The following is a 136,936-nucleotide window of genomic DNA, read 5'->3' as shown; positions in this document are numbered from 1 at the left end:
TGTCTTGCAGAGCAATCCTGTACCTGTACACAGAAAGTCTTACTGGGTTCAGTGGGGCTTGCTCTTAGATAAGTATGCGTAGGATTTCAGGCTTAAATAATTAGGAGATTCACCACAGGCTGAAATTAAACACTGGCAGAAATTTGAAGTTGCCGCAAATCAAAAGATAGTTTAGCAGTTCACTTTTATTTCCAGATGTACCACATGTTGACTTCAAGGAATATTCAGTGGTCTGATTCCCATAAGTAAGTAAGTAAATAAGTAAGTAAGGGCACAATCCTAAACAGATCTACCCATTGAACACAATAGGATTTACTTCCAGGAAAGTGAGGTTAGGATTGCAGCCTAAGTTTGCTTCCCATGAAGGCTTCTGCCACAATAAATCTGTTAGACTTTAAGGTGCCAAAGTATTTAATTTGTTGCAGCAAAACCAATGCAAACAGCTACTGTCTGTAATTTTCTTCCGGTGGCATATTCCCATTTGTACGGAAGTAAGAGAACACCTGCTAGCATGTACAATATATGCTTCCCCTACAGAATTTAAAATCGTCCAGCTATGTATGCAGGTGGCTTTACATGCCTTAGGCTGCAATGCTATACATACACATTTTCATAGGAGAAGCCCCACTGAACACAGTGGAACTTACTTCTGAGTAGACATGCCTAGACTAGCATTGTTAGCTGAAGCTGCATAGCTTCCAGTCAAGAAGATTGGTGCAGGATTTGTCCCTTCTATTCCTACACTAGTGATTGGTGCTGTTAGCTCAGCAACGACATTCCTAGTTGGGGTTTGGAGCAGGGGGGGAGGGGATGGGGAGAGAGGGGTTCCTTATTTCATTGGGGCATTTTACAATAATGATAAAATGTCCTTTCAGCTCTTTGGGATCTTCCTTTTTCTCCCAGTCTGCAGAAATACTGTTTCCCCCCTCTTTTTCATTTTTTATTGTACTTCTGGCACCCAGTCTAGCAACAGGAACCCAATGCACAGCTGTGGAAGCTGAAGACAGTCAGCAGCCAACATCTACCGCCCAGCTATGCATCTGTTCCTAGTGAAAAAAGAATATACGTGCATCACCCCAGTTTAATTTGGGCACAAATGTTTATGAGAAATCGCTTTGTCTTTGTCATGTATGGAATTTTCTAATTACTGATTCTTCCCCGTTGAAACTTCCAGTTCAGCAAGAAACCTGAAAACCTACTCAAATGTAAACATAAATTAGTTCCTACATCATCAACGAATCTGTTCGGAACATTTGTTTACTAAATCTTATTGAGCAGAGACTTGAAGGTACCTGCTGTATTGTGAAACGTATTGCAAGAATTAATAGAAGTTCAGTAAACATGAATTTGGAAAAAAAAAAATGTCTCAAGTGCTACCCAGTAAGCACCAACCTGTTTTGAAGATGTTCATTCATGTTGCATAACTTGGTTTTGGGATTTGTTTCCCCACTACGAGAATTATGATTGTGATAAGTCTCTGCAAACTATTTTAATAAGATATTTGATGGGATAAACAGGATCAGTTTTGCACAGTCGACATCCTTTCTTTGAAGAGCAATATCATTGCTGCATCTTTCCCCAAATTCATGGACCTCAACAAAACCTTGTTTGAAAGCAGAGAGTCTCTGCTTGTATGCTATAGCTGCTAATTGGCATGTCAGTTTCTCTGACCATGACAGGATAAAAAGAAAGGCTGTTAATTATTTCTCTTCATCATATCTGATGGATTTTTTACCCTCCTCTTTCACACAGCGTCATTAGTCTGACATTGAACAATGTTCCATTATACCTGAACTTATTTTTAATGATCAGAAACCTCATCTTGCACAATGTCTTTCATTTTCTTGTCTTCTTTAAAGAAAAAAACCACAAAAACTTTGTCATATTTTGAATTCAAGTCTAGTCTACATTATTGTGCAAAGATAATGACTATTACCACTACCAGAAGTAGAAGAATGTCCCCATAAAACCAAGTAAACACCCATCATCTCACAGTATGATCTTTGATGCTACTTACAGCTTAGCTGATAACATTTTTTTACTCAGTAATGTTTTAAATAAATCCAATTATGGCAGCCAACTCATGCTCATTTAGGCTGGGGTACAGTCCTATCAAGCCAAGTCTTAACATGCAGCCCTCCAGACATGCATGGTGACTCATCACCAAGTCATCAGTGTTTTCATAAAGTACATGGGACTTTAAAAAGAGGCTGGTAGTCATATAGCAGGCCAGTACATGTGGCAGGTGGACTATGATGTTTGGTTTGGTGGGTCACAAGATGTACAAGTTTTAAATGGTGCACAATGAGCAACAAGGGATCAAGGTTCAGGTCCCCAAAGCAACATTTACACGGACAAATGGAAAAGGCAGCACTACTGATTTGCCTCTTATGCTTGATTAATGGTAGAGAAGCAGCCAGTGTAGATGCCCAGATACACACACATAGGAGGTTAAACAGGACCAAGAGACAGAAATGCTACATTGCTTATGGTTGTGGGCTTGCCTTAGGACCAAACAACATGCAACATTCAGTCCATTATTGGCAGCGATGGGTGCGTTTTTAAATGAATAAATAGCAGCTGGACCACAGCACTGGGCAGTAAGGGGGCTTGACTCCCTACCATGGTTGTGATCTGAATCAGGGGATGATGATGCAAGAGTTAGCAGATTATTTAAACAAGGAAAAAAGTTTCTATTGGCACCATAATATTGAATATGGAATTGAGCCTTTCAGAAGAACAGAATAAGAAACCGATCCTGTGGTCTGCACCGTGCCTCCATGGCGCGGACCACAGTAGCAAACGTGCCATAAGGCACGTTTACGGGGCTTACTGCCGGGCTCCCGCTGGAGCTGGCTCAGCTCTGACCAGCACTGAGCCAGCGTGCAGCGAGCGCCCAGGTTGCACAACAAACTGTGGGCTGGGGTGTGGTCGGGGCATGGGGGAGGCATATGGGGGGGAGAGGCGGGTCTGCAGAGCCAAGCTCCACAGGATCCAGCGCGCTTGGGCAAGGCTGCTCGCCCTACACGAGTGCCTTCACTTTAGTGGTGACTGTTGTCGCCACTAAAGTGAGTAGTCCCATTGAGGGACTGCTTCCCTTACTCGGGGGAAGGGGACGAACGTCTCCTTCTGAAAAGGAGCCTCCCGCGGTAGTGCGAGAGGCGCTGGATTCGTGGGAGCCCTCCATGGAGCCACTGGGTCCCGCAGCTCCAGGCAGCTCAGGATTGGGCTGTAAGGCTGCAATCCTAACCACACTTTCCTGAGAGTAAGCCCCATTGAACAAAACAGAACTTACTTCTGAGTAGACCTAGTTAAACTTGTGCCCTAAGACAGTTTGCCTTCCATTATTATTAACAGTATTTATATACCGCTTTTCAACTAAAAGTTCCATGTTTCATTACTCTAAGGTAGGGATGCCCAAACCCCAGCCCGGGGGCCATTCGTGGCTCTCGGGGACCCCCAATCCAGCCCGTGGGGAGCCCCCAGACTTCAGTGAGCCTCTGGTCCTCTGGAGACTTGCTGGAGCTCATATTGGCCGTACACAGCGTGAGGGTGACTGTTCGATTTTTCTCATGAACTTTGGGCCAAGGGCTCCCTCCACTGCTTGCTGTTTCATGTCTATGATGCAGCAGCGGCAGCAAAGGAAAAGCCAACCTTTCTTGTGCAAGGCCTTTTATAGGTCTTGAGCTATTGCAACACCCTCATTCATTCATACAAGTTCCATCTCTAATATATTAATTTATGTAAATTTTGTAAACTTATTCAAATTTTGAATGTAAGTTAATTATTTTTTTCTTGGTCCCCAACACAGTGTCAGAGAGATGATGTGGCCCTCCTGCCAAAAAGTTTGGATACCCCTGCTCTAAGGCAAAATTCCGGTGGCAGTTTCCCAAAGTGCTAGCAGCAATGAACAGGTCACAGCAAGGAACTGCCACAGCCTTTTGTCCCGTTAGAAAGGGTGTGCCACAGGAAGAGCTGACCTCCAGTTATCCTATCATGAACTGAGTGAGTCAGGCCACCAAAGACTAGTTGAGGTAAGACATGTGTTAGGTTAGTTTAATTGCTCCAGTTTTGCCCTGAATCTTCCAAGGAGTATTGTAACTATTCTTGCATAAAGACAAGGCCTTAGCTGGCAGGTGGGGGACCCTTATGCATATTTACGACCCTTTCAGTTTTCAACTTTCTCTTTAAGAGGCAGGTTTCTAGTTCCTTTTACTTGTGGAGATATAAGGGGAAGTGTGAGGGCATATTTGCCCAATTGGTCACTAAGAAGTAAACTTGCAATGACTTTCCAATGCTCTGGCCCAGGAGTGTCCAAACGTTTTGGCAGGAGGGCCACATCTCTCTGACACTGTGTTGGGGGCTGGGAAAAAAGAATTAATTTACGTTTCAAATTTGCATAAATTTACATAAATGACTATATTAGAGATGGAACATATATGAATGAATGAAGGTCTTGCAATAGCTCAAGGCCTATGAAAGGCCTTGCACAAAGCAAGGCCAGCCTTTGCTGCTGCTGCAGCATCACAGATGTGAAACAGCAAGCAGTGGAGGGAGCCCTCATCCCACAGCTCATGCAAGAGGTCGAACAGTTGGCTGTCACGCTGAGTGCAGTTATATCAGGCCAGCACAGGCTCCAGCAAGTCTTTGGAGGGCCAGAGGCTCACTGAAGACTGGGGGCTCCCTGAGGGCTCCTGGATTGGGAGTCCTTGAGGGCCGCAAGTGGCCCCAGGGCGGGGGTTTGGGCGCCCCTGCTCTGGCCAATAAGTGCAAAGGCACTGAGATAAACCAAATAGAACTTTTTCCCTTTAAATGTTTATATATTTAAATTTTGTTTACAGTGTTCTTTAATAATTCAGTAACTAACAGTAGGCTATTGCTCTGAATAATTCTGAGGCACCATTTCAGGCTACAGGCCTGCTTAAGCACAGGTGCATCTCAGGTAGTTTCTTCTATTCCCACAACACCTACTGATCTTGATCACAATCCTTGGGGTTAGTTGTGATCAGCTCAGCAGCAGGCCTGCTTGAACTGCATGGAACAACCACAAACAAACAGCAACAAAATGGTTGAGAACAATTTGCTGTCACCTAGACAAACCCAGAATGGAGGATGTAGAAATCTGTACCAAAAGGTCAAACAAGGGCTATGTCAGGCAGAGATGTATGCAGGATATAGAAATAGCTAAAAGCTGTTGCACCAGTGACAGGAGTTGCCTGGAAGATATAATATGGTGTTTGCCTCTCTCAGAGGTCTGGGAAGCAATGGCAAATAATGGCAGCATTCCAGCAGAGCTGAGTATCCCTGGGGCCGGGGTTTAGGGATTTATTAACCTCTGTGACTGGGGATGCTGAACAAGTGTTTGAGCGAACACTGCTGCCAGCATTTGCTTGTTTTCTTCTGGGAGCAGCTCTGTGATCTAATTAGCTGTGACTTACTAGCTAATAGGCTATCTGGAGAGCCCATGAAATTGCAAGAAAGATGGAGCAGGGCAACATCCTCTGCACAGATGTGGAAGAGAACCAAAACACTAGTTGGCCCAGAAAAAAACCAAACATAACAAAAATAAGTTGCTACTTGATTAAGAAAAAATCAATTCCCACTTACTTTATGCTTATGCTGGGGAAGGGTGGTCTATATAGCCTGTATGTTGAAATCAACATCTGAAAAGGCTCTGTCATATTCTGCATGTTTTTTTGTGTTCCCCGATTATACGTACATAGTCCCGATTACAAAGCAGTAGCAGATTTTGGTGGTCTAGACAACCATAACAACACCAACATCATTTCAATACATTTCTCAGCTTTAAGAAAGGCTAAAAAGGAATCTTACCACTGCAGAGTGGCTGGAGTAGAATGTGGTTTGGATGCTCTGTTCTCTTTTTCCTCATCTGTTGAAAGACAATAATATAAAGGGACATATTGTTAGCTGAATCATGAACAACATAATCCTATGCATGCCTACTCAGAAATAAGTCTCTTGAAATTCAGTGGACTTTGGGCCCAATCTTAAACTCACCCAGCCCCTATTTTCAACTTTTGATGCCCAGTCACAACTCACAACAATCAAAAGCATAGCTTAATATTTGAGCTATGTATTTGTTGTTTTAATTTTATAGGAGCCAAAGCAGTTGGTAGGATGCTGAAGAAAATCCCTGAGAAAAGGAATGGAAGTTGCTTGCAGGACAGCAAGGAAAAGCTGTACTGGCAAAGCTCCCATAGACTGAGAAATCAGAGAGCTGGGCTGAACCAGGCTCTCTGCAGATTTCACTCCCTTCTTCAAGGTTAAGAATCACTTGAGGAACCCTGAAGGTCAAAGCTGGATAGGTAGGATAAGTACAAGAACTATAAAGCAAGGAATTGCAAACCCATCAAGGGAACATCTGGCTGGACTGGAGAAAGACAGGAAATGGAGATGCTTCTGGATGGAAGTAGGAAACAGAAATGGGTCCAACCCTTTGTCCTAATCAAACTACATGTTACAAGAAGTGTGTGCTTACTGCTCCCATTTTTTTTTTTACTATAAATATTAACTATGGGGGTTCCAATTCAGATTAGGATTACAGCATGGTGGAAGAAAACTTTAACCCTTTGCCCTCACCACAGTTCCAGCCTGGATTGGGGTCACATGGCTGCCATTTGTCCTGGGAGCAGAAGTCCCCCAATGGTATTGTCCCAAATGAAATTGGGTCTCTGGTGGCTATTTCTGCTAATTTTTTGGGAGGCTATGGCTGATTGGAAGCACAAGTTTCTTGTAACCCGTAGTCTGATTCTCCGAAAGCTAAGGTGAACTCTCTATAATAGTGTGCAGATCAGACGATAAAGGGCTGATAGTGATGCAACCATTCCTCTTCTGAGATGTGACAGGTCAGTAGCTGGAAATGTTATGATGCGGGGACGGACAGTGAATCAATGCAGAACAGCCAGAAAATAGCAACAGATTGCTTAATACGTTTAGGCTCAAATCATAACCCACTTCCCAGCTCTGGCATAGCAATGCCAAAGGGACATGTGCTGCATCCTGCAGTTGGGGCTCACTCATGGAGGCCTCCTCAAAGTAAAGGAATGTTTGTTTCCTTACCACAGAGCTGCATTGCCCTTATGTCAGTGCTGGAAAGTGGGTTAGGATTGTGCCCTTAGTTTATTGTATTACATCTTGGTGAACCATTGGATAGAATACTGCTGGAACACTATCTCTTATATCTTCTCAAGTAAACGAAAGACTTTTTTTTTAAATGAAAGCTGAAGATTCATAGGAGGGCCTGGAATGTCGCTGAAGGGGCAGGCCCCCGACAAGCCCCCCTATGGCCACTGCATGGGATGCAGTTTGTTGAACAAAGGCCGGTCTCCTTCCTTCCTCATAACACTGTAGCAAAAGATAGGGCACAGCACTGTAATGGTGTCTTACCTAGTTCTGATGTACACATCTGATTCCTTTCCCTTATGAATGAACAAAACATCTGTTTTTCTTTCCTATTCACAGCTATTGAGGAGAGAAGGGCAGTTTCTGATGCCTGAGGCTTTGTCATTAACCTCTATCAAACTGGGGCTATCCAGCAAAAAGTCTTTACAGAGACTTTCAAATCAGTTCAGCAGGCCAAGACTGTTGGGCCAATGATTTCACAAAGAGCAGTGAACTGACATCAGCTTAACATATGCGAGGTAAAATACACCTGCCAACCTCACAAAGGCCTTGACATCACCCAAGCAAGTCAGCAGGCTGAGGGCCCAATCCTATCTAATTTTCTAGCACCAGGGGAGTTGCAATGCAGCCCAGAGGTAATGGAACAAATGTTCTCTTACCTTGAGGAGGCCTCTGTGATTGCCTCCCCACCACAGGGTGCAGCGCACGCTCCATTGGCATGGTTGCACTGGCACTGAAAAATTGGATAGGATTGAGCTCTGAATCATGGCCATATATAGCCTGTACTTAGATGCTACCCAAAGCAGAACAGATATAAGAAAGCTCCTCAAAGGATTCAAACAGACTGTCTTAGACTCCCAACGACTCACTCATATACCTAGCCACTTCAGTAGCGTAGGAGCGCTAAACCAGTAAAAGCAAAGAAAACCAAAGACTGACATTGAAAGACAGACTGAACAAATAAATACTGTAGTTGTTGGTGCTAAGCAAGTGATTCGACTAAATTACCTCTAATGTCCTTTCCAAGTCTAGTTTTTGTTGACTCATGTGTCAATGAACATTAAAACATCACAGACAAATCACTTTGAAATCTCCTTAAACATAACACATTTCAATGGAGTACGCACATTCAGTGATGAGTCATTTAAATGATGTACCTACGTACGTGAACTTGTTCTTAGGATGGCTGCCAAATCAATGAAAGCCAAATCAAGACCCTGAGTCACAGTTAATCCATTTTCTACTAATTTATCACCTCATTTCAGGCTAAAATCTATACCACTGTTTAAATAATAGATATGAAAACGAACTAAAGGGAAAAAAGAATCCTCTTGCACATGTCATGTTATTGCTTGGAAAAAATAAGTGTCGTCACATATCACTAAGACAGCGTTCTCATTCTCATTCTGCCTTCTGCTCTAAATTGGCCATGAGAAGGTCTTCAAGCTACTGCATTTATTTTTACGTTGATATCCTGCCTTCCAGCCCACCATACAATTCATATTAAATAATACAATAATACATAATACATAATAATACAATAATACATATCTAATCATATCCTGAAAAGATCAAGAGGGGTTCTTCTTTAATTCAAAGCGCAATCCTAACCTGCGCTGATGCAAGCAGGCCACCTTGGCGTAAAGGGATATTTTCCCTCTTACCTGAGTAATGTCCCAGCCTATCCTACAGGGCTACTTGGATCAAAGAAGCCTGGAGTAACTATGAGCCAGCCAGGAGGGGTGTGGGGTGAGGATACGGCATGCGCTGCCGCCACCAATTCCCCCCAGGCCCAATCTGTTCCACCCTCCCCCTGCCCCAAAACTCCCCACCTCCAAACTGTCCTCCTGCCACCCTCTTCCACCTCCGCACTGCCTGGTGCACACTTACTGGTGCCAGCTGGCGCAGGGTCAGGATCTGCCAAATCTGAGTGGGCCTCTGCACCAGCCCAGCCAGCATGTTTATGACATTCGCAAACAGGGCAGGGAGGGTAGGGAGGCCTGAGTCAGCTCAAGAAGGGGTTGGATTGGGCTGCCCATTTCACAGTGGACTTGGTGACTTGGTTGAAGACTTGGTGGAAGAAGGAAAAGATTTTCTCCAGCCTTTTCCAAATCCTAATAGAATAGCCCTGACAGTCGTCAGGGAAAGAGGGAGGAAATCCACCAGGAAGGTGCCATCAGCAGAGAATGCCCTTCTTCTCCTAATCACCAGCCCTGTCTTTGTGGACAAAGAACTTTCATTTTAAATATTAAATGACAACTTTGTCAAAGAAATCACTTGAAATTTGAACATCAAGCATATTGATATTGGAGTCACTGGCTGATTCATATCACAATACAAAAATGCTCAGTTTTGAATTTAAATTCACAAAGACTGAGTCAATGAGGAGGGATCCTTCTTGGTTTCACAATGAATTTTCAGGTGTAATTTAGAAAGTGAAATCAGTGACAGATTGATCTGAGCAGGATGAAAGATCAAATTCACACAAGCTGGTTTTAAAAACAGTCCTTCCCTTAGAGCTATCCAGCAACAGTGGCTGAATCCTGGCTTGCTCTGTTATAACTACCAAATGAATGTTAACAATACTTAGAGCTAAACATTTCTGATTTAGACTGGTTTCCTGTTTGTTTCCAGGGAATTCCCTTGAACTCCTTAGTGCAGCCATTTTCAACCACTGTGCCATGGCACACTGGTGTGCCGCAAGTGGTCCACAGGTGTGCCCCAGGAATTGGGGAGAAGGTCATTTTTTAATAGGGCCAATGGGAGATGTGAGCCCCCACTGGCAGCATGGTGTGCCTTGTCAATTGTCAAAAACCTGGTGGTGTGCCTTGATCATTTTAGTGCCTTGGCAGTGTGCCATGAAAAAGGTTGGAAATCACTGCCTTAGTGACTCTATACACCATAACCTTGTGACTGCTGTTTAAGATCCCTCAGTTTTCCTTGATTCTTCTGCTGTATCTGGATTTTCCTGACTAGCCTTCAGCCTTGGTCCTGGTCTTTGAATCCCATCATGCATGCACAGAGTGTGCCCTCATCAGTGGTCCTACAAGCCAAGTGGGGATTACACTCCTGTGGCATTCAAAGTATTGCACACAAAATATTGCTAAGCTAATTTTTACTTAATTATTATTGAAAATGTTTTAACTGGAATTAAACCAGAATAACTCTTGAACTACTCAAATAACACCTGCCATAATCAACCCTACCTGTCCGCTTTGGTGAATTAATGCATTTGTGACATCGGTATCATAACATATTGATGTATCATAACATATTGATGATGGCATTAGCCATTTTTTCCTATCTAAAACCGTATGAACTATTTCCAGTTGATGAAAATTTACCTAATTTCCTCCTCCTTTTTAAATGAAACTTGGTATTAATAGCCAAGATGTTTCCACAGAAGACCCAATTACACAGGCACATGTGGGAAAACATGCTTTCCAATCAGTGGCATCGCTAGGGTGGTGTGGGGGGTGTGGGTTGCACCATGTGACACACATGAGAGGGTGACACCACTACTGGTCAAAAATATTTTAAATTTTAGTATTTTAGAATAATACCATCATGTTATATATCAATCGATATGTAATTTCAGGTAGAATCTAATGAAACAAACCACATTGAAATTATTCTGTCACAAGTTATAGCTAAAAAACAATGGGGCGGGGCAATGATACATCATCATGCCCACCGCCCAGGGCTTTTTGCCCCGCCTACTGCTTGGGAGGAGGTCCATCATAGCGATAACACACTGACCTCCCCCTCCGGGTGATGCAAGCCCTAGTGACACCACTGATTCCAACACGGCACCACACTGGGCTTATTGCCAAATCCTGAGTCCCTAAAAAATGAAACAGCCTTACTGCTATTCTTATATTACAAATCATGGGAATACTCATATCTTATTTTAACTGAATATAAGGGCTTAACACCAAGCACTCCCTATGCTGCATGCAAACTTAATGAAAGACAGTATTCTATTCTTTACTCAAAAGTAGGACTAGGAACAAGAATCTAGACCAGTGGTTCTCAAAATGGTGGGTCACAACCCACCATTGAAGCCAAAATGGGTTACTTTCCCCTTAAGGGGAGTGACCCATAAATGGGTGTCCTGATGGTGCTGCGATTGTTGCAGACACCCAGGTGCATTTCAAAATATCTGGGGGGACTGTGCAGCCTCCAGGAGGGTCCTGGAGGCTCGCATCCCCTTCCACGAGCCTCCCCTCTGCTGCAGTGGGCTCCAATCTGCAGTTGGAGCCAACTTCCAGTTTTGGAAATTCCACACTCTGGAGCTCCGACTGCAAGCCAGAAGTGGGCTCTGACTACAGATCAGAGTCCACTGTAGCAGGGAGAGTCGCGGAGGGGGCTGCGAGCTTCCAGGACCCTCTGGGAGGCTGCACAATCCCCTCAGGTATGTCGAAATGCACCTGGGTGCCCGTAGTGCCACGATCGCTGAGGTGCCATCGGGACATCCCCCCATTCCAGTCCCTGCCCCCATCAACACTTACCAGTGATTCTCAGACTCCTGGAGAGTTTGAGAACCACTGATTCTACACTCCATGGTAATGCCAGTGGTCATGTTACACAATATAACTAAATGCCAGCTTCCAAAACACAACTGTATATTACTTCCCTCCTACCATGTATAGAAATAAATACTTTTAAGGGCACTTTGAGCTGTGGACTTGATGACCTGACTCTGTAAGTCTGTGTCCTGTGATGGCCTTGTAGATAGCGGAAGAGTAGATAGTATAGAAAAGTTAAGTGGGGTAATGATTACAGACTGGAACTAAGGAGACCTGGTTTAAATCCCTGCTCAGCCATGAAGCCCATTGGGTGACTTTGGGCCAGCTGTAGCCTAACCTACCTGACAGAGTTGTTAGGAAGATAAAAATGGGTATCTCGTGTATGCTGCCCTCAGTTCCTTAGAAGAAGGGTGAAATATAAATGTGAGAAGTAAGAATACCTTATTTTTCATTTAAAAAATAAGTAGTTAACTAGCAGAATAAGACACGTCATGCTTTCTACCCAAAAGAACATAGCCAATGAAAAGGGAGTGAAGGAGGGGAAACTTAATTTTGCCAAGATAATAATGTATAGTTTGTAACTTGATATATTAACTGAAACATCTAAGCACAGAAGGTTTATTAACATGATCATGGCATTTGCCTGCAAACAAGTTCGACTATTTGCAGATCCATAACCTTGATGGAGAGGTTTCACTCTGCACAGGGAGCCAGACAGGTCACTGTACAGTATTTGGAAGCTGGAAGGAAAACAGTGGGAATTTATTAATCCTACTGAACATGACACATACTTACTTTCATCATTAGAAACGTTCCCCAGAGATGTATGACTAGAATAACGTTTGTTTTCACTTTCACTGAGACATCTTTCAATCCAGCTCTCTGTAAAACAAGAAGTAACGTGTTTTTTGTTTTAATTTAGGATATTTATCCTCATGCACTATAAACTTCATCACACTGTCTTGGTAAATGGAACCTAGATTAGATGTCCCCTTTGCCCTTTATTTGTAGTATGTTCTCAGACAGGTCACTAACAGCCAATCCTATGGTTCCCAGAACCCGCTGCCAAAATGGCTATTACCAGATCCTGTGGATGCGGGGACACCGCCAGAGGTCTCCTCAGCGGAAGGGAACAATTGCTCCCTTAACCTGGGTAGACAGCAGCTGGCAGCAATGGTTCTTTTTGGCTCTGCGCCCGCATTTGAGTAGGACCAGAGCTGAGGAGTCCTGTGTCAGGCTTCCTGGGCTGGGAGGATAGGATATGGCTACAGAGCCTGCTGCTGTCTCTGCCCCCCTCCTGGGCTGATTTCTCCCCCCACCTAGCCCTCCCCCACCCCAGAACATCTCCCCCCCATCCCAAAAGCCCTGACACCTCCTGCAGGCTGCATCCATCTGGTGCTAGGCCCAGCGCTGGGTCTGGCACTGGGTGCCAGCACTACCTATTCAGAGGATGCTGTAAACATGCTTTATGGCACATTTATGACACTCAGTGCTGGTGCTATGGTCCATGAGGCCGGAAGGGGAAGATTTCAGTGGCATATATGCATGCCAGATCCTAATCCCCATTTTTTTGGCCTTCCCTGGCCCCTTTCTCTCCTCAAACTTAAAACCAGCTCTATAGCTGGCATTGATCCCAGGAGACACATAGGCCATCAAGGAGCCTATTTTTACCTACCTCTAGTAGGCCTTCTTGTAGCCTCTCCCCCATCCAGTGGTTGCTGCATGCACTTCACCAGTGTGGCTACTTTGATGCCAATGGTGGGGGATAGGATTTGGTAGTGAGTTTTGTGGCTGCTTCCACACACAAACAAAAATCACATGAATACAGGTGGGGCCTCAGTATCTGCGGGGGATCTGTTCTCAGACCCCCTGTGAAAATAGCAGATAATCAAATCTATGATATTCTGCCCCTTAAGCACTCTGCCTCTGGAGGGCTTTCTGGCGCATCTGCCCACTGTCTCTGTGAGCTTCATAAAGGATGTTTTGGCCAAAAAACACTACTTCCAGTGTTTCCAAGGGAAGCTGGAACTGACGTTTTTAGGCTATATAAGGGATTTTGAGGCCCAGGGAAGCCGGAAGTAGCGTTTCTATTTTTTTGTCTGAAGCAGCTATTCTGAAGCTTGCAGAGGCAGCAGGCAAATGCACACTGTCTCTGCAGAAAGTCCTCCAGAGGCAACCAGAGCACAGCTCTGGTCATTTCCGGAGGGCTCAGGTGGGGCTGAGACTGGCTCAACACTCAGGTGGGGCCAAATCTGACTCAAGTCTGGACCCGCCTGATCCCGCCTATTGAGCCGGATCTGCAAATGCACAATCCACAGATATGCTCCACCTATATTTCTTTCACATTTGTAACCCACTTTTCCCCTTCCAAGAGGTGCTCAAAGCAGTTAGCACTAAACGAAATAAAAAGTCTTATACTGTAAGCCAAAGAAAATAACAATTCTAAAAGAAACAGAACTTCATACCAAAACAATACAGAATCATGTTAAACCAGACAGCACAGTCTCATCAGATGAATACTGGGGACAGACAGTTCTCTGTGGGAGGAGGAAGTCCTTTAGGTACTTTGATATAGCACACTAGAGCAGTGTTTCCCAAACTGTGGGTTGGGCCCCACCAGTGGGTCACAACAGATTTATGATGGGTCGTGAAAAGTTTTTGAAACATTTAAAAAATAAACTTTGCACAATACCCTTGCTTAGTTCTTCTTGCAGAAGAAAATCATTAGCTGCAATGCCAACCTGTGGTATGAGGTAATTTTTATACCCCCAAATTAAAATGTTACATTTTCCAATTTTCTCTAGTAATTGGCATGCCATAGATCATGTGTGAACTGATTTTCAGCCTTTTGTCTGGCCTGGAAGTCCCTAACTGCACATCTTGCTCTCCAGTTCAGCCTTCTGGCTACCCTGGAATGACTGTAAAGGTGTGGGGAGAACAGTCGTTGAACGTCATTTCTAGGGAGGGTCTAGCAAATGCCTATACACACATACTATACGTAAGGTCTCTAGCAGCCTCGGGAGCATAGAATCCCATTTATTAGAATCCAGATGATGATGATGATGATGATGATGATGATGATTAGAATCCCGATTATTGATAATTTATAAGCAGTGAATGAATGAATTTTAATCTAGTGGGTCGCGATAGAGTATTGTTTTTAAAAGTGGGTCCCAGTACTAAAACGTTTGGGAAGTACTGCACTAGAGTAATCCCAACTTGATGTAACCAGAATATGAGTGTAGCCTGATCTGACAGATCAAAAAATGAATGTAATTGGCATACTAGTCAACCTGATCAGAGCTGACACTGGGCATCAAGGAGCAAGAACATAAGAATATAAGAACAGCCCCACTGGATCAGGCCATAGGACCATCTAGTCCAGCTTCCTGTATCTCACAGCGGCCCACCAAATGCCCCAGGGAGCACACCAGATAACAAGAGACCTCATACTGGTGCCCTCCCTTGCATCTGGCATTCTGACATAGCCCATTTCTAAAATCAGGAGGTTGCGCATACACATCATGGCTTGTACCCCGTAATGGATTTTTCCTCCAGAAACATGTCTAATCCCCTTTTAAAGGCGTCCAGGCCAGATGCCATCACCACATCTTGTGGCAAGGAGTTCCACAGATCGACCACACGCTGAGTAAAAAAATATTTTCTTTTGTCTGTTCTAACTCTCCCAACATTCAATTTTAGTGGATATCCCCTAGTTCTGGTGTTATGTGAGAATGTAAAGAGCATCTCTCTATCCAGTCTGTCCATCCCCTGCATAATTTTGTATGTCTCAATCATGTGCCCCCTCAGGCGTCTCTTTTCTAGGCTGAAGAGGCCCAAACACCATAGCCTTTCCTCATAAGGAAGGTGCCCCAGCCCAGTAATCATCTTAGTCACTCTCTTTTGCACCTTTTCCATTTCCACTATGTCTTTTTTGAGATGCGGCGACTAGAACTGGACGCAATACTCCAGGTGTGGCCTTACCATCGATTTGTACAACGGCATTAGAATATTAGCCGTTTTGTTCTCAATATCTTTTCTAATGATCCCAAGCATAGAACTGGCCTTCTTCACTGCCGCCGCACATTGGGTTGACACTTTCATCGACCTGTGCCACCACCACCCCAAGATCTCTCTCCTGATCTGTCACAGACAGCTCAGAACCCATCAGCCTATATGGAGCATTCCCAAAACATAAGCCTGGTCCTTGTGGCAAAATATGAGGAAAAAACAGTGGTGAATTGGAAACCAGCAGGGAACAGAAATCTCTGCTGTTTTTAGCTCAGAACGCCCCAGAAGAGCACAGTGTCCATGACATTCTGGACAAAAAGGCAGCCACCCGGGAGGTAGTTTTTGAAATGTGCCCCACTGCTGCTGGTGGAAGGTAATCCCCCCCCCCCCCCAAATATTCTGAATAGTTCCAAATAAAACAAGTGACATTTGTTTCAATCGGAGCTAACTGGGAACTCGGGAATTTGTTTCATATATTGGAACAAATGAAATCAATGGGACCCATTTGGGTCATTGTTTTCATTTGTTATGAAATGAAGGCACACTCCTATTTCCAACCAAGCCACTGGCTGTTTTCTCTTTTAAGGGATATTTCATACATTACTGCACCCATCTGGAGGCTGCCAAGAAATGTTTCCATTTGGTGACAACTTTGCACAGGAAGTCCAAGCCTCACATATATAACCAAATTCCCACTCAGCCATGAAGCTTCCTGGGTGACCTTGGGCCAGTCACTCTCTCTAGCATCACCTACCTCACAGGACTGTTGTGAGGACAAAAAGGAGGGTAGAAACTATGTCCACTACCCTGAGCTCCTTGGGGGAAGGGTAGTATAAAAAGGTGGAAAATAAACATAACAAACTTATTCTTCTCAGCAATCCACTTCTTTGGCCTCTTCTTTCTTCTCCCTCAGCCAACACATACTCTACTCTTCCACCCCCTCTTAATTACAACCATAGTTGCCTAGGTTACAGGTTTAATTGCCACCTGCTGTCTTTTTCTGTACATTGCAGTATTACATCTGGAATTAACTTTCCCAAATCATTAAAGCCACAGGAGTCCTGTACAGTTGAACTACTGTATATAGGCAGTCCAATCCTGAGCTGCCCAGGGCTGCAGCTGTGCAAAAATGGCTGCTGTGGCATCCTAAGCATGCCGGGCAGCTCCACGGGGTTCCTCAGGGGAAGGGGACATTCATTCCCTTCCCCTGGGTAAGATAAAATGCCCTGCAATGGGGCCACTTGACTCTGTGCTGGCTATTTAGCCAGAGCAGAGTAAAGCAGTCCTGTGTCGGACCAGGAAGCCTGACGCGTGGGGCTATGGATCCAGAAAAGTTCCCACTTCCGTCCTGTCCCACTCCCTCTTTTCCCTCCCCCTGCCCCGGAATGTCTCTCCCCACACTCCCATTCTCCACCTCCCAGAGCGCTGGGCAGTGTCTGAAGTGCTGGCCCAGTGCGGGCTTGCTCTGGGCCAGCTCCAGTGCTGGAGCGGCTCTAACTGTGGCAGGCATGCCTTACGGCACATTTGTGGCAGCGGTGGGCCAGTGCGTCTTGGATAGGATCAGACCTAACTGCTAAGGGGGCAGGAACAGTCCTAAATACTGTATGACTGTGAATGGTCTGAATAAACAATATCTCACTTTAAGTAAACAAAGGGGAGAGCTTCATTTGACATTTGGGTGGTGTTTCTTTTCTGTGATACCTGTATGACGGATCTTAATGACAGCCAATTATTTCAGGGGTTATTTTACATCTGTGCTGTGAGCCATCCTGGTGGTTCCTTCAGGCACAGAGAGTGCAGGATGCAAATATTTTAAATAAATATTTATATCCTCAAATGAATCCTTCAAAATACCATCCTGTGAACCCTGGATTTGGCGAGCGCAAGAAAGAATGAGATAATATCGCTTGTTCCCTTTTGGGACAACGTAAACAGGCCTGAGCCCTGAAATTTGTGAACTTTGGGTAATAAGCATCAGTCGACCATCACACACATCATTGGCCCTTCCTCACAGTTCTTTCTTTAAAACATTCAGAGGAATTATTAATTCCAACACAAGGTTTCCTTCAATATGCCTCAATAGTAACTCATAGGCCACAGTGTAAATGTGCTGTCCCTAACTCACTGCAAGACAGAGGAAGTTACGCCACTGAAATCAGAGCAGCCTTGGTTACCTGAAACAGCATCCTCATGGCCAGCAATTTGTGTGGCAACTCAGTATGCCTTCTCACCATGCATTTTGTCTCTGTGGTGCGGAAAACTCTACAATGCCAGACAACATTGGTGGTCTTGGGGAATGTGGGGAATGCTCGTGCACAAGAAGGTCACCTTATAAAGTTACCACCACCAGTGCCTAAAAGTCCAATCCTCAACTTAGCATTCACTAGGGAGCATCCTCAGCATTCACTAGGGAGGAAGTCCCACTGAACATAATGGGACTTACTTCTGAGTAAACATTATAAGATTGCACTGTGAGCATTAATTTTCTGAGCCCATTTCAAACTTCTACATATTTCGCCCCTGCCTTTTGCCTCCAAGCCTGCCCTGGTGCAACACTTGGTATGAGGTCCCCTTTGCTTAAGCCCCATACATTTCTAGCTTTGTACCGTATTTGCAGCCAGGATGGATGGTGCATGGGTTAAGCAGCAAACATGTACTGCATATTAATTGTATCCAATTGACAAGTGTCCTTTGAACACTCATTCTTGGGATTTAGTCTGGAGACCAGAGGCCTGAATTCATTTGCTCCCACTTGTTCTGGGGCCAATAAGTTCTATCAGTATCACTGATTCCCTGGGATTTTAATTTCCCTGATTAACGGCCCTTGTTCCTCTTGCCTGCTGCCACCCCACTACCACAGCATGTTGGCTTTCCAATTTGTACACAGAAAATGCTTGTAGGAAGTAAGCACTATGGGAATTGTGACAGAGCTCAGTTTGTCCTTCTTCGAGACACCCTCTCTCAAGAAGTACTGGTGCTAAGAGTTTGCTGTACAAGTGTGCCTGCCCCTACCACTGTTGTTGAGGGCTGCAGCAACTCACAGTGTTCAAAAAGCTGCATTCTCTGTTCTATCACTGCTTTGGATTGCTTTCAGCAAATCTCACAAGATCTTGCACGATTTGGACACCATATACAGGGAATACACTTGCAAATTCACTTAATTTTTTTTCCTCATGATAACAAGCTTGTGGTCCAAGCTGACCACCCTTGAACCTCTCAGCCTGGCTATAATGTTCCTCTTTCTCCCTCATACATGCCTGGCACCTGATCAACATAAGATGTTGTTTCATTTATTTCAGATATTTCATGTGGAATATGAAGCATATATAATCCCTTATATCCTTCTGATTCAATGGGGTATCTTTCTCCCACTGCATCCACAAATTGTACGTGCTTTTCTGCATAAAAATAAAAAAACTTAAACGTTTCCATTCACTCTGATATGAATATGCTGGATTAAAAAATGATGATGCAGCTTCTTCTCTTGACAGTTTCTTCTCTTCTCAGTTATCCAACCCCCCTTTGAAAAAGGTTTGTACTCCTGTTGCTCAAACTGTGAAGCTCAGTTCTCTTCAGAGGGAAGAGCAAAGCGGCCTAGAGAACATGAAAAAGAAAGAAGGGAGTCTTCTTACTCTTTTCCTTTAGGCTCAACAAAACAAGAATCTAGTATTGAATAATACTTGCTGCTGAATACTCGATGCTCAATAGATGGTCTGTTTACTGAGCGGAGAGTGGAAATGATCCAACAAAGAAAGCGAGAGAGGGGAGGGCGGGAAGGCTGGAGGTACGCAGCCTGTGCCACCCATGTGACTGCGCTGTTGCTTTCCAGATTGCCACCCAGGACTGAAAGCACTTTGCCCACCACCACTTTATGCAACAACACCAACAGCAAGCTTTATATTATGAGAGGCCTGGGCATGGTCTCTGTCACTATGAAGACAGAAGTACTGAGACAGAGTTTGCAAAGTCAGACACTCACTGTAGCCAGTTACGGGACTCTTGTTTCCTTACTTTTTTATTTTCAGCGTTATGGGGTTCTGCTGGGAAAGGGGATTTCCTCAATCAAGTCATCTATTCATAGGCATTTGATCAAGGCAATTAAGGAAAGGGGTCATCTGGTCAGATGTAAGACTCCCCTGTCATTTTTTCAGGTACTAAGTTTTCCAGTTGAAGAATGGATGCAGCTGTCTTTTGCTGCCACTGACAAACCTATACAATAGAGGGGCAGAAATATCATCGAAACAATTTTGGCAAAAACAAACTAACTAATAATAATAATAATAATTAAAAAAATGGGTGTGTGTCTTAGACTACAACAAGTTTTAAGTCAGATACTTCACAGCAACAACACCAATTCTAAACATGCATAGAGATGGCTCCTAGCACAGGAAGCCACTAGTGGAGAGGAATGGAAAGTCCCTTCTGTCCATCTTCCCTGCCTCCTCGCCAAACAGTGACATGCTGCTATTTGATTGGTATGCATCTCAGTGAATGTGGGAAAATTTAGTGAAAGTTAACCATCTCAGGGCACAATCCTAATCAACTTTCCAGCAGTGAGGTAAGGGCAATGCAATCCCGAGGTAAGGGAACAAACATTCCCTTACCTTGAGGAGGCTTCCATGACTGCCCCCCAACTGCAGGATGCAGCACATGCCCCATTACTAGAGCTATGTCAGTGCTGGAAAGTTGGTTACGATTTGGGCCTCAGCCAAATATTGCGAATGTCCAAGATCTCAGAGGTACACTGATGATGGATTTTGGCAATAAGCCAGTGTCCCCATAACAACATCCACCAAATTTCAGACATTTACTGTAATATAAAACTTAAAAATGGTGAAAATATTCTGGTTGTAAATTTCCAACCATGAATCAGGAGTCTTACAACAATTGATCGCTGCCACTCTGAAATTATTTTTATCCATCTATCCATCCATTCAAAGATTTAATCACTGCCTTTCCGCCTCCAAAGAGGCTTCCAAGGAGGAGCAAAATGCAATACAAACAATATTACAATAAATACAAAATATAAAATAAAAAATAACCAATCAACTTAGTAAAAAAAACCAAGAGACAAAAAAGACAACAGGAAAATAAATATGGCCACATAACAAATGGAATGAAAACTGATAAAACTCTGTTCAGATGAGAAGGTCTTAACCATGTGGCAACAAAAAAAAAAATCATTAAGGAGAGGGTAAAACTGGCCTCTAAGGAAAGCAAGGCTCAAAACTTGATGGCCACAACTAAAAAGGCTCTCTCAAGAGTCTCCCCACCCCCAATCAAGCAACTGAAAAAGGAGGGGATGCAGAGCAGGACCCCAGATGACAAATGGTGGGCAAATTCATATGGGAAGAGCCATTCCTTTAGATATCCCGGCACCAGGCCATTAAATTAATATAGCTCAACCCCTACCACTGCACACACCAATATCATATTTTCCTTTCTTGCAGGGACAGAATGTCAGATTCCAGGGAAGGAGACAATTTGAGTGTTCGGAGAAATGTAGAAATGCCTAAAAGGCCATTTGCATTCATGATTAAATTGCCAAAAAAGCTATGTGTTTTAAGAGAACTTGTTGCGATTATATTTTTGTAATCGCTCACAATAACTATAGCAATGTTGAACACAAGACAGATACCCTGTTTCGAGGAGGCAGAAGACATTGAGCCCAGCATGCATATCAAGCACACAAACGCATTTAATTCTTTGTAATCACTCTAGATATTTTGGGAGGAGGTAATTTGGAATGCAGAAGTGCCAGGGTGAGGGAGGGCTTAACTCTCATTCCACCTGCCACTTCTCTACCTGAATTCCTACCAAATCACTTCCCCCTTCTCCCATGGGGAGAGGTGTTATAAAAAGTTTTTATTTTTTCACAATTTCATTCCCCCCCCCCCCCAAGGATGAAAATGCAGAAAGTGGTATTATGTGTTTTTATTCCAAGGGCCAATTTTTATAAATTATAAATTATAATCCCTTTTAAAGTATACTAGGTAAGGGATATAGGTGGAATAGTGTCAGCCACATTCATTACTCATGCAACCCCACTCCAACCCCTGCCCACCCCATTATTTATTATTTGCAGATTTTCCCGTTTATTTTTTCACAGATTTCAGGTTTGGGTTTTATTTACAAAAATGAGAAGGCAGAAAGCAGCATTATGTGTTTTTATTTCGTTATCACCAAAAAGTCACTCCTCTACCCCTGGGGTCAAGTATTTGAAAGGGTGAACACATGTTTTGAACCCTATGGGGAGTGCGATAAGAGAGCATTATGGAAGCAATTTGGAGAAGCAGAGTGGGGAAAGGGGTGACCCAGCCTTCCTCCACCCTCCCACTTCTCCATCCCCAAAGCAGCTTTTTTCTAACAACTATTAGGGTATTGTTTCATGAGTTTTCATATAACTGGGTGGCCAAACTTGCTTAAGGTACGAACCACAAACTATAAACTTCAGATGTTTGAAAGCCGAAATATTTAAGAAGTATTTAAATTCTTAAATATATTTACTCACCATGAACATTAAACTTATGTATTAATCCAGTGGACTCTCAGTTTATACCCAGTAAATACTTATAAAGCTTGAAGACATTTTATTTACCTTTTAACTGAGATGCAAAAAAGGAGCTCAGCCAACATATTTTCTGTGAGCCGCATATTATATGTCAAAGAGCCACGTGTAGCTCATGCGCTGCAGTTTGGCCGCCCCTGTCATATAACATTTAGATTGATGTGTAACAGCAATATTCTAACTGGATATTGTTTGTTTACGAAGAAACATTTTTTTGAATCTGAAACACAGAGAGTAGGAAAACTGGTTTTGTTTGTTTGTTTGTTGCAAGACTTGATTCCCAAGAAATTCACTACATTAGGTCTCAGACAATGAGATTTCTCATTTCAGTATCCTTGAACTCTGAGAGACCACGGAGGCAGCTGGAGGCTCCGAGAGAAGAAGCGACCAGAGATACAGAAGCAGCTATGACCATGAAGGAAGAAGCCCTGCAGGGAAAGTTAGCACTGCTTTTGTGAAGCCCAGAATAACAGCTGTTAGATACAGGGCAGGGTAACCCTTTTACAGCACAATTCTATATATGTCTACTCAGAAGTAAGTCCTATTGAGTTCAGTTGAACTTACTCCCAGGTAAGTGGGTATAGGATTGCAACCTTATAGTTTTATTGTTGCTTTGGTGATCATTTGTGTCTTTTAATAAAGTATTTGATTCTGTTATGTTGTAAAGGTTGATCAATTTTGACGGTAAGCCTTAGATATGCAAGATTTATTTCGAGTTCTGTTAAGGTTAGTCAATACTGGTGATTCCTTCCTTCACCTGCCATTTCATCTTTCCATATTAAAACAAACCACCTGCCCTGAATAGGTGGCAAACACTGTGTGCAACAAAATCCTGTCTACTCTGAATCAAGTCCCATTGAGCTTAATGGGGCTTTCTCCTTGAGTCCTTGAGAGTATATTCAGGACTGCAGTCCCCTCTTCTTAGATTAGAAGCATCAGTTCGTACTCTATAGTTCATGCAGATTTTACTGCAGACAACTTCTTCAGCAAAAGACACATTTGTGAAATGTTCAAAATAGATCCGTTTTGCACCGGCTTGATGGAAATGTGTTCTGGGAATGCATGACATAATCCTTCTTTTACGCTACCGGGAACACAAGCAGACTTGGGTGAAAACTTTAGTAGAAAGGAGGGCAGGTTTACCATAGTGAGATCTTGCCAATTGTACAGATAAAAGCATCATGCACACACATAAACCCCAGAGAGTGTATATATTGGAAAGCAGTCCACATTCCTCAATTGGTGTAATTATCACCAATTATGCTGCCCCCCTGTCCCCCTGATCTATCAAATTACTCAGCCAGAAAACATCTATTATACGAGCTTTCATCCCAACTTCACTTTCAATAGCCAGTTTACTCAGCTGCTCTGGGTTTCAGAGTCAAATCTGATGGTGTATTCCATTTGGAGTTACACTTTGGTATGGGTCCACAGAAAGACAAGTGGAAAACATTCAGGAAATGAACAATACGTTACTATTCATACAGATACACTGGAAAGATTTTTATTTTGATGCAATATATCACATGAAGTACCAACCACGGTCCTACATCCATACAACAGGAATCCTTCAACATTTCTTTCAAGGAAGCATTAGAGCGGCTCTGAGGTCCTCTTGTGCATACAGAAAGCAAATCATGATAGAAAGGCCACAATCCTCATATTTTGATGTCTGTAATTCATATAATTCATCTTCTTCCATACAATCCAACCTGTCCTCTCAGGTCATCAGAGGGGACCTTTCTGACTGTGCTGCCACTAGCGGAGGTTGGGGGGGTGGCAAGAAAGAGAGCCTTCTTGGTGGTGGCTCCCCATCTGTGGAAGTCCCTCCCCCTGGAATTGAGAACAAATCCCTCTTTAGAGTCCTTTCAGTGGGGCGGGGGGGGGGGCTTAAGACCTTTTTATTCAGGGAGTCCTTTTATGCTGACACCAGGGGGCTTGGTGCTTTTTGAATGTATTTTAATTTGGTATCCAGGTTTATTGTGTTTTACTGTTTTTAAATGTCTTTTATATGTACAGTTTATGTTTTTAATCTGGTTTTAAATGTGAGCCGTCTTGAGTGCCCTTCATTGGATAGAAAGGTGGGGTATAAATAAATAAATAATGCAGGTTTTTAGATCTGCATTTTAATTGGGCAGATTAGTCAGTGAAAGTTTTGTCTAAATAAAATATTGGGACTATTGATGATGCATAAGGGGCAAGTTAAGGGCACACTTGCTTGTTTTTGGAAGTGGTTCTGCTGTGCTACTTTAATAGGTAGTGAGGAAGGAACTATGGAGCATGGCCTTTTTAATAGCGAGCGTTCGATTTTGCTTGTTCAGATTTAAGTTATCATGCTGGTATTTATACTGCGGCTTGGGAAACAGGCACATTAATTTAAATTGGTGAATCTATTAAAATTAAAAATTATTTCATTTTATAGAGCACTAATATTCATCAACATGGTAGATGCTAGTGTTATGGAAACAGGTTCCTTGATGCAAGGAATGCTTATTATCAATGAAAACCATTGACAGTATGAGCAAAGGTGACAGATACTGTTCGTTAAGTTCCCACCTTTATAAAACCAAGAATCTGAATGGTTATAGAAAGTCCTAATGATTATCCCAGCTTGCAGCAATGGTGCAGACTGAGGCTGGGGAGCCAGAACAGCCCCAGCAACAGCCATGCCCCACCCCCACAGCTCTGGGAAGGCAACAGGTATCCCAAATTTTCCTGCCTCTACTCTGAGCGCCACCCAGAGGGCAGTGTAAGTAGTGCCAACGCTACCCCAGAATATCTCAGCCACTGCAAATCCCGTCTCTCAACCTCCAAAGAGTCAGCTGGAACTTGTGAGGCTGAGGATGAAGCAGAGGTTCCTGCGTCAGCAGGTCTGGCCTCTTTGGGATCTCACAGGGGTCCTGAGTTGCCAGTCGAAGTAGGTCCAGAAACCATAGCCATCTCGGCCAGCTGGAGGCCACCAGAATCACCTCTGCACCCAGATGATGGATGCATCTGAGAACCTGTGGTAGAAGTGGACTGGGAGGAGCTTAACACAGTCCTTGTGGCCAAGGTGCTGTCAATGCAACCACTGCTTCCTCCCCAGGCTCCAGACCCCTACAGGAAAACCCCGGAAGCTGCATGTTCTGAGCTGAGGCAAATAGATCCAACTTTGGTTTTGTGAATCTTTTTACAATCTTAAACTGAATGGCGCTAAGTGCCCAGCATCATTACAGTGATCCACAGATATCCCGTGAGCCACTCCACACACTTAGCATGCCACTAAGTGGTACACGTGCCGTGGGTTGGCCATTTCTGGTTTAGAGTCTGTTTCCTTACCACCAAATGCTTTAGATTTGGGATAGGAGCAGACTTTGGACTTTCAGAATCTAATTTGTGTTTTACTAGAACCACCACCTGGAGCCAAGTACAAGAGAGTGAGTCAGAGGATCCAACTGGAGCCACTGCATCCCATGAGACATCTGCATATACACATACAAATCTCCATCTGCAGATCAGGTATTCTAACACAAAACAGGTATTAAACTGAACAGTAGAGCTGCATGAAAACATGGCCCAAGGCACCGCATTCTTCTCCTATGGATGAGTGGCGCTGAGAAATAAGTGATTAGCACACAAGCAGAAATAGAAATCTTTGCCAATCTATTGCAAGTTGCCCAGAGATCAACCAGTAAACCCTGATCTATTTTCTGGCCACTGAGTGCAACTTGTGAATTTGCTAATTTTATAGATGAGTAGGTGGTCTGCTGGAGTGGCTCTTCTCTACATCTCACCAACATCTGCAGTAACGTTCGGAGGGGGGGGGGCAAAGCTCTAAGTTTTGCAGGGTTCCTCAAAGCACCCTGTAAGCTGCCCCTTCCCTCTCATCATTGGAGCCTTTCCCAGAGGCACCTCCACATTGCTCTCCTTGCTGGGAATGGCTCTGATGGTGAGGGGGAGGAGCAGCTTACAGGGCGCATTGAGGCACCCTGCAAAACTTAGCGCATCTGGGAACTTCAGAATGTCATCAGCTCCTATGGAAGGATGCTCCACTCATGCAGTTGCTGCTCTCTTCATCCCCTGGTAAGTTATCTGGATGCTTATTGAGCAATGGAGGGAGCAGGAGCAGCAGCCATAGGAGCGGATGGGAGTCTTCTTTTGCATCACAGGTGGTGGTGTGAAGGCAAACTCTGCAGGGCAGCACATAATGCATGCTTATTTTAAGCAGCACACTGTTGGGGGACTCCCATAGTCCTCTTACCTGGTGGCCCACAAAAAAACTAAGACTGATTGTGTAAACCAGGGGTGGGTAAACATTTTGGCAGGAGGGCCACATCATCTCTCTGACACTGTGGGGGGGGGGGAGGGAGGCAAAAAAAATTAATTTACATTTCAAATTTGAATAAATTTACATAAATGAATACATAAGCGCTGGAAGTTATATGAATGAATGAATGAATGAATGAATTTTACTGAACATGTTTATAATACGCATGAAAACTATACTACAGGCATATAGAGTTGCGTGAATACTATGAACTGTTTGCCACATACTTCTTGCACAGTGAAAACATACCGAGCAAGCCAGACCAAGCCAGAAACACATGGAGACATAAGTTGTTCGGAGGCAAAAAGACGAAGGGTTAAAATAATGCCCAGGGTAAAGTGGAAAACACATAGAGACTATAAACGGCCTTGGTCTAACTCAGCCCGCAGCTCATGTCTGGCAGTCGCGACCGTCAGTCACTGGCCAGCGCAGTCTCCAACAGTCTCCAAAGGGCCAGAGGCTCATTGGAGACTTGGGGCTCCCTACAGGCCAGAGTGGGGAACCCTGAGGGCCGCAAATGGCCCCTGGGCCGGGGTTTCCCACCCCTGCTGTACACCAACAGGACAAAGATTTGCTGCAGTAGAGGCACCATTCAAAGTATTCAAAGCTACATTTTCTGTGAAGATCATTATAAAAACAGTGACAAACTTTGCCAGAGTAGGGTTCCTAAACACTAGCCTCCACTTATAGCAACACTGCCACACAGAAATTGCATGAAGGAAAATACAATTTATTTGTAGCACCCAATAATTGACAACCTCCGCTGAGGCTGCAATCCTAACCACACTTTCCTGAGAGTAAGCCCCACTGAACAAAAAAGGACTTACTTCTGAGTAGACCTGGTTAGGCTTGTGCCCTAAGAGAATGAATGCAGTGGTAAAAGAGCCTACAGCTCACCAGCAGAAGATAAGATCATGGGAGCAAAGATACAATCTTTGCTTGCCGAACTACTTCTCACCGAAGCACAAGAATATCACCTGGTAAACTATTTAAGAGGACTCAGAGCCAACAATAAGACTTATTCAGGACTCCATTTTTCATACAAAACGTCTAATATGGGATTTCAAGAATATTTAAGCTCCGGCACGAGAGGTTGGAGAGGGTGGCGGGACCAGCCTGGGCAACTTTGGTAAACCAGATCCTAACTCCCTCCCTCCCCCCCAGCCAGCCTGTTGTTACATTGGGCTGCTTGGATCTGCACCAGTGATTTCACTGGCACAGATTCTAGTAGCCCCATAAGGGTGTCTGCCGCATGACATGGGATAAAGGGAACTATATCTCCTTACTCCAAGGTGCATGGCAGCCACCTCACATCCTGTGCTGGATACAGCGCAGGCCAGTTGGCCTGCCTATTCCAGTGCAGGTTAGGATTGGGCAATAAAATCCTTAAGATTTAATAATTATGTTGATACTATTCTAAAGAATCCTCATAGAGTCACAACCACAGTTTATTCTTCTGTTTGTATTTTGAAATGTGTCACCTTAGAGTATCTGTAGATATGTAGTTCTCTATCACTATGGTGAAGGAGGAAAATGGAGGGAAAAGGGCAGGGGTTATAGGGGAGGGCATTAACAGTGTGCATGTTTCAAAGCCTTCCTTGTCTCCTCCGTGGCATATACCAGTGGTAGCCAAACCGTGGCTCATGAGACATTATAGTGTATGGCTCTTTGACATACACTATAATGTGTGCCTTGAGGAAATTTTTTGGCTGAACTTCTTTTTACATTACAAATCATTCTTAATCACTGTCCAAACAAACTTGGTGGGAACCTGCATCCAAAGCCATCATTCCTCTGGCCACCTTGGAGAGCAAGATTCACTATATTAAGATTCACTTAATATAAAAGATAAATAAGAAATTTTCAAGCTTTATAATTATTTACTGGGTACAAACCGAGAGTCCACAGGATTAAAATATAAGATTACTCCCTATGAACATTAAAGAATTTAAATGCTTCTTAAATAGCGTGGCTCTCCAACATCTCTGTTGCAGCTCTCAAACATCTGAAGTTTATTGTACGTAGCTCTTAACGTTAAGCAAGTTTGGCCACCCCTGGCATACATGGAAACAGGCAAACTAGAAAGTTTCAAGTGAATCTTGTCTGTCCTATACCAAAATTAGAAATTCAGACACCTTGTAGCAGCCCCTCCAAAAGTTTGTTTAGTCCCGGGACCATTAAGACCAACCTTGTCACAGGCTGCATCAGTAAGTAATGAGCATGGCTCATTTTAAATGCATTGAAGAGCATCTTTTTGGTCCCCTGTCAAACTGCCCTTTTCCAATGTCTTTCAGAGCATCCTGATAAAGGGTCACTCCGTAAAGCATTTTGAAGGTACTATACAGTGCTTGGGTGATAGGGGCTTTGGAACGTACAACCTGAGCCATGCGAGTGAACGAAAAGAAATGTGCAGCACCGGTTATAATTTGTCCCAAGTGAATCTTGCTCTCCAAGGTGGCCAGAGGAAAGATGGCTTTGGATGCAGGTTCCCCCCAAGTTTGTTTGGACAGGATTGTTAATGAGTGATTAAGAATGATTTGTTGGGAGCTGTTCAGCCGGGTTTCTCCTCTTCTCTTCTGGACGGTTTTATTTCACTGCCATCGGCAGGGGCTCCTGCATTGTCCAGGAAGGGAGGACACGCATGCTCCATTGGATCCTTGTGCCTTCCACCCCCTCCTTCCCCCTTTGTTGTGGGCTCAGAGCCACTCTCCTGTGCCCCCTGCTTCCAATCCCTGTTTAAAGCACAACTGCAAACTCATAATATTTTGCTTTCTTCCCTCCCACAATTACAAGCAGCTGTTTCCTTGTGCCCCCTCTCCAACACAGCTCCCTGCAATCACCATGGAGATGTCACTAGCAGAAGGAAGGCTGTGGCTATGGAAACCCGCTAATACTTACTCTTCCCTGCAAACTTTTCTCTGTGATGGAATGTGCAACAGTACTAAGGCCTTCTGATTCACAGCCATGCCTAGGAGTTGGGGACAATTTGTGTCACTGCTCTACCAAATTCTCTTAGAAGATCAGTATGTAGGGAGACCTCGGGAGAGAATCTAACATAAACCAGACTCATCTACTACCACATGTCGTCAGACTTTTATTATTTTTTTAAAAGGAACTTGTTTGGTATGCAGTAACAAGAAAGATACCTTCGAAAAACTTTCATATCAACCACTAGAATGATTCACACAACTTGTTTTGAGGCATTCATGTCACCTTTTCCATGTGGATTATAGTTTGCCTTTTTCATCTTGGGTTGTGTGAGAGTAGACAAAGATGGCTTGTGGTAGAGCAGTGATTTTCAACTTTTTTCATCTCACGGCACACTGAGAAGGCGCTAGTATTGTCAAGGCACACCATCACACACCATTTTGACAACTCATACCGGATGGCTGGCAGAGGGCTCATATCCCCCAATGGCCTTATTAATAAATGACCCACCTCCAAACTTCTGTGGCACACATGTAGACCATTCACAGCACACCAGTGTGCCACGGCACAGTGATTGAAAATCGCTGTGGTAGAGTTTTGGTGTACCTGTTCAACACCACCAATATAGGTTTGAAATTGTCCAAAATGTGGTTGTATGAATCCTTGTCTCAGCTAAATCTAGGCTGGTTAGCTGGGCTGACAACAGTGTATGTGGTGCATATATACAGTAGTCAATTGGCTTGGCAGAAGCACAAATAATACAGGCAACACATATTTTGCCATCTTAAAAGTTAACCTATTGCTGGGTATATTTAGGGTGCTGATTCAAAAATGGCATCCGTTTTGCCCTATCCCATCTAGTTTTGGAGATACGGCATAGCCTTGTTAGTGAATGTTACAATCAGCTTCCTCGTCAAGAAGCCTACACCATGGCTTCTTGCACCATGCCACAACTCTGAAACTAGACGTGATAGGGCAAAACATGTCATTTTTTAATTCAGCACCTCAAATTCATATAGGACCACCATAAATTTTGAATTTTTCTGACTCTCAGTTTCACAGGCCTGTGAAATCAGTGAATCCATATTGAACTGTGTGAATTCCAGGCTTCTCCAAATCTGTCGCCTTTAGGTGATGTACCATTCAGATGACTGGTTCATCATGAGCATAATATCAACCCAGTCAGCCAACATGTTGAAATATTCATGCGAAAGTGAATCATTCACTCTGCGTCTCAAAGACAGCAGCCCTGTAAACTGACTTTCATTGAAATCCACCAGAGGGCTTAATTTGAAGCAAGTATCAAAAGCAGCTTTAATGACAGGCACGCTACCTGGGACAATTTTCCTTCCCAAGTTGAATCACTGAGGGCCCACTTCACACATGAAAAAGGAGGTGTGCGCAACTTTCACTTTTTGTACTTCTAGAGCAGGGGTGCCCGAAGTTTTTGGCAGGAGGGCCACATCATCGCCCTGACACTATGTCAGGGGCCGGGGAAAAAAAGAATTAATTTACATTTCAAATTTGAATAAATTTACATAAGTTTACATAAATGAATATATTAAAGATGAACTTATATGAATGAATGAAGGTCTTGCAATAGCTCAAGGTCTATAAAAGACTTTGCACAAAGCAAGGCCGGTCTTTCCTTTGCTGCCGCTGCTGCATCACAGATGTGAAACAGCAAGCAGTGAAGGAAGCCCTCAACCCACAGCTCATGAGAGAGGTCAAACAGTCGCCCTCACGCTGAGAGCAGTTGCATCAGGCCAGTGCAGGCTCCAACAAATTTCCGGAGGGCCAGAGGCTCATTGGAGACTGGGGGCTCCCTGAGGGCCGCATTGGGAGGCCTTGAGGGCCACAAGTGGCCCCAGGGCCGGGGTTTGGGCACGCCTGTTCTAGAGGAATGGGGGAAGCAAGGACCTTTACATCAAGTTTAGTGAGCCCCACACATCTGAAACGCATCTGCTTTACCACGAGGGAGATGCACAGTCCCATTTTGGGGAGGGGGGAGAAGCCACAGTACCAAGAAAACTAGAAGAAAGCAAAGCCTTCAAATGAGGAGCAAAGAAGAGAGATTTCCTGAAGAATATAATATCGCCTGAAGAATAAAATACACTTCAGCATTTCAGTGTATTTATTCATCACATTTTTATTCCGCCTTTCCTCCAAAGAGCTCAGGGTGGTATACACGGCTGCTCCCCTCCTTTTTTCCTCACAACAACCCTGTGAGGTAGGTGAGGCTGAGAGAAAGTGACTGGCCCAAGGTCACCCAGGAAGCTTGGGCCAGTATCAGTATCCAGTGTATTGTCCAAGGAACTTTATATTCTACTTACATGACAATTCACTCAGGACATAATAATTACTATTTAAATATTGCTTTTGGAGCATGCAAAGCACTTCACATGTATTATCTTCATAATACCAATAAAGGTCTCTCTCTCTCTCATATCATCCTTACAACAACTGTATTGCCCCCATATTGTAGATGAGGTTGCCTAAGGCCATCAAGTGAGTTCATGGCAGAGGCTGGGAAGAACGCAATGCGTTGTTGGCCATCTGGTATTCTTCAATGCATTTTTCCTACTTTGTGTATCATATGGAGGCTTTGTCGCATTTTTTAAAATTCCTGTTTTGCGTAGTTTGCAAAATGCATGAAAAAAGAAGCTCACATCATTTGTGCAATCTCGTCTTCCACTTGTGGGCAAGGTGTAATCCTACCCTCAATAAAATATTACCCAGAGGAAGGGCTTCTAGGTCATGGCATCTCTCTCTCTCTCTCTCTCTCTCTCTCTCTCTCTCTCTCTCTCACACACACACACACACACACACACACACACACACACACTTTAGAAACAGACAGCTATTCTGCACAACATTTAGAATAGCATTTGAATCCACTAACTGGATTTCTATATGAAGGAACAGCTGCAACAGAATTGGACCTTTGGTCCTGATTCTATTTCCTTCCAGTTCCCATTGAGATGAAATTTGTATTGCTGATCCTGTATAGAAACAGCGGGAAAAGTGACGGGGGCTGCCCATAATGTAAAAACCCAAACTTTTCCTCAACTTTATATTATTTTCATTCCCCCACCACCACTTAGTACACATGTAACTCAGCTCGTGCAAAGTATACAATGAAATTTGTATAGCAAAAAGTGCAGAATGAATCTATAAAAGCACTGGGGCATATAGAATGAGGTAGAGAAGGGTTCTGGTGCCTCAGACCACCCCCACCCCCCAATTTGCAAACAGCTTGCCATCAGATAAGCAAGAGTTTGAATCCTGTCCTCTCCCCCAGCACACACAGTGCTAGAGTTCTGCTGGCACTACCACAGACAGCAAATGAATGAAAAGCAATCAAACCAATTTAAGAGGGCCCAGAACAGGTGCTCACCCTGTTCTCAGTCAAACTCGTGAAAACACCGTGAAACACTTGTGAAACAGCCTCAAGAACACAATGGTCTAACACAACTTCCTCCTTCTCCTGGTTTACAAAAATGCTCCTGTCTTTTTCTTCCTTTTGCATGCGTGATTCCTACCAGGCCAAAGTGAAACTGAACAAGAGAGAATCCATAGTTCAAACTGGAATCAGGGTAACTGGAGATGCTGAACAACATCAATCCCCATTAATTTATTCCTTCATTTATTTAATGAATAAATTTTTTTATACCCCAATGGCTCCAAAGCTGGCTAGCAACAATACATTTAGAATATCCTATAAAAACAACAACAGCCATCAAAACTAAAACCAGAGAAAAAAAGTCCAATTAAAATCACAGCAGTACAAAAAACAAAACTCAATTCAACCGAAAAGCCTAAACTAAAGTCATTACAAATCACTGAGAGGAGATGGGTGGGTGGGTGGGTGGGGGGGGGGAAATCAAGGGTTCCACAATCCGGGGGCTGCAACCAAAAAGGCTGTGGCCCACATCTTGGCCAAATCCAGTGAAACATTTGCAGGCATTAGAAAAGTCTGGCTTGTCAGTCAAGGTGAAGATATATACCGAGCAGCAAGACATGTTCCTGCGTTGTAAGAGTGTTACAGACTTCCTAGTTCCCTACTGTTGAACTGTTACAGTATTAACCCTCTAGGATTTCCAGCCTCCTGTGTCCATTCTGCTTTCCTGTAGACCTTGTAAAAACAATCTGGATAGTCCACACCAGGTATAGATCCCTCTTCTATATATTTATTTCTAAGTATTATTCAGGTACAGACCTCTTCCCCCACCCCACAAGTAGGCAAGGAGATCTTGACTGTGTCATAAGGGTGTTGGGCTTACAACTTGCCTGACAAGTTAAAGGTTAGGTGAGAGGCACATATGAAATTTATGCTGGGATTGAGGTAGGTGTGGAGAGAGAGAGAGAAAAAGAGTGCTTGCCTGTTCACAGTGGGCTGGTGGGCTAGCTAGGCTCTTCTTTTTTTTCCTTTTTTTTTTAATGAGCATGGCTTTCTACTTGGGGAGGAGGACCAGCTCACTAATTAAAGCCACAAACAGCTCCCCCCCACCCCGTCCCACACCTCATTTTCCATTCATTTTGTCATTGTACAATTAAAGCAAAGAGGGTTGAAAGGATGTGCTTTCTGAATGGCACAGAATGCATCTTATCCCAGTTAGAAAGTCAGTAAATGAATGATTACAGCCATCCCCAACCTGGGAGTTTGTCCTGTTCTACAAAGTTTCAAGCGTCCTTAGTAAGACAGCAATCTGTTGGGGGGGGGGGATGGGAAAGAAAAGGGGGTCAAGCAAACAAAATAAAAAATAAAGTGCGAACCCCAAGCACTTCATCATACCCAGCTTCTGATGAGAGCAATGGCTCCTGATTCTAAACTTAGCATGGACGTCTGTCTTCCTGGAAGTTTCAACCTCTAACTATAGACATTGGGGATGGGCATTTTTGAGAATCTTGCTGCACAACATACAGAAATACTTTGCTTTCAGCTCACATGTTCTATCACCGAGGCCAGTATTTTAAAGAAAAGGTGCTGGGGTTGAATCCCTGTCTTTCAAAGATATATAGGCAAGGAAGAAGGTGCCTCCACTTTGTTTTCTTCTCGGCTTCAGAAGTATTGTAGGCCAGGACCACCAGTTCAACCGCCCAGCTCAGTCCCGCTACTTGCCTATTTCAATTAGTTCTCCGCTCCCAGCTCCCTGCTGCTCAACAGAAAATGGAACCTCCTGGCCTTTTCCCACAATTTCCTTGGCACAGATTTAATTTAGGGACCTGCCTGGGCCTGTGGGTTGATATGCCTCCCCATTTTAAATTGGTACCCCTGAAAAAAGAAAAGGCATTACCATTCCCAAACTAAAAATGAATAATGTAAATTCAATTATACCAATACAAGTACAATGTATTTTGTGTGTGTGTGTGTGTGTGTGTGTTTGTGTGTGTGAGTGAGTTTTCATCCAGTTTCAAAACAGCCCATGATCCATCTAGCCTTGGCAAACTTTCCTTCATTCTAATGCTCAACCTGTTGCACAGTTTTACACACACACACACACACACACACACACACACACACACACACACACACACACAATAATTTTTGTTTTATTTCTCTAAACATCTTGGTGTTTTGGCAATAAAAATATTTTCCAGAAGACGGAATGGATTAAAAAAAGAGTTTGCTTTAAAGATACGCTTCAACGTCTAAGGTATAGATGATTGAATTTTGACCCTACAAGTGATTTAAACATTTCAGTGCCTGGAAAATGATACAAAGTGGATCTGAGTGATGTGGTGATTCCAGCTGATTCAAAAGGGACATGAGTGGCAATGAAAAATTAAAACAAGCCGGCCTGTCCCACCCCCTCCACTCCCAATGAAGCCATATTTCTCCCCCAGTGCAAAAGGAGTCTTTACATAACAACTGAAACTCTGGAGAAAGCCTAATTGGATTAAGTCCTCTGAAAAGGAGGGGAAGGGGCCTGAATGGGACCCCAGCAAAACCCCCACTTTCTCCGCCATCTGCTTTGCAGGGCGAAAGTGGCTTCTGATTAATATCATCTTCATCAATTCTGCTGCCTTCCAGCACAGGGCTGGCCTGGCTTTGCGACCTTGGTGCCCTGGAAGGGCTTGAAGGACTCAGGATGGAGGAATCTGGGACCAAGAAAGGTCCCTCAAAGGGGAGCTGCCGAAGCAGGTGCTGGCAGGGGAGCCCTAGCCTTACAAGGGAGGAATCCTCTTCCAGCAAGAAAACCATTCCAATATGCTCCCTGCCACATACATATATGTGTATGTATTTATACACCCCCCCTCTCTCTCTCACACACACACACACAAACTCAGAATTTTGTGTTTGCCTGTGTCCCCTTTTCCCAGCCCAAGACTAGGCTCTTCAGGACCTGATCCTATCCAACTTTCCAGTGCTAATGCAACCAAAGTGCAGCCCGAGGTAAAAGAGCAAATGTTCCCTTTTACGTTAAGAAGGCCTCAATGGTTGCCCCCCACCACAGGATGCGGCACATGACCCATTGGCATGGATGCAATGCAGGAAAGTTGGATAGGATTGGGCCCTCTGAGCATTGCCTGTTGCATGAGTTTCTCAATGCAATCTGTGGGCAGCAAACCAGGGCTGCGATTTTTCAAGTTGCAACATAACCTCAGAAGGCCAGGGCGACCAATGTCATAACCACAAAAGAGGACCAGGCACCCCAAAACGTAGGACCTCCGTGAAAAATGTAGGACATGACAAAATAAAAGCTAAAAACACCTGTATATTGATTTCATGTAGTTAATTTAAACACTGTACTAGATATTTTTAAATTTAAAATTATATTACATATAATGTATAAATTACAAGAAGGTTATGTGCTGCCTGCAGGGGCCCATTGTCAGGGTAGATGAGGACATTTAAATTCTTTTCCAGGACATGGGGCTAAAAAAAGAGGACATGTCCTGGAAAAAGAGGAGGTCTGGTCACCCTGCAGAAGGCGATCCCCTCACTAAGTGACCTGATGCTTCCTTCCAATGCAGTCAGTTCCAAACTCAAGGTTAGGATTTGGGGAGGAGAAGGAGTCTTCCCCAAGGAGACGTCTCCTCTATCCCTGGAGGGGATTCCTGGCTGGCCTGCGGACTTTCCCAGGTTCTCCACCAAATGGGGCCCAGCTGAACCCCCAGGACTAGATGCATCCCGGAAAGGACTGGCCCAATGACTTCCTTCTGAGTAGACATGCATTGGATCGGGCTCTGAGGCTGCAAATCCTACCCATACTTTCCTGGGAGTAAGCCCCATTAACTATAATGGGATCAACTTCTGAGTAGACAGGCGTTGGCCTGGGCTCTGAGGCTGCCATCCTAGGCACACTTTCCTAGGAGTAAGCCCCCAGCCTCCAGATCGGAAACGTCAACCTGCCCTTTCCGCCCTGGCGGAACTTCTTCGCCTCTTTCCGAGCGCTCCGCCCGGAGGCTCCCTCGCTGGAGAGCCCAAAGCGGACCCTCTCTGGGCCGCCTCGGAGAGTCTTCGGCACTGGTGGGGAGATCAGGGCGCGATTCCTGCCGAGGTCTCCGGCTGAGGTCTCCCTGGAGACCTCCCTGGAGACCCCCTGGAGCCGGCGTAGCGGGCTCTCCTGGGCGCCGAAGCAGCCCTGCTCTGGAGAGACCCCCCCCCCCAAAAGTGCCACCCGGACCCCACTGGAAACTTCCGCGCCTCTTTCCAGAGGCCCCCCTGCCAACCTTGTGGGCTGTAGAACAGTCCCACTGGCTGCCCCAGGATTACTTCCGAGTAAGACCGCAGTCCTACCCACACTTTCCTAGGAGTAAACCCCATTGACTATAATAGAACTTACTTCTGAGTAAACATACATAAGATTGGGCTCTGAGGTTGCAATCCTGTCCACTTGGGAGCAAGCCCTATTGGCTAGGATGGGGCTTACTTCTGAGTAGACAGGCATGGGATTGGGCTCTGAGGCTGTAGTTCTATCCACACTTTCCTGGGAGTAAGCCCCATTAACTCTAATGGGACTCACTTCTGAGTAGACGTGCAAAGGATTGGGCTCCAAGCCCCCCCTCCAGGAGAGCTACAGTCTCGGATGGGGAAGAGAGACCCCACTGCCCTCCACAGCGCCCCTCTTGCAAGGAGGGGAGGGGGCTGCACCTGCCCCGCGCTCCGAGCTGAGCCTGCCCGGGGGACTCCCCCGCGCGCCGCCCCACCGCTCCAGCCCCGGGGCACTGCAGCCAGCATCCCCTCGGTTGCAGACACAGCCCCGCGGGGGCCGGGCGCTGTTCTCGTGGGGCTCCAGGCTGGAGGGTCAGCCGCAAGCCAGCCTCGCCGACACGCGTCGCTTCTGGGCAGTGGGGATGAGCCTGACACGGGTCCCTTCCCCGGGGGAGGGGGCAGCCCCATCGCAGCGAGTGGGGCCGGCTTGCAAGGCAGCGGGGCAGCTGGATGGGGCTGCCCCAGAGAAGACCCTGCTGCTGCCCCTGGAGGGAGCCCGGCTCGCCCAACCCTGGCTGCACCTGCTGCGACGGGCGGGCGGGCGGGCAGGCAGGCAGGCAGGGGGTCAGCAGCCAGCCCCGGCTCCCTCCAAAGCCACGCCGAGGGCCAAGCCAGTCCTGTCCCCCTCCGGGCCCAAGAGGGGGGATCGGCTGCTCGACGGGCAGCTCCGTGCCCGGGTCGCTCCTCCAGCATCCAGCCCTGCCAGCCTTCCAGCCGCCACCAGCCCCAGCTGCATGGGACCCTCTCCCCATTTAGAAGGGCAGCCGGAACGAAGTCCGCCCACATGGATCCACAGCGCCTGCCCCGGGTCCGTGTGAGCCCCCCAAAGTTCACCCCACCAGAAGAGGACCCTCCTTCACTGCTGCCCGCCGGGCTCCTCTCCAGGGCAGCAGGTCAGGACCCAATGGCCGGCTCTGAGCCCCTTGCAGCGGAGCAGGGAAGCTGCTGCCCCCCCGCATCAGCCCTGGGTGGGAGGAAGCCCCCTCGAACTCCTTCGGAGCGCAGCCTGCTCAGGATCGGGCCGCACGTCCCTTCGAGGCTCAACTGACCCAGAGCCCCACCCTAGGCATGCCTACTCAGAAGTAAGTCCCAGCATAGTCAAAGGGGCTTACTCCCAAGTAAGTGTGGCTAGGATTGCAGCCTCACTGGCTGTCCGCACGAGCACACAGCATGCGGGCTGGCCCAGACCCCCATCATCCCCCCTGGGGCCAGAGAGGGCCACCCCCTCGAGGTCTGCCACCTGGCCCCAGCCTGGCCCTCTCCCCCGCCTCCTGCTGCCCCAAAGAGCCGGGACTGACCTGTGGAATCCATGTCAGGTTCCTCCAGCAACCCACAATGCATGCTGTTCCCATGGACAGTGCAGGAGCCCCCTAAGTCCGGAGGTGGTGGAGGTCCCCGGGCGCAGAGAGGGATGCAGGCAGAGGGGGAAGGAAGCCTGGATGGGGGTGTCTCAGGGGCTGGGGGGGAGAAAGAGAGAGGAGCCAGAGGAGGACAGAACAGGGGGGGGGGTCCTCAGTAAATCCAGCGGGGCCACGCCAGAGCCGTCAAAATGTTTGCGGATGTTCCCTGGGAAAAAGCGTCATTTTATAGGAGCCCTGATGGGAGAAATGTCATTGATAGGCCGGCCCGCCTGATGAATGGCTGCTCGTCAGATGGGGAGGTGGCGAGGCTCCATGTGAACCCCATTGTGCCACTGCTTTGAATAAGAAAGGCGCTCCTCCAGGAAGGGGGGCTGCAGCTCTGCGCAAGCCCCACTCTTGGGGCTGGCCATTAGGCAGCGTTTGTCTTGCTGAAAGTTCCCCAGGCCCCCTCCCCTCCCCTCCCCCTTCCTGCCTCCCCCCATCGCCCACCGGCCCAGCTTTTGGCTCATTACAGCCTGAGATCAAAATTGGCTTAGATCGCATTCTCCACCAGGGCACTGGCTGTTGGTGCCTGAAAACAGTCCCAAGTCAGACCTCCTTCCTCCTCCTCCTCCTGGGGGCTGATTCATTGAGTTGACTCATAGAGATGGAGTTTTTGAAAACTCCATCTCTTGCTGGGGGAAGGAGGCTGGGGGTGCACTCATGATTCCCCTTCTTCACACATTACCTTTGGTATGGACACTAAAGGGAAAGTGTGAAGAAGGAGCCACAGCTATCCTGACTCCTCACAAGTGTGCCCAAATGAGGTCAGTGTGTACACGCCAAAGGCCAAGAAGTGCGAATGCCACCATTGGATTCACAAACACACTGATCTCATTCAGGCACACTTGTTGGGAGTCAGGATGGGCTGACTCCTTCTCTCTGCAGCCAATCCCTGGGAAGATGCTGCCCATGATCTGCAAATGAGTCTATGTTCACCTCTCTGTTCACATTGTAGATATTCATTTAGTGCCTGGTACCTCCTGGCCTTTGTACCTCCTTTATTTGTTTATTACTTCGGGCCCAATCCTATTCAACTTTCCAGTGCCAATGCAGGCCCAAGGTAAGAGAACTCATGTCCCCTTACCTTGAGGAGGCCTCCATGACTGTCCCCCCACGACAGGGTGCAGCACAAGTTCCACTGGCACGGCTGCATCAGTGCTGGAAAATTGGATAGGATTGGGCCCTTACTTACTTACTAAAATTGCTTTCCTTCTTTGATTGTCAGAGGAAGAAGGAACAAATGGCAGATGACCTGAGAAAGGCTCCAAGTGAGAAGGTTAAGGATGTGGGACTTGTCCTCTGGAGAAGGCCTTAGTGGCCTGAAGAAGAGGTCGACAGGAGGAGAAGGAAGGGGTCAGGTTACCTGCAGCTTTCCCTGATAACTTTTGGAAGGGTCTTGGGAATCACGAGGGGGCAGATGCCTGCAAGGAAAAAAGAAAAACAGAGGGAGCCCAAAGTGGGGGAAAGTTGTGTGTTGCTTCTGAAGGCGGCTCTGTGTGCTGCCAGGGGAAGTGGAGGAGCAAAGCTGGGCTCTGATAAAGTGGCTGGTTTGGAGAAGGGAAAGCTGTGATTAGAATATGAATAGAACTCCAGGAGAGGAAGAGAAAGGGGGATTACGGCTGAATTACTTTGACCATGGACAGAGCCAGCAGGCTTTAAACTCCCCCCCCCCCACACACACACACATGCACACACAGTGGCTCCCTCTCCTCTCTTCCATCCTTGCCTTCTTTTCCCTCTGAACGTGCAAAAACACAAGCCAGCCAGCCACCCTTTTAAACAATTTTTTTCCCATTCTGGCTTTTGTACACAGCATTTGAGCATCCTCAGAGGGATCCAGGTACCTTCAGAGCAAGTTTGTTGCTCCAAAAGAAGGCTTTTGGGAACTTGGCTGTAATTTGGAGGGCATGCTGGACTCTTTTACTTAGGGTGGGAAGGGGGAGGGCCCAGGACAATCTGCAGATCAAAGTCCTAATGGGAAACATTAAGCAGGAAAACTGACATAGAAGAAAGGGCTGGAGGGGGTGTCTGGATCATAAATTCCAGGGACGGACAAGGTGGTTCCAAAAACAGCAGCAGCAGTAGCATCTCATATGTAACAGGGAGGAAATAGAAAACACTTGTGATCAAGGTGCAAGGACATGTTTCAGGTGCAAGTAGCTCCTGCTGCCTGAACATCCCCCAAGATCCAGAAGCAGAAAAAAAGCCTGGAAGATGCACCTTGAACTGATTGGTGGAATTTTGAAGCTTCCTTATGTGCTCCACCAGACTGGCTTAGAAACACACAGGCAGACACTTGTCACCTACAGAACTGATGCTGGAGGGGGAGAGGTTCAGGTGTTGGCCAGGTTCCAGTGCCAGTACGGGAAGGCCTCCATGACATTTCTGTTTGGCTTTTAATGTCAGGGTTTGACCAGATATGGGATAATATTATTATTATAACACCCTTAGTTATACAGTGATTTTCAAAGAATGAGAGTAGGCCCCTGTCCCCAGAGGCTTACAAATGAGATATTGATGCAAGCAATTCAACAGAGGAAAGAAGGTGAATGGAGGCAGGAGGTAAACAAGGGGAGTATATGCTATTGTTTCATTCACACATACTTGAATGAATGAATGAATGAATGAATGAATGAACCTTTATTAGGCATAGAGACACATACTTAACATTTCTGTACTTACAGAATGGAATGAGGAATAAAGAGTTGTGTCAAAAACATCAAAGAAAACATGACTTTAGGGAAGGATATGAAGGAAGTAAGAGAGAAGACATAGCACAGGAGTTCCATCCAAGAGGCAATTCCAAGGATAAGGAGTAACAAAGTAGAAATGAAGGAGCCATTTGAGGGAGCCGGAGAATTTCAGCTACACCAGGGTGTCCAAAGTTTTTGGCAGGAGGGCCACATCATCTCTCTGACACTGTGTCAGGGGCCGGGGGGGGGGGGAAGAATTAATTTACATTTAAAATTTGAATAAATATACATAAGTTTACATAAATGAATATATTAAAGATGAACTTATATGAATGAATGAAGGTCTTACAATAGCTGAAGGCCTATAAAAGGCCTGGCACAAAGTAAGGTCAGCCTTTCCTTCGCTGCCACTGCTGCATCACAGACGTGAAACAGCAAGCAGTAGAGGGAGCCCTCATTCCACAACTCACGCGAGAGGTAAAACAGTTGTCCTCACGCTGAAAGCAGTTGTGTTAGGCCAGTGCGGTCTCCAACAAATCTCCAGAGGACCAGAGGCTCATTGGAGACTGGAGGCTCCCTGAGGGCCGCACTGGGAGTCCTTGAGGGCTGCAAGTGGCCCCAGGGCTGGGGTTTGGGCACCCCTGAGCTACACTGTTCTCAACCATCTGAAGTTCTGATCACAGGCAAGACTGTAGGTCTTGAAGTGAAGGTCACAGACAAGAGTGTAAAGAGGAATAGGAGGGCTGTGAGGAAGGGAGGGGAAAGGCTATGGAGGACTTTAAAGGACAAGGAGCTTGTGTTGATTCTGGGAGTGGACACAAAGCTAGTGTAAGGGATCTGGGTAGTGGGGTGATGTTGATGGTGTGACAAGAAAGATGTTAGTTCAGAGTATTATTTGTTTAATGGATCTTTTAGTTTTCAGGACTGAATTTTTATTGTAATGCTTGGATCAAATGGTTTAGAAACCACAAGTAATAAGCCAACAAGTGATTTAAAAAGCAGACCTAGGAGAGATGTATTCCAATCCCACCTCAGCCCCCCACTTAGTCATCCATCTTCCCTTCTGTAAATCAAGTGCCCCAAGGCAATTTTTGTGTTGACCAGTCAAACTGCTTGCATACAAAATTTGCCACATACATGATTAACTATGACTATTAGATATTTCATCCTCAACTATGAGATTACACTTACATAAAGAAGCTGACTGCCGTTGAAAGTGTTGGCAAAGGGAAGTCTCCGATACATGCTAAATATAGTTTCCACAGCTGTCGTCATTCCTGTAACTCAAGTGGTATGGAAGTCACTTTTAGGAAGGAAATGGATATTTGAGGGGATTTTCTGTGTTAGGTATATCTTCTCTGGGGGATGAGGTTGATGATAGATCATTCATTTACGGCTCCTCATAAGCTTATAAGTCTACAATTAGGAAAGACCCTGAGTGGTGTGACTAGGGCTGGGAGACCCAGGTTCATCTCACCATGCATTCATGAAACTTACTGAGTGACCTTGGACCAGTCACTCATTCTCAACCTCACCTACTTCACAGGGTTGTAGCAAGAATGAAAGAAGGAGGTGCCACCCTCAGCTCTTACGAACATAAGAACAGCCCCACTGGATCAGGTCATAGGCACATCTAGTCCAGCTTCCTGTATCTCACAGTGGCCCACCAAATGCCTCAGGGAGCACACAAGACAACAAGAGACCTGCATCCTGGTGCCATCCCTTCCATATGGCATTCTGATATCTCAGGTTGTAAGGGAGGGAATATATTACTCGTATAATGTATTTTGCATTTTCCTCCCTGTCCCTTTTAAAAAGTTGTGGGGGTTGAGCTGGTACTTGAACTTGAAGCGCAGAATTGAATCCCGAACATGTACACCAAATTTCCTTCTGGTGTTTCAATGCTTAACAGAGTTACCATGGTATACAGAAAGATAAGCAAACAGAATTGCAAATGGTTGAGGTAAATTAGTCCTCACTTGCCTGACCAACTAATGCCAACTAAGGGCCCAATCCTATCCAACTTTCCAGCACCGGTGCAACTGCAGTGCAGCCCCAGGGTAAGGTAACAAATGTTCCCATACCTTGAAGAGGCCTCTGTGACTGCATCCCCAACACAAAAGCAGTTTATACCCCATTGGCACAGCAGCACTGGCACTGGAAAATTGGATAGGATTGGGCCCTTAGTCCACATCTTCAGGGGCTACCTGCTGCTTAGTCCTCCCCCCGCAAAGCATTTTTATATTTCCACACTTCCTAATCAGAAATATTTTTGTTTTTCCCTCAGAATATTTCTTCTTGAAAAAGAACATCAGCAACATTATTAGACACTTGAAAATTAGGTCAATGCCATAGCACAGCAATTTTCACACTTTCTCATCTCAAGGCACACTGACAAGGCACTAAAATTGTCAAGGCACACCATCAGGTATTTGACAATTGACAAGGCACACCATGCTGCCAGCGGGGGGCTCACATCCCCCATTGGCCTTACTAATAAATGACCTTCCCCCCAATTCCTGTGGCACACCTGTGGACCACTCACAGCACACCAATGTGCCATGGCACAGTGGGTGAAAATGGCTGCCCTAGAATTTTAAAATCGCCAACAGTCAAACCTGAAATTCGATAAACCTGATTCCTTGTTTCCAGCCTGTAGCAGATGCATTGCCCTGATGCTGGCATGGCAGTCACATTATATAGCGCCATAATGACTTGCTCACACAACCTCTGTCTGTAGAATATCCCTGCCATGAGCTCCACTGCTCTTCACTAAACCAGCCAACAGGGAAGTGGCTTTCCAGGTTTACCCATTCAGAACCTCCTGCTGGGTTCTCTGCTCAGTTATTCACACTTGTGCAAATCTCTAAGGCAAAAACTAGCATCAATCAGAGAGGCAAGGCTGTGTGTTGGGAGAGGAATTCTTTGTGCTTATGTCAAAATATAAGGAACTCTTCTCTGAGGACCCCCCTCCCCTCGTTTTCACCAGTAATCAAATGCCGTTCAATAATGACTCATCTTTAAAGTGCTAATGTGCTTCCTTGAAGTTCCCAAATATACATGAAATAGATGTCCAGAAAGGGAGCACTGTGTAGAATGCTGGTGGAGATACTCAGATTCACCAACATGTCTCTGATGCATCATTTAAAAGAAAAACAAAGCTTTAAAAACAAAACAAGCCAACATCACATTCCTTGAGAAAATGACTCCAGCAGTAACAGTGTGTACATGTACATGTTCATATGAAGCAGCCTTGCCCCCCCATCAGATCATTGGTTCACCAATCTGAGCGTTGTCTATATTGACTGACAGTGGCTCTCTAGGGTTTGGGCTGGGGATGTTTCCCACCCCAACTTGAGATGCTGCTGGGTGTGGTCATGGGGGCCTTCTGCATCAAAGCAGCTGCTCTGCACCTGAGCTATAGTTCCACTAATGGATCACCTGCACTGTTTCAGAAACATCTTCGAAAGCTGTAGGGCAGGCTACAAATGAGGATACCCCTCATCAGGGTCTCACTACACTTTACCTGTTGAAATCGAACTGATCTCAGACAACCACAGATGGTAAGCATAATTATATCAATCTGTTTTTAAAACTCTGTGTGATTTGTACAATTGTATACTACACCACCTTCCAATCAAATTTTAAAAAGAAAATAATTTCTATCTTAAGTGTCTGAGGCACAGCAGAATTACCAGGAAACAGTTGGCAGCCCTACTTGCACAGGAAACAGGATCCCTTTCTGCTTCTTCTGAAGATGAACAATAGGGGTGCAGAATGACAGAACATTGCTCTGATCAGGTAACTCTTAGGCTGCATTGTGAAGCCAAGCTACAGTCAAGTGAGTGCTTTTGGCTGAGCTGGATTTACTTGGCATAATTGTTACAGTGCTTTTAGTTGTGTCCAGAGGCAAAGGGTTTGATTGGCTTCCAGGTGTCCCAAGTTAGGGGGAAGAGTATGGTGCTTACTTCAAGCAGGGAAGAGGAATTCCTATTAAAACAAACCCACTGATGGATTTTTCACCACTCACAGTGCTGTAGCTTACAATACTTATGTTACAATAAGCAACTGAGTAATGGTGGTTTAGAGCAGGGGTGCCCAAACCCCGGCCCTGGGGCCACATGCGGCCCTCGAGGCTTCTCAATGCAGCCCTCAGGGAGCCCCTAGTCTCCAATGAGCCTCTGGCCCTCTGGAGATTTGTTGGAGCCCACACTGGCCCAACGCAACCGCTCTCAGCATGAGGGCAAGTGTTTGACCTCTTGAGTGAGCTGCGGGATGAGGGCTTCCTCCACTGCTTGCAGTTTCACATCTGTGATGCAGTAGCGGCAGCAAAGGAACAGCCAGTCTTGCTTTGTGCAAGGCCTTTTATAGGCCTTGCGCTATTGCAAAACCTTCATTCATTCATATAAGTTCATCTTTAATATATTCATTTATGTAAACTTATGCAAATTTATTCAAATTTTAAATGTAAATTAATTCTTCCCCCGGCCCCCGACACAGTGTCAGAAAGATGATGTGGCCCTCCAGCCAAAAACTTTGGACACCCCTGGTTTAGAGGAAACTAGGTCTGCAATCCTGACCACACTTTCCTGAGAGTAAGCCCCATTGAACAAAATAGAACTTACTTCTGAGTAGACCTGGTCAGGCTTGCGCCCTAAGTTACCTATTTTTGACTCGCTCCAGGATACGAATTTTACTGCTTTAATTTTTTAAAAAATTAAATAAATAAATATTTGTTAAATAAAATGTTATTAACATGTTTATCTCACCTTTCCTCCCTGATAAATGGGACACAACCAAAGTGGCTCACAATGCATTTTAAAAATTGCAATTAAAATACAATAGCAATAAACAGCAGAAAATAAAACAGAGATAGTAAAAGTGATAAAACACAATAAAAATGATCAAAAACAACAGCAGAACACAAGGCATAAAATTGTGTTTTTTAGCAGCAGTCATAACAGGGACAAAAGCTAAACCAGCATCTACAGTTTTACAGAAAATACAGTTACAGTGGAAAAGTTAGATAAAAGTCTTGAGTCCTTTCTGCCCAACATTTCATTTAAGCAACAGGGACCAAATGTGTACGCCTGTAAGCCAGGCAAAAATGAGTTAATAGGGAGAGCACAGACCTCAGTTAGAAAGGGAGGGAGCTTCAGAGTTGTGGTGCAGCCACCAAGAAGGCTATACCCCTTGTGGCCACCAACAAGGACTTGGTCAGGGATGACACCCACAGAAGGGCCCCCTCTGATAACCTTAGGGGTTGAGTAGGCTGACATAGAAGACAGTAATTTAGATTTCTATCAGATCTTTGTGTTTGCCCGGTTACTGCTGACATCACTGTAATTCTTCTGTAGAAAGCAGGGCGTGCTGTGGCATTCTTGTGTCATTGTGTGTGTGTGTGTGTGTGTGATGTGCTTGGGGCATCTGCCAATGGATAGTGAGGGTGCCTATTTGCTATGTTGCTTATTCCCAGTGACTGGGCATCCCCCTTGTGTTGACTGCTCATTAGCTTCGTACTTGCCGCCAATCCCTACTCAGTTTCACCCTGGTGGCATTTCTCTGGTCACCAGCATTGGAACTGTGTGGATGCAGCGATTGGCTCTTTAGATATCACACCGATAATGCACAAATATAACACTAATGATGGATGAATGTCACGCTGTTGAGGTGCCGATATCAGGGAATTGCCCCATGGGCGAAAGCCCATGTTGGGGTTTTCATGGACTCTGGAGGCAATATTGGTAACAGCTGCACAAGTGTTCCTGGGAGAGTTGCACTGGTGTGGTGTAACTTAGAGGGGCTTAGGATATGACTCTATGATGATATATAACATGTTATAAGAGATATTGAAGTGTGTAATACCATTGTAATTGAAGGTATTCCTTTTAGATGTGATATTAGATATTAAGAATTAGATAAGAGTCTATAAGTAAAAATTTGAAGCCTTTTTATGATGAGATAGATAAGGTTAGAGAAAAAATATTATTGTTTAATTAAACTACTAACCAGTAGATTAATCAATATGATAATCTTTGTATTGATGAATAATCTCATTTGGATTAATGTATGTTGTAATCGATGGCCACCACCTTGTGTGTAACCTATGTAGTCCTAACCCTAAGTCTATCCAATTTTCCTTACCTGTATCTGTAATAAATAAATAAAACATTAGCTCTAAAAAAAAAAAAAAGATATGACTCTATGCTCGCCTCCATGCAATGCAGGCATGATGTCCAAATAGGACTGAGCTATTTATTACGTTCTAGGATTAATGCAATCTGTCAGGTTTTCTGTCAAAGATGTTACAGTGCATGTTTGAGTCACAATATAACACAGACTCAGCTTTGTTTTATATTTGTTTGGAATATTCTTTGGGTTTTTAAAAAAATAAATCTTATGTATGTACAGTATGTATGTTTTAAACCTTAAGACAGCTCAGGAAGTAGGCCTTAAGAAACATTTGTTTTTAATCTAGTCATCTAGGAGGTGTAAACACTGTTCTCAGGAAGGCTGATGCTTTGAAAAATATATATGGTGGTCAATGTGCCAATCCACTGTCCTTTCTTTTCTAAAATACATAAAATATATAAGAGAGATTTCATAAACAACCACCATGCATAAACGATGCGAGTGTAAACCTTGCATTTGACGGCATGTGTACACTGCCTTGCAACAGTGCAGAAAAGGAAGGTCTTTGTGCTCTCTCTCCTGAGATATTTGCCTCCCAGTCCTACCCACGCACAGCAGATAACTTGCATTCTGTTGGAGGTAGGCATTTGGCTTCTAAGAATGCTGTTGTAGAGAAACACTTACACACGACTTGGCAACTTAAGCCTGCAAGAAATTCTTAAATGATTTTGTAGTCTTGTGGTAGAAGGAGAGAAGGTAGGTAGAACATCCTTACTTTTCACTGCGAACTTTTAGTTACTCTTGCATATTCCCAATATGAGGACAGATGGAAATTTTTTACTATAAGCATCGTCCTCTGTTACTTTTTGTTACACAAGTTTAATTCCTTGACATTTATAGTATCTTAAATTCAGGAATGCTGGCCACCTTTTTTTGTAGTGCAATAATCCAGACTAGTAAAAGTCTCCTTGAGAACCAAGGTCTACACTTTTGAAAATAATTTATAAGGTAGATAGATAGCTCTTCTAGTAACTAAGAAAGGTTTTGGCTAGGATGGGACATGGAATGCATTCAGCATCTCAGCTGGACTAACACTGTCATGACCTTCACACTGAATTGCATTTCTGGTAACAGCCTTGCCTAAACACTGCAGTGTAAAATGATAAAGAAGCTGCAAGGGGAACAAGAACTTCGGTGGCAAATATTGCTTCCCGCATCTCATTGTGTGAAGACCACAAGCTATGAAGCATTCTTCAGACCGTTGCATCTTGATCTACAATTAAAGAAAAGTCATTGGACAGAAATTCAGCTACTCTGTTGAATTAATTCCACTGATTAAAGGACTGATTTAGACTGGCAAGATGGCTGATTTACAGTCCCTTTCAGTGATGTTCATTTATACAACTGTTCCGCTCTCATTCTCCACCATTCTGGACAAGCCCACTATATCTGCTTTATACTAAGGACTTCCCCATCTTGGTTTGGAGGCTTCTAGCATTAGCATATAGTAAATACCCTTCCACAGCAACTTTCCTCAAGTATCTTTTAAATGAGTTCAGCTTGGTGTAGTTTGCAGCTGGTAGATGCAAACGAACATTATTTTTTTAGCAAATTAGAAGTCTCCCTTCTTTCTCATGGACCACTCCAAACACTACAGTTGTCCTCATAAGCCCTTCTCTGGGCTTCCTTCCCTTCAGAAATAAAGCAGGGAGTGACTTAAAAAAAAAAAAAATTTGCTGTGGCATCCGGACTCCCCCTAGGGAGGCCATCCTGTCAGAGTTTGATGTCTTCAGCTCCAGGAGACAAACTTTATTTGCCCAGGTGTTTTATACTTTTTTTCCATCTTCTATTGTTCTCTGTTTTGAGAAGATCTATTGCTCTTCTGCTGATTTAAAATAATTTAATTTACATTTTCTTCCATTTTAATCTCTAAAATAGGAAGGAACAAAAACCATGTTTTCTTCTCAAAGTCACTAAGTTTGCAATATTCTTAAGGAAATTGCATTCTTCCAAAACACCTCAAAGTGTATTTTTCCCCTCTTGAATTCCATAAATATTGCAAGTTATATTGAAGCTTTTTTAAAAGAGAATATGGAAATAAATTGTACAGTTCTGTGACACAGGAAGAGACATGTGTAATTTATAAACATGAGCATGAACTATCAAAAAAATTGTGATGTATTTATCTCACTGCTGTTCAAGTACACAGATTTGCCTTCTAAATACTTTGGAAATAAGCCCAAATGTCAGCAGTTTCAAATCTAAGTGGTCATCCCTCACTGCTTGATTCTTACTTTATCCCTTTAAACCAAGTATTTAAAATATGATTATCTATATTAGTGAACAGGTTAAATTCAAATCATATTTGATGGTATTTCGGGATAAAACAAGTTAACAGAAGATTATTTCCTAATTATATCATTGTTACGTGCTGTATAATACTAAGAGATTGAGCATTGTAATATGGTTCATGAAGAAGTCAGAATGACAGTATCTTTACACCTTAATTTTTAGATGTAGAAAAGGCAGTCAACAGGATTGAGTGGCAGTATCCAAAATTGGATTTGGATTAACTTGGTACTGAAAGAAAATTCATAATAATCATAATGGAGGCAGTGCGCAATTCCTCGGGCACTAGAATATCTTTAAAATAATATTTACTGAGCAGTATTCTCTTTTTAGGGGAATTAGAGAAGGATGCTCCTGTCATTTGGTACAGAATGAACTTACAATGGGAATTAGTGATAAATATTAAATTAGGTCAAAGGATCACTACATGCTGATGATATTGCTTTAGTGTTACTAGACTCTAAAACTTCTGAGCCTCATAAGGCTGCAATATTGTTTTCAGACTTTCTAGATATAAAGCAAAATGAAATCCAAGTAAGTAGAATTACAAAGCTCATGTAAAGAATAAAGGCTGTAACATTCCATGGATTGACTAGTGATTTTTTATGGCTGCATGACCAGTGCAAGAGACTGGCTGCTCCACATGGCTGCACCACATCATTCAGGAGATTTCCTCCAAAGTCACAGGAACTGGGGCAGAATTCGAATCCTGTGCAACTAGAGCATTGGTGCACAGCTAGGTTCATGCAATAATGTATCACTGATGCTCCTAGGCATTACTTGAAGGTTGTTAAGGAATAGCCTTCTTATGGTTAATTTCCACTGGAAGGGTTTTATCTACATGGAAGTAATTTATGGCACAATCCAAAGATGCTGGTGAGCCGGTACAGCCCTTCCTGCAACAGCTCAGAGTGTTGTAAACGTACCATAAGGCATGTCTATGATGGCTCACAAGCTGGCATTGCCGGCACAAAGGCACATGACAACCTGCCGGTGCCATATCCAATTGCAACTCTGGCTGGAGCAGGTAGGGCTGCGCTGGGCAGAGTGAGGGGTGGGTGGTTGGGAGAGAATGGTTTAGAGGTGGCATATTTGGGCAGGGGAAGGGTGGAATGGGAGGTGGATCAGGTCCAGGAGGGGGGTGGAATTGGTGGCAGCAGCATACACCGTATCCTAAGTCCCGCTCCTGAGCTGCCCTACACAAGCTTCTCAGATGAGAAGCCCCATAGGGACTTCAGGGCTTTACTCGGGATAAGAGAAAAATATATCCCCTTACCCTGAGGTGACCTCCAGCTGCCTCCTAAGCTGCTTTGGGTGCAGCCCAGGCTGTGTTGCCTGGCTGTGCAGGCACAGTTGAGAACTGGACTGCCCAACTATATTCTAAGAAGAGTTCCATTTGAGACTTCCCCATTTGGGGGTGGGATATTCTGGAATGAGCAATTTAACTTTGATTAATAGAGTAATCAAAGTTATATTGCTCATTCCAGAATATCCACAACTGGGGAACAAATTTATGACATGTTCCTTTTTATCACAATTTAAAAATATTTAGGACCCTTAATACTGCTATACTGCAGTATTACTGCAGTAGCTTAAAGCAGCTGTACATCAAGCAAAGACAAATTCCAGAAAAGTAGTTGAACATTTTTATTTGTTTTTCCATTCATTGTTAATACAACTGAAACACACACACACAAAACTGAGTGCAGAAATTTGGTCAATTTGTCTAAACATTTAGTCAAATTGAGGCATCAGTCAGACTCACAAGTTGAAAGCCTGCAGAACTGTTCCTTTAAACCTCATTGATTTCATGACTATTTACTGCTCTGAATCTATGCACATTTTATAGTGGTTTGTTGACAGAGGGTACAACCATTCAGAATGGTGGATCCACAAGGCTTCCATGCATTATAAGGGAAGATTGTTTTTACTGTAGCAGTGCCTCCGTAGACAAAATGTCTAGCATACCACCATAGATTACATCCGAAGTTTTTGCAATAACTGATGCCAGTGTTATCTTCAACATTGTTTGCCAGTCCAAGAGGGAAGGAAAATTCAATCTCAGAGGCTTCTTCGGATTTAGCACTTCTGCTGTCACAAAGAACTCATTCCGACTATGTGCTCGCTTGTAATTCTACTCCTTTGCTCCTTGATCAGTTATTCATTATACTTGGCCAGTTTTAATCTGGGTATAATGTTCATAGACTGAAGCTCCTGAAATAAAAGCTTACAGGCGTAGGGGATGCGCAGGGATGATACGTGACATGAAGACTTGCAGTAGTGACACCTAAATAGAAGGGATCATACAAGGTCAGTATATGGTTCCACAGGAGGGAAAACAGTAACACACATTCAAGGCTGGATTAAGACTTCAATGGCAGTTGCAGCCCACAGACTGAATTGGGCCCACAATGAATACATTATTTCTTTTGCAAAAATGGTGACCCTTCAGCTCATTTAAAAACCTTAAGTTTACAGAGGAAAAACTCTGAGACTGCGACAACAGTTGTCCACGATCACTGAACAACAAGGGCTCCCAAATTTGTTCATCTAAGGATTCTGGAATTTGTACCCAGATCCAATCACTGTAGAGCTGTTTCCAATGTACTATAGAATCTGTTCTTGGGTACAGAATGCAGATGAAAAGCTGAGGGTGAAAGCTGCACTGCATTCCCACAAAGGGCAGTCTGACAGCTGATGGGATCCAGGAATAGGAATTATGTGCTCAGCCCAAGATTGCCACACCCACTTTCTCCCTTCCAGTGGCGCTCATCTTTCCTCTCTACATTCTTGCATGTAGATGGGCTGGGAAGGAAATGTGCCAATATACTCCATGCATCCTGTAATTTAACAAACCTCCTTGAGACTACACTCTGTTTTCTTTACAGGATCAGCTCCAAACCTATTTCAACTTATGACAGTTAGAAGCCTATTGCCAAAGAACTAGTGGCTTCATTCAAATCAAGATGTGGAATTTTATTATTATAAGTGTCTCCTAAGCCATTTGGTGGGCTGCTGTGAGATACAGGAAGCTGGACTAGATGGGCCTTTGCCATGATCCAGCAGGGCTCTTCATATGTTCTCATGTTCCTTAAAACATGGAAGTGTAGACTTCCAGTTTTATTTACAGACTGCACAAATGAAGGACCTCCTTCATGGACCCCTAGAAAAAACAACCAGAGGTTCCACACTTCTGGATTTGCAAAAACCAGGCAAAGAGTCTGGTAAAGACCTTTTTAGTAGTGCAGAGGTGGCAGTGGCAGACTTGAGACCACCACAGAGTGGTGTTCTGGATCATGCCTTCATTGCACTGTACAAACATTAAGAGATAAATACAGTTGGACCTTGGTATCTGCAGGGGATTCCGTTCCTTGAGCCTCCGCGGATACCAAAACAGGTGGATAACAAATCAGCTGGTCTGGTCCATAGGACCTTCTGACATGACTGGAGATGTTCTTCAGTTGCCATCCAGATGTTCTTCAGTTGCCAGAACATCCAGAGGTGTTCTGAAAGACCTCCAGAGGCACCAGAAAGGCAGTTCCAGTTTTTGTAAAAACCGTAAGTGCCTTTCTAGCAACTTCCAGAGGCTTTTCTCAGAAAGGCTCTCAGACACAACCGGAGAACATCTCTGGTCATGTCCAGGAGCTCAGGTCTGGCCTCCATCGTGTGCTTGGAACCAGCGGTTAGTTCAAACTGAGTGTCCCAAATTCACTTTTAGAGAGGCAGAAACTGTAGGCCTTAACTTGCAAGCTTATAATCTAACAATGTTGTATACTCGTAGATAAAGGAAAAGGAATGGGGAAGGAGGAAGACAATAAGGTTCCAAAACTTTCAAGTTACATAACAGCCAGATGGATTATTAGGCCCATATTGCCTAACCTCTCCCTCTGCAGTCAGGTGAAGTGGTTGCTAATAAGAGTCCTTATACTTTTCGAATGTACCCCTCCAAGAAAAATCAACCGAACAGTCAAATGCACAGTCTTTAATGGCTTAAGATATTATACACGCTCACCAAATTATTTGCACCTACTAGATGGAATGGAATGGGCAGAGATGCAGGCAACCAAACATTGACACACCGAACCGAGGTCCCAATTACGATATCAATGAGGCAAAGAGACCCTTTGGTTCTCTGCAGAATTTATTTCAAAACATTAACATTAAATAGGCAAGATGTGTTTTATACTAGGCCAAAACAGAAGGATCATTTTGTAAAATGCAGCCCCTTTCCTCCCACCCCACTTTCACTGCTGATCAACCTGTTGTAAATATTGAATGCAATGGCTCCTCGGACAATCCGGCGGCTGCCCTATCCGCTACCCAAGTCTTATTTGCTGCCTTGTATTACCAAGGAAACCTTCAATCAGTGGCACAGAAATGTTAATTGTGGTACTCCAATTTAGGGGTGAAGAATAAGATTCTCCCTCAATCTAATTTGTGAGCTGAATGAATAGCCAAACCTGTACTTGCTGGAGCTGAGAGGCAAGACAACAATATGTTAAAAAAAAGTACAACTAACAGGTTTTCCAGAGAATGCTTGTCGAAAAGCAAAGGCGGTGGCCCGTTAATTCAGCTGCTCATGGTTTCATTATGACAGAACGCAGCAGTTTCTAGGAACATTTCTATTTGTTTACTGTTAAGTCAAAAGCTATGTATTTAAGTAGTGTCCAAGGGCTGTTCTACACGTGCACCAGAATGAGGTGGTGTACTCTCCTAAAGCAGTGGAGTGAATTGTACTACTTGGGGGGGGGGGTGTCACTTTTGAATGCTCTCCTATAAAAAAAAAACCTAGCAAATCTGGAAGAATTGTTCTAACCTAAACCTTTGTTAAGTTGGTTTTCAATTTGCGCAAAGGTTTTTTGTTCTTTTTTTTTAATGCAGGGAAGCATTTAAAACAGTTAAATTGCCCCCTCCACTTGCAGTCTGAAGTGTCACAGTCCATTCTACCACCTGCTTCTGCTGCAACTGTACAGCAGGCCTAAGTCAATCATATGCAAGTCAGGGACAAGACCTGTTTGGATATTACCCCCATTCTGCATAATGATATCAGGAAGTCACTTCGCCAAGCCTCTTGCAGAGCTGCAGGTTCTCCCCAGTCAGGTGCCTACTTCTAATCAAAGTGGGAGAAGTCGGGAAGGTAAAGGGAAGAAGCAAATGAGCAAAGGTTACTCTCATCACATCTCTTGTAGGAGAGCATGTGCAAGAGATGGACCATGTCTAAACAGCCACCAAGATGACAGATCTCCTTGTTCTTCTGAGAATTGGGCAGGAATACAGTTAAGTGGAGCACTGTCAGGCATGACCTGATCTTGAGGTGCACAGGAGAAGTGCAAAAAACCTAGTCCAGTGGTCTTCAAACTGGTGAGTTGTGACCCACCAGCCTGAGGAACCCCTGCCCTTTTTCCTTTAAGGGGTGAGGACAGAGGAAAAGCAGCAGCAGTAGTGCAATGCCCAGGATTGCACTACTGCGGGGCAAGGGGAGCTATTTTTAAACTTCCATTACCTCCTGCCAGGGTCTGAGGATGCAGGGAGCCCCACAGAGCACTCTGCAGGGCTCCCCGTAGCTTGTAAAAAGTGAAAGTTGCGATCGTGACCCACTTCTGGTTTCATGCTTGCAACCCTGAAGTGGGTCATGATCGCAACTTTCACTTTTTGCAAGCTGCCGGGAGCCCTGCAGAGTGCTCCACAGGGCTCCCTGCACCCCAGCAGAAAGTAAGGGAAGTTTAAAAATAGCCCCCCTTCCCCCATAGCAGCACAAACCTGGGGATTGTATCACTACCATCCCCCCTCTCCCACAAAGACTTACCTTGGTTGATTTACTCCCAAGAAGTTTGAGCACCAGTGGCCTAGTCCACACAATAGCACTTTGGGAAGAGATATTATCCTATGGAGATCTGTGTGGTAGTACAAAGGAAGCAGATCCGCTTCGTGGTTTACAAAGACAGATCGTGTACTTTTGTTTAACATCATGGGAGTAGGGCGAAACCTGCATGAGTATTGGAGTGTCCTCAATAGGACACCTTTCTTAGGCTCCGGCCCCCTTCCTTGAGGAATCTCAGTCCTGCTGCCACCTGGTCATCATTCACTGTTAGAATTTCACATGCAGGCTGCCTGGCTTATGGTCCTTGGGCATACGTCTGACTTGAATGAACACCTTCCAGGTTCTTCTTAGAGCTATGTGCTGCAACCAGCTTGCCCATACAGCAATTCCTCAGTAAAGCTGGAATTACTGGCAAATACCATCTCAGAGATTTGGAGCTGCTGTAATTGCCTAGTTTCTATTGTGCTGCTCATTACAGGACTGCTTGGCTCTCACTATTGACAGACAGAGCATATAATCACCTAATAACTGGATAAGAAACCCAATTACAGGTTTTGCTTCCCTGTCCGACACTGTAAGATCAGGATTACATCCCTTAAATGCCTTTCCAACATTCATATAGAGCAACCCACAGAACGTAAGCAAGTTTTCTGAAGGTTTTAAAAACCCACTCACAAGATGTCATTCTTTAACAGTTTCCCCTGCTCTTGAAACTGCCATCTTTTCCTGTAGTAAACAATCATAGTAAAAGCTGATAGCTTTCTGCACGTTTAGCATGTGTTAATTGGATCCCATGAAACAACTGTGTCAACCAAAGTTTTATTCTAAAAGTTTCTAGTTCTTATGGTTGTGAATGCAAAAACATAGCAGTAGTATTTGCATAAGGCTGCAAACTAGAATTTTCAGGGGTGTGGAGCCCATGTGCTCTTTCAACATGTGTTTCCCTTAGCCTTCAGTTACTTTCTTCTAAACTCTGAATACTTCTATTACTCATTGGTCTCTCCTGTTGCCACCCCACACCAAGCTCCCCCTCCCAATCTAAATGTATAGGCAGACAAACTGAGAACTTAAATGGGCACATATACCGAATTGCATAATTTATTCCAGAATCAGTATCTTCTCTGCTTCATTGCACCCCATCTGTGCCATCTGATAAATACACTGATGCTGTACATAATGCCTGCCCTTCTGGTCTTTATATCCATATACAACTATTTACTTCAAATTCCAGGGGAAATGAGAGCTAACCTTAACGAGAGCTTATCTTTCTATGAAAGAGTTAAAACCATGTTCAAAATATTGACTGCTTGAAAAATGGCATGACATTTGCATGACTTAAATCTTTAATCTGTTTATATGGCACATTAGCATAATTTTTCTTGGTGTGACATGTGGGTTCTCAGGGCTGGAATGGTGGCACAAGATGCCTAGAATTCCCAACCAGAGTTTTGCCCCCTACAGTTTCCCAAGGGCAGTCCCAGCCCTGGAAGCTACACAGTCCTTATGAAAAGCGGTTGAAAATAATTATGAGAATGTATGAAAAGTCCTGCTGGATCAGGCCAAGGTCCATCTAGTTTCCCACAGATACCTCTAGAAAGCCCACTAGCAAGAGAGAGAGGCACATACACTATTGCTTCCCTACAAGAGGTAATTCAGAGGCGTAGTGCTGATGAAATTGGAGGCAAGGCAGAGCCATCATTACTAGTAGTCACTGGTACGCCTGTCTTCTATGAATTTGTCCAACCCTCTTTTAAAGCCATCACCACATCTTGTGGCAATGAATTCCACAGACCAGTTATGTGCTGTGTGAAGGGTCCTCCTTTCGTCCATCATAATCTGCTCTGGCTTTAACCATCCTGAACAGCTTGAGGTCATCTGCAAATTTTGACACCTCCCAAACTGAAGAGGAGCAGTCAACATGGAGCACTGTAGCGTGTCCTATATGTAAAGCCTTTGCTCCCATCACCCAAACAAATATTTTTGGACCTTATCCTTTCCCTCCACATGTTTCCCATCCCCAAAGTCCATCACTGTAATTATATACATCTTTTCATTGTCCATTCCCTCTCATTTTTCTTTTTCTCCCCTACTCCACCCTCTTGCCTCCCCCAGATCACATCTTGTTCCTTTTCCAAGTTCCTCTGCATCACTCAGGCCGCTATTTTCCAAAAGCCATGCTCAGCTTGATTCTTCCTTGCCTAAGCCTTTGTGCCTGCATGCTTCCGACCTCCTGGATCAGAACTCAGTCAATGGCAGTAACAAAATCCAACTTGCCTCCCCTCTGTAACATTAGGGCACTCCCAATCAATCAGAACCAGAGACTCATTGCAATCTCCCTCTCAGTGTTACAATATAGATTGGAGATCTGCAGCCTTTGCTCTTAAGCTGAAGTTGGTTAGTTAAAACTCCATCCCTTCCTTGCACTGCATCCTTCCCTCTCAGGTTCATCAGCCCTCTACCTCTCTCTGATTGCCCACTCCCTTCCTGTCAACGACTCGAAGATCTCTAATCTTAAGGCAGTCTGCGGAGCTCCAGTGCTCTTTTTGTCACTAAGCCTCTTCACCTATTCAGGTGTCCACTCCAGCAGCAGTCCTGTGTTCTTCATTCACTGCCTAACCTATTCGCCTCCTTTCATGTATCTTTAGTTTCTTGTCTTTCCTACCTCTTTGGCCCTCTTTGAATGTAGTTTCCCAACACCACTGGTTCTGTTCTTCCTTTTCCTAGGCCCTGTGTAAGATTTCTCACAGGCTAAGTAATTTTCACTTACCATCCCTACCAGAGGTCACACTTTTTGACATCTTTCCCCTCAGCAGTTAGAATTTCAACTGACATTCCACCATCTCACAGCAGCAAATCCAGTATTTAGGATGGGGTTTACAATGGACAGATTATAAGAAAAGCAGAAGACCACACCTGCAGGATCAGACCAACCTGGCATCCTGCTTCTCACAGTGGCCAACCAGATCTCTCAACGGGAAGACCACAAGCAGGGCACAGAGGGAATAGCTCTCTCCTGCTGTGGCTCTCCAGCAACTGGCATGCCGCTGCTGAACCAAGAGGTTCCACGTCGCCACCAACAGGCCTCTTCTCTGTGAATTTGTATAATCCCCTATTAAAGCTATCCATGCCCTTGGCCATCACCCACTTCTTGCGGAAACCAATTCCATTAAATGGAGTACTGTGCAGAAAAGTACTATCATACAGTAATCACTTTCAAGGCTACTGCACAAAAGGTGTGAAACTGAAGACAGTTTTTCAGGTTGCATAATGTAAGCCAGACCCTTCCAGTCCACAAGACCTTTGCAGTCTGTGTCTTAGGAATGGTGCAAGAATTCTGTAGATAAAAAGCACAATTGCTGCAAACTGGTAAGGAAGATTTGAGTCCACTGCCCCAAATTTGGGAAGAAAAAAGTGTGCGTGCGTGTGTGTCATCTCCATTACATCCCCCCTCTTTACTTTTGCTCTGCAAGAGTCCGAGCAACTGAACAAAGGAACAGTTCCGTGACGTTCTTTTGCCAGCCTTTTCTTCAGTGTGGTCCGATTTGGGTCTTAGATGAGAAAGGGACATTGACACAGCTGGTCTCCCCCTCTTGAAAATGCTGTGATAAGTCAGCTATTTGTAACATGGATGAAATATGCAGTCATATCTTTGTCTCAATTCCTATGCTCAGCTGATGAATCCTCTTTTATTTGTATAAATTTAGATGGTGAATTTCCACCCCCTCTCACACACTAAGGTTTGGAAGATCTCCAGAGAAGTAGATAATCTTCTGCCAAACACACAGGGGAGATTCCAGTTCCTTTTAAAATGATTTTTGTCCTGTAAAGACATAATCCTACAGCTCTACAGGCCCAACAAATATTCACTAAAGCCTTAACTAGAAGACTTGAGTAATCTTTGAGCATTTGCTTTGTAACAAGAACACAGACATTACATCAGTACTGAGAATTTTTTTTTTTAAAAAAAGAAATGGTAAAGACATTTTCTTCTTCCTAATCAGTATTAGAAGGAACTTCTACAATGCAGATCAAAATGCAAAACTAAGGCTACAATCCTATCCACACTTACCTGGGAGTAAGGTCCATTGACTGTAATAGGGTTTACTTCTGAGTAGACATGCATAGGATTAGGCTCCAACATGAATGCAAGATACTATGTAACAGAATTCATCTGTCTTTTTCAGGTCAGTAGAGAACTTCCACAGAAATATCACGCACACACAAACATAAGACTGGTGGTAAACCACAAGGAAACATTAAAAAGCAGTTGTCTGCTTACCAACCAGAGTAGCCTAGCAATCCACACTGGCCACACACATCCACTTCAAAAGCATCACTTGAAATCATAAGCCTTTCCAGTAACAGCATGCTGGCTCCATAGCCTATCAAGCAATCCCGCTCCATTTCTCCCAGACGTAAGCCACCATCGCGGGATCGGCCTTCAGTGGGTTGCCTTTTAAACAAAACAGGTAGAGTTGCTCAGGAATGCTGTCCCACTGAAACAGAGAACGTTTCTCTCCCCATAATGGAGTGCTGTCAAACATTTAACAATGGTACACCCGACCCTGAAAGTCTAAACCCTCAAGTCTCAAGTCAATACAAGGCAACTTACCAAAATAAAGGCACAGATAAGCATCTCGTTTATAACATAAAACTAAAGGTGTGACCCAAGAGTGGCTGTATGCAGCTGCTAGAGAAGGGGAAATTTGAATTTACCTGTGAACTCCTTCTCTATGGTTCAGGGATGGGTGAGTCACTACTGTGGGGAAACTTCTCATCTTGGTAGCCAGGCAGGGTCATGTGCAGAAAAAAAGCACACCAAGGGAGAGGGCTCTCCTCTGTCCCCTCTCTAGGCTGACCGAGAACATGGAAGCGACCACTCACAACCATGAAATGGTAATATACCAACTCCAACAATAAAAACAGAGAAAGATGCTCCCACCTAAGCCCCCAGCTCAGACTGTGGTCTCTCCCACACAAAAACCCAATACAGTTCATGCATACCTTTATTCAGACTCAGGTTGGGTACACTGATTATTCTAAAACCACAGAAAAAAAGGGAATTTACAGGTAAGCTCAAGTTTTTCCATCCTCCTGTGCTTCTGGGTCAGTAAGCCGCCTTAGGCATTTGCTTCGGCACAGAACAGTGGCATCACTAGGGTTGCAGGGGATGTTGGACTGCACAGGGTGACACCCTGCAGGAGTGACACTACTGTTGGCCAAAATTGTGAAAATATGGTATTTTTAAATAATACCATCATGTTATATATCAATCAATGGGTACTTTAATGCAGGATTAACAAACTGTGTTGAAATAACTGTATTCTATCAAATGTTATAGCCAAATAACCAGAAAAGGAAAATACAACTGCCTTATGTAACAAAAAGTAGATTTAACTAAAAACCGACCAATGAGACTGTGTTTCGAGAGCCAATGAGGTGTTATGACACATCAGGGAACCAATAAGGTGTGAATCAGCTCTCATTTCCATGTATCACAGCTAATACAATAACTCCTATTTAGTTGTGTGTCATCAGATTTGCCACTAGTTTTTGGTTGGTTACTGATTTGTTGGGTGACCTGACTATTTTATATTAAAATAAATAAAATTGATGGGGGTTACACCAACCCTAGTGACTTAAGGCTGTGCATATGATATTGTAATTTATTATGTATAGTCTGGTATGGGAGGAGGTCCATCATGGGGATGACACAATGAGCTCTCGCTCTGAGAGATAATAATAATAAACTTTATTTATATCCCGCCCTTCTCCCCAAAGGGACCCGGGGCGGCTCACAACATATTAAAAACAGATTAAAAACATAATTTAACCACAAATAAAAACATATTAAAAACACATTAACATATACCCATAAAAACCATAGTCAGATAAAAAGTCAGATAAAAAGAGCAAAAACGTAGCAAATCAGAGGAGTCAGGCCTGTAAAAATACTAAAAGATAAAAAAAGTTGTTTAAAAAGGCCATGCACTCAGAAGGCTTCTTTAAACAAAAATGTCTTCAGGCCTCGCCGAAAAGTCTCAAGAGAGGGAGCCATTCTCAAGTCAAGGGGAAGGGAGTTCCATAATGTTGGTGCCACTACTGAGAAGGCCCTATTTCTTGCCGCCACCCCACGTACCTCCTTAGGCGGCGGCACTTGTAAAAAGGCCTTCTCTGATGACCTAAGAGGATGAGCCGGATTGTACGGAAGTAGGCGATCTCTAAGATACCCTGGCCCAGAGCAGTATAGGGCTTTAAAGGTCAAAAGCAGCACCTTGAATTGGGCCCGGAAACGAATGGGCAGCCAATGCAGCCCCTGGAGAAGTGGGCTGACAGAGTCAAACCGCCTAGCTCCAGTGACCACACGGGCTGCCGCATTCTGCACTAATTGCAGTTTCCGAACCGTCTTCAGGGGCAGCCCCACATAGAGATGCAAACCCTAGTGATGCCTCTGCATGGGAAGGATGGAATATAAATTTTTCAAATAATGGTAATATAGCAAAGTAGTGCCTCTCTAAGGACAGGAATCATGCTACAGAATTCTGCAGTACCTTCTGAAAGACCCGTCTGTCAAAAGGAGCTTCCTCTGAATCAGGGAAGTCAATATGGTATTGCTCTGTGAAAGTATGAACCAACTTTCCAGTTGCCCTCCTTGCAGAGAACTTCAATAGATAGGCAGTTCCTGCAACTCATGGAAACTGCTGCTCCCTGAAGCAAGCAGGCCATGATGCCTGGTGTTGCCCCATTTTCCTGGGCCCTGTAAGCCTTCCCAATACAGTCCCACAGGTATTTTCATCCTCAAATGGTCCTTCCTGGTCACTATCTCCTTGGCCCAGAGGGTTTCAGTTCAACATTTTTTGTCAGTGAACAGGGAGTTGTGTATTTTTCACAGTTAGTACATGGGATTGACACCTGATTAGGCCAAAAGGTGAACTTAGCTCCTAACTAAACATAGTATAGCTGTGGATCTCATTTACTGTTTGGTCAGTAAGAGAGACCCCTAATCTTTTGCAAGGCTTCTGAATGCTTAAAGCACAGCAGACTCAAAAGAACTTGTTTCTTCCATTTTAATTTGGCCTGGGACTGGGTATTGCAACAAGGAGACTGAGCAAGCTTTGATTAACCCACCAATGGAACAGCTCATAGTTTTTCTGTTCTTCACACAAGAAATCCCAGAGAGAAAGACAGAGTCTGAGAAGCTCCTGAGTTCTAGTTACCAAAACAGAGCTCCATTCTAGATGATAGAAAATCCAGAAGATTACAGAGAAATCAGTTCTCTTAAATGCGTTCTGAAACCTCAGAGGACAACAAAAATGTTGCTCTCAATGGTTTCAGACTAGCTTTTTGCATCCAGAACAGACTCTTAGGAATTCAAGTTTTGTGAAAATTCTATATAGGTAATACTACAAAAAATGAAACAGCACAATATAAGATGAGGACCATCCTAACACTCATCCCAAGATGAGGGCCTAAATAACACTCCTTTACATATCATGCATTTGGTGTTGCTGTTTCTGCCATACCTGGTAAGGACTGCTCTAGGTCCTCGAGCTCTTGCATGCATCTTATCCAACACCATATGCTTCAGCTTCTGATAGTACACAGGCCCAAAATAAATATAGGCTTCCAAGGGCTCCCTAAAAAGGAAGGAAGTCAACGTTAAAGGGAGGAAAAGCCAGCTAAGAATCCTGTCACACCTTAAAGATGAGCAAATATACTGTGACAATCTTCGATCAGACACACATTTCACTTATACAGGGCAGTATCAAAAAGTGCATGTTTAATGCAGGGACCTCTTTGCAGTATCACACAAGGTGTGCTCTCTTCCAAACCCTGCACCTTTCATCCATCAGACTGTACAGATTTCTGAAATACCACATTCCCTCTGCAAGTTGGTTTCCTTCTGCATCCCATGAGCAATATCCTGAGATTACATCATGGACAAGGGCCAAATCCCACTCATACGACTCACAGAGGTTCAGAAAGGCTCAGGGTTTTACTACACATTAGAGAATCCAACCCAGTCAGTGCATAAGATCCAAAAGGAAGATCTACTAAAGGTAGATCTACTAAACATCTGTGTTATTGCAACACAGATGATTCCTGATGGCCGTGACCCAGCAGCACAACAGCATAACAGCCTTATACAGTATGCCAGTGATTCCCAAATGTTTTAGCATCAGGACCCACCTTAAAAAAAGTTTCACTTTACCATCGCTCAAGCATCTATGGCTATAATAGTGATTGGGCAGCAGTGCTCCCCCCCCAAGTAGCAGGTTGTTTAACCCTTGATGCACATAGCCTGATCTGCCTTGCCAGCTTCTTGACCCAACACAAAAAATTGGGTTGTGACCCATAGTTTGGGAACCACTGCTCTATACAGATTACCTTCAAGACAGACAAGGTAAACTTTCTCCTCAAGTACTCAACACATATCTAGGTTTTAGCAGAAATTCCTGGTACGAACTTTTAGTGCAGATATTGCAGCAGGGAGGAAGATGGGGGCCAGAACAAAAAGGAGTGGAGCAAACAGACAAGTGGTAGGTCAGTAGGGATGATGGAGGATGGCTGCACCAGGAGCAAGAGAGCCACTCATGGGGGAAGGTACATTTACCCTCTCCCTTTTCTTAAATTTTGCAGACATAAAGCTGGTCCTTCCTCCTCCATTCTATGACCAAAACACTCTTTTTCCCCCCATAACAGTCAATGGAATGGAAAGGACTTCACTGATCTGAATGAAGAAAATGGAAGTATTTGCAACTGATGAAAGCAGAGAGGTGGCAACCCATTGTCAGACTGAGAACCACTGATCTAAACTGGCATAGAGCAACAGTTGAGACCAAGCCACAAATGAGGACTTCCCCCATTTTGACTGTCTCCTCTGTCATGAGCTCTCAACTGGGTGACTTGAAGCAAGCACTCCCCCCCTTTCATCGTCAGCTCTGATTGCACAAAAAGGGGGATAGTACCTTACAGTACCAGTACAGTACCTTACATACCTTACAGGGCTGCTATAGGGTAGGGGTTCTCAAACTTCTTGGGAGTAAAGTGACCAAGCTAAGTTTTTGTAGGGTCAGAAAAAAAGGCAGCAACGCAATCCCCAGGATCATGCCATTGTGGGGGCAGAGGGGCTTTTTAAAAACATAACTTACTTCTTGCCTGGATCTGGGGAGTGTGGAGAGCCCTGTAGAGTGCTCTTCAGGGCTCCCCGCAGCTTGTATAAACTGAAAGTAGCGATCGCGACCCACTTCCTGGTTGAGATTGTGAAACTGGAAACAGGTCACGATAGCTACTTTCACTTTTTACAAGCTGCGGAGAGTCCTGCAGAGCACTCTACAGGACTCCACATGCATCTCCAGTAGGAATTAAGCTATTTTTTTAAAAAGCCCCCCCCCCCGCCTCCATAGCAGTGTGATGCTGGAGACTGCAGAGGTGGTCTGTCCCTTAAGGAGGCATTGGACAGGGCTCTCAGGCTGGGGTGTCATGACACCCCAGTTTGAGAACCACTGCTAAAGGGACTATATCAAGGTGATAGGTATGAAGTGTGTTGAACACACAAAAAATGCTATAGAAATACTCTGTTATTAAACTAAACATTGAAGATTTCCAATCATATCAGAATCTCTCTGTGATCTCTCCCCTTAAGGAAAATCAGTTACTTTCTGAGTAGGCATGCTGAGCTCCCCGCCCCCCTGTTCATGCTTACAATGTTTGTCTGCAGCAACAAACACTTTATGTAAGGCTAAATTCTCCCAATGAGCACTCTGGCTCATAAGGTGGAGTGCTTTTCAAGTTTGGCGCTGCAGACAAATGTAAACCCAGAGGGTGGCATGTGGTTTATGGTGCATCAGCAAGATGGAAGGGCTTTCTGGGATGTTTCTATAGGCTCTGTAGCTGGGTACAACACCCACAATTTATAAATTTAGCTTTGTTCAGATGTTAAAAGCATGCTGATGTTACAATTTTCCATACACAGGTGGCTCACAAGAACATTTCTGTATGTGAAAACTATAATCTAGATATGGGGACAGGAAGCTTTTAGATTCCTAGCAGATGCAGACAAAGAAATGTTTATTTTTAAATATGTTGGTGGGCAAGAAAAAACCAGAGCATTTCATGCCTTGAAGGATTTCTCAGAAAAAAAAATCATACTGCCAAAGTGCTTCAGAAAGAAAGAAAAAAAAAGTGTTATCTTTAATCTGGATAACAAGCCAGATTTAAGACTGAAAGGAAAGTTACTTTATGAAAGGGGATAAAAATCAACAGATGGAACAATTTAGTGGACCTGAATATGTTGCTTTTGGGGGCAGGGGGAGAACAGGGATATGATGGGAATGGTAACAAGTAGAAAGGTGGGATTAAGGCACATTTTTAAAATGCAGACATGTTGGGCCATATGGCCTTGTCCTGTTCCTAAACTGTCTCATATTCCTTTGAACTCTGTGTCTCTGAAGACAGTCCGATCAACACAGCAGGAAGTTAACAGATCAGCCAATGACGCCAGACTGACTCCACAACCAGCAAAAGCTGTGCACAAAGTCCCAATGGACTAGCACCTGCCTCCAATACCATAATTTTACTACTGTATTCAATTTAAAGCTGCTAATCTTATTCCAAGAGCTCATAAACTTCTGCAAAAAACCCTTGAAACATTTTTCTAAACGTCACCTCTCACTGCATGGAAAATCTGGCTTTTAAATTCTGTTTGGTGTTTCAGGAACAGGTTCTTTAAAAAAAAATCACACGTAGTAGTTTACATTAAAATTTATGCAACATGTGAATTAACACTGTTAAAGTCAAAACAGAAAGGATGTTTTTAAAGCAAGAAAAGCTACACTCTACCCGAATCACAGGAGACTCTTACCCAGTGATGCCAGATGTTACATAGTCCTTCCCTAAGTAGTTATAGCCGTGGCGAATGAGATCTTGACACACATCCTTAACTTTACTGCCCCCAAATGCTGTTCCATAGTGAAATCTGCCATCTAAGACACCAGCTTTTCCTGCCAGGAGTTCAATTAATTTTCCAACCTGTACAAAGAAAGAAAGAGAGAGAGAGAGAGAGAGAGAGAGAGAGAGAGAGAGAGAGAGAGAGAGAATATATATATGTATCTCACTTCTGAAAGTGCTGTCTAGCCTTCTGAAGACTACTTTCCCCTCCACCTATTTAAGGTGCAAACTGAAGGAAATGGGATCAATCAACGAGGAAAAACAGAACTATGTGGACAGAGACTGGGATCAAAAGAACCGGGTAGCTTCAAGGGGACTTTGAGCTTGTAGGCTTTCCCAACTTTGCACACATTTGTTACTCCAAAGTCTTAGGACAGACAAATGAAAATGTTTCTTTACTCATCGTGTAGTTGGTCTGTGGAACTCTTTGTTACAGGATGTGGTGATGGCAACTGGTCTAGATGCCTTTAAAAGGGGATCGGACAGATTTCTGGAGGAAAAATTCATCACGGGTTACAAGCCATGATGTGCATGTGCAACCTCCTGATTTTAGAAATGGGCTATGTCAGAATGCCAGATGCAAGGGAGGGCACCAAGATGCAGGTCTCTTGTTGTCTTGTGTGCTCCCTGGGGCATTTGGTGGGCCGCTGTGAGATACAGGAAGCTGGACTAGATGCGCCTATGGCCCGATTCAGTGGGGCTGTTCTTATGTTCGATTCTGTGTGACAGAGTGACTTGCAAGAACAGTTTGATTTGGCACGAGACAAATAATGAAAAGCTATCTCAATTTGGGGGTTCCCTAATGTAGCTCTTTCGATTTCCAACAGAAACCCCAAGTTAACCCTGCATTCTGCCATCATGGTTCATAATGACCTGTTCATAGTCCCTGCCCTTGCTATTCCCTATGTCCAAGTTACTTGGGACAGAGTATCAACATTTCAAGGCAGTTCTCTTTCCAGCTGGTTCATGGTACTTCAGGGATTTTCTTTTAAGCATTTGGTTATATATACATTAAACATATACTGAAGCTACACAGCTGCAAAAATCTAACGGGAATGTACAACGAGGCATTATCTCCACAAGGATGTGACAACAAAAAGGAACCAAAGCAAAACATAAACAAGGGATTATTTAAGAGAGTACAGACAACTAGCACCCTGGAATAGCTATTTTGTTGTAGATAACCCCCTGTCCTATAAACATAGTGTTCACTTTTCATTCAGCAGCAGGCAGAAGCATTAGCATTACACATGAGACATACCAGAGATATGGAGATATTACTGGACCAATTTCTGACAGCACAGAAGAAAATAACCTTTTGCGATTCAAAATAGAACCCCTATTCTACCCCATCAAGAATAATGCATACAAGTTCAGCCTACTTATATGCAGATTTTGGATCCACAGATTTGACTCAGCACCAGTCCTCTGGACTCGTTGAGCCAGATTCAGCCCAACCTGTATTCTCCAGAGGCCCATGGAGGCTGCGTGCAGCTTCCACGGGCCAGAGGCCTCCAGAGGTCCTAGAAAGGCACTTCTGGTTTTTGGCAGAAAATCGGATATGTGCGCAGCTTCTATGGGCCTCAGAACAGCTCCAGACGCATTCGGAGCTTGGGGGTGCCCAAAATTCACGTGACTCGGTTTCATGCGAAATTTGGTCTCCACAGCGGTCCACGAACGGAACACTTGTGGATAATGAGGGTCCATCTGTACTGTGAAAATCTGCTTTATTAACAGAAAATAAATCTCCGTGTAAAAAGTGGTAAATAAGGAACAAATGCACTCATTTGAGTTGCTACCATAAACACATGACATTTACAAACCGTCATACGTGATGGGAAGCCATGGGGATTCATGATGATATCGGGGCAGATTCCACTATCACAAAATGGCATGTCCTCCTGAGGCACAATCAGTCCGCAAACCCCTAGGAGCACAAAACAGATTTCAAAAAGCCGTTACAAATGACTATTCACGTTGGGTGCCCAGAGTCGACTGTAACACTTGCATGTTATCCAACTCCTCTCCCTAAGGCAGGGGTGCTCACACTTTTTTGGCTCGAGAGCTACTTTGAAACCCAGCAAGGCCCGGAGATCTACCAGGGGGGAAGGAAGCGTCTGACAGACACCCCCTTTAATGTATGGAGCCCCTGCTGGAGTCTAGTCAGTTTCGTCAGTTTCCTTGCTGCATGCCTGAAGAGCAGCTAAAGTGTCAGTTTCAGTGTCAGTTTAGTGTCAGCTAAATATGTCAGTTTCGTCTAGTCACTAGACGAAACTGACATATTAACAGTTTGGAGAGACAGGGCTCCGCGATCTACTCATTTTGCCTCGCGATCTACCGGTAGATCGCGATCCACCTATTGAGCACCCCTGCCCTAAGGGAAGACTTCTAGGCAAGAGTTATATTCTATGTCAGGTTGGCCAATTAAAAAACTCTGTTCAAATGAGAACTGTTTTGCAAGCTGTGTATGTGGAAAGATAGTTTAAATATCTAACATATATACACACACACCCCTTTCCCCTCTCCAAATGGAGGTGCCCAAAGCGGTTTCATAATGCTGATTAAGAATCAGCAAAACAAAACAACAATACTATTAAAAATTGATATTTTGGCAACAACAAACTTCAGTAACTTTGGCTGCAATCCTAACCATACTTTCCTGAGAGTAAGCCCCATTGAACAAAATAGTACTTACTTCTGAGTAGACCTGGTTAGGATTGTGCCCTCTGTGGCATTCTACCATGGTGACTACTCTGTAATTTGCAAAAGAGATCATTCTAGAGGCATCAACCCAAAATGTGTGCAACTTGTGAAAACTCACTCCAATACGGAATCATTGATTAAAACCAAAGTTTTCTGAAATATTAAAAAAATACCCCCCAACATTTTCTGAGACTTAGAACACTTGCAATGTTCGGGTTCAAGAGGATGCTCAAAATCCAGCAGCACAGAAGTCTGCAAAAAGAACACGTCTATGCAAACTGATTTTTTCCACAGCTTACACTAGGCTAATTGGAGGTAGGCTTAAAAAAAAAAAAAGTCACAATTAAATGCTTTAATACACTTTACAATCTTCAGAGCATCTCAAGTTTGTAAATCAAAATGGGCATTTGTTTTATTTTCATTTGGACAGGACAACAGTCCTGACTTGGTAGTGATGAGTAACGAAAGCTTTTAGCATGCTCCAAACAAGAATTTGTCAACGAGCCATTTCACTAGGGGAAGAGGGATGGAAGAGATGGGACAATCAGTGCCTGCCTAGAAGTAAGCAATTTACCCACCACCCAATAAGAAAATATGGTCTAAGTGCATGGTGGCTGATGAAGAAGGGGAGGGAAGAAGTAATGAAGGAAGAAGAAGCTGGTTATTGGAGCCCTGCTGGATTAGACCAGAGTCCGTCAAGGCCAGCATCCTAGTTCCTACAGTGGCCAAATAGTTGCTTCTGGGAAGCTTGTAAGCAAAGCACAAAGGCAATAGCCTCCCCTGCTGTTGCCCTCCCCCACCGCGACCAGCACCTCTGAATATGGAGATTACACACAGCCACCATGACTAACAGTTAGCCATAGACTTCCCACCACCACCATCATGGAGGCTGTACAGTTTAAGTCATTTTAAAAACAGTGATATTACTGCAGCAAAACACACACACACACACACAAAACTTTCCTTTGATGAAAACAGATTCTCACTCAAAAAAATAAAAATGTCAGTGGTTTTCTCACATATGAAAGAGATGCAACAATCCTAGTGCATCACATTTATACACCAAATTGAGGGTTTGGTCAAATTTACAATTTTTTCTCCTCTTTGAAAGTGTTTTGGCTGTAGTGGGATGAAAGGGCACCTGTAAGCCAAAAATTAAATCTTCGCTCACTTAAAATTACTCTAGGCGCTGAAGCCCTTTTATATGCCAAGACGGTTCCCATAGCAGACAGCCACTGTGTTGTTTGTTTTGTGTGAAAGTGAATGATAAAAGATCCATGAAATCGACACAGAAAGGCAGAACAGCAGAAAGAACCGAGGCCTCTCCATCATAGCAGCTTCTACCCTCTGCTGACTTGTATAACAATGGAATCGAGACGTCCAACTGCAGATCTAACACAGCTGTGCATTTCATTAGATGAAGAGCACTAGTGACACAAGTAAATAATTAACTTATTCTGGTCCGCTGACTGTGCTTATGAGACCAGTCATAGCTGACAGATTTTAATACAAGTTAAACACAAAGGGAGCATAATGAGATTAGGCGTTAAAACAAAATATTTAGACAGAATCTTGAATAAGAGAAACTCCTTGCCAGACAATTTGAAAATTCTTATTTTCAAAATAAACTAAAGTCCTTAATTCCAAGAAAAATCCTTTACAAGCCCTATTGGCTTGTTTCTAAAAATGCTACAAGTAGTATATTCTGTACAGAACTGATAAAATACAATAAGGCATTTGCAATATTTTCTTTCTTCAGGTTGCTAAGAGGTTAACGCTAAATGTCACCGGGCCCAAGATAACTGAACCAATAAAATTCCAGGAGTTTAAAATGTTTGCACTGCTGCTTAAATTGTTTTTGAAAACTGCAGTCAAGCAGAACCCTAAACAATTCTATAAGACAGGGCCAAAGCTGAGAAGACCCTGCTTTAAGGTCCCTTCTCACAGAGACACCTCTCTGTAGTACAATCTCAGACAACTGCAAGCTGGATATGAATGATGCAGCCACATTAGCAAGGCCAACAGCATGGATCTTTCCTGTGTAAGTGTACCCTGTGGTGCAGTGCCACAGAAGAGAGAGGAAGTGGCTTCCATATCATTGCAGCTATGTACAAGGAGAGGAAATGGCCTGAAGCAGGGTCTCTCTAGGTTACGTTAGATAGATAGGCACCTCTATGAAGAGAAAAACAGCAGGAAGGGGCACAAACGTACGAGGAGGTTCTCCTTTGCAAGCCCTATTGAAACTTGTGGGAAATAAGTGAGAGTGCAAATTACATTTGTACTTTTTTTCATGAGTAGAGAGAGGTGTTTGAAAATTGTGTTATTTATTTTACTCATTGTAAAATAAGTAAGCCCGTTGTGTTTAGTAAGATTTAGGATGTAATCCTCTCTTTCTCACCGGAAACAAACACCTCTATCTGTGTGGCATGGAAGAAGTGGCTCTTAATAGATTGTGTCCAACAGCAGCTTCCAAAACACCTTTTAAAAAATAAATTTTAATTCCTAAATGAAGATCAAGGGGACTGATTTATACATTGTCTCCGCAGTGTGGCAGAAAGTCAGAATTGGATGGATACACAGGTATGTTCTTAGCTGTTCACACAGTTCGGGCCAGCATCAGAATCCCTCATAACTTCACAAGGGATATATAAATATGTGCTAAAAAGGTCCTCCAAACCTGCACACTGCTGTTTTCTACTATTTTTTCTCTGTTTATGCCTCTTTCTACAGCAGTTGTCCAGTATGGTTTCAAACACATCAGCTCTGAATTATTATGGTTGTTTTTGTTAAAAAAAGAATTTCAATGAAAAGGTAATTTAAACCATAATTGAAATAAAAGGAAAACAAAAAATCCTGCATCTTCAGAGCATTAGCAACTGATCCCAAACAGAGTGAACTATGGTTTATGCTTTCATGATATCCTTACCACAGACCAGAAATACTATATCCATACATTCTTTATAGTGTCTGTGTACTATAAAGAAGAATCATGTCTCTGATGAGTGTTCCTGCCTTTTCTACAACAAACTTTCTGAAAGGAAGACGGGGTGATGCTTTGTATAGTTAAGTAATAGAAATCACCAGGTGATTTTTTTGTCCCATTCCAAACATTTTATGAAAAACTAGAACACACTTAACATGCCCTGCTGCAACTGTATACCAGCAAACAAAAACAATGTTTAATAAATAAGATCTTGTCAAAATGACAGAAGTGTCTATGAATAGAGTTTCTTTAGCATGAACATTTTACTGGTTGTAGATCGCAGTTTTGTGCACTGATATAAGAAGATGTAGATCTATGAGGATGTAAGAGTCCTTTGAATGTTTCCCAAACCATATGGGGAATAAAAACTTTTTCCAAGTAGATCTCACATAAGTGGGAACAGCATTTAATGATCTGATCATGTGGCAAGGGCCAATCATGCTAAACCCACTGAACTGATACTCTACCACTCATAGAAAGCAACTTCCATGTAGGAATCTGTGGGGAATCCATTCCTGGACACCTCCCCCTCCATATAATGATTTCCGTGAATAACAGAATCCGCAGAGAGGCCCCAAAAACTGGGAGTTCATTTCAGAAGGCTTTGGCAGGCTTTGTGAGGAGCAGGAGGTCACAGTGAGAAGCCTTTTGAAAGGCACTTCTGGTTTGGTGAAAAACTGGAAGTGCCTCCCAAGGCTTTCCAAGGCCCAGGAGGTTGCATGAGGCCTCCCTGCACCTCAAAATACCTCCTGGATGGGACCAGAAGACACCTCTAGGTGTGTCTGGGAGGTCGTGTGAGGCCCTTCAGTGCAAGTTGGCATCCGTGTTGAGTCATGGGTGCTGATCCTGCGGATAAGGAGGGCCCATTGTTACCCATCAAACAAGTCTAGCAATAGAAGAAAAACCATATCCATAAGAAACTTTTCATAACAAAATGCTGAGAATCAGAGAAGACAAAAAATCAGGGTTTAAGCATAGCAGGACTAACCTTTGCAGTATATGTAAACAAGGTCACCGTTAAAAGATCAGAAGCACAGCTGCAGTGCTATTTGTTTTTGATAAAAAAAATTAAAAAGCAGAACCATTATAGGAGTGTCTTATCTGAACCCATTTATCATGATTTTTAAAAAAAAAACTTCCCTAGAATGTTCCCTTACACAGGATACGCCTTACATCTTCCATTATTATGGAACTGTGTCCTTATGCTTCCTCTATTCTATACTGCTTATACTGAGATCTCAAGTGTGCAAGCGCTTTTAATTGTGCATTTCAGAAGTTCACTTATTAGCCACATTAGGGCTTGATTAATGTCACACCAGTATCAAGAAGCCTAGTAATCTGTTTCTCGTTAACCACCAACTCAAATAGTAAAAAAGTGTTTGAAGGATATAGTTTATCACTGTAGCTGAGGAAGTTTGTCAAAGTACTGCAAATGCTACCAGCTACTGAGACTTCTGGTTAGTAGGTTTTAAATTTTTTCACCTCAAACAGGCAAAACTGCAAAATGTCACTGATTCATGTGAGTTTTGTTCCCCAGCTAAAAAATTTGTGGATCTCTCATAGAACTGATACGTCCCATCTGACATAAAGACAAAGGGAATTAAAATTAACAGATAAATAATACATAAGTTAACTTGATAAGCTTTCTTATTAAAACCATTCTAAATTAGAGGAGGCGCCAGAAGACAATACAGTTTGTAAACTGGTTTCCCATGAGCTGCTGAATAGTCCGATGTGATAAATTTGCATAGTCTGAAGCACACAAAGAGCTGATTAACTCAGACCCTTACAATGCTCCTGGAAGCAGCTATTGTAAAACAAGAATCATAGGAACTTTACGAAATACACATAAACTGGATGAGTCAAGAGCTTCAGAAAAATGTGTTTAGGATATACACTATTTGAAAAAGAAATGGGAGACTTTTATTCGGGGCCATAAAATGCTGAACTACCATAATTTGGGAGAAGGAGGAGGAAGAAGGATTTACTGAGAAGGGTCAGAAGGTTACCTATTTGCTATTTGAGCTAAAATGCTTACTTGACTCGAAGAAAAGGAAAGTTAGGAAGAAGTGTAGTTTAAAAAATAAGTTAGAAAGGGGGAAGCTTTGGTTTGGGCTTCTTTTAAGCAGACAAAAATAAACTAAAAGGAGACAAATTTTATATTTCATTTTAATTTAATACAGGTCTTCATGTTTTCAGAGATGTCAGCTGAAATGACATCTCTTGGGATGAAGAGGGTTAGAGACCCAACAAGTTAGCAGAAATGAAATGAGACTTGCACTGTTGTCATTAAAATAAATCTGTCTTCCATTTTCCAGTGCCACTATTAAATCTGAACCCTGTTCTCCTGAAATTATTTTAGCTACTCCAAACTGTTTTAGATTAAATGAATGACCATGTTCACAGAAAGCTTAAAGTTTCTAAGCTACAGATTTAATTTAAAAGATTGCATATGGCAAAAATTTTAAGTTACAATGAGGAGCACCATAACAGTATTTACTTATGTTCAGAAGTGTGGCAGGTTGTCACTACATGCAGGGCCTTCTAAGCAATGGCAGCCCACCTGCTGAAACACCCTTGGACAGCGGACTGCCTGATCAACACAATGCATGTTTTTAGGAACCTTATGTTATTCACTAAAGTGTAATTTACAGTCTTGACCATCTCTTACAAGGTTAATTATTTCAAATGGAACAGTTTTTATTTGTATTTGTCTTCTATCTGATTTGCTTATACTGCAAATCAAACAGTATTAATTTCATTAGACATTAATGAAAACTATGGTTTTCAATGCATTTTAACCATTCTTTTTCTGTCAAAAAATATATGAAAATAATAGCTACTTCATAGGATCAGAAGATATGTAAAATCCAGGACGTTGTCACAAATATTTTTGAAAGGTGTTTTCACTGTACCATATTCCAAAAGGAAACTTGTAAGAACTGTGGCTTTAAATCAAGCACCCTATAAACTCTAAACAGGTCTAATCTTTGATAGGTAATGGATATTGTAAATAAAGTATCTGTATATTGCAAGGCAGCGAACACACCCTGGCCCAACATTTTAAACCATCAAACATTGTCTTCCAAATGACTGCATCCATGAATTTAAAATCATTTCCTTGCCTTTAGATCTATTTTAGTGTAGATACTTTATGAAAGTTTAAGCCTTTATCTTGGATCTTTAGCTATTAAAACAGCTTCTGTTTCCCATTTCAATCATTCTTGCTTAAATACAGTTCTTCTACTTCAGGAATACTGCTCAGGATTCCTGCTTAGTTCTGTGATCTGTAAGACTTTTGTTGGAGGTGTTAATCCTTTTTCACATGAGAGAATGAGAAGTGTTCTTTGAGAGGAGTGATATATTGCTTTTTTCCCCCCACATCAAAGGAGACTAACTTTTTTCTCTTCACTGGACTCTGACAGAAGGAAAAGGAAATCTGGAAATATAATAATCTAGCATATATGGAAGTCTGAACTTCTTTAGTTCTGCCATCTCCCACCCTCTGTAGATCTAGAAATGATTTTATTTGACAAATTAGAAAAAATGAGCAAGTAATAGGTATTTACGCTTCTTAGTACCAAGTAGCTTAGTACCAAAGCTATCTGATAGAAGTCAAGCTGCTTTTATAATTGGCCATCAGTATTTTCTCAAATGGGTCTCGATTTGCTGCGTACCACTCTAAAAGAATGTCAGATATTCCTTATAGTGTTTTCAACTCCCCAAAGATATACTCAGGTAAAAATGGAATGCCCTCAAAGATCCTTACTGAAAAGAGTCTATTTTTAAAGTTCTCCATCAGCAAAGTCCTTCCACCATTTCCAAACTCCAGAAGACACTGACATTTCAGATACTGCTTCAGACTTAAGTTCTGAAGTGATAATTTTCTATTGTCAGGAAATAGTTTCCACATCAACTTGATGCTATATTAATTTGAGTGCTATGGGACAGCATGTTCTGAGATACAAACTTACAGCCCAGTTCTATCCCTCACACCATTGTCTGTGATGCAGCTGTGCTGATGGACATGTGCTGTATCCAATGGTGGGGGTGTTGACCTGAAAGCCAAGGACTGAGGTGAGTAAAAATGTATTTTACTTAACTCTGGGTAGGCCTTCTGGCCTCTGGGTCTTCTTGGACCCACACTAGCTATTTTGCTAGTGTAAGTTGGGGGAGGGGCAACCTGGGAAAGAGGGGTAGGATCCTGGAGCTGCTGTCAAGGTCCACCCCTCCCTCCCTGCTCTGAATATTTCCGAACTTTCCCCTCCCACCCCCACCACCAACTTATTGGCAGCAGTAGGGCCCTCCATGTTGCACCTTTCCCCATTTGTGGCTGGAAGTGTGGGACAGCAGTCTGGCTTTTGCGCTGTTGCAAACTGCCTTGCGTTGCTAGAATGCAAGTTCTGGCAGCCCAAGGCTGAGATAGGATTTGGCCATTAGTTCACATGAGGCATGTTGGACCTCAGTGTCAACTTAAGAAGACAGCCTAAATGCACCAAATATTCCACTGTACAGTACACTACAAGGGCAAATTGGTAGCGGTGGAAAAAATATATTGTTTATATTTGAGAACTACTGATTTAGGACAAAGACTTAGGGCACAATCCTAACGAGGTCTACTCAGTAGTAAGTCCTATTTTGTTCAATGGGCTTACTCTCAGGAAAGTGTGGTTAGGATTGCAGCCTTAATCATATAGTATCTACATTTGTCCATACAGAGTAAACACTGATTACACAGGCCTACAAAATTGAGGGTCAGAAAAGTTTTTCCCAAACTTTATGGTGGTTCGATATGAATTTGGGGTGCTGATTCCAAAAATGGCATCCGTTTTGCCCTATCACTTCCAGTTTTGGAGATATAGTATAGCCTCATTAGTGAATGGTTCAAGCAGCTTCCTCATGTGGAAGCTGCTTGAACCATACCCAGGAATTGGTGTAATGTTTAAGGAAGCAAAATGTGTGTTGGCCTGTGTTATTAAAGTGATGTGCCATGCTCCCTAAACCTCTGATTTATTTTAAGTAGTATCTGTTAGCTCTTCATGATGCCCCCATAGCCATGCCTCCTTGATCATCATGCACAATGCAATAGTGCAGTTTCAATTAGAGAAACCCGACAGGCTCTCTTCCTTTCACTGTCAAGCAATGTTCCTTTTAACAGACCACCTCTAACAGAGAGTGCTTTAAAAAAACTTTTTGGTTGGGTAAGAGCTTAAAGCAGTGGTTTTCAAACTGTGGCGTCACAATGCCCCAGCCTGAAGGCCCTGGCTTCTTTCCCCTTAAGGGGTGGGGGCAGGGAGGAGGCAGGGAGGAGGCAGCGATACAATCTCCAGGATCACATCACTCATGGGGCTGCAGGGACTGGGATGCACTCACCAGTCCCTGCAGCAGCCTCCTTGGGGTGCGGGGAGCCCTGCGCGAGCATCTGCAGGGCTCCCCAGCTCGTCAGAAGTGAAAGTAGAGCTATCACACTCCACTTCCGGTTTTGTGGAGGCAGAGTGTGATTGCTCCACGATCCGTGATCGTCCGTAGGGCTCCCTGCACTCCAGAACAGCTGCTGCAGGGACTGGTGAGTGCATCCCAGTCCCTGCAGCCCCCCTGAGCAACACGATCCTGGGGATTGCCTGCCTCCCCCCCCCCCGGCCCATCAAGAACTTACAGCGGTGCAAACTCTCCATGAGAGTTTGAAAACTGCTGGCTTAAAGAACCTAATGGGCTCACTGGTGTGTGTGTGTGCAGCTCCCGCTCCTCCCCCATGAGCCCATTAGATCCTTTAAGAATTTACCCCCAAACCCAAAATGTCCTTGAAGGAGAAAGCTGCCTCCCAGCAGTCTGGCTCTTTAAGGAAAAAAAAAAAGCACTAACCAGAGGTTAAAAGGAAGTGATTCCTGCTTCCTGTTATCCTATGACTAGTTGTTTAGTAGAGACAGGCTGCTGGGAGCTGCTAACCTTGTAACAACCTAGTTTAAACAAGAATTTCACCCCTTTCCCCTGGTAACTCTGAATGGCGCAGGGGAGGATCCCACGCGGAAGGGATAAGGGGAGGATCCGCGGATAAGTGAAACCGTGGATACGGGATCCGCAGTTACTGGGACACACCTGTAGAACAAAGTTTAATTCAAACTTACGAAACATTTAATAAGTCATACCTTTTTGTCCATGACGACTGCTAAATTTGTCTCCAATTTCTGGACGTCTAGTTTGCCTTAGCAATATTTTGATCAAAAATGCATCCTCTGCATTTGAAGATATCATGACCTTTTCAATATATGAATCAGTTGCACCTTTGTACCTAATGAAGACAAATACATTTCAGATTACAGAAAAACATCCCAGTTTAGTCACAGTAGCTTCTGTGGAACTTCAGCTTGGGAGCAACAGCACTGCTCTTTAAGATATGCACATTGTTGAAGCAAGTCAAGTATCTAGCCTATGCTTTGCTCCTTAAAGAAAAGTTATTATACTGAAAGATACCACCAAAGAACAGTGGGAATTAGGAATAAAAGTAGGAATTGTAAACTAGTGGGGGGAAAAATACATATTGGTTCCCTTGACTAAGAGACAATAAAAAAAGAAACAGCATCACCAAGACACTTGAATATAAATCACAGCCCAATACTATCCCCCCTGCCATCCCTTGATGCATGGTGAGGGGGGAGTCCAGGAGGAACAATTGTTCCCTTACCTGGAGGTAAGCCTCCATGATGCAGGTGGGTCAACTTGAACCTATGATAGCTAAATGTCTTTACCATATGCTTTACCATATGTCTTTACCATAAGCTAAATGTCTTATACCATAGTCTTTCGAGACATAGTCTTTCGAGACTGAAGGTTGCCAATACAATGATAGCTAAATGTCTATTGTAAGTCCGCATTGCCCTGCGTTGCAGCTCCGGGAAGGGGGTTGGATCTCGCCCCCTCCCAGGACCCAATCTGTCCACCCTCTGTCTACTCCTCCTAGACCATGGCAGGAGGTCTGGTCTAGAGGGTAGAGCCTCCGTTTGCCTGAAGATAACGTCCGCAGGTTGCCAGTTCGAGGCCACCGGCACAGTGGATGGTGAGACCTTGAAGCAGCTGACAAGTCGAAACGAGTTATTCCACCTGCTCTTTGGTGTGAGCGAAGAAGCGTCTTGGCTGCCCTCCATGTGAGAGATGAAGGAGCTGCTTGTCAGCTTGCGTGGGAGGAAACTGGAGGCTAGAATGTGATACCAGATCAGAAAGATCCATCTGAAATGTTGTGGTTCTTGAAAGATAGAACCTTTCAATCGTAAAAATCCCTACGGGGATTTAGAACAGCCTGCCTTTGTAAACCGCCTTGAATAAAGTCTGAGGAGAAATCTGATGACCAAGAAAGGTGGTATATAAATACCTGTATTATTATTATTATTACTCTCTGCCTCCCCCAACTCTGTTCCACTCTCCCACCACCTCCTCCCGCTTCTCCCGTCATTGTACTTGCTCCGGTGAGCAGGGAATCCTCTGATGGCGGGGGCAAGAAGGTGCAGGCATTCCTGCCAATGCTCCCAGGAGTGTGCTACTTGTGCGCCGTCAGAGTACCTTTTGCGACAAGAGCTGGCTGCTTTATGGCTGTCGCAGGAGGCTTGCCACCATCAAGCAGCAAGGGAAGGATTGGGCCCAAAGTGATTTTATATTATCAAAGAGAATCAAGTTGCAATCAATTCTCTTTATATTAAAGTCAAATATAACTTCCACTTAATGGGAAATGGACTACATTCGGAATCCTGGGGTTTTCCTCACAGCATTGAACTTTATGAAGTGAAACATTTTATACCAGACTAAAATGGTGACTCAACACTCAGGGCTGGCCCTAGGAGTGGCTGGGTCCAATGTGAAGCATTTTTGCAGGGGATGTCCCCACCCACACACCAAATAGCTATGATGACTAAAACTGCAGCAATGGTGCCACGTGTGAAGTGTGACACCTGGAAATAGTTGGCGATGTTGTGATGGATTCCATGCTGGAGCACTGGCACAAGTGGCACATAACCCCTCCAAAATGGGGCGCCCGATTTGCCAAAGCGCGCTAAGGCTGGCCCTGTCTACGCTGCACAACCAGGAAAGTGAGACACACTTGCCCTGACCAAGATAAAGAAATTATCTTGTCGTCATGCCTCCTGTTGGTTGCTTCCACTTTCTGTGTTTCTGGACCTAAGCATTTCCAATCCATTCTTCCTTCTGTCCCGTAGGGTTTTAAGCCTAAGGTGGGGTAACGTACATTACTGGCACGTCTTTATATTGTGGTTGTTGTGGTACATTGCTTCCCTCCAGAGGCGTCTGTGTCACAGTTGGCATGGACTTATTCACAAGTACCTGTTTGTTTTCTACTTTTTCACCTGTGATAAAATGGAAAGACAGACAGACAGACAAGTGATATGGAAGTTAACTGTGTGACAATTTTTGTATTTTGGTTAGTACAAAATTCAGTTTCTAGGTTGGGACCAGATACAGGGAGCAAATTCACCAGTGCTTAAAACAGCTGCATTGGTTGCCAACCATGAGCCCTAAACACGTCACTATCTGAATGACCTTCTATGTTCATTACCTTGGAGGCTTTCCTCCACATTTCATTTCTCCCACCATCCAAGGCTAGGCAGGTGGTGACTGGAAAGAAAGGCTTCCCAGCTGTGGCATCTTGCACTTAAAATGTTATCCCCAGAGAATGGTGTCTGGCAGCAACCTTGAGCTCCTTTCAGAGCCAGGCACATGCTTTATGTGACATAAATGTATCTACATATTATGATGTATTAGAATAGCCTTCAAATGGCAAAATGATTAGTTATGAGCAGGGCAACAGCGTATTATGTCTGACTTTCAGGTGGGTTACTTTGAGAAGTATTAATAAGGGACTTAAAGCACGACCAACAGTAGCCAATTGATTTGTAGACAGATCTGAACTTCAGCTGAGGATACAGCACCAAAGATCTTTCAGTGCAGTACATGTTATCATGTGCTTTGACCTCCTTCAGTCACCAAAAGCTCTCAACTACACACTTAAATGATCACGGCCTTCATAGTAAAACGGCACATTTAATGCACTCTAGCAGTGCATGTGAACACTCACGAATATATGAAATAGTTTAATTTGTTTAGCCAAGATTATTTTAGTTGTTAAATAAAAAATTCTATAAATCAACTTCATTGGCATCCTACATTATTTTACCGATGGCATGCTGCCATGTCCTCTCCATTAGTCTTCCCTAGTACTTGGGACCCCCATATCTGCAGATTCAGTCATCTGCAGATTGGGTCCACAGGGTCCCTCGCACACCCCCTGTGCGGACCCCCCATACGCGTCCCTGCATATATCCGTGGTTTTCAGGTAACCACGGGGGGTTCCAGAATGGAACTCCTGTGGATATGGGGCACACCTGTACAATTTATCCTTCCCTTTTTCTTGCCATCATCTTTACCCTATGGTTGTCAGTTGACACTGAATATTCTGTGTTATACTGACAGAAAACGAGCATTCGTTAATGGTTTTCAAAAACAAAAATATGCAAATGTCATTGCTTACCTGGAGAGCAAATGCCATCAGCATCTAAAATTTCATGGCGCCAAATTGGCTTGTGTGTAGCCGCATCCAACATGGGTCCCATCACTTTGTCAAATGTCTGGTTTGTGTAACGCTTCAGAGTGCACTTAGCATTCTTATATACAAGGCATCTTCCAAAACCTCAGAGAAAGTATAGATGTAAATAAAAATGACTATTATAGTTATCCAAGATGGCAGCCAAACTACTATTAAAATGAATATTCAAGTTTTCAAGCATCCTACACCTACCAATGAATAGAAGTTATGGTAGAACTTCAAAGTTTTCTCTTTAGTTGATAAAGAGAAAATTCTGTGGCACCTGAAAGGCTGCAAATTATAGAACATCAGAATCATAGAACAGTAGAGTTGGAAGGAAGCTTGGAGGTCCCAACCTCCTGCTCAATGCAAGCAACTCGTACAGCATCCCTGATAAGTGGCCATCTGACCTCTGCTTGAAAACCTCCAACAAGGGAGAATTCACAACTGCATGAGGCCAGTTAGTCTAGTGCTGGGCAGCTCTCACAATTAAGAAATTCTTCTTAGGGTTTCATCCCAGATTTAGTCAAGCCATGATAGACTATACCTCAGATGCAATCCTAAGACTATGATCCTATGCATACTTACAAATGGCACCAATTTCACTGTAGTATGAGCTTTAGAAGGTGACAGGACAGTTCTCTTAGGTGAGCTCTAACCAACAAAACATTTTGCCACATTAAAATTGCTAGCCTCTAAGTTGCCACAGAACAATACTTTTGCTACAGTAGACTGGGGCTGCCATCCAGTGCACACTTTACAGGGAGAAAGGCCCATTGAAGGTAAAGGGACTTACTCCTGAGTAGACAAGCATAAGATTGTGCTTGAACATGTCTACTCTTCGTAAAATAATCAGTTCAAGAAGATCACAAAATTTCTCATGGTTTAAAAACAGGATCACGGATAACTAAATTTTCAGAAATATAGAAGACAGTAAGCTGCAATGGTAGAAGCATGACATTTGTCATCATACTCTTATCTTCCTGATGCAACTTCAGTGATTGTTCAGGATAAATGCATATTTCGTCTATACAGGGCCCAGCAGGATTAAGGCATAAGTGGCTGAGCATCATTGGTTAGTAATTGACCCTTGCTAACTGGGTAAGAGGTACTTTTTCAAGTGGGTGCTCCTCTTTTATTTAGCAGGGGGAGAGTAACTGGCCCTCCTCACCCCAGCAGTGTCTTTTCTAGTGGCTGTCTGCTGGTGTTTTGCATCTTTTAGATTGTAAGCCCTTTTGGGACAGGGAGCCATTAGTTATTTGATTTCTCTCTGTAAATTGCTTTGTGAACTTTTGTTGAAAAGCGGTATATAAATACTGATAATACTAATACTAATACTAATACGAATACGAATACGAATACTAATAATAATAGCAGCTCAATTTTAATGAAAGACCAGTAAATAAACAGTTTAACTAGACATGTTGATTTATTGTAGTTTCCTGAATAGGTTTTATAAAAAGATCAGACAAGGAATGACAACACTGACTTATCTTTGCTAATAAAAAAACAAACCACAAGATTAGAGCTAACTAAAACTACACAAGGTTTCTTTCAACAGTCCTTATGGATTTATGATCTTTCTGAAGCACATCTAGGTCTCTAAACACAAGGGGAATAAAAAACAATGCTTTTTAAAAAGCTTCAGATTTTAAACCAAAACGTAACTGTAAGTTATGCACAGTATATCTACATCATTTAGTTATACCAAGTCATTCAGTCCTGTCTTTGGTTTTTCTCTTAATGTTACTAGTCTACCAGAAGGAAAAAGTTCTGCTTTAAATCATGTCTGCTATTGTTTTAGAAAAAAAAGAATAAATTAAGGGTGCAGACATTAATGCCAAAGATGCATGTCTAGGAATACTAGTATTGCTGCCTGGCAACTAGCAGGAGGGGTGTTAAGGAAGGGGAAAGTGTATTACTTCAAGCTAACATTTCTTCTTCTTTTTTTTGCTATATTAAGACTAAAACGCAGACACATTGCAATATTAAGGATGCCTTGGAGAAACTGGCATTTTCAATATGATCAATAGTACACAATGCAAAATGTATCATCCACACAACCATGACTCAAGAGACTATAAGGATAATCGCCCTTTGATAATCATAAATTGTGTGTCCTCCCACCCACAACAACATTTCATATGCCTTTGGGTTAGATGTTAACTCTGTTTGCTTTTGAGAATGCTGGCTTCTAAAAATCAGTAGTCACAATGCCACACGTCCTTCAATAATATGATTTATGATTAACTATACAGACTAACACCCCAATCTGGCACCCAGAGGAATAGTGGTGCTGAAATGGCCACTGCTGTATCCTATGGGTGTCAAGGCAGCTGCTTGCTCCCTTACCCTGGGTAGAATACAGCTGGCTGAAATGGGTCTCCGTGGATCTGCGCCCGTTATTGAGCAGGTGCAGAACCAAGAAGCCCCTTGTTGGGCTTTCTGGGCAGGGAGGGAGTAATTGGATACGGGAGCAGAAGCTCTACCCTCCTTGTGGGCCCAACCCTCCCCTCCCAGTTCCACCTTCCCCTCACCCTCCCCATGCCCTGAAAAGTCACTCCGCTGGCTGGCAGAGAAACCACTGGCTGCTCCCACAGCAGGTTCTCCTGGTGCCAAGGCCCAGCGCCGGTGCTCCTTGCTCCCCAGGTGCTACAAATGTACTATACAGCATGTCTGCGACACCCAGAGCCAGCGGTACACACATACTGAGGGCAGTAAGGCTTATAGGATTGGGCCCTAAGTGGTTCTACTGGCTTTTTTGTCCATTTTGTTTGCTGTAATATCATTAGTATATTGATAATACTAGTATTATAGAAAAACAGGAGGAGTTGGGGCAAAATCCAGCCCAAACATAAATACCTTTAAGCCCTGTCACTTTTAAAAGGAGGGTTAAACATATGCTTAAGTAAGTCTTCTGACTGGGCCATATCCCTATTTATTTTTCTCTCAAAGCAAATTTGAACCTTCTTCTAAGAAGCATTTTTTGCAATATGCAGAATGTGCAATAGCACATTTAACCATTTTGCCTTTAACTATTTTAACCTCTGTTAAAAACACATTTTGTATTCAGGCAAAAATTTTCCTTAATTCATATTTGTTCATTAAATCCTTGGGAAAAAAGTTATGTTCCAGTGGCTCAAGTTCAGACATCCCAGCAAACCATGGTTTGGATCAACTATAGCTTTGAATCCAAATCACTGTTTGAACTTTCAACATACAAACCATGATTTAAAGCAATCTGTCTCCTTTCATTTTTTGGCAGCTCAACACTCTCATTTTTGTAGTGCACTGGTCCTCTAAAGTGGCCATAACTATAATTTGTCAGTTCCATCACACCAAACCCATAGTATGAGCCAAACTACCATTTGCAAGCCTACTTTAAACCATGGTTTCTGAATCTGGTTTGCTGGCTGCTTTACATGTTTTATTCTTCAGTTCAGAGATTACACTAAACCATTGTGGAGTTTCCTTAACCACAACATAATGTCTGAATTGAGCAAATAAGAAATGGGGCTGTCCCTCCCTCCTGACAATGGCAGAACATGATCAGGGCATCATACCTCTGTCTAAAGAAGCCTTGTTTAAGACGAGAGCATCTTCAATATCATAACCACTGTAACTCATCACAGCAACAGTAGCATTCTGTCCAGCAGGTAGTTTTTCAAAATCGATTAGTTCTATGGTTTTTGTCTTAACCATTGGTCTCTGTGGATATGCTAACAGGTACATAAGAGTATCAATTCTGTTCCGCTGATTGTATCCAATGGTACCTGCAATTAAAAAAACAGAAAAAAGATTGTCCAATATCAGTTTTTTAAATATTAGTGCTATATGCAGATGTAGCAAAATCATTTGGTACAGAAAAGTAGCAGTACTATTGATTTAGATTTTCATATAAAAACTGCCCCCCTCTTCCCCTCCCATTATAGAACACTCCTGTCTACCTTTGAAGTAGTCTAAGTTAACCCAAGTTGATCTCAGCATTCCTTTCAGCCTGACTAATCAAATTCTCCAGATATACAACGCTTTCTTTAAAAATTAAACAGGAAACTCAAATTTTAGTGGGGAAATATTGGACAGCACAGCTGTTATCTCTGAGAGTCTCAGCCCACATCCTATGATGAACAACATTTATCCCAAGAATGGTCATGATCAGTTGCTATAGAGCAGGGGTGCCCAAACTTTTTGGCAGGAGGGTCACATCATCTCTCTGACACTGTGTCAGGGACCAGGGGGAAAAAAAAAAGGAATTTACATTTAAAAATTGAATAAATTTACACAAATGAGTATATCAGAGATGGAACTTACATGAATGAATGAAGGTCTTGCAATAGCTCAAGCTCTATAAAAGGCCTTGCGCCAAGCAAGGTTGGCTTTTCATTCGCTGCCACTGCTGCATCATAGACATGAAACAGCAAGCAGTGGAGGGAGCCCTTGACCTGCTGCTCACGCAAGAGGTCAAACAGTCACTGTCACGCTGAGAGCAGTCACACTGGGCCAGCACAGGCTCCAGCAAGTCTCCGGAGGGCCAGAGGCTCACTGGAGACTGGAGGCTCCCTGCGGGTCAGATTGGGGGTCCCTGAGGGCTGCAAATGGCCCCTGGGCTCGGGTTTGGGTACCCCTGCAGTAGAGGTAGGTTGCAATTAGCTCAGTAAAGTCCTTCATTTAAGCCAGGGAGGTCCAACTTTTCATACCAAGTGGGCCACAAGAGTACTTCGACACAGAACCCGTGGCCCACACACTTAATTAAGTATGATGATACTTTGATACTTTGATCATTTAATACTACAAAGTATGATACTTTGTACTTTATTGTGGAGCTTTGTAAGCAGTCTTGGGCATTTTCTTTGGCATGGGAAAGGCAGGAAAGAAACAAACAAACAAAGGTGTTTGCATTATATTTTTAAATATACAGTTGGCCCTTGTCATTCACGGGATTGGTACTTGTGAATTTGACTCTCCTCAGAGAGTGCTGACCCCATGTATGATGGGCCTCAGAATACGTCCTGGAGGCTGGTGGTGGATAGGATAAGGGCATAAGTTATTGACAGTAAGTTGTATCCAAGAAAAGTCAGTAAAGACGAAGTTCCATTTAATTTAAAAGGGACTCAAATTTGTCAATGACTAACATTAACTCCTTGAGACAGCTGCCTTGAGTCCCTTCGGGGAGAAAGGCGGGGTAAAAATAAAGTATAATAATAATAATAACTCACTGGTATGTCTCAATGGAGCTACATTAGGACTGTGTTTCTGCGAATACAACCCAGTGTGCGTGTGTTACACATTTTTAGCACCTATACTAAAATGAAACTTTAAAGATCTAAATGCTTTGTAAACAAGGTACCTTAAGGACAATACTGTGTATACATGAACCTGTTATTCTTCAGGTGCCCTTCTTTCAGGGCTCCCTTTACACCTTTGGAGATGAGGCAGGTGATGATTCAAGACAAAGGCCTTTCAGTTGTGGCATCCCAGGCTTTTTAGGTGCTCAATTTTTTATTTTTATCTGGCTTCTGATTATTCTTTGCTGCTAATGTTTTCATGTATAGCTGCTCTGGCCTGGAAGCAAACCTGTGCAGCTGCTAGAGCAGTAGTCCAACAAAAAGCAGTATGTTCAAATAGCGTAACCTCAGTGTCACCATGGCATAGATCACTGTGGTCAGGTCTGAACAATCCAGGTACAGCCACAGCAGGAGTACAAGCCGAAGCAGAGCAAATGCCCCTCCCCCCTGGCCCCAGGTGTCTCCAGGTTATCCAGGAGCAGCTGCGAATCCAACTACAACACTACACATAGCATTAGCGGATTCCCCCCTCCACATCAGAGCAGCTTATAAAAAGCTGTGCTGCTCACACAGATGCTACCCAAGAAACACTTCAGATGCCAGTGTATGAGTTTATATTTAAAGGCAGACAGGGTCTGGGTTCAGACCCTGGGTCCAAGGGGCACATGATGCTACTACATTGTTAAAGCCCAGTAAGATTTTTCAGTCTGATCTGGGGCCTGATGGGTAGACCATCTGGGAACTTCATATAAGCTATACTCAGTTTATTGAAGGAAGAGCAGAATATTAAGAGTCTAACAATACTGAACAAACCCCGCAATCACAATATGCATCTATTACCTAAAACCATTTTTTGTTTACTACAAGAATCCCATTTGTACATGTTCCAAAAAGTAACCGGCATTTTGATACACTAGGAGCTCCTCCCTGCTGAAAGATCCAGCCATTTCCCCCACTCTTATCGCAAAGCCCACAGTTGGCATTTCTAAGGAAGTGCAGGTATTTAAATGATCAGAATGAGGCAACGCTGAGTAACGGGTCCTTTTTTCTCAGTAGGGAGCTAAAATGCTGTCTCAATAATCCCAAGCTCTTGACAGCCCAGGAAGTGACTAAATGGACTTGAACATGGATCTCCCACAGGACAATGCAAAGACAGTTAGTGGCAGCAGGGGGTGGGCAAAGACAACTATAGGGAGGGCTGGGGGGGGTTAAGGGCAAAGCAAGTTATATTTGATGCAATGAGTCACCAGGCAGGCAAATTCAGTGGTAGCCAATTCATATGGGCTTGTGCAAAATTTATGCGACACAAATATTCCTAGAGTAATCAGTAGCAAATCAAAAGTATATGGACTTTCCTGCTACTAATAGAAAATACAAAAGCTCTCCTTAAAGAAAAGTTCAGCCATTTTTCATAAAACGTCAGCACACAACTGGAAATCCAATATGGTTTTTAACAAAGTTAAAAAGAAGGCTATTGTGATATGGCAACTTTTAAAATGCACTTTTATCTCTCTGCTTATTCTTCAGAGTCAGGTGCCTTTGTAATAGCACACAGAAACGAAGCTTTTAAAAAAAATAATTCTTAAAGATATTCAGTGGCTTTTGTGTTCCCAGCGTCAGCAGTAACGTCAGAGGATTGTATCCAAGGAGCTAAATGTGCAAGACCCGGGGTCAAAGCAGCTGAATACACCAACCTCAGAAAACACAGACAATGAATTGCAAATGACACTGAAAACAAAACGAGAAAAAAAGACCTTCACACAGAAAACTACAAAAGAACTCTACAGATACTGAATTGGCTTTCTGTACACACTGATCCTGCTTCACTGTGTGTGGTAACTAACCAGCCCTTCTGAGGCTAATAGTCCTAAAATAAAGTCCCCTGCAAAAAGATGCTGGAGAAAGAGGACATGATTAAAATAACAGGGAAATATTTTATTTACTTTTCAAATATATTTGCCCTGCACTAAAAGGCAACGAAGTGCACTTCACAGGAGTTTAACAACAACCAAAAATTCTGCCAGAAAATAAAACTGAGAAAGAACACTATTCAATGTTAGAATGCATTCAGGATGCAGACACGGGAGAGGCAGCTATCTTTTATGGTCACAAGATTTCTACCAATGACACCCAAACAACAGTCTGAGTCATTGTTTAATATTTAAAATACAATTCACTGGCAACATTCCCTGAGCAATCTCATAGAAATGAATGGGAGACAGTAGGAACACAACCCCTGGTATTTGCTGCAACTGAAACTGTGAAAATTACTGATGGATTGTGGTCCCTCACACTCAGGAACACCGAATTATAAAATACTTGGAGAATGTGAATAAAAGAGCCAACAATAATTCTTTTTTAAAAACACCAAAATTAAAAAAGCTATACAATACAAATTAATCACCTCAAGAAGGGATAGCTTAACTTCTTGAAGACCTGGGTATTCATATTTAAGCAACTTAATGAAAACATACAGACACACCTGATCTAAAGACAGACATGTACGGAATGAACACATGGACTGCTTTATTCATTTCAAGGGAAGGAACAGATCCCTGTGTGCAGGACAGGGAAACGGGCATTTTGCACACGTGGCGTTCCCATGCCCATTTAGAGGGGGGAGAAACACTGCCGGATTGAGACAAAAGGTCTTTTGCAGGGTGTCACAACTTATTCATATGTTGATTTATAGAGTGCACAGTACACACCACTATGAGCTACTGTGCTTTTTCATTGAAATTTAGATTGTGTTGGGAACCCTGGTCACTAATTTAGGTGCATTAGTAAAAAGCACATATTGGAAGTTTAGTCAATTAGAACAAAAGATGACACCACACAAATTATTACCCAGGCTGGGGCTTGTAGTTAACCTTTAGCATATCATACAACTGCTTCTGATCATAAGCACCTGCAACTTGATACCAGGCAAATTTACTCAGGAGAAAGACCAACTGAGCCTCATCTGAACTTACTGCCTAGTAAGTATGCTCAGAATTGCAGCCTTAACGTTATATAATGCTCCATTAAGAAACTGCTAATCATTATTAGTTTCAGAATTTCCAGATTTCCTAGCATGGGGAAAGGCACTATAATTGTATTTCTATACCAAGAAATCTTGTTGTCAATCAAACTGGAAATTAATACTAAAAGAGACAGAGAGAGAGAGAGAGAGAGAGAGAGAGAGAGCATACTAGGTATTCACAGGGAATCTCTTCTCAATATTTCCCTTCAGTTGTTGTGTAAAATCTTTTTAAAAGATTATATTTTTTTTAAAATAGAGTGACCACTCAATATTACAGTTAAGATGACATACCAATATTCACTGCAAGTCTCTAATCATACAGAAAAAGCAGTGATTGTCACACAAGTGAGGCTGCTTTTAGTATCATCACATTTTAAAAGTTGTCAGGTCACAGTTGCATACATCACCCAAACCAAATGTTACATTCTAAGAAGGAAAATAAGCTTCTATCACATTGCATCATACTCATGTTAAGACAACCACAGAGATCTGAAGCACAGAAGTCTTACCCATGGCTTGCTTCCCCATCGCACACTGATAAGTGTTTCTTGGGGACTGGTTATGGTGCGGGTATGGAATCAGACCAGCACAAACGCCAAGAAGAGTGAAAGGTTCAATTTCCAGGTGTGTTGTCTCTCTTTAAAGAAAAAAAAAGATTACTACTACTTCGACAGATTTGCCAATCCTCACAAGGCACATGTTTACAAACCAGAAGTACCAAACATTTATTCCATGGTTTTCACAAATAAAGGAGATAATGAAAGAGTCACACAGGCCAATAGTGCAAGAAAAAACACCTCAAAGACATTATAAATAATACATAAAGTTTATTTATTAGATTCTCCATGCCAGTAATTTGATATCTTCATTGACCTAGTGATGCCTAACAGGTTGAGAGTTCCAATGCATACAAAACTATCCAACATCCATTCACCAGGGTTTCTTCATTTATTTCAGCGGTGGGAGCAGGCAAAGGAATGTGTCAACTTCCCTGATGAAACAAATGGGAAAGTACACTTGTTCGAGACCTTGTGAGAGGCTTCATGTCCATCTGGAGTTCTAAAACTCCATTAGGAAAAGGCATAAAAGATCTATGAAGACTGTTTTTAATGCAACTGAAGACAAAAAATTATTTATTAGTGTCCCAGTGCTATAAAGGGATATATGTATCTATGCAGACATAATTCCCCATTTTCTTACTCTTCCGCTCCCAACAGGAAACAGTTCTTCCTTTATCAATACCAACAGTACAAGGGCGCAATCCTAACACCTTATGTCAGTGCTTTCCAGCACTGAAATAAGGGCAATGCAGCTCTGAGATAAGGAAACAAACATTCCCTTACTTTGAGGAGTGACACCCAACTGCAGGATGCAGCACATGTTCCATTGGCACTGCTATGCCAGTGCTGTAAAGCAATAACATAGGGGGTTAGGACTGTGCCCCAAGTCAGACTTCATGCTACAGAACACTTACTTGCTGGTGGTATGTTCATACAGTGCAATGTTGCAATCATTTTCCTCATTCACATCCAAATATTCAACAAGGCTTTCATGTAAAAAGTCTTCAAAATTCCTGAAGGGAGAATATTAGTATTGGAAAAACAATTTATTGCTCATATAATGCATTAAAGGTATGTACAAAAGGTAACAACCAGTTTGGCTGAAGACAGAACTGTCCCAAGACTCAAATGAACAAATCTTTCTGAAACCTATCTCCTGTGCTGCTTTTGATTTTGATGACTCCTATACATATAGTTTCTTTAGAATTCTTTTTATGTGGCTGCCATAGGCAAGTTGTGCAAAAGCACAGGCTAACAAATGATGAGACTTTTAAAAGCAGGTCAGTTGACACTTCTCAAAATTTAAGACATGTGGACTATGTGTATTCCACATCAATCACACAATGGCATAAGCTGATAGCAGAGATTCATCAGACTCTGGCAAGAATGCATTATTACTGCAAGGCAGTGATCTCCAAACTGGAGACAGCTGCACCATGGGAAATGTGGCCCTGGTATGACCAGTGCTTACCATTCAGCCAGGGAGCTGTCCTTCTCTGCTGCCAATCTCCCCCAAACGGAGCTCCAGCCTGCCATGCCTGCCCAGAAAAATGGCTGCTGAGGAGATGGAACCTGGAAACAGCAGGCTGGAGCTTGGTTTGGGGGAGATTGGCAGGGGTACAGGATGGTTCCCCCGCAGAATTAAGTGCCATTCATGTGGGGAGGGAAAAGGCAGGGCAATGGATCTGGCCCAAGGGATGGGGTCTGGACAGCTCTGCTATAAGGTGTTAGAGAAGAAAATGGACCTTGAATCTTTTAACAGTGGCTCTGGAGAGGGAATTCTGGGAGGTGCCATTTTCCTCTCCTCAATAGGACAAGCTCAAAATTCTTCTACAACTATTAATCTCAGGAGCGTTTTCCACCTTCACATCTCCCCGCTCTATTGCAGAGCAACTGTGCTATGCAACATGTGGAGCATTCTAGCAACATAGCAGAATGCCATCTGGTCACTAAAGGACACCTCATGCACCACATTTTTAGACATATACAGAAAATTTTCCACCTGCACCTTACAAAGGTAGTGGCCTCATTTGGACACTATTCTTAGCACCAGAACACTCCACACAGTTTTAGTTATGTGTGCTCACATGGTGTGCACCTTCTATCTCCTCTGCTTCCCTCCTGGTTAATTTCTGTAATTGCACAGGAGGGGTAGTTTGTCCAAAACTGTGCATCATTACAGGTACATGGAATAGTGAATCAATTTGCTGCCATGTTATGTACCAAATGGTTCTTAGCCCCAGCTGTAGCCAGCAGAAACTCTACACCAAATTCAGCAGGAGACAGGCAGCAGATCCAAAGATGTTATTGGGAATGCCTAGTGAAGTATCTGACCTTCCTTTTGAGGGACAGATGGTCATGCCACAGGCTTTACTCAGTTTGAGAGTTTGAAAAACAGTTTGATAGGGCACAAGCATCTGTCACTCAAAAGGATGAAGTCAAAGATTCCAGTAGGCATGCCAAAGCATGCTATCGGAGCCAAGCCAAGGTCTAGATCCATTGCAGCGTTCAGAGTTGGGAGGTCTCTGCTGCAATTATTCCCAGCTTCCTTCATCCAGTTAGATTTTCTACTCCAGAAACCCTTCACTCCTCATGAGTGGAAAAGCCATTTAGATAATTGTATGATTTTCATTTTTTGTTATCAGTACTAAAAAAAACTGTCCTGGAAGGGAATGTAGTTTTGTTTGCTTTACTTAAGTTGCTGACTCCATTCTGTGTGTCATGGAGAATAGGGCCCTTTTCATCAACACACCATTTTTTTTTTGCATACATAGTACCTGCACATCAGATATTAATACATAATACAGCTGTCATTCCCAAGTCTGGTCCCAAGATGCTGGTCCCAGGAAAACCGTTCCTTAACAACATTTTGTTTTCTGCTCTGGCATGTACATGAATGGTATAGATGGATCTTAGTTTTAACGATGACTGAAATACTTCATACTGTTTACCTTAATACTTGCACAGCTGTATTTGGAGAAATAGACAGTGTGATAAAGCCTGTTGGGTTGCTCACCTATAACCTTGAGCAAGTTCTTCCATGTGTTTGTCCGTGACTGCAGGTTTTTGCTTTTTTACAATAATGTAGGGCCTAGATTAAGAGAAAAGAATAGCGTTAACCATTTTGTAGGAAATATATTTACAACCTAAATGCAAAATATTTATATTTGGAATAACGTGGTGGGGGAGGCACCCTGGACATGTGCAAAGTGCTTTTCAGGAAACCATGATTTAGAATAATTAGCAGTAATCTTTTTAAATGATTTAAAACCATTTATAACATTAATTGCCTGTTGTTTTTAACAACAAATTTAAATGCTGCAAATTTGAATGGAGGTGTCTTTTGGAAGAAGAGAAAGTGGAAGAGCTTATATAAGTGGAGCCTGTTTATCCATGGATTTTGTATCTGCGGATCTGACTCAGTGAGGAGTCCATGGGATTTCATTATCTGTAGTTTTCAGTATCTGTGGGGCATGCAGGAACAGTTCCCCCGCAGATACAGAAGCACCACCTGTTGGCTTCAAATACACTCCTGAAAGACAAGCAACTTGGATCTGTTTCAGAAACAAAGCTGGCACCAAAAGGAGAGGGGCCCTGCAGAGTTCTGCATATTGGAGGTCTCAGAATTTTTGCTTTTGTCAGGAACCTTAATAAACTAGGGGCAAATTCTAATTTCAGCTTTTAAAGCTTTGGTTGATTAACTATACTAAGGGTGCAATCCTAACCCCTTATGTCAGTGCTTTTCAGCATTGACATAAGAGCAATGAAGCTCCAGGGTAAGGGAACAAATATTCCCTTACTTTGAGGAGGCCTCTGTGAGTGACATCCAACTGCAGGATTCAGCACATGTTCCATTGGTACCAATATGCCAGTGCTGGAAAGCACTGACATAAGGGGTCAGGATCACGCCCTAAAAAAATTAAGTGCAGCTATCTTGCTTAATTATGTACCATTATTTAAGCTTGCAGATGGTCATAAAGTCATTTATTTAGCATGTAGATGTTTCAAATGATAACCCGAATCACATTTATTATCCCATGCAGAAGACATGTGCACCAACACAACTAGTACAACCATTTGTAATGCAGTTGCGGATAGGCTAGCTGAAAACAGCACTTTGAGAATACAAGGAAGGGAATGTATAAATGTAGTCAGTGCTGTACATGTTGACCATTCAGTTAAGCTCACCTCAGCTCCATGCAGAAGTTAAGAATAAAAATGGTTAGTTATCCAATGCACTCCATGCATTCAAGAAGCAACCTGAACTCAAAAGCTTTCTCCTCCACCACCACCACTGAGAAACACAGGTACAAAGAATGACATACATCAGTGGCTCGCACACATTTAGCACCAGGACACACTTTTAGAATGAGAATCTGTCAGGACCCATCAAAAGTGATGTCATGACCAGAAGGGACATCATCAAGCAGGAACATTTTTAACAATCCTGGGTTGCAATCCTACCCATTTCACCCAGGTTCCATTTACTATCCCATTTGCTATCATTGTTAATATATATATATATATATATATATATACCGTATTTTTCGCTCTATAAGACGCACTTTCTCCCCCCCAAAAAGTGGGGGAAAAAGTGTGTGCGTCTTATGGAGCGAATACTGAAAAAAAAAAAAAAACTCCGCCCCTGGCCCCGCCCCCTGCCCGGCTCCGCTTCCCAGGAAAGCGTGGGTGGGGTGGCAGTCTTGCTGAGCAAGCCCGCGTGTCTACTCAGAAGTAAGTCTTAGAGTCACTGGGGCTCACTCCCAGGAAAGCGTGGGTGGGATGGCAGGCAGGGGTGCTCATTATGTCGATCCTCGAGCTACCAGTCCATCTCCAGGCGAAATGAGTTAATCGCGGGCTTCTCTCCTGTCCACGCATCCCTAGGAGAGAGCCCCTGGCAGGCTTGTGAGCCCAGGGAGCGAGCCTAGGGAGTGAGTCCAGGGAGCCCAGGGATTGAGACAGGCTCCTCCCTGGGAGAGGAGGCGCTGGCAGGCTTTTCTCCCGTCCACTCATCCCTGGGAGTGAGCCCCATTGGCTCTACTGGGGCTGACTTACCTTTCCCCTGCTTTTGCACTGGTATGTATGGAGATCTGCACCCCCCCCACTTCCATCTGTTGGTTCTGTGTGCAAAGGGTTTTGCAATGGTCTTGCTGTGATGCCTATACAGAGATCTTACCTGCCCCACACTTTTCCCCTGCTTTTGCACTGCTATGTATGGAGATCTGCTGGCCCCCCTCCACTTCCATCTGTTGGTTCTGTGTGCAAGGGGTTTTGCAATGGTCTTGCTGTCATGCCTATACAGAGATCTTACCTGCCCCACGCTTTTCCCCTGCTTTTGCACTGCTATGTATGGAGATCTGCACCCCCCCCCTTCTATCTGTTGGTTCTGTGTGCAAGGGGTTCTGCACTGGTCTTGCTGTGATGCCTATACAAAGATCTTACCTCCCCCACACCTTTCCCCTGTTTTTGCACTGGTCTGTATAGAGATCTGCTCCCCCCCCCTTATATTGGAATCCAGGAAGATCTGGTGAGGAGGTAGATGTGGTGTCAGCAGTGGCCCCTTTAAGGGTAAGGCCTGGGCATCCAGCAGAGAGTGCTGCACAGCTGCAGCCACTGGAAGGCAATAGGGCCCTCAGGGATATAAGGAGTACCAGAGGCAGAAAGGGTTTGTGGGTTTTGAAGAAGTGCAGGTTGGAGGTAGGGGAGGAGACTGACTGGGTTTATTGAATTTGGAATCTGACTGTGGATTGTGACTGGACTTGGATACCCTGATGGATTTAACTGACCTACCTGGAACCTGACCTTGGACTGTAATTTGGCTTATTGGCTCTGGACTCTGATTTGGTAACTCTGAATGATGGGACTGATTTACTTGGCATCTGTGGACTGGAACTGGACTCATTTTTGCTTGCTGCGCTGGTGAATTGCACAAGGGGGACTGATCAGCCTTAAGCGGGCACGAGGCCCAGTGGATTGGAATTTGGCAGAACATCATTGTAGTAGAAAGATAATGTGATCCCCTATTTGTGTGCACCTACTTTTGTGAGCTTCATAAATTCTGACTCTAGCGATGATGAGTTCTTGGTGTTTCCAGAAAACTAGAGTGCTCAAACCTTTAAGTCTCTCCATTTGTTAATGACAGTGATAATGGTTCTTAATGCCACTGTTGACTGCTGTTCACTTTACATGGTTCAAATGTTATTCTGTTATAGTTTATTAAATATTTTATTACACTATTTGGTTCAGAATATTTTTTTCCTTGTTTTTCTCTTCTAAAAACTAGGTGCGTCTTATGGTCAGGTGCGTCTTATGGAGCGAAAAATACGGTATATATATATATATATATATATATATATATATATATATATATATATATATATATATATATATATATATATATAGTAGCTTGTTAAAAGTACAGGTCCATAACATTTCCCCAAATGCAGTCAAATACCATGGTAGCATCAAGTCTAATATATTAAAAAATATTGAAATGAATGGGGACCCACCTGAAATTAGCTCACAACCCATCTAGTGGGTCCTGATCCACAGTTTGAGAAACACTGGCATACATGATCAAAACATAAAGGTTGTTGCTATTTGTACAATATACTTTTGAAGAGTGCAGTAAACAATTACACTATACTTGGGCATTAATTAGTATTAATGGTTAATTAGTACTTAAAATTTTGAGGAGATAGCTCAGTTGCAACAGGATTGAAGGAACAACAACACATGATGAAGACAATCACAGGAAAACTGACAAACTGGTTGAACTTGCTGGTCATCCAAAGTCAGTGATATTGGCATTTACTTCTAGTAGCTGAAAAAGGTGACCTTTGTGCTGAATTGCATGCTTTTTGGCAGTCACTTTGTAGCAGAGTAAAACTTGTGAATGAACAAACATGAGGCTGTGTTTGGAAAAAAAGAAGGTGCTGATGGATTAGCCCAGAAAGACGCTTACCTGCACAACCTTCCTCCATCAGAGGAAATATAGACACATCTGTCTCCAAGATTGGTGGAAATTGAAACAAATTCATTGATATAACCCGCTCTACGCATCAGCCGAAAGGTGTTGACCAGTTTCTGATGATCTCGAATGACACCAAGAATGTTGCCTGTTCAAGAAAGTAATCATTTTATGATTTTCTATCTTTTTGTACAGCAGTATCACCTTGCGCACTGATGGGGCCAACGATGGCTCCCAGGTGTTGCAATCAGTCCACTATTCTCAGTTTAGCTACAGTGGTTTAGCTTGCTCAAATTCCTCTCTTTCCTATGACTTCAAAATTTACCATTGAATGAGGGGAAGGGATTGCTGAATTTCTAGAAGCTCAACTAGTCTTTCACAAAGGATATGTAGGCTTAAGGCTTAATTCTGTAACTTGTAGAAAGAGATAAAAATTAGATAGTTCTGTACAGCGGCGTAGCTCCCGGGGCCACAACACATCACATCTGGTTTTCCTGAGAAACTTGTAGCGGCCTTTCAATGCTCAAGGAGGCCACACGTGGCCTTTCCGGGTCACAGATCAGATGTGACTAGAGTACAGCTCTGGTCACGTTTGGAGAGGCAGGGGAGGGCAGGCCTGTCATTGGGGAGGCATTGCTGCCCCCCCACCCCCCTAGAAAAGTGCTGCCTGGGTTCTGTGAATAATAATAATTCTATCTTATTATCCTCAAGTCCGTGGCTACTAAATGGCTTGCACAAGTCTTTTTTAATATATAAAAATAAATACACTGGTGAAACTCAGCGATCCCCTGCAATTCTTCGTTTAGCATTCAGAATTCCCTTCCTTCTCAGCAAGCTACTCCGGATGATCCTTTTTGCTTTTCACTGGATGTGTTCCTTCTTAACCAAGTTTAAGACTATTTCCAACTTTGAACAAGTTGCTGTACCTGTAATCTACAGAATTTATGAATTCTTATCAGAATGATAAAATCTTCATTTAAAATACACATCAACAGGTAACCCAAATATTTTTGCCTCAAATTGATTGAAAAAAACTATTTAAAGAGACTACTACTGAAAGAGCACATGCCTTTAAGGCCAAATAGTAGAAAAGGCTCAAGATCACACTTGCACCAGTTCTTTCTATTGGATACCTCCTGCTCACAGAGGCCACTGCACAAAAAACAAAGCTAGTCTTTTCACCACAGAAATTGCTCTGCAGGGGATGAAAAAGCTCTGAAGAGAATTATTAAGATTGCGCAGCACATCATCAACCTTCATCTACCAGCTTTGGAGGACATCTATACATCTCACTGTCTGCAGAAGTCACATAGTATTCTGAGAGACCCCTTCCATCCAGCTCATAGGTTCTTTGAACTGTTGCCTTCGGGTAGACGATATAGAACTATTAGAGCAGCACCACACGACTCCTGAACAGTTTTTATCCCACAGCCATAATTACGTTGAATAAGGCGATACAGTTGTTACCATGCTCCTGGGCATTATGGTCTGTTATACTGTTTTTATATTATGATGCATGTTGTATAGAATGTGTGGGTGAGTGTGTAGAGTGTGATTGTTGGAATTGTAGTATATCCATTTATGCTTGTATCTCAAAGGTGCATAAATTTCGTTGTACTGTAGCACAATGACAATAAAGTTACTACTACAGTTGAGAAACTAGGATCCAAATAAGAAATTGCATCCTCCATCTTTGCAGCATTCCACCATCCAACTGTGATTAAGAAAGATATTGACATTTGATGCCAACAGCAGTTAAGGCTAACCAGGCATCCCATTTAACCAAGATTCCTAACCAGCTTCAAACTCTGGTTAGGGATCTTTTAGCAGATAACCTAGTTAACTTTAACCATGGTTATTAACAATGAACATCAGTTCTGTCAGGAGGGAAAGAAGGAACACGCAATCCTACAACCAACTTCCAATCTCCTGACAGTTAAAGGAAGAGATGTCTTGCTGTGTGTGCACTCAGGTACCTTTTAAATTCTAAAGCTGCATTGTGGGAGCTGCTTTTTCATGGTTTCGTATCAAGCGGCTGTAATGTTTAAGGACCTCCAGCAACATAATTGGAGGCATTTGCACAGGTCCTTGACACAAAACCTGCATCCTCCCTTCTGGTAGGGTGCTGATTTTGTGTCCAAAAACCTATGTGACTGGCTCTAGTCATATGGCTGCAAGTCTTTAAATTTAATCACAGCACCATGGTGAGCTTCAGAAGCAAGCATAAGCAACTGACCCCAAGTCTGTTTTAGATTTGTTTTCTCTATATTTGTTTCTCTAGAATCTAGATTGTAACACAGAATATGACGAACACAATGATATTATAGCCAGGAGCCATTATGTGGTTTGCTTGTGTTATCACTCAAGATCACAAATCTCATCCCACTGGCTCAAACCAAATTATGAGGATGAGAAAGGCAGGCTGTCAACAATTTTTAATCCTCAATCTATTCTTCTGAATTTAAAAACATACTTTTCTAGGAAGTGCCATACCATTAAGGAAAACAAGGAACACATTTGGATACGACAATTCTTCTCCGCATAGAAGATTTACATCTTCTACTCCCAGGTTACCAGCTAATTTTATAATAGGGCCGTCCTCCATATCTGTAGTAATGTGCGTCATCAGAGCTAGGTTTTTAACCAAGCCACAGGCCTGAAAGAAACGAAAAGGCAGTGTGTTTTTTTTTTTAAATAACCAACATGAAAAGAACATACATGCTTGTATACAGCAGTAGGAGTTTATATAATATAGTTCATATTATTTTGGAGAAAATGCACAAATGCTGCTAGCAGAGTGAAACATATGCTTTTACCATAGGAAGGTTAACATCTCTTCCCTGCACTTCTATCAGACACATCCCTCTGACAGAGTGTGAACCCAGTGTGAACACCAAAGCTTGCAAATTTGGTCACTGCCATCTCTGGTTGGTGGCTTGCAAGTCCCATTCACTTCAATCAAGCCCCCCTGAACAAAATGGACTGGAGCTTGCAGTCTGAACCTATTCATGTTTATTCAGAAAACAGACCCACTGAATTCAATACTGCTTATTTGCATGTACCTGTACAAGCACTTTGCCCTTCAGAAAATCTCCTCTGGGTCTCCCACCATAAAAGGTTCAGTAGGTAGTGACCAGAGAGAGGACCTTCATGATCACAGTGACTTGGCTTTGGAATGCTCTCCCCAGGCACACTTGCCTGGCACAAGAGGATTTATCATGTGCTTGGGCACACGTTTCATTGTTCGCTTTATTCTTTTGCAGTTTTGTTGCCAATTCTGCAATTTCACTACAAGTTGAGCATCCCTTATCCAGAATGTTTGGGGCAGGAAGTGTTCTGGATTTTGGAATATTTGCATAAACATAATCTTAGGGACGAGACCCACATCTAAACATGAATTCATTTATGTTTCATATGCCTGAAGGTAATACTATACAATATTTTTAATAATTTTGTGCATGAAACAAAGGTTATGTATGCTGGCCAGCGCTCAAAGTCATGTTGGCGCTTAAAAAAGTTCTGGATTTTGAAGCATTCTGGTTTTCCGAATTCAGATAATGGGTAATCAACCTGTATAATTTTTTTCCCCCCTGCTATTGATGGGTGGCTTATAGATTTATAAAAATAAAGAAAAGAGCACAGGTTGGCTCCAACTTAGTTGAGGCCAGCTTTTAGTTCATTCAGTTTCAGTAGGGTTTGGACTGTACTCCTGCACACTTCCTACTTGGAGGAAATCCCTGGGACAAAAGGGGCATTGTACGTGCCTATTAACAAGCCTGAAATTTCACTCACCAAATGCAAGAGGCAACTTGTTCTGTCACAGTCCCATTGAACTCAGCAGGACTGAAAAGGCACAAGAGCAGTACGTTTTCCGGGATTGTGCCCAAAAGTGTGTGAGGAAAACCAAAATGGAAAAAGATGGGAGGGAAGGGAACATGAAGGAGGCTGGAAAGGTAATACAGTGAGAAGCAGAAGGTGAAGAACCAGCATATGTGAAATATTCAGTCAAACGCAGACTGAAGAGTATTACAAACTCAGGCGGAATCTCAGGTGGAATCTCGCAGGTGCATTAAGAGAACTTGTAGCACTGCAGAAAAGTTACTGTCATGGCTAGATATTGCCAAATCAAGTTTTCAGCACTATATTGGTACATAATTGCCCAAGTATAACAAAACTGTTCACTACAATTGCTTTGGTGGAAGGAAGTAAATTAAACTTCATTGTAAGTACTTCAATGTAAGTAAGTGTAAAGTCATGCACATTGGGGCAAAACATCAAAACTTCATAGATGGGTTCTGAGCTGTGTGTGACAGATCAGGAGAGAGATCTTGGGGTGGTGGTGGAAAGGTCGATGAAAGTGTCGATCCAATGTGCGGTGGCAGTAAAGAAGGCCAATTCTATGCTTGGGATCATTAGAAAAGGTATTGAGAACAAAACGACTAATATTATAATGCCGTTGTACAAATCAATGGTAAGGCCACACGTGGAGTATTGTGTCCAGTTCTGGTCGCCACATCTCAAAAAGGACATAGTGGAAATGGAAACGATGCAAAAGAGAGTGACTAAGATGATTACTGGGCTGGGGCACCTTCCTTATGAGGAAAGGCTACGGCGTTTGGGCCTCTTCAGCCTAGAAAAGAGACGCCTGAGGGGGGACATGATTGAGACATACAAAATTATGCATGGGAAGGATAAAGTGGATAGAGAGATGCTCTTTACATTCTCATATAACACCAGAACCAGGGGACATCCACTAAAATTTAGTGTTGGGAAGGTTAGGACAGACAAAAGAAAATATTTCTTAACTCAGCGTGTGGTCAGTCTGTGGAACTCCTTGCCACAGGATGTGGTGACGGCATCTGTCCTGGATGGCTTTAAAAGGGGATTGGACAAGTTTCTGGAGGAAAAATCCATTATGGGTTACAAGGCATGATGTCTATGTACAACCTCCTGATTTTAGAAATGGGCTATGTCAGAAGGCCAATGCAAGGGAGGGCACCAGTATGAGGTCTCTTGTTATCTGGTGTGCTCCCTGGGGCATTTGGTGGGCTGCTGTGAGATACAGGAAGCTGGACCAGATGGACCTATGGCCTGATCCAGTGGGGCTGTTCTTATGTTCTTATATAAACTCGTGTCGCTTACTTCTCCTTCTGGAGTGTCTGATGGGCACAGCATACCCCACTGAGATGGCTGCAGAGATCGAGGGCCGCTCACTTTCCTCGTCTTCTCAAACTGAGATGAGATTCTCGTCATCATTCCCAGAGCAGATATATAGGACAAGCGAGACAAGACTTGCGTCACACCCTGGCGGTCCATCTTAAACCGCTTCAGCGACCAATTCCCCTGGAGGCCAAGAATGACATAAATTGACCAAAATGCAGTATAAGTAACCTTCCAAGATCTAATCAGAATGAATTTTGAAAAGCAGATTATTTCAACTTTAAGGGTACAATGACTGTAGTTTTTCCCAACTGTCCTCAAGACTTTATGACAGAAAAAAGCAGTGAAAATTTGCATAAAATACATTGCAACAGGTGCTGTTCTTTTTCAGTGTGATGACCCATGGCTTTTCCTCAGATGTTGGTTATCTGTTACAGTTCTAGGATTCTGAGCAGTTCATAGCCCAATCTTAACTAATTATCCCATACCGATGCAGTATCCCAGCACGGGCTATGCTGTATCTCTCAGGGGAATTTACCAGGCAGAAATTCTCCTTCAGGTAGAGGGACATTTGTCCCCTTGCCCTGGGAAAAGCCTATGCAATGCGTCTACTCAGACTCTCACCAGTACAATCACTGTCACAAGTTTGCATTGATCATGTTGGTTGATCAGGCCTGGGCGAAGGGGGTAGGATACGACTCAGGCTGGGTTGTATCCTAGGCCTGATCAACTCACCTCTGCCCCTCCCCTGGCAGGGGACTGACCTCATCTAGTAATGTTGCTCTTTACACTGGCACCAGCAGGAAAGCTCTGGCCTTCCTGCTGGTGGGCGTGGAAACTGCTCAGTTGCAACATGCTTTATGGCATGTTTTGCAACAATGCACTGGTAAAGCAGCTACTCTGTCAGCATAAGACAAGTATAGGATTGTGTCATTAGGACCACTTTAGGTTTTGGTACCAGTCATGAAACAAAAACACACAACTCAGGATTAAAAACTGGTGTTGAAACGGGTTTGACGAATGATGTATTTTGTATCATATTTCAATTAATTTTTTTAATGGAAATGCAATCCAACATGAAGTATATGCAATACTGGCAGTTTGCCTTCCATCTCATTCTTGGGCCTTTAATCAGAGCTGGCCATTACAAACCACATCTGCTGCTGCACGTGGAAGAGAACCTACATTTTTCAAAAGCTACTGAAAACTTACAGTGGAGATGGCATTCACCATTCCATTGGTAATCTGGTCTTGTCGCATGTGCTTAACTACATCAAACTGGGCTGCCCGCTGCTTGGGAATTACTTGGTCAGCAATCTTCTTCAATTCAGAGTTAAATTTTTTAAACAAGTCTTCAAACAGAAGAGAAAGAAGCTGCAGCAGAAAAACAAAACAAAAACAAAACACAAAAATTTACAGCATAACCCTGTGCATGCCTACTCAGAAAAAAATTCATATAGTGTCCCAAGGGGCTTACTCTCGGGTAAGTGAGTTTAGAACTGCATCTTCAGAGTAGTAATAGTAAAGAAACACATTTAGGAACTGAAACCATGCCAGAAATCTATGAATTGGAGAACCACTCCTGTTTGCTGCTCATCCTTATGAAGAGAATGACATTTTTCATATCCTGACCATTAAAAATTGAAATACATTCATATGATGGAGTTAGACATTCCCTTGCTGTTCCTGAAAACCACTGAAACAAAATGGACTACATGCCAATCCCAGAAAACCCCTCTACCAGTGGTTCTCAAACATTTAGCACCAGGACCCACTTTTTAGAATGAGAATCTGTCAGGATCCACCGGAAGTGATGTCATGACCGGAAGTGACATCATCAAGCAGGAACATTTTTAACAATCCTAGGCTGCAATCCTACCCACACTTACCCAGGAGTAAGTCCCATTGACTATCATTGTGAAAAGAATATGTATAGTATCTTGTTAAAAGTACAGATCTGTAACACTTCCCCAAATGCATTCACATACCATGGTAGCATCAAGTCTAACATATTAAAAATAAAACATTGAAATTGGCTTGTGACCCACCTAGTGGGTCCTGACCCAGTTTGAGAAACACTGCCCTATACAGATTACAAGCTCCTATGCTTTGAAGGTAAAGAAATGAAACACAACTGGGTATTTATCAGCTCTCAAATGGTGACTATTTTTGCTTTGGAATGAAGGATTTTTGAAAAGAATAGGTCACACCCCTGTTATAAGACCTGCCATAAGCCATTTTTCTATTTTTAGAATTGCTTTACACGGAAACTATAACTGCCTCAGTAGTTAGAATACGTCACTGAGGGTAGACCACTCATCTACTTAAAGATGGGTATCTAGTATTTAAGAAACGAGAGAACGATGTCTCCTTCTGATTCCATAAAAGTCTTCACTTTTTCACTTCCTTCCAACTCTTTCAGTGTTTTTCTTATGGCACAATCCTAACCAGGTCTACTTAGAAATAAGTCCTATTTTGTTCAATGGGGCTTATTCTCAGGAAAGTGTGATTAGGATTGCAGCCTTAGTGTCATACCTGGACATACCTGCCAAACATGTCACTTGTTGGCTCCTTAATTAGCCTGTCCACATTTCATGCAGCTTCTTCTACTAGCAAACTTTTAGTCTCCAAACCCACCAAAAGTGGGTTTGTCAAAAGCACAGGTGGTTTGATTTCCACCCCTTTCTGCCTTCCTCTCATCCCCCAAAGGAATATAAGCTCTAGAACTTGGCAATTCTTTCCTAAGTCTTGGTTTTACAGCAACTCAAAGTGTCAGGAAGACTAAAAATACAGCAGCTACTGAATGCCAAAAATGCAAGTTCCCAGTATAAAAAGCTTTGTTAAGTGCTGAACAAGTTAAGTATTCAAGCAGGCCCTGTTAAGACATTCTGGAGTCTGTTGCATAATTTAATTCCTGCATGGAATGAGACTGATTTAAAACTGTCTCCACTTTCTTAGAAGTATTAGCACCACTCCGCCCCTGTAGGCCAAGGGCCAGTCACCCATTTCATTACCTAACTGAACATTTCCAATGCCTATAGTTTGCCATTCTTTCGTCATCATCATGTTCCTGCTGGTTGGCACAAAGTGCAGGCAAGTGAAACTCTCAACTTTCATTATATTTGTATAAAATAAACCAACTGAATGGAAATCTTCTAGAATGACAAATTGCAATTCCGTCAACTATAACAATCCCTTATGGAGTTCCCAAAGAGCTCTGTACTAACACTGCTGTGGTTCAAGAGCACCAGGGATATTCTGTTAATTATACAAACCAGCGACTACTTTTTCTCACAAACTAACCTCTTTCCCCCCACAAAGAACAGCCAGTTTACCACCACAAAACCAGAGCAGACAAATCGGTTCAGTGTAGTGATCAGTATTTTGAGTTTAAACCAGAAACATCTGGGGTGAAAACCCTGCTCTGCCACAGAGCTCAGTGGGAAACCTTGATCTATCATCCTAAACCCATCCCCTCTTGGGTTGTTATGAGGATGGGAAGAGGGGAGGAAGGAAGGACTGCAGTCATCAATGGAAAAAAGGTATGATGAGACCAAAATGCATACTGCCAAAATCATTAAGTATTGTATTATAAGCTGGACTCCCACATAACATTTTTAGTCAAAAGGTTATGGCTAGTTACATATGTCATAACAGCAAGCACACTATGAACATGAAATATGATGCTGTCAATCTAGGATAGTCTGTTGATAGTAGATGGTGGGCCGCTGTGAGATACAGGAAGCTGGACTAGATGGGCCTATGGCCTGATCCAGTGGGGCTGTTCTTATGTTCTTATGTTCTTATGTAGTAAAAATAAATTACTGTGGAAACTGAAGCAACAACTTATATAAGGATTGTAAAATTTAAAAATCAGCGCTGAACAAATTTATCTTTAAATGACACTGCCTGTTTGCTTTGGGGGCCCCCTTTCGACAAGGATCACAAACCAGACTGGCAACTTGAAAAAGAGGCAAGAGACATTCTATAGAGGAAAGTCTACAAGGCACCGCAGACATTCGCCTATAAGTCAACCCCACAGATAAGTCGAGGGTAGGCTCTGATCAAAAAATCATGGGATTTTATACAACCCTCGGATAAGTCGGGGGTTAAACTTAAGGGGGTGTCTGAGTCTAATTTTGTCTGATTTTACTCGAGCCAGATCCTGAAAAATAACCTACCAGTAATTGTTACCTAAGAACTGTACAGTCACTAATTTATTAAAAGCATAGTATTAAAAACACAGTATACATGTATGTATGTACAGTATGTATGTATACATCTATACATACACTATTTTTAATAACTGTTTTTGCTATACTATGTATACATAGTATATATACATATCGCAAAAACAGTATTAAAAATAGCCTGTAATTTATTAAAAACTATGATCTATCTCATAGATCATAAGATGCATTTTTATTCACTAATTTTTAAAATTGTATTCTTGACCATTTGTAAACACTATCAGAGTAAGGCTACAATCCCATCCACACTTTCGTGGGAGTAAGCCCCATTGACTTTAATGGGACTTACTTCTGAGTAGACAAGCCTGGGATTGGGCTCTAAATACACTGGAAACAGCATACCAGTAGAACCTTTAATCCAATCTGCCTTTAAAGTGCCTGGTGCCTTAAGCCAAAGGCTCTACGCAGAACACACAACTGGGAGTCTGCAATTCAGTTTGCAGCAGAGAGACAAACAACAAGGGGTGACTGAGCAAGTGCAGCTGCACATAGTTGCACCTGATTTACTTGGAAGTAGACCCTCTGTGGAGGCTACTTCCAGCAGGCAGCAGCGCCTCCGAGTCTCATGCGGAGTTCCTGGTAGCTACACCTCCTGCAAGCCTGCACCCAGCCGCTCTCCTCATCGTTCCTGGGGCCGAAGGAGCCAGGGCATGTGGGGCAGGCAGACGGAGGGAGCCATTTGCACCTGGGGGGGGAACTTAGTAGGAGGATGGGCAGCTGTGCCTCCCCCCAGTCTGCACCCAGCCGGTTATAAATATCGGTTATATTTATATAACCGGTGGACAAATATCTCCACTTTCAGTCAGCACTGCACTCCAATACTATCCTTCTGTTTGGACTAATAAAGTTAGATTAAAAGGTTCACAAACTCCTTGACATGTTTTAGCCCAAGGCATTCCTTTGCTAATTCTTATACATGCTGACCCTCTAGGACCATGGCAAAGTTTCACAATAACCCAGTTTTTGGGTCAAGAGTAAGTGATTAAAAAGAGAAAAGGGATGGAATGCCAGTGATAATATTCATGCATTTTATAGCTAACCCAAGGTCTTTCAAACAGGAGCATTGAAGAGCAAATTACATTTGAGGGGTGGGGGTAACATACAGGAGGAGAAGTGACAGCTCATCAATTGATTTCCATTGAAAAACCTGAGGAAAAAAATTAATAAAGTAGTTAAGCTGCTGAAATACAGTTTCACCAATTAGCTTAATGTCAGAGAATTCTAATTAGGTGCCTTGAGATTGCCATTTAGTGTTTAAGGCTTTAGAGTGCCAAATTCTCCTTTTCACACAAACTGGTTGCAAAATTAAAGACATTAGGCAGCCTTAATTATATTATCAGAACAGCTGGGATTAGTCAATCTCTGAAGTCAAGGCGGTTTTCTTTTGTCACAGGGTAGAAATCCTTTCCTTTCCAGGGTGCCGGATTTTGGTGCTGTTCCATATCTCACCCATACAAAGCAAGCTGAATTAGAAAGAAAGAAAAAAAAGGCCAAACAAACCCCAAGGACAAAGCCAAGGGAAATGCTCAGCAAATAATGAACACATTAAGGAGAGAGAAAAGGTAGGTGAAAAGATTAAGCCTGGAATCGGTAGGTTTCGCTAACACCTCTGCTGGCACCTGGCCTACCAAGCCTCTAGTGGCAGAAGACTAAGGGGAAGCTCTGTAAACCAACTTGGCGAGTGGAAACCACTGTTATCTAAAGCTAAAGCACATTTCGTACTCCCTTGTCCCATGGGGTGTGAAATTAGCTGCTATTGTTTTCACACATTTTTATAGACACAATGCCTTTTATGTCTTCACATTGTGTAGGCTGCTATGTTTTCCTCCTCATACAGGAACAGCCTTTTTTCATTCAAATTTTTAAGCAACAGGATTTTTAGCCCAGAAACACAACCAGCTTAAATATATATCTCACAGGCCATTTAGACAGGAACTCGAGCTAAACTGGAAACACCGAACAGCATGCTTAAACAGAGATGTTTGATTAATTTGCAAAACACAGTTAAGTGTATGCTGATAACAGTGAAAAAGAAAAAAAAGTCACACACAGAAGAGACAGGAGTTTGTTTTAAGATGCTTTCAGAGGAAGTCACTGAACACTAATTCTTTAAACAACTCAACTTTGATTTCCCTCTTAACATAGAGAAACATAACTTAACTTTAAGCTTGCCTCAGTGTTTCTGAAACCGTACCATTTCAGAAAACCGACACAGTCATCAGAACCTGCTCTTGGACATTGAAGGTTAATGTGCAAAAGTAGCTTGGTACATGAGTGCCAACCTAAAGTACCTGGGGGCCACTTCATACAGTATGGTTCTTAGGCGTATACCTAATATATTTAAATGTGGGAATTGGTGCAAGTACTCAGCTGTTACCACAAGGGGGAAAAAAGTGTATGAACCTGAAAAGGGGACAGCTCCTTCACAAACATGGAAGTCACTGGACTAACTTACCTGCCCTGCCAACTCCAATCGTTTGTTTCCATAATAGTCTCTATCATCTACTTTGTTGTCCCCTTGAGCTAGAATCACCCTGCGAACCATCACAGCTGTATAGATGCACTTGGAACGGAAATTGAATTCTTTTACCTAAATTACAGAAAGAAGGAGGAATCAATGTTAGACAACATTGATATCACTGGCGCAAGTCCACTTTGATTCATGCAGGTGGATCAGAGCTGGGAAGAAGGTTTGGATATGCTGTGCACCAGCACTGCCAATCCTGCCCCCCTTTGGCCCGATCTACCTACCCCCATTGCTGCCTTGTTCTACCCTTTCCATTAAGGAAAGACAGGAGTACAGTCATTGTCATCCCCCAAAAGTTCAATCATTGAAAGTCTTCTACCAGAAGGCATTCAACTAAGACTTGGTTGATGGCATTCTCATATTCCAGTGTCAAAGAAACTTCAACACCCCCAATCCCCCAAGAGGAGGTCACCCCAAAGTACGAGACTCATCAACGTACAGGAACATGGGCAAGTATAGTTGTTGCCAGCAGTTCTCTTGCTTCTTCCATCTTAGTTTTCTTGGGTCCTCCCCATATTCTCTGTCTTCGTACTTTATTTCCCAAATACTTTAGAGCCTGTGATGTGAAAACCATATTGAAATTAGGACAGTGCATGATACTTATAATTAACACTTTACTTACAACTTTGCAAGTTACAACTTTGCAAGTTTCAGTAAGCACACTTCTTATACGTTTCCCTTTCAGGGTGTTTCACTGCACGTTAACAATTAAGACTGGCTTTAAAAGAGCAACTATTGTGCCAGAACATAACTGATTTTCATATAAAACAAAAAGATATAGAGCATGACTAGTGAAAAAAAACTCAACTCAGCAGCTCTGGATTTTAAAATCAGAGCCCTTTCAATTAACACTATCAGTTTCATGGTGGGATTTTAACCCACCTAAATGGCATCTCTGCAATCTGGAACTCAGTACTCCAGTTACTTAGATGGTAAGCTATTGCTGTTTGAAAAAGGTGCACCCCCACCAATATTTCTATTAATCATGCAAGCCAGAGTAGCAGTAGCCCTTTCTTACTCTAGGACAGCCATTTTCAACCACTGTGCCATGGCACACTGCTGTGCCGTGAGTGGTTCACGGGTGTGCCACAGGAATTTGGGGGAAGGTCATTTATTAATAGGGCCAACGGGAGATGTGAGCCCCCACTGGCAGCATGGTGTGCCTTGTCAGTTGTCAAAAACCTGGTGGTGTGCCTTGACCATTTTTAGTGCCTTGTCAGTGTGCCGTGAGATGAAAAAGGTTGAAAATCACTGCTCTAGGAGAACATCTACTAAGTTCACTGTGTTTTCCATTCATGATGACCATCCAAGTACTTTTCACTACTGCTATCACCCATTAAAAGTAAGTAAAGAAGCAGCTTGTGTGCCTTCTGATGTCAGCTTTGTGAAAGAGCCAAATACCTGTAAGAGCACAGTTCTTTCATCTGGAAAGAAGTAGAATTTAACTGGGGCCAAGCCATAGACAAGGGTACAGGGTGGTACCTTGAGTCTGTGTCTGTTGAAAGGACTTTTCTACAGCAGGGCACAAATTTGTGTATTATACTTATTCTATGTTGAGACTAGAACTTTCCTGAAGCTGAACATTGAACAAATATACAATTGGTGCCCCATTTGTGTGATTAAAGACCATTATGGGCAAGGTTCTCTAATGATCACGAAAGAGACTTGTATGCATGTGCATGAATAAATACCAAAGTTCCATCACAATTAAAAATTACAACATTGTGCAACACTAGTTAGGGCTCTTTGCAAAAACAGCTGTTATGCTTATTGAAGTTATCACAGGTAGAATCCACACCTGATGAAAGTCAAATGCCTAATTAAAAAAACAAACCAGTTTCACAGATCTATTCCAACAGTTTATCAAGAGACTAACAGGAACAAGATGGTAGAATTCTAGACTACCATTTCAGACAGCAGGGGGGTGGGATCATATTTCTGAATGCTCCAGAACATTTTTTTTAATGTCACTGCCATGTGACATGCTATGCTCTCTTGTGTGTTGGTTTATTGAGTGCAAAACATTTTCACATGGGAGAGCATTCAAACATAATTCCCACACTTGTGCTCTGGTGATACAGTACAAAATTTTACCACTTTGCTCCAAGTAATGTGTTGATCAGCCTTTTTGACAGTCAAGGTACATTTTTCTATACCAGTCTTCTGATCAACAATAAGCACCGACCTTTGACATGTAATAAAATACCCACCAATGCATCTTTTGTATCATCTAATTAACTTGCGAGAGGCAAAAAGAAGCAGCCAACCTTGTTCGAAAATGCACCACTGATGGATGCTTGAAAGGACACACACCTGCATCTGTGTGAAAATCTGTGCTTTCTGGCACTCCTCCAAGCTGGGGGCAAATGCAGCCATCACATGCTCTTCTGTACCAATCATCTGTACAATCTCTTGGTCACTCTCAACACCCATGGCCTAGGGAGGAGGAAAGGGAAAAAAGGTAGAGCAGGAAAAAAAGAATGTTGGCTGTGTGTTAATTCGCTGACATTTGCTTATGCTAATTTGGTATTGTATGTCAGTATTACTCCAAAGCAAAAGCTAGTTCACTCAGAAACAGGGGCCATCTGGCAATGGTGGAAGCTGCAGAAGCAGCACATACTCAGACTATGGGTTGACAATCTTGATAAGCAGCACCAGGGAAGACAAAGGATGGTAGAGTATGCTTTTGCTAGAGCCCTATCAGAACTTCAGCTGCAGAAGAAGCACCACACTGTTTCCTAAGAAAAAACTACGGGCAGTCATCTGTACCTGACAAATTCAACAGAGGGAACCTGCTGAAGAGCTACAGAAAAGGAAACACAATTGCACAGATCTATCGCAACAGATTACAGGAAGCAAGATGGTAGAATTGTAGACAGTAGGGGGAGGGGATCATATTTCTGACTGCTCATATTTCACAAATGCTCCAAAACGTTAGGCAAGCTGCAGGTCACACTATGAAAGATGCATGAATACAACTCTGTCCCTTTAAACATCTTGCAGGTAGCAACCACACAGCCCCTGGTGCAAATCAGGAGCAACTGAATAGAGAGGAAGGGGGATCCGCTCTCCCCCATGTCATTTTGCTATTGAAAACTGCCCCCTTTAAACTGCTGCATGTCCTGGTAGGAAAAATGTACCACGCAGTACAATTTTGCTAAGAGGGTAAATGGGAAGGGGGATTTTAATGAAGAAAATGATACCAGTCAACCTTCCCTGCTCTGGAACTGGTTTGGATCACCAACAGACATGCACATTCCCTACCCACCACAATTGCCTTTCCAAAAAATTTAAAGACGCAAGAGCTGCATTTACATATTCAGTCTAATTTGGCCCTTATTTCTCTTGTTAAATAGTATTCTTCTGTTGAGAATACTTCTCCCCTACACTTCTGCCAAAGAACCCCTCAAGTGTACAGACAATTCTGGGACAATCCTAGGGAACACACTCCAAACAGGTGCTGCTAGACTTCACCTGCATGGACCAAGAGTACAAATGAAAATACTCCCAGCACTCCCCTGCAGCTGCATATGGCCAGAGAACAGCAGCAATGGGCAAACAGCCCAGATGGAGTGCTGGCTTCCGGGGGGTGTGGGGAGCCTGGCAGATGCCTCTACAGGGCTCCCCAAGCCTCTGTAATAGTAAAAAAAAAAACTTGTTTGAAAGCCACTTTCTGGTTTTTGATCAGAACAGGAAGTGGTTTTTAATTGAGTTTTTTTTTTTTTTTTACTATTACAGAGGTTTGGGGAGCCCTGCAAAGGCGTTTGCAGGGCTCCCCATACCCCCCCCCCAAAGCTGGCACTCCATCTGGTAAGCTGAAACCTCCCCTGGCAGCAGCGTGATCCTGGGGATTGCGTGCCGCCTTCCCCCCTGCCCCTTAAGGGGCCAGTTACGTGTTTCCCAGTCTGGTGGGTCATGACCCACCCGTTTGGGAACCACTGCACTAGAGGGTTCAGTGGAAGCTAAGGTGGATGAATGAGGGAGGTGGATGACTTACTGGAGGTTGGAGAGGGTGGCATGGGGGCTGTGAAGTCAGCATTACACACGCTCGCAGCTGTTGAGACCACCAAGTTCATGGCCTGTGCATGGGTCACCATAATCATGGCTACTAGCCACTCAGCAGCTTCGGGCCTACACAAATGCTGACGTCACAGTTCCTTTGCCTTCTCCACTGCCTCATCATGCTCTTTGGCAAGGGTGCCAGTGGCAAGACACTGGTTACATCTCCAGGAAACCAGCTCACATGGAGCTGCCACTCTCTCACTCTCATTCTCTCCCCCCAATACTGTCATTGGAAAGGAAAAAGAGAGAGAGAGAGAGAGAACACAGAAGATTATTTCACACACAACCCAACTTAAAAGTCATTCTTATCTGTTTTTCATTCATTCATAAGCATCTTATTAAGCTTCTTTTACAATATAAAGTTTAACAATTTAAGAAAGCACTTAACAGGTTTTGGGAAAAACATTCTCCTGGATCTCTCTCTAAATAAAGTGTTTCAAGGTGGCAGCCAGCAGTGAAGTCTAGATAGTACAGTACTGAAGTTTTTCCTTTCACACATTTGCCTGGAATCCTGCCATAACTAGAAACAGGGAATAATCTCACTAAACCTTCTCTTTGCAGAGAACATAATATGCTTCTCACAAGTTGGGAGGGTGAAAAGTTATGCTTGCATTCATACTGCTTTTGAAGCCACGCAAAACAACAATGCATCGGGGACACTGTGCATCCCACTGAAAATGGATAACGCCCACCCCCCACTCCTGCTTCAGTCATGTTTTCTTTAAACTGCATTAACCCATTTCTGCCCAGTCCACTGGAACATTTGATCCCTGTTGCATATATGCAATGTTGAGCAGAAACAGCTTAAATAACTTCCTTGCTAAATGTCTCACTGTGTCTTTGATTTTAGAATAGTTTGCTATTGCCAGCCAGTCTACAGAATTTCGTTTGAAAAACTATTTATATGAAAAAAGCATATTCTGCTTCCTTCATGTTCCCTTCCTTCAGGGATGCACTCAAGGAGAGTAGCACCAAGAAGTTTTAAAAAAAACAAAACACCAAAAATTCAACAAACAGTTCAAAACATAGATCAGAAGCAGCAGATAGAAACACCAAACCAGCACCACTATCAAGAGGGGAAGGCCAAACAAAATAAAAAGGTTTTCAGCTGGTGCCAAAATGCATTAGTAGTGCAAGTTGCAGTGTCATAGTTCAGCAGCAGGGCAGATACTTTGCATGCAGAAGCTCTAGATTCAATGCCCAACATTGCCTATTAGACCCAGAACAGACCCCTGCCCAAGACTCTGAATTGCTGCCATTCAAAGCAGACATTGGGCTAAACGGGCTGATCCCAACTCAGCCAAAGGCCATTTCATATGATGGTACAACCTCAACAGACCCTGTGACTGCTCCAGACCCCACTCCCAGCAGGTATGTCAAACCGCAAATGTTGACATGAAAGCCTTGCAGCTCCTGCTGCAAGCAGCTCCACCTACTATACTTCTGGTTGCACACCAGGAAGCGAAACAGATATCCCATAGCCCCTGGGCACTCCCTCTCACTTATAAATGAAGTGGAATAGACACAGGTGGCACCCTCAATACTATGTAGTACGTCACAAGCACACAGCCTATAAACACACAAAGCAGCTCTATTTATTGATGTTTATAGATTACAAGCTACTCAAAGTGGCTTACAGCCAAGAAGAAGCATTAAGAGCAGGATGCGTGTGCTAAGTGCCAAACTGCAAGATAGGAACCAGAATAATAGCTTTTAAACAGGAGCTGATACAGATGATTTGCCAGTGGATCCGTGACAAAGAGCTGGTAGTAAAAATATAAAAATAAAATTGGGTACTTGGCAAGAAAAAGTGCGTTTCACAGCTCTTTACACTATATTAAATCAAACCAGAAGCCCTCCAAAGCAGCAAGCATTTAAGCAAACCACATCACGTGCTCCAGTTCAGACAGCACAACCACCAGCAAATCCTCCGCATATATTAATGTAATGGCAGCTGCCAAAGAGTCTCTGTTAACTGAAAAGTTATTGCGTTACCAATTTCGTGCTCATTACTCTTTACAGCAAATGTACAGCAGAAACACCAGAAAAACGTCGGTAACAGAGCTCATCCAACCCTCGTGGGGTGCTTTACGGACTCAGGCCCCAGATAGTCACCTTTAAAGACCAGCAAACGACTAAATCCCATGTTGCATGTCTACACTGGAAGGATCTCTAAAGGCCACATTTGTGAATGACACTACGCTTTTCCAGGTGGTGAGTCCCAAAGCGATTTTGAAAACTCCCAGAAGAAGCTCTCCAAACTTGGGGGATGGGCAGCAAAACAGCAGATACATTTCAGTGTTAAGTAGGTGTAAAATGATGCACATTGGGGCAAGAAAACAAAATTTCACGTATATGCTGATCGGCTCTGAGTTGTCTGTGATAGATCAGGAGAAAGATTTTAGGAAGGTGGTGGACTGCTCAATGAAAGTGTCAACCTAGGGTGCAGTGACAGCCAATTTCGTGCTCAGGATAATCTAAAAAGGAATTGAGAATGCAACTGCCAGTGCTATTATATCATTCTACAAATCAATGGTGAGGCTACATTTGGAAAGTATGGTGTATTTGGAAAGTATTGGACACAGTATGGTGTCCAGTTCTGGTCTTCATTTTTCAAAATGGATATAGTGGAACTGGAATAGGTGCAGAAGAGAGTGACCAAAATGGTTATGGAGCTGGGGAATTGGCCTTATGAGGAAAGGCTACAGCACTTGGGGCTCTTCAGTCTAGAAAGAAGGCACCTGAAGGAGGACATGATTGAAACATATAACATTATGCGTGGGATGGATAAAGGGAAGTTATTTTCCCTCTCACAGAACATCAGAACCAGTGGACATCCACTAAAATTGAGTGGTGGCAGAGATAGAGCAGTAATATTTCTGTACCCAGTGTGTAATTAATCTGTAGTCAATGACTGAAAGGAGGAAAAAGACAACAGTATTCAATATCATTTGTATAGGAACGGTTTCCAAGTGCTATGAATGTACATTACACTTCTTAGGACTGATCTGACTTTTAGACTGGACAGCTGCTAAGATCTCCATTCCCAGTGAGTTTGATATGAATCTTTATCAAGGCGATTACACCATCTTTATAAACCAGTTCAATAAAAATTCATTCTATGACCTACAGCAAATATGTTTGGTAGTCCAAAAGTAAAAATCCACTTTTTTACTATCACACAGGTGGAAATACAGTTGCATGCATATAACGCAATTATCTGAAGCAGCCTTAAAGCATGTGTGGAGTCTAGCATTCTGAAAGATAACCAAGCAAAAAGAGATTGGGAAGGATCTAGATAAAAAAATTGTTTTATTGTTGCTTATTAAGACATAACTGATGATTTGTCCATTACACAAATGCATCCATAAAACCACAATCCTTCCAAATGTCTCATTCCAAGATGGATGTGACAACAGCAAAAACAATTCCAAAAACCCTGTTTTACCTTCACAGCATTATTGATACTATTCTGATTTTGTGAGCAAGTGCTGCCCTCCTCTGGCAATGCTTCTCAAACCTATTTAAGGTTACTGTTCGGCCCAACCCCAAAGTGCAGATCAAGCATTGCTTCAGTTGAATGTACAACCTAGAACCAAGCATTAGGCCACATATCTGTTCCAGCCATCAACTACTTGTCTCCCTTAGAGAAGATCCCAGTTCTATCTGAGTTGCAGATTCTTTGAAAAATACATTAAAGGAAGTTGCTTCCATAACACACTTACACAAACCTTTTCAGATCTGGGATCTACTTTTTAATCTTTCATCATATCAACCTTTTGTCCACATGTACACCCCCACTGCTTGCTCATTCCTTCATCTTCCCTCTGTTTTTCTTGCTATTGTTAAAAAAAATAATTTAGACAATATAGTGCCAGTGATAGGACCCAGCATAGACTGAGGTACAAACCACCAATTCAAAGCTGATTAACAATTACAAATGCTACAATGTACAACACAAGATAACAGAAATGTGCGACAGGTACACACAGTCTAATACTGGTTCAGACATTTTAACTTATTCTGTAGGCTTTTCTTAGTGTGAAAATGGAGATCATTCTTTAAAAGTATTACCTTGAAGATGATTGCAATAGGAATATCTTCAGACAATGTGTTATGCTTCAGGTAAAATCTTCCTTGCTTCACCGTTATATTTGTTCTACTCTTCTTTTCATGAGTGGAACTACACATTTGTAAAAACAGAGGTTATGTTACTAGGATTTTTATATTAGAAATCTTCAAAATTTAGTCAATGAGGACCAAAAAATTTTTTTAAGCCAAACCCTTACCTCTTCATTATCTGAACACTGAACGTCATAGGGTGCAATCCTAACCAACTTTCCATCACAGAGGTAAGGACAATGCAGCTCCAAGGGAAGGGAACAAATATTCCCTTACCTTGAGGAGGCCTCCGTGACTGCCACCCAACTGCAGGATGCAGCACATGCCCCATTGGCATAGTTTCTAAGGAGTTTGTGGGCAAAAGCAGGGATCTGGCTACTGTGTCAAACCCCTTTCTCTACTTCTCTGCCATTTTAAACTATAAACCTGGGAGCCAGGTTTATTTTATTTCTACTGTTTTGTAAAGTACATGGATTTGGGTTTTCTATAAAATAATAAAATGATATGACACATTGTCAACTCTTGCTTCAGTCTGCAGGTACATTGTGCTCTAGTGAGAATTAGAGCAAAATATCAGTCTTCAGCATTTTATCCTTCAAAAAGCCCTATAGCTTACAAGCCTTGTTTGATCCATTGATCCATAAGTGAGTTCTTGCCACAAAGTTTTGGTTATATTTCTCTTCCAATACCTTTACGACTAGAAACATTTGAAGCTACATTTAACAAAGAGATGTGCTGCATAACATATGCTTTGAAATAAAGTTCTTTATTTGGGCCAGGTTCCAAATTAATCTCAAACTTTGCTATTTTAATATCTTTAGCTGTACTAGAGGTTATCTTGTTGTTATTGAATTGTAATGAATTATGAACTGCCTTTGAAGGAACAGAAAGGGTGGGATATAAATTGGTTTAAAAAAATAAATTTTTGTGGGGCTTTGGACCAGTGTTCTATAAGCAACGCCCCAACCCTTTCAAAATGCCATCTAGCAAGCCAGCTGAACAAGAGGGGACTTTCCAAAGCAGTCTGTGATATGGCATGAAAGAAGAAATCTGATGTTCAAAGTAAAACAGTGAAGAGTCTCACTAGGTATGCCCAAGTTGTTGAGTGTGTCTTACATAGCTTCTTGGATCCCAAACATGGTGCATAAAATGACTACATATCTGCAGTGACTCAGCAATTCTTTTACCTGGTAACAGATGCACCAACTGTTCCTTTTCTGTCTGCTTCCACTATGATCCTGTTTTTTGATAACTGCTCTTGAATAAGTATCACCTTCTCCACACCTTTCACAATGAAATAGCCACCTATCAAATGGGAAATGGAACACACAGGTATGAAGACATACCCACTGGAATCTGCACACCTTTGAAAACAATAGTGCTTGCATGTATATCTAATAAAGAATAGGTAAGGAAATCTCTCATTCCAATTACAATTTTTAAGTCATAAAGAGATGCCTAAAATAGCTTCAGCAACCCAAGGGAGCATTTTCCCCACACACATCTAGTTCCCCTGCATGTCCCTGAGGGACAATCTATAACACTCCACTGTGCTGCCATGACTTCCTGATACTACTAAATTATCCACAGATTTTCCACCTGCAGCTTTATCTCAACAAGATGAGAAGGGCCCTTTAAATTAAAGGAAAAATGTTGTTTAACAATAGCCTCGCGAATGCAGGAGAGGGCAGCTGGCAGAAAATCAATCTCCCTCTCTCCAGGCACTTAGAACAGCTTCACTCTGAGGCAAGCACAAGCTGCAAATGTCCAGCAGACCCCAGGAATACTTGGGAGCTGGAAAACACAAAGACCACATAGTGTGCTGCTGTTACTGGTGCTACTCCACTCCTAGATGGGAGGCTGTCTGAGCATTGTAGAAACTTATTAGTGAATATCCTCTAACATGCATCGAGTCTTAAGAGTAATCATACTGGCCCAACCATTGCAAGCTTCCACTGAGTAGCCCATTAAAATAAATACAACTTATCCCAAAGGAGCAAAGAGAAAGAAAATCTATTACCTGGATCTAAAGGACATTCATTAAGTTTGGCAAATTCAGCAGGAGTCTTCCCAGTAAGAACACAATTGGAGCTACGCAGCATTATTGGCATTCTGGAAAGATCCAAAAAAACAGGAATCACCTTGATGAACCACGCCCAACAAAGGCTAGCACTCTGCCTAACACTGGCCAGAAAAACACTACTGGGAAGTTCACAAGCAGGGTAATGGAGAAAAGTCCTGTCTTGAGCTGTGATGGTGAAGAGCCACTCACAGATCTATCCTCCAAGTCTGGCTAGCTCTTTTTAAAACTATGATATAGCTGCTGGCATAAACAGTTTTAAAAAGAACCTACCCAGACTTACAGAGAATAGATCTATGGATGGCTCTTCTTTACCATAACAGGACCTCAAAATACAGTTTCTGCAGTAGAGAGTTCTTGCCCAGATCTTTGAAACTGGGGTAAATGAGCACTTCATGCCATTATTAACACTATGTGATCACGCAATCAATTAATTTAAATACAAAATGCATAAAATGTGTTGCACAGAGAGGTTTTGAAAAAATATTTTCCCACAGTTTTTTTGTATTTCACAGTTTTTTATATTTCTTATACAGTCGAACTATATTGGTCTCACCCCATTATGATCTGGTTTGATAGCTCAAAATGGTTATGCAAGAGAACAAGGGGAGGTGGGACTGATTTTCAGCCAGGGAAGATGGGAGCCAGTAAGCCGGGGCAGACATGGCATCTACCTTGTTGTGATTCAAGCAAGAGTGATTCATAACATTGCCATGCCATAGAATAGGAGTTTCCTAGAAGAAGCAGATGGAGCTTTGTTTGAGGCAATAGTTATTTCCAAAGATACATCTGCATCATATGGCAGGTTTGACTGCAAAAAGTACACATATGCAGTCACTCCCTTTCCCCACTTTACCTTTTAATGCTTAAACATCTCATTATGTGCAGACCAGGCTTTTTTTTTTTTAAAGGTTATTTTCAATTGCCTAAAAGCCTAGGCTAGAATAAATTTCTACATTTTAAGAGATGCTGTCTTCTCAATGCAGTCCACCTACACAGCTGGCTGCCCTGGTTCCTCCTACCACCTCCCTTGAGACAGCATATTTGTTTACTTGCCGGAGATAAGAAGCTTTGTGTGTCAATCACTCTAGATCAGCAGCATAATTTACCTAATTCCTCAGTTACTAATTTCAGAAGCATCAGCCAGTTTGCGGACAAATGTTGCATGGATATCTCAGGACACAGAGCAAAGAAAGCACCGAGTCTTTATATTGCAGACAAACAAAATGCTTTGTTACCCACCATGAAATCTTGAAGGGAAAGGCTACAAGATGGTTTTATGAAACATGCGTGGGTGCAATGCTTTATTTATTTAGCTATATAAGCTGGTTTGTGAACCTTTTTGCTGAAAAGCAGAAACTATTCTTATTTAATAATGTCAACCACCATATATTGGAGAACAGAAAATTATAATACCACATAATATCGAGGCTACACGCACAATTTTAACTGCACTCTTGCACACTTGCTTACCTTCCACTCTTCCCTATCCCTCAAATACACAGAGAAGCTCTCTATTGACATGAAATGAGAAGATCCTGCATTCTGGGGCATACAAGTTTTAAAAGCTTAAGAGCCAGGATGGGGTGGAGAGGGGAGATAGAGACCTGAAAGCAAAGGTGGGAAAGGAAGGATCCAGTTGTTGCTAGTGTGCTCTGACATCTCTTGCCGCTTTGCTCCCAGTCAGCACATACTTGACAGATGCTAGAAGCTTAGGGTTACAGTGGAAGTCATAACCTTTCACTTAAGAACCCTTCCTCCAATAAGTGACCACTGGGCATGAATCATGATTATTCTGTAGTGAAGGCATCTGCATAGCTTATAGATGTAAGCTCTTCACATTACAACTATTTCATCTGTTCCAAACTTAAACAAACATCTGTTCTAAAACTAAATGAGGATCTGGATGTCTTCAGCAATCTGGTAGCCAATTTCTAGGCCCAAGGTTTAAGTCCCCAGTACTGACCAGGGACTGGGATGTTTGCATCCCTGCCCTGTATAAATTCCCTGCTCTTTAAACAAAAGTGAACTCAGGCAGCAACAAAGGGAGACAGAGCACAATCCTCTACAGCCTGAATTGATTTGTGCTCATTCCCACTCTCAACGTTCTTCCTGTTCCAGGCACTGGAACAGACGCAGAGAATTCCCTCCACACATCAATAACAAAGGCAACCTCAGTTTTTATCCAGGGCTCAGCAACTTGGAAAGATTTGCACAAACTCCACTGAAAATGAAAGCTAGCTATACAAAAGCAGTGTCTCGTAGACTGCACCCTTCAATAGCCGTCTCGGATGTTTGCATAGTTAGTCATGCAGAATGTAACATGAACGTACACAGTGGCATTCTTCACCACTGTGCCACCTGGAAGCACACCTCCAGGGGTACCACCCCCATCTGAAGGCCTGAAGGCTGGGGAGGCTGTGTGCAGGACCATTTTTGGCTGAAAACTGGAAGAGACTATTTTCAGCCTCCAGAAGGCCTTAAAAGATCTTCTGAGGGCCAGGGAGGCCAATAACAGTCTCCCCGGCCCTCAGATGGCCTCTGTGAGGGAAGGCAGATGATGCTGCCCTGAACCAGGTGACCCCCTGGACGCCACACCAAGTACATCACTGAGTGTACAAGTGTACTACCATTGATATTGGTATCTTACCTGCCAACAGGTAATGCATTGCGAATAATTCTCTGGCTACCTCGAGTGTATTCGATGTCCACTGTAATTGGGGCAGAATAGGTCATATCTCTCAAGCGACACTTAAAAGAGAAGAACCACACAAGTAAACATCCTATGCCAATGATGGGCTAGCATCACAACACTGGCTTGTATCAGAAATAAATTGACAAATATTAAAATGTTGCTCGATTGATTCCATCAAATGACAAAGATCTAGAACAATAAGAAGTATAACTGGCATATTTCTGGATTCATCAACATTAGCCTATTGATAAAATAATCACGCAGAGAAAATACAAATACCCAGCTTGTTAATCAACTACTCTGCTATATCACTACTGCATGTACAGAAAAACTTCTCCACAAACTACTGAACAGCTGACAAAAACTATTTAAGAGAAAATTCATATAAAATTGTAAAGTTGTCCAACACAGTCATCTGACTGATAACCCATTCCAAAAATACATGCAACAAACACACAGTACATATATTTTGAAAGGCAGTATATTTTAAAAGTTTGAGTACGACTGAAAGTCTCTCAGAATTCAATCATTGGCCTGATTCAGACATCCTAGCAAACCATGGTTTGGCAAATTTTGAATGCAAAATGGAGTAGCAGCAGTTTCCTTCCCTTCCCCCCTTCTTCCGCAGCTTGGGAACAAAGTTAATTCTGGTTCCATAGCAAAGCTTGTAAACCACAGTTCCCAGATTCAGTCAATATGTGCAAATGTGGTTTCACAAACATACGAGGGTCGCCCAGAAAGTAATGCACCACATATTTTTTCTTCAACAATTATTTATTGAACACAATGAAACTTACACACAAGAAAGAATTATGTTTCTTCTACACTCCCTATTTTTCCACGTAATCTCCATCCAGTTCTATGGCCTTCCTCCAGCGAGACACAAGGGCATGTATGCCCTGTCGGTACCACTCCTTGTTCTGGTCATGAAGCCATTTCTGCACTGTGCAAATCACCTCTTCGTCATCCTCAAAATGTCTTCCGCGAATGGCATCCTTTAATGGCCCAAACAAGTGGAAGTCTGAGGGAGCTGTAGGGTGGATGGGGTAACACAGTCCAACCCTGTTTAGTGATATTTTTCGAAGTCCTCAAACTTGTGTGAGGCTGAGCGTTATCATGTTGAATCAAACATTCACCTGGGTTGTTATGGTGCCGAAGTCGCTGGAAGCGCTTCTTGAGTTTGGTTAATGTCTTCACATAAGCTTCAGAATTAATGGTGCTGCCTCTTGGCATCACATCAATGAGTATGACGCCCTCACAGTCCCAAAACATAGTGATCATGACCTTACCGGCGGAAGCAGTTGCTTTGAATTTTTTCTTCTGTGGAGATCGAGGATGACGCCATTCCATCGACTGTCGTTGTGTTTCGGGCTCAAAATGGCGAACCCAGGTTTCATCAACTGTCACAATCCTGGACAAGAACACTTCCCCCTCATATTCAAAATGTTTCAGCAACTCAGAAGAAATGTTTTTTCTGAGAGATTTGTGGTCCACCGTAAGACAGCGCGGAACCCATCGTGCACACACTTTTGAGTAATCAAGAGCACGGATGATTGCATCCACACTTCCTTTGCTGATTGACAGCTTCAGCGCCAACTGCCTAGTCGTTATGTGTCGGTCCTCGCGAATGAGCACATCAGCAAGCTGCGTCTTGTCAGGTGTGACAGCCGTGGATGGCCGCCCCGAACGCTGCAAATCTTGGAGCTCTGCCGAACCGCCTTCTAATGGCCTCACCCTCTGTGCCCAGCGACTAACTGTACTTCTGTCGACTGCAGATTCTCCATAAACTGTACACAAACGTTTGTGAATGTTCCCAACAGTTTCTTTCTCCGCAGTGAGAAATTCAATGACGACACGCTGCTTGTAACGTACATCACTTACAGACGCCATTTCGAAACACTGCTGCAGCTACGCTATCTGTCTGAAGAAACCAAAAATTTGTGTGCGCACTCCTGAAAATTCAAATAATGTATATCTAAAGTTTTGCATTCGTACCATTACTGTAGGCTGAGAAAAAAAATGTGGTGCATTACTTTCTGGGCGACCCTCGTATTACTTGTGGGGTAAGGAGAAATGGTGAGGAGGGAGCATGTTCAGTTGGTGCTCCTTTGACTCCCATTCACAAGCTCACAAACCACATGAACCAGGTCTCATTGATTGATTGATTGATTGATTGATTGATTTGTTGGTATAAAATAGGTCTCAATTATAGATTATAGCTGGAGGTCCAAATTCTATTGGCTGGTTCACACAAAACTTCAACGATGAATAGGAGCAAGTACCTCATGAGGAGAAACAGGTCTTGTTACATTAAAGCTTTCTTCAACATCTGGAGTACCCACGTATATATTGAGATATCTGCAACATTATAAAATCAAATTAAGAATAAAAGTCAATTGGCAACTGCATCCTACTCAGCCAGATGACCAATATCACGTATCATACTCTACACTTGTGCTACTTACACACTACTTCACAGCTTATAGCTCTTGACAGAACACACTGAAGCTATCAGGGTACTCAAATCCAAACTCTCATGCTAATTTTCCACTCACCCTGCTTTTGTTTTTAAAACAGCCCACAACCCCAGCCAAAATCAAACCAGGCTTACTTCAAATACCACATTGGGTCAGCATCACTTGTAATTTTCTCATTTGCTTTCATTATTTTCTTTATCTGGGGGGAAAAGGGAGACAAAACCTGTATTCTGCAGATTTATCAAGGGCTTTATTCTTTCTGCTATTAAAAAAAAAAAAAAGAAAACTGCTTACCTCCACATTGATAAAATAATTGAACGAATCTATGTGTTGCTTTACAAGTCCTTTCACCTAAAACAATCACAAAACAAATTTACTTTCGGTAAATATCAATACAGCAACCCTGGTACTTGCAATATTTGAAAAAAGTTGAAAAGCACTGTTCTAGAATGGAGTAACAACTAAAAATAAGGACAATATGATCTTAATGTGCCCAAAGTACATGATAAGTTAGCAATGTCATCCCATCAATAACAAGAACATTAGTAATATTTCAGATTATCAAATCACCACTAAAATCAACTCAGCGCTCTTATTAGCAAGTGGAGACACAGAGAAACATACTGACCTTCAGAAATGCTGGAAGTAGTCTCCATTTTTCCTAAAAACAAAAGTACACTTTAAAACAACATTCCAGAAATAGGGATGAAACTTTCACAGAGCTAAACATGGAAATACTCTTTGTAAATTGCTTCATTTCAGATAGGTATATTTAATATATTTTTACAGATAGGTATATTTAATAGTAGCACCAACTTTTTTTTTTAATGAAAACTCTGAAAACTAGTGGCTCCAACCCAAGTAAGAGTGTAACAAAATAAAGGCCCTTTATTTCCCCTTGGGGGGAAGGAACCACCCATGCAAGACTCATGTGGGCAATTCTTTCTCCCAAGAAAATTGAGGGAAAACCCAAGTCCACTTGCTCACTAATGCTGCTGTTCAACAATGAGTGGGTGATCAACAGGTGGGTGAAGGAAAGCCACAGGGATATGGAAGAGATAAAGGAAAATATTTCCCTCTCTCTCTCTCTCCCACTTAGCCATACCAGGGTAGGAGAAATCTTGGGGCTCTATGAGCATGTATGCACAGAGGCTCTCATGGTGAAGTGCACTATGGAAGGGCTTTTCAAACTGGGGTGTTGCAACACCCCAGCCTGAGGGTCCTGTTCTCTTTCCCCTTAAAGGGCCGGGGCAGCCAGGAGGCAGGGAGGAGGCAGCAGCGCGATCCCCAGGATCGTGCCGCTCAGGGGACTGCAGGGGCTTGGCTGTCATTACCAGAGCCTCCTGCAGCCTCCAGGGGGTGTGCGCGACCGTCTGCAGGGCTCCCTGAAGCTTTTGAAGTGAAAGTGGAGTGATTGCACTCCACTTCCAGTTTAATGGAGGCAGGGCACAATCGCTCCACTTTCACTTCTAAAGCTTCGGGGAGCCCTGCAGACAGTTGCACAGGGCTCCCTGCACCCCCGGGAAGCTTCAGGAGACTCTGGTAAGTACAGCCAAGCCCTGCAGCCCCCTGAGCGGCGCGATCCCGGGGATCGCGTTGCTGCCTTCCCCCCACCCCCACTGCCTCCCTCCCCCCTGCCCCCGCAATGACTTAGAGTGGTTCAAACTCTCCTAGAGAGTTTGAAAACCGCTGCCCTAGGGCCTAGTGGTAAACCAACAGTAGTAAACCATACTACTTAAATATTGATTTCCTTTATTTTGAACTGGACACATGTTTGTGCAAACAGAACACATGGAGCTACCTGTGTAGCCATGGACTTAATTCTGCCATGGTTGAAAACAGCTGCTCTAAGCCAGCAGGGAACCGCAAAGTGGAGTGACAGCAGCTGAGGATCCAGGGTCTTTCCCCAAGACCTCTGAGAGTTGTCAGGCATCCAGAGCCTTAACCCACAAGCTCACAGGAAGGAGCCTGGGAGACAAGGCGTGCTGTCTAATGGACTATGTGGGGAGAAAGAGCACAGTGGCTTAAAGTATAACCTAGGGCAGCTTTTCTCAATGTTTGTCCCCCGCTGTACCACTTCACATGGTTCACCTATTGAAGTACCACTGGAAGTTAACTGGTGATGATGTCATTGCCAGTGACATCCAGATTAGGAGGCCAGAAACACTAGTAAGAGGCTCAGGGTGGATGGGAGGGCTTTTTCAAGCATGTGAAAAGTGCACATTGGAGCTCTGCCTGCCAAATCAAGCCTCCTATCACTGCTTGTCATGTTGCAGGTCTTGCTGCTGAGTGGCGGGGACCTGGAGGTCCCAGATGTACCAAAGGACACCGGTAAAAGTACCACTGGTTGAGAAACACTGACCTAGGGAAACTCTCAAAAGTGAGAGCCTAGTTGTTTCTTATACTGGGTGACCAGATGTCCTCTTTTTCCAAGACATGTCCTCTTTTTTAGCCTCATATCCTGGGAAAAAACTTAAATGTTCTCCTTTTCCCCATGAGCGGGTCCCTGCAGGCAGCACATAGCCTTCTTGCAATTAAAATTTTTTATGTAATATAGTTTAAAATTTAATAATAAGCAATATGGTGTTTAAATTAACCACATGAAATCAATATACCAGTTTTTTTTAGCTTTTATTTTGCCATGTCCTACACTTTTTTCTTGGATGTCCTACATTTTGGGGTACCTGATCCCCTTTTGCAGTTATGACATCCGGTCACCCTGTTCTCGTGGTTCAGCAGTGGTGGAGTGTGATGCATATGGAAGCAGAGGAGCAGCAAAAGCACTTAACAAGTCAGGAGGAAAATTACCCACTCCCCAGGTTTGCTTCTCCTAAGCCAGCTTTTCTCAAAGTTTGTCCTCCACCGTACCACTTCACATGGTCCAAGTACCACCGGTAGTAAGTGGTGATGGCATCCTTACTAGTTACTTCTGGGTTGGAGGCCAAATGCAGTCGTAGAAAAGTATGGAAATAGACTGGTGTAATATGGTTTATTTTTGTATGGCTTGCTTGTATTTTAACCTTAAAATTTGTGTGTGACCCTTTTTAATTTATTATTTATTTTACACTTTATTTTTCTTTAATAACTTATTTGTTGGAGTCTGAGTTAATGCCAATAAAGGTCTCTCTCAATGCGATAAACACCAGTAAGAGGCTCAGGTTGGGTGGGAGGGCTCTTTTGAGTGCATAAAAGCATGCTTTGGAGCCTCCCACTGCTGTTTGTCGTGTCGTGTTCCTGGTCTTGCTGCCGGGTGGCAGGCATCCAGGGGTCCCGCGAGTACCACCAGGCACCACCTCAAATACCACAGGTGGTGCCCATACCACTGGTTGAGATACAATGTCCTAAGCCTCTATTCCTGAAGCATCCCACCTGACACTGAGACCTATGAACCCCCCCAGGGTAGGCAAGTCATGATGGAGTCCCAAATGGAGGTGGCACAACCACAGGTCCAGCCTGCAAGGCTCTGCTTTCTACCCTCCCCTACAAGGAGTTTAGGATTGAAAATGCCCACCTGAATGGCACCAGATGTCCAGGTTCACCACCCCACCCAGGCAGGGATAACCCCTTTTCCCTGACCCAGCCTGGCTCTGCTGATGCACCTGCAACAGCCAGGTGAGCCTTGCCCACCAGGGGGCAACCTTGAGCAGCTAAACACAGCGCAAGCTCTGCGCATGCGTGGTTCATCCAACAACACACAGGAGGGTTCTTAAGGGCCACGTCGTGCATGCGCACCAACACCCTGGGAAGCCACACAGACGGTTCCTTAGGCCGGCATCATGGTGGGGCCAGGCGACGCCTCCACGTTCTTCCCTACCCAGTGCTTTCTTCGATTGTCCCCACCGGCTTCCCTTACCTCCACTGTGTTTATAGGAGCCGCCGCTTGTTCTGGGGTGGAAGCCCCCAGCTCCGCCGCCAGCGCGTCCATGCTGCAGGACCAGCCCGAGCGCTCAGACACACCGTGTGCGTCGGGGAAACCGGGCCCCCCAGACGGACACACCGTGTGCGATTTCGAAGCCGGACCCCCCAGCTGCAAAGGGCAGGCCACAAAGGTTCCGCCACTTTATAGTTCCCCCCAAGTACTGTACTCGCACTGTGTCCTGCAATGCTGAGTTTCGTCAGCAGGAGAGGGTGAAGGTGTTTCTTCAGAAGTCTGGGTTATGCTTGCTTCTGGTGGAAGTGCACTGCAGTCCAGGAAAGCTTGTGCACAGCTGCAGTCCTGTCCACACTTTGCTGGGAGTAAGCCCCATTACTACAATGGAACTTACCTCTGAGTAGACATGCATAAGACTGGGTTCTGCGGCTGCAATTCTGTCCACACCTTCCTGAGAGTAAGCCCCATTGACTACAATGCAGCATAGGACTGGGTTCTGAGGCTGCAATCCTGTCCACACTTTCCTGAGAGTAAGCTCCGTTGACTACAATGGGACTTACCTGTGAGTAGACATGCATAGGACTGGGTTCTGAGGCTGCAATCCTATTCACACTTTCCTGAGAGTAAGCTCCATTGACTACAATGGGACTTACTTCTGAGTAGACATGCATAGGATTGGGTTCTGAGGCTGCAATTCTGTGCACGCCTTCCTGGGAGTAAGCTCCATTGACTATAATGGAACTACCAATCATAATATTTAACATTTAATACAATGCTTTCTGAGTGTGCAGAGCGCTCTTGCTGTTGTCTATGGAACAACCCTACAAGGTATAATTTTTATCTCCTTGCTGCTGCTGGGGAGCTGACAGTTGAGGGGAAGTGGATTGCCTAAGATCCCACTTCATGAGAGTTCATGGCAGAGGTGAGATTTGAACTGGAGAAGCAGTCCAGATTCACAGCTCAGTTGCATGGCCACTACATAGCTACTTGAAACTACCTCTATGCATAGAACACTATTTATAGACATCATGGTGGAGCAGTTACAGTGGAGTAGGACTGAGAAATACTCAGGTACAAATCTCCACTCAGCCATGAAGACAAAGTGGGGGCAGGGAAAGAACCATATAAGACAGTGGTTCCCAAACTTTTTAGCGCCGGGCCCCACTTTTTAAAATGACACTCAGTTGGGACCCACTTACTTTACAATACTTTTTTTTTTTTAAGTTTCACTTTATCAGTCAATCAAAAGTGCTTATTTTTATCCTTTTTACAATTCAGGAGAGGGATTTCTGGAATGTTGAACTCCACGTTCATTGGGTCAGGACCATTCTGGTGGCCTTGTGGTCCCTTTTGCCTGGCCTTCAATGCGAGATGAGGCACATTTGCCTACTTATGAGTGAACATGCACATGCTCCTCTGTTTCCGTTTCCATACAGCTCAATACATTTTGTCAGCTAGGAGCTTGTCACTTTCAAGACCCACCAAACATTGGATTGTGACCCACTGATGAGTCCCAACCCATAATTTGGGAACCACTGATATAAGAACTTTGAGGAAGAATGGGATTAAAAGGTTGATAATGGACCATTTGGATAATACTTTTATCAGCCAGCCAGCCAGACATGTGGAAAGGTATGCATGCTCTTAACGTTTGCAGTCCTTGCCACCCTTCCTAGGTCTTCTCAATCACAGGGGAGCAGTTCAGATTAATATCCCCCCCCCCAGATATTCAATGAGGGCAGGCAGAGACTCACCTGTCATACAAGGAAAATAGCCTCAGCCTCCCCTGTGATTGCACACATGCTCCACCCACTTTCTGAGGGGTTGTGCAATCACAGGGGAGGTTGACCTCTTGTCTGCTGCAGCTCTAGTCTATTGCTGTTTAGAGACTAAAGCGGCAGCAGCAAAAGCTAAGCCTCCACTGCATTTTTGGACGCTGCGTAAAAATAATGCAGAAACTTGGCAACCTGGAAGTTTGATGATGTGATGATGTCATCACCATACTTCTGGGTCAAACTCCATGCACTGTGCCTCCCCAGCCTTGGACATCATAGCATATCACTGCCCCCCCCCATGCAATTAGGAATAATGATCAGGAAGCTAGGGGAGAGACCTAAAAGAAGTGTGTATCATGAATGCACATCTTTTAACAAGTGAGGCTGATTGAACAATAAAAGTAGCAGCAACACCAGGCCAATAAGAGAAGAGAGATCATAAACTGTCTTTGTGTAGGGCTATTCCCTTTATTTACGGTTCTTAGTTTGCCCCCCTCCCCCCAGATTATTATATGATTAATAGTCATGGACAGCTGTAAACACAATAGTGCCTATCTCTACTGATACAGTATGTCAATCTGTAGTAGGAAACAATGGGTAGAGTTAATCTGAATAATTCTGAATTCTGGAATATGCCACCTGGAAGTGGGGGTGAGATGGGTGAGGGGGTGAGATCTGTGTGCTCAGGATGAACTGATAAACTTAACACAATATAAAACCCAATCTAAATGTGCCCATAGCAGCCAGAAAGGATTAATACAGTGAAATTTTTGTGAAAGGAGAAACCAGAACTCAGCCGAGCGCCACATGCTTTGCATGCAGAATGGTCCAGGTTCAATCCCTGACAACACCAGGAAAGGCTAGAAGAGTCTCCTGTTTGGAACCCTGAAGAGCCATTCTCCCATAGTGCTATAGATAGACTAATGGCCTGACTTGCTATAACATAAGAGCTCCGCTGGATCAGGCCACAGGCCCATCTAGTCCAATTTCCTGTATATCACAGTGGCCCACCAGATGCTTCAGGGAGCACACAAGACCACAAGAGACCTGCATCCTGGTGCCCTCCCTGGTGGTACATCTGGCATTTGGCGATAACCTACTTCTAAAATCAGGAGGTTGCACATACACATCATGGCTTGTAACCTGTGATGGACTTTTCCTCCAGAAATTTGTTCAATCTCCTTTAAAAGGCATCTAGGCCAGATACCATCCTGTGGCAAGGGTTCCAAGGTTCTACTGTATATTCTCTGCCTGCTAACTGAATTGGTTGTGTTTGATAGATTGTTTTCTTAAAAGTTTTATGTTTAGCCAGGGTTCACAATAAAAAGTAATTTATAAAAATAAAGTTTTAAAAACTATGGCTTTCAGAATGTATATACATTCCAATATCAGAATTCCAGTAAAACAAACGTTAGAGTAGTCTTTGCAGTTCACTCGCTTCTACATTTTGGACTGGTTCGCAGCGGGAGATGATCATGCATCAGTACCAAGCTGAGCTTAATTCAGCTCACAGTTGCCCTGCAGTAGCTATACAAAAACACACCCAAGAGTCAGCAGAGGTGCCACCTATACCAGTGGCGTTCATGCTTTTTGTGTTATTACTTTAAAAGCAAAACACCCACTACACTTTTTTTAAAATTGCAAACAAGAGTTTAATCAATGCCAAATATTACACACAAATAAACCACCTGACATACCAGTTACATACAAGACCTTCTTTTCATTAAGCCAGATAAAAAATGGGGGAAGGTGTTTAACATATTTGGATAAATTCAGCAAACATGCAAGAAATTAATAGATTAAGTTGAACATCCAAAAGGCTATGAACATTAGGAGACATTCAAATGAACATGCCATGCTATAGAAAATGCCCTTTTCAAGTAATCACAAAATAAAGCTTGCTGACATAATTCTCTGCACAATTGGTTTCTAGTTAATTTTACAGTTTCCTCAATAGATTAGAAACGTACGGATGTATTTTTGCTCCATTTGATCTCTCTCATGGCCAGTCCATCCACAAGGCCAAGGCATTTGCCTCAGGCAGCACTGCTCTTCCTTCTCCCCCCACTCTCTGGATTGGAAAAGAAAGAGGGGAGTAGAGAGGAAGAGGAAATGTGTGTGTGTGGGGGGGGGGAGTGCTAAGATAGAACATTAGAGAGTGGGGGCAACAGAGGTTGGCACACCATCTGGTTGGGGGGGTAGCATCTGTCATGCTGCCTCAGGTGTTGGGAGGTCCTGGACTGGCCCTGATCTCTCTGCATATATACAGTGATTAACAGAAATATATCTATCCCAAGAACACTATTACAATAAAGTTTGCTTATAATATAATCTTATAGCTAGGTCCAATATATGTTAGACTTTTTCTCCAAATTAAAAATAAACTATGTAGTTCTCTTATCAGTATTTGGGGTGCAATTTGCTTCTTGATACAAAACAGTTATGTACCAAAAAGTCTTATGGTTCTCTACAAAATTTCATTAGTATAAGCATTATACTACAATTGCTTCCACAATGCAAATTTTTCAAAACCAGTTTCTAGAAAAGTTAAAAACAGTAATTTTCCATTCAATTGGACAAATATCTTAGAGCCAACTAGACATCATATTAAGTGCATCGTGGGCATTTGAATGCTTTGAGTGATTTCTAAATAGCAGCCACAGTGGAATACAGTCCAGATTAGAACTAGGGGGGTGCAGGGATTTAACCCTTTGTCCCACCTTAGTCTTAATCCTGGTCCCCCACCAGTTTATTTAGGAAACAAAAACAAAAAAAATGCATTTAAGGGCAATGATGAGCTTGATGTAACATGTAATTTGGCCCCAAGAACAAGGCTAGAATGGTGTTAAGAATACTCCCTCTCAAAAGCATCTTGAGAACAGTTGTGTGGTTTGAGACAGTTTTTTGCAAAGCCATATAAGCCTGTCACAAACACCAACTGATGCATTAAACCACACAAGGAAGTCTAAAGTCCCAGGAAGAAAAATTATTCTCTCCCCCCCCCCAACATAAAATAACGAAAGAACTTATACTTGGTGAGGTTTTCTTTTGTTCATTTAAAGGAGGATGTATATAGTTCTGAAAGAAATTAATAGTTGACTATAAAAACCACAATGCTCATAACACAGAGGTCCTTGTTGAGCTTTGTGACGAACATGCCAGAGACACTGAATGGCAAGTGCACAGCATTTTACTCCCAAAGTGGGCAAAGATTCATTCTTACCAAAAATACAGCTGTATGAATACAAAATATCAACAGGGAATATTTTAGAGAAAAGTACCCACTGAAGATTTTACACATTAAAAGTATAGCATTTGCTGTTTAACAGAATCACAGTGAACCAATACTATAATTATACTTCTTAGAAGTAATTGTTTTCAAGTTATAATTCATTCTGGCTTAAATGGAGGAACTGTACACCTGATGAGGGGAGCCCTTCAAGATTCAATAACCTGAGCTATGCAAAAAAAAATGTAGTTTAATATTCCAGGCTCTCAAGCAATCCACTGCATCAAAATTTTCCTACCGACTTCTATGAATTTTGAATTTAATACTCTTCCAGATGTCATTGAAGACCATGGGAGTTTGTTACCTCTAAATAGTTTGACAGGTATGCAAAGTGTATGGTTGGTCATAAAGTAGGGGTCAGCAACTGGTCGAGCTACAGCCAAATCTGGGCTTCCTGAAATGTCTTCCTTCCCCTCCTAGTTTCCAACTCAAAAGCAAGAAATAGATATAGAAGGAGCAATCATTGTGGAAATGGAACTTTGCTAGTAAATCACTTTTGGGAAATGTGGAGTTAGGCTCCTGGCCTGCTATTTTCTTCTCTCTCAAAGTAGCTCTTTGCAAAAACACTTACTGGCCATAAAGTAATAAACATTAGGTGCCCTGATTCTGAGTCTAACGGAATTTAAGTCTCTGACCATCATTACACCATATACCAGATTTCAAAAGATCTATGAAAAAGTAATACAGGTTGAGTCTCATTATTTGCATGGGTTCTGTTCCCAGAACTCACTGGATGGCAAAAAATTGCACTATAGCAGATCAATGTAAAAAACAAAGTTCCTTTATTCAGGTGATTTAAAAATAGCCTTGCTGATCTTTAATCCAACAATCAGTCTCTCTCCAGGCGCTTAGAAAGGATTATCGTTCTTTCCTGTGTTCAGGGGGAAGGGAGGGGGTTGCTTGGGGAGAGAATGACTGACAGATTGTCAGCTGACTGCCCTCTCTCTAACTATTGTAAAGGACCCTTCTCATCCTGTTGAGACAAAAAATCTCTACAACACTAAGAAAAGCATTTTAAAAGGGTGCATTTTTCCCTTCTCCAGGGATCAGCACATTCCTTCTCATTTGCAGCGGCCATTTGTGTTGAGTCAAATCCGTGTATAAAAAAAATTCATATATAACAAGGTTGGACCTGTAAAAGTATGACAAGGTCTTTACAACAAGGGCCACCAAATTCCTGCAAACAATCATGTATGTGGGTAGATGATAATGAGGAGCAGAAAGTCATGTTGTGTGGGCAGTATATATATCCCAACCAACTAAACTTTCTCCACACAGTCCCCATGGCTAAAAGGATTGGAAGCAAATATGAGGTTATGCCTACACTGACCTAAATCACAGATAATACTTATCCGAGTACCTATTATAACCAGAGTTTGAAGTTGGTTTGCAAACATATTTAAGAGGAAACGTAATAAGTATTAATTGTGATTACAATCAATGCAGACATAACCATCAGTCATGGTTAAGTCTGTTGAGGAAAGGGCAAGAAAACTGGCATAGGAAAGAAGAACATGATTCTGTGCTCCAGATCTCTTAACATGCTCTGAAATTAAGAGTTTTATGCCTGTACTGGGCCACATTCAGGAGCCCATATACTTACATGATTGCATGGAGAAACTTTGAAGTGTCATGTGGCCCATAAAGATGTTTATCACCACTGTAAAAATAAGGTATAAAAACCTCCCCATATTCCCAGAACAGAACAGCTCTGAACTTTTTGTACATGATAAAAGCCCCCTGCCCTGCTGAATAGCTAGTATTTAGAAGGCAGGGAATATTCGCTGGTCCTATGACCTATAATAGGATCAGTACAATCATTTAGTAGATTATCTCTTCACTTGTTAGAGGTCTTGGGGGAAATTGTCACAGATATTTGCAGTGTGTGCCATCAAAATTAATATTTTAATTCAGATTAAATCTGAATAACAATGTTCAGTTTTATTGCACTAAAGGTATTTGAGGAAGCACTTCATGAAACATTTTTAAAAGTCACATTAGCAAGTATTTATCTCAAATTCCCTATACTCTATATATACTGAATGCTTGCTTTGGAGAAAACATTTACAGTCAATAAAGTACAATAAATGTTACAATCCATCATTAAACACAGAATTAATCCTTTCAGACATTATATATATATACACACACTGTATGTACATATACACACAGGCATCCCCCCAGATCCGTGGATTCTGTATCATATAGGCTCAGTTCTCTGCCCCTCCGCTCATGCATCCATTACTTGTTTTGATGCCAAGCACCCATCTCACTTCTATTACAGCCTGTTACAGAATGCTAAGGGAGGAAAGCGGGAAGCGATCAGCCAGAATGCTAGAGGAGGGAGACTAAGAGAACACCAACAGGAAGCTTCCTGTTGATGTTTTCTTACAGCATAATCCTAAAGTGCGCTGGAACAGGGAGGTCGGCAGGCCTGCCCTGTATCCAGCATGAGTTTCACACTGCAAGTGGCTCAGCTCAGAGCAAGGGGAAATGCTTCCCCTTATCCCAGGGAGAGCCACTGCAGCCCCAATGGGTCTACTTGGAACTGCGTCACCTCAAGAGGTGGTGTAGATCCAAACAGCCCAGAGCCACGCCATGCTGCCGAAGAATGGGGTCAGGATCTGACACAAGTGCCTGGTCCTGGCCCCTCCTGCTCTACTGCTGCCCACCCATGGGCCCACCTGTCGCCCGCCCTCCCCTTGCCTGGCACGAACTTACACTTCGTCAGCATAGTGGAGATGGAT

At 43.1% G+C, this 136,936-nt stretch overlaps 1 protein-coding gene across 2 annotated transcripts; it reads right to left on the bottom strand.

The window, feature by feature from the left end:
- Positions 1-51,662: 51,662 nt before the first annotated feature.
- Positions 51,663-129,180, bottom strand: POLR3B (RNA polymerase III subunit B). Of its 2 annotated transcripts, XM_066633240.1 has the most exons (28): positions 129,108-129,180; positions 125,883-125,915; positions 125,549-125,605; positions 125,389-125,453; positions 125,060-125,135; positions 122,733-122,833; positions 120,023-120,114; positions 119,190-119,307; positions 117,955-118,063; positions 112,132-112,254; positions 110,258-110,374; positions 109,747-109,881; positions 104,254-104,415; positions 103,024-103,224; positions 100,375-100,537; positions 97,876-98,029; positions 93,928-94,002; positions 91,826-91,924; positions 90,861-90,988; positions 85,608-85,817; positions 81,991-82,149; positions 80,692-80,809; positions 78,605-78,747; positions 68,596-68,699; positions 66,687-66,853; positions 63,346-63,459; positions 60,102-60,275; positions 51,663-52,288 (listed from the first exon to the last, which is right to left on the bottom strand). In XM_066633240.1, the coding sequence occupies exons 1-28, from the start codon at positions 129,177-129,179 to the stop codon at positions 52,159-52,161; spliced, it is 3,399 nt and encodes a 1,132-aa protein (XP_066489337.1). In that variant the 5' UTR covers position 129,180; the 3' UTR covers positions 51,663-52,158. The 2 variants fall into 2 exon arrangements, with proteins under 2 accessions (XP_066489337.1, XP_066489338.1); XM_066633241.1 differs by lacking the exons at positions 51,663-52,288; positions 60,102-60,275; positions 63,346-63,459 and having other exon boundaries at positions 66,801-66,853; positions 68,604-68,699.
- Between the last annotated feature and the right edge of the window lie 7,756 nt (positions 129,181-136,936).

This window comes from Tiliqua scincoides, chromosome 7 (assembly GCF_035046505.1).
Source record: "Tiliqua scincoides isolate rTilSci1 chromosome 7, rTilSci1.hap2, whole genome shotgun sequence".
Lineage (NCBI taxonomy): Eukaryota > Metazoa > Chordata > Lepidosauria > Squamata > Scincidae > Tiliqua > Tiliqua scincoides.
The sequence above is the reverse complement of the archived record's forward strand: the minus strand, read 5'-3'. Positions and strand labels throughout refer to the sequence as shown.

Bases quoted from the DNA above. Each gene is read 5' to 3' on its own strand.
- POLR3B (XM_066633240.1), bottom strand. From the start codon at position 129,179: ATGGACGCGCTGGCGGCGGAGCTGGGGGCTTCCACCCCAGAACAAGCG. The intron at 100,538-103,023 runs GTAAGCGACACG...CGTTTCTTTCAG, and splicing joins CAGACACTCCAGAAGGAGAA to GCCTGTGGCTTGGTTAAAAA. The intron at 94,003-97,875 runs GTAAGCGTCTTT...CTCTTAATCTAG, and splicing joins GATGGAGGAAGGTTGTGCAG to GCCCTACATTATTGTAAAAA.